General features: G+C 42.4%; 6 protein-coding genes across 6 annotated transcripts; 2 read left to right on the plus strand and 4 right to left on the minus strand.

Moving 5' to 3' along the window:
* Positions 1 to 260: 260 nt before the first annotated feature.
* LOC148047564 (uncharacterized) lies at positions 261 to 4,094 on the minus strand. The gene has a single exon (XM_087708377.1). It carries the CDS (start codon positions 3,601 to 3,603, stop codon positions 1,801 to 1,803), a length of 1,803 nt encoding a protein of 600 aa, XP_087564503.1. The 5' UTR covers positions 3,604 to 4,094; the 3' UTR covers positions 261 to 1,800.
* Positions 4,095 to 7,052: 2,958 nt separating this feature from the next.
* On the plus strand, positions 7,053 to 18,375 carry LOC148047565 (uncharacterized). The gene is made up of 2 exons (XM_087708380.1): positions 7,053 to 7,181; positions 10,227 to 18,375. Exon 2 carries the CDS (start codon positions 11,395 to 11,397, stop codon positions 12,604 to 12,606), a length of 1,212 nt encoding a protein of 403 aa, XP_087564506.1. The 5' UTR covers positions 7,053 to 7,181; positions 10,227 to 11,394; the 3' UTR covers positions 12,607 to 18,375.
* Positions 18,376 to 29,953: 11,578 nt separating this feature from the next.
* Positions 29,954 to 37,685, minus strand: LOC106551699 (uncharacterized). The gene is made up of 2 exons (XM_087708374.1): positions 37,620 to 37,685; positions 29,954 to 33,098 (listed from the first exon to the last, which is right to left on the minus strand). The coding sequence occupies exon 2, from the start codon at positions 32,441 to 32,443 to the stop codon at positions 30,221 to 30,223; it is 2,223 nt and encodes a 740-aa protein (XP_087564500.1). The 5' UTR covers positions 32,444 to 33,098; positions 37,620 to 37,685; the 3' UTR covers positions 29,954 to 30,220.
* Positions 37,686 to 40,689: 3,004 nt separating this feature from the next.
* On the plus strand, positions 40,690 to 97,453 carry LOC106551554 (uncharacterized). Its single transcript, XM_087708082.1, is given in 6 exon segments — positions 40,690 to 40,795; positions 46,211 to 47,559; positions 47,561 to 47,694; positions 61,826 to 63,700; positions 63,702 to 63,961; positions 95,711 to 97,453. Coding segments are annotated over 5 exon segments (4,524 nt in total). The 5' UTR covers positions 40,690 to 40,795; positions 46,211 to 46,638; the 3' UTR covers positions 97,045 to 97,453.
* Positions 75,141 to 88,416, minus strand: LOC148047566 (uncharacterized). The gene is made up of 3 exons (XM_087708386.1): positions 88,337 to 88,416; positions 84,470 to 86,107; positions 75,141 to 77,279 (listed from the first exon to the last, which is right to left on the minus strand). The coding sequence occupies exons 2-3, from the start codon at positions 85,399 to 85,401 to the stop codon at positions 75,401 to 75,403; spliced, it is 2,811 nt and encodes a 936-aa protein (XP_087564512.1). The 5' UTR covers positions 85,402 to 86,107; positions 88,337 to 88,416; the 3' UTR covers positions 75,141 to 75,400.
* A 6,435-nt stretch (positions 97,454 to 103,888) lies between the features above and the next one.
* Positions 103,889 to 109,334, minus strand: LOC148047567 (uncharacterized). The gene is made up of 2 exons (XM_087708378.1): positions 109,232 to 109,334; positions 103,889 to 106,649 (listed from the first exon to the last, which is right to left on the minus strand). Exon 2 carries the CDS (start codon positions 106,025 to 106,027, stop codon positions 104,228 to 104,230), a length of 1,800 nt encoding a protein of 599 aa, XP_087564504.1. The 5' UTR covers positions 106,028 to 106,649; positions 109,232 to 109,334; the 3' UTR covers positions 103,889 to 104,227.
* Positions 109,335 to 118,046: the final 8,712 nt, after the last annotated feature.

Raw genomic sequence — 118,046 nt, forward strand, 5'->3', positions numbered from 1 at the left:
TAAGATGAATTGATGTAAACATTTAATAATACAATATGATGTTGGCTATGTAATCGTATACATGTGATTATATGTTATGAAAATGAAAAAAATAAAAAAAATAAAAATAGAAATCTTTATAGAAAGGAGAAGGTATGAAAGTGAAAGAGACTCAGATAAATTCTGTGCCTTATATACAGTAGGCATGAAATTTGGAAGGGAAGTTTGCAACGGAATAACTAGAGGAAGCAGCATTGGCCAAACAGAATATAAGCAAAAACTCTCCAAAGGATATTTTATTCCAACAACCCAAGCCTCTTTGGAGCTCAACCAACATGCCTCTTGTGCATACAAGTCTCTCTTCCCCAAAATGGTCAAAGGCAATTCTTAGAGCTGGTCTTCCGGTTTCCACGTGTGCATGGGCCCCGCCCAGCTGATTGTCACGCACGCATACATGCCAGAAACCAGGAACACACATGCGCTGGAAACTGGATGTTCTAGTTTCCAGTGCACACATGCACACCGGGCAGCTCCTTTCCCGGGTCACTTCCACAACAAGCATGCGCACTCCCTTTTTGGCACTCGGTGTCAAAAAGGTTCGCCATCACTGCCCTAGGTCATTTCTAACACTATTATTCATTTCAATTATCAGATATTTGTGAAATTTCCTTTCTATACATCATTGTATCTCTGAATGACTCACCTTTTACCAATTACTGGAGCAGTTTTCATAATAGATGGAGAACATCATTGATTCATAAACTTCAAATGATTAATAAATGAACTATTGTAAGTTGAGGACTACCTGTAGCTATTTTCTAAGTTGCCTCTCACAGAATCGCAGGAACATAGGGTTGGAAGGGACATTGGAGGTCTTCTTTTAATCCAATACCCTGCTCAAGGCCAAACAATTGTTGAAAACCTCCAGTGACATAGCACCCACAAACCCAGGGGGCAAGCTATTCCACTGATTGTTCCAGAGAATTTCTCCTTACTTCTAGATTGGATCTCTCTTTCATGAACTTCCACCCATTACTTCTTGTCCCATTCTTTGGTGCCACAGAGAATAAGTCAACGCTCAGATGCTCAATTACTGGAAGGCAGCTTTCATGTCCCCCCAATCCTTCACTTTGATAGCCTACACATACCAAGGTCCTTCAACCCTTTGTCATATAATTTTATTATTACACTTATTGACTACACATCTTAGAGTTGGGAGCAACTCAAAGCGGCCCAGGGATGGATGTCCTGCCCTCTTTCCCCAAAATGAGGTTCAGTGCTCCTCAAAAGGTAAGGAAGAGGAGGCTTTGAGGCCTGCTGGGGTGGGAGTCAGGTCTAAGAACTGCAGGGACCCAGTGGGAGTGGGAAAAAGCCTGTGAGGACCCTGTGGAAAAGAGAAAGGACTGGGGTGACCAAAGGGTTGTGGTAGAGGAAGGCTTTGGAATGCAAGCCTGGGCCTCGGTTATGCCTACAACCCTGCGTTAGTCAGTGTTCCGCTTAATAACTCACACATTCATAGAACAGCTTTATCAGGGAGAAAAGGGAGAGAGGGAAGTTAAGCAAAGCAGTCTCATTTAACGCTGATTGCAACATAAAATTGATAGGCTCCATAACACTTATATCTCAAGGACTACATTTCTGGTGGCTGGGAAATTCTGGCATTCAAAAGCTGGAGGATGCCAAGGTAGGAGATGGAAACTCCAATTGTGGGAATTCAATAATCGATATAAAAAACAATAACTCCAAAAGCCTTTTGAAGAATTCCACACTTCTGCAAAAGGAAATATCCAGAAAGTTCTGCTAATTAACAGAAAGAAATAGTTAGACTTTATCAAGTTTGTGAATCCTCTGGTGTGTTACCAAACTGGAAGTATTACTGAAACTTTTCCCATACTCTGGACACTCATGCAGTTTCTCTCTTGTGTGAATCCTCTGGTGTTTCAAAAGGTTGGCCTTCTGACTGAAACTTTTCCCACATTCAGGACATTCATATGGTTTGTCCTGGGAATGAGTCCTCTGGTGTGTCACCAGGTTGTTATTTTGACTGAAACTTTTGCCACACTCTGGACACTCATACGGTTTGTCTCCCGTGTGAATCCTATGGTGTGTCAGCAGATGAGAATTCTTACTGAAACTTTTCCCACATTCTGAACATTGATATGGTGTGTTCTGGGAATGAATCCTCTGGTGTGTCACCAGGTTGGAATTATGACTGAAACTTTTGCCACAATCTGAACATTCATACGGTTTTTCTCCTGCGTGAATCCTCTGATGTCTTATCAGACTGGAGATTTGACTGAAACTATTCCCACACTCAGGACATTCATACGGTTTCACTCCTGTGTGAGTTCTCAAGTGTGTCACTAGGGTAGAATTATTACTGAAACTTTTCCCACACTCTGGACACTCATACGGTTTGTCTCCTATGTGGGTCCTCTGGTGTGTCACCAGGGTCAAATTATGACTGAAACTTTTCCCACACTCTGGACACTCATGCAGTTTCTCTCTTGTGTGAATCCTCTGGTGTTTCAAAAGGTTGGCCTTCTGACTGAAACTTTTCCCACATTCAGAACATTGATATGGTTTGTCCTGGGAATGAATCCTCTGGTGTGTCACCAGATTGGAATTCTGACTGAAACGTTTGCCACAATCTGGACACTCATACGGTTTCTTCCCTGTGTGAGTCCTCTGGTGTAACACCAGGTTGGAATTATTAGTGAAACATTTCCCACACTCTGGACACTGATACGGTTTGTCTCCCGTGTGAATCCTTTGGTGTGTCAGCAGATGAGAATTCTTACTGAAATTTTTCCCACATTCTGAACATTCATACGGTTTTTCTCCTCTGTGAACCTTCCAATGTGTTATCAGATTGGAATTATGACTAAAAGTTTCCCCATATTGAGGACATTCATATGGTTTGGGTTGGGAATGAGTCCTTTGGTGTACCACCAGGCTTGAATTCCGACTGAAATGTTTCCCACAATCTAAACACTCATACGGTTTGTTTCCCGTGTGAATCTTTTGGTGTTTCAGCAGATGAGAATTCTTACTGAAACTATTCCCACATTCTGAACATTCATACGGTTTTTCTCCTCTGTGAACCTTCCGATGTCTTATCAGATTGGAATTATGACTAAAAGTTTTCCCACATTCAGGACATTCATATGGTTTGTCTTGGGAATGAGTCCTTACGTGTACCACCAGGTTTGAATTCTGACTGAAATGTTTCCCACAATCTGAACACTCATACGGTTTGTCCCCTGTGTGAGTCCTCTGGTGTGTCACCAGGGTCGAATTATGACTGAAACTTTTCCCACACTCTGGACACTCATACGGTTTGTCTTCTGTGTGGGTCCTCTGGTGTTGAACCAGGTTGGAATTATTAGTGAAACATTTCCCACACTCAGGACATTCATATGGTTTTTCTCCTGTGTGTATCCTCTGGTGTTGAACCAGGTTGGAATTATTAGTGAAACATTTCCCACACTCAGGACATTCATATGGTTTTTCTCCTGTGTGTATCCTCTGGTGTATTACCAGGCTGGAATTATGACTGAAACATTTCCCACACTCAGGACATTCACACGGTTTCTTCTGGGAATGAGTTCTCCGGCATGTCATTAGGCTGGAATTCTGACTGTACCTTTTTCCACAGTCTGAACAATCATATGATTTCTCTCCTGTCTGAGTCTTCTAAGGTGTCACCAGGTTGGTGATATTCTTGAGGTCAAATATATGTGTGATCATTTACTGGTGCTTTATTCCATCTGTTTTCCTCCTCACAGGGCCAGGCCTGCATCACTGTCAGCCCTAGGTAGCTATCCAGTAGACCTTTTTATTCTCTGACTTCGTCTTTCTCTGAATGAAATATAATCTCCTTTGATCTTTCATTTAATGTATTCTTGAGTTTCTCATACTCTACTCTTTCTAAACTTGAAATCTCTGCTTAATTTTTTCTCTTTTGTCTCTCAACTTCTGGAAAAGGAAAAGAATTTTGTGATTTTTTTTTGGAAATGGAAAATATTTTGATTTCTGGCTGCCTTTACTTTCTTTTCCAAAGTTGCTTGTTATTCTCAGTTTTCCAGAGTGCTCTTATTGACATCTTCTCTTTCTGTAAGATTCAAAGAAAATGTAACTTTAATTGTTTATAGAATGGTTGCAGAAGATGTGGAAAAAAGAAAAAAAGTGCACATTACAATCAATAAGCAAACATGTCACAATAAAGAATAACCTCTTACATTAGTTATGATTCGTTTGACACATTTGTGTCCAAGTTCAAATATCTCTTTTTCACTTTGGTGATTCACAAATTCTTAGCAGTGCAAAGGCTTATCATCAAATATATCTGGAATTGCTGGGGATAGATTGTACAGTTGCAAATATATGCACAGAGAGAGAAATACAAATACGCACATCTATAACTGTATGTACAGTTGCAAGAAAAAGTATGTGAACCCCTTGGGATTATGTGGGGTTTTGCATGAATTGGTCATAATATGTGCTCTGAACTTAATCTAAGTCACAACAATAGAAAAACACAGTCTGCTAAAAATAATACTACACAAACATTAGATGTTGGGCAGATTAACAGAGTTGGAAGGAACCTTATAGGTTATCTAGTCCAACCCCACTCAAGCAGGAGATCCTATACCATTTCTGACAAATGACAGTCCAATCTCTTCTTGAAAGTCTCAAGTGACGAAACTCCCACAACTTTCGAGGGCAAGCTGTTCCATTGGTTGATTGTTCCCACTGTCAGAAAGCTCCTCCTTATTTCTAGGTTGAATTTCTCCTTGGTCAATTCCCATTGATTATTCCTTGGCTGGCATTACATGCTTTGCAAAATAGCTTGACCCTTTCCTCTCTGTGCTAGCCCCCCAAATATTGGAAGACTGCTATCGTGTCTCCCCTGGTCCTTCTCTTCACTAGACTAGCCATGCCCAGTTCCTGTAACCATTCTTCATATGTTTTCGTCTCCAGTCCCCTAATCATCCTGCTTGCTCTCCTCTGCACTTTTTCTAGAGTATCAACATTTTATAGTATGGTGACCAAAATTTGATGCAGTATTCTAGGTGTGGTCTTACTATGGCTTTATAGAGTGGTATTATTACCTCATTTGATCTAGATTGTATCCCTCTGTTAATGCAACCTAGGATTGCATTGGCTTTTTTGGCTGCTGCTGGATACTGCTGGCTCATATTTAACTGGTTGTACACTAAGAACCCAAGATCCCTCTCACAATCACTATTATGAAGCCTGGTTTCATCCAGTTTATATGTGTACTTTTGGTTTTTCTTACCTAAGTGTAGGACTTTACTTTTCTCTACATTGAATTTCATTTTGTTAAATAGGGCTCAGTGTTCAAGTCTGTCATGGTTCAGATGGATCTTGAGCCTATCTTCTAGGGTGTTAGCTATTCCTGCCGGCTTAGTATCATCTGCAAATTTGGTAAGTTCCCCTATTCCCTCATCTAAGTCGTTTATGAAGATATTGAAGAGTACTGGGCCTAAGACAGAACCTTGTGATACGCCACTGCTTACTTCTCTCCATGTAGACTTTGACCCATTAAGGACTACTCTTTGAGTATGGTTTGTCAGCCAGTTGCAAATCCATCTGGTGGTATTGCTATCTATCTCACTTTTTTCTAGCTTACGAAGAAGTAGGTTGTGGTCTACTTTGTTGAATGCCTTGCTGAAGTCTAAGTATATTATGTCCATAGTATTTCGCTGGTCTGCTAATTTAGTCACTATGTTGAAGCATGAAATAAGATTTGTTTGGCATGATCTGTTTTTAACAAAGCCGGGCTGGCTGCTAGTTATTACTTTACTCATTTCTAGGTGCTGACAGATCTGTTCCCCCCCCCCCCCCAGTATCTTCCCGGGTATTGATGTTAGGCAGAGGTGGTATTCCTCCAGTTTGCACCGGTTCACTCAAAGTAGTGGTGGTCATTTCCCAGAGATTGGAGAATCTGGCTGGCTGGCCATGCCCCCGAATTGGTACCCCTGTCACTGTTGCTCACCCCGCCCAAAACGTGCCCGCCTGATCTTTGCAATGCCGTTGGGAGATGCTAGCCCAGCGGGACAGGGGGTGGTGGCCCGTCAAACTTCCCAGCGTTGCAGCTGTGGCAGGGACTGGGGGGGGGGCTCGCCAGCTGTCCCCAGATGGTAACTTTCCAGTCCCCTACCTTCCTCTCTTCCTCCCTCCAGGCTCAAGAGGTCCGGCACCCACAGCAGAAGCACCAGGGTTGGCCCCCTCCCCGAAGCATCCCTGGAATAAGCACAAAATGCTAAGAACTTAAATTTGCAGTACCGTACCAAAAAAGGCAATATGCCTCGAGAGGACCTAAAGCAGTTTGAAGGAAGTTAATTACTTAATCATGTATAAGTTTATTCTCAAATGTGGGAGCCGATTGTAAGGACAATAATTTCAGCCTCAGTAAGGAAGAGTTTTGCCCCATTTAATGGCCTTTCTTGCTACATTTGTTAAGTGAATCACTTAACAAAACTGGTCATAAGTCATTTTTTTCAGAGTTGTAACTTTGCATGGTCAACAAATGAACTGTTGTAAGCCCAGGACTACCTGTATGTGATCATTGCACTGTCCAGGGGTGGTGTGAATACTTTTTAAAACCTTCTGGTAAGTGAAATCAATGGGGAAGTCAAGAGACCCTAAGGGGGGCCCTCAGGGGGGAGGTTGGAAGAGTGGACAGGTCCCTTCCAACTCTGTTAATCTGATCTTCAGGATGCTCCATTCGGAGACCTGAAGGAAAAGGTATAGGATAGATTGTCACGGACAAAAGCTATTCCTGTGCTCAGTGAGAGTCGACCACGACTTGATGGCACCAAAGGAAGCACAGAATCCATGAAAGCCTCTTGCAAACGCGTCAGGGTAGAGACAGGACGAGGGTGATTTTCAACCTTATGTTGCTAGATGGCGATCAACAAAGAAGCAATACTCACGCCTTAGAAAGCAGAGAATAGAGTAAAGCAGCGGCATCGTAGTATTGACATTACACCAAAGGGAGAGAGGCCGAACTGGTACAAATGGAAACGATTGAGGATTAGATTGCTAGAGAGGTTGTGGAGGAACAGGAGGAGGAAGAGAACAGAGGAAGTTCCTCTTCCGGTTCACCCACAGAAGGAGGATGGCGTCGGCGGAGCCTCTTGTGCCGTTTAGAGGGTCGAAGCGGCTCCTGGGAGGTGAGTGGAGGGAAGGTCGGAGGAGAAGCTGGGAGAAAGTCGGGTTCTTTGGGTTCCTCCACGGCCTGGAAGCAGCGAAGGGAGAAGAATGAAGCCTGTGGGCTGCTGTTGCTGCTTCTGCATATTCTTTCTCTCCCAAAATGGTTTTATCCTTTTGCTCCACGATTTAAAGTTGCTGCATGTAATTTCCTGCTGGGAGATATGGGAGATTTAAAGAAATCTTGATATATTTTTCATATTTCTGAGCCACTCGCCTCCCTCACCCTTCACCTAACACTTGGATCCTTGTGGTCTTAACGACATGTCGCTTTCCTGGCCAGCGAGGAGTTTCATGGGCAAAAGGGATGTTTGCATCGGATTTGTTCACCGTTTCATCTGTTAGTGACCCCCACCTTTTAAAAACTAGATTTAAAAAATTGAGCCAATTCACTTCTGAGTCATCTTGCAGACTGAAATGCACATAATTGTTTACATCAATAAATTCTGTATTTCAGTGTCAATAGGAACACACATTTGGTTCATTCAGACAGTATCCAGACCCCCCTTCACTTCTGTCAATTTTGTTATGCTGCAGCCTGATTTTACACTTGTTGAAATTCATTTTTTCTCATCCATGCACATTCCTAATAAAAAGTGTAAACAGAATTTTAGAAATGTCTGTAAATGTATTAAAAACAAAAACACCTGAAATATCACATTGGCATAAGTATTCAGATCCTTCACTAAGTACTTTGTTGAAGTACCTTTGGCAGCAATTACAGCCTTAAGCCTTTTTGGGTATGAGTCAATAAGCTTTACACACCTGGGGTATGGGGGGGGGGTTTCTGCCATTTTTCCTTGGCAAGACCTCTCAAGCTCAGTCAGGTTGGATGGCAACCATCGATGGAGAGCCATTTTTAGGTGCCTCCAAAGATATTCAATAGGGTTCAAGTCAGAGCTCTGGCTGGGCCTCTCTAGGACATTCACAGAGTTGTCCCTAAGCCATTCCTATGTTGTCTTAGCTGTGTCCTTGTCATGTTGAGAAGTGAACCTTCGGTCCAGTGTGAGGTTTCAGCTTTCCCTCAACCCTGACCAGTCTTCCAGTCCCTGCTGCTTAAAAACACCCCACACTGTGATGTTCTTCAGGTGCTCTTTTGTAAACTCTAAGGGGGCATTTATGTGTTATGGACTGCGGAAGACATCTGTCGAGTCACTCCACCATAAAGCCCAGAACAGTGGAGGGCTGCAGTGATGGTTGTCCTTCTGGAACTCTATCCCATCTCCACACAGGATCTCTAAAGCTCAGTCAGAGAGACCATCAGATTCTTGGTCACCCGTCTTACCAAAGCCCTTCTACCACAATTGCTCCATTTTACTGAAAGACCAGCTATTGGAGGAATCCTGGTTGTACCAAACTTTTTCCATTTGAGAATTATGGAGGCCACTGTGCCCTTAGGAACCTTTGGTGCCACAGAACTTTTGCTGTAGCCTTCTCCGGATCTGTGCCTTCCAATAATCCTGTCACTGAACTCTTCAGGCAGTTCCTTTGACCTCATGGCTATTGTTCTATTACAGAAGTGGTTCCCAAACTTGGCAACTTTAAGACTTGTGGACTTCAACTCCCAGAGTTCTCCAGCCAGAAGAGGTAGCTGGAGAATTCTGGGAGTTGAAGTCCACAAGTCTTAACGTTGCCAAGTTTGGGAACCACTGTATTAGAGTATGCATTGTCAGCTATGAGGCTTTCTATGGAAGGGTGTGTGCCTTTCCAAATCATGTCCAATCAATTTAATTTACCACAGGTAGACTCCAATCAAGGTGTAGAAACCTGTCAGCAACTATCAAGGGACATGGGAGGCATCTGAGCTAAATTTCAAGTGCTGTTACAGAGAGTCTGAATACTTATGCCAATGTGATATTTCAGTTTTTTCCTTTTACTAAATTTACAGACATTTCTAAACTTCTTTTTTCACTTTGTCATAATGGGGTATTCTATGTACATTAAGGAGGGAAAAAATGAAGTTCAACAACTGTAGAATCAAGCTGCAGCATAACAAAATTGTCAAAAGTTATAGGGGTCTGAATACTTTCTAAATGTACTGTATTTAGAAAGATAGAAACATTTTAGGTTAAGTGACAGGCCTGGGGTGTCTTGCCCAAAACACCTGCAGATGGTTTTGGGGAAGTGGGACTGGTATGCACAAGAGGCAGGTTGGTTGAGCTCCAAAGAGGCTTCAGTTGTTGGAATAAAATGCCCTGTGCAGAGTTTCTGTTTATATTCTCCCAGTTTTTTTTCCTCTAGTTATCCCATCACCATCTTCCCTTTCCAATTTTCAGTTTTCCTCCAAATTCTGTCTATTTAAGGCATATATTTTATTTGGGTCCTTCCACTTTGCTTTAATAGCATTCCCTTTCTATAAAGCCAACAAGCATGGCATGTAAATTGTCATTGTCATATGACATGCTTAATGATGCTTACTGTACTGTTTCAGTAAGCTTACTGCTTACTGACACAGATGCCAGTCACAATTGCAGTCAGTAAGTGAGCACTACTTGAATTAGGATGTCACCAAAGTGGTTGTGGAAAATAATTGCTGCCCTTATTTGGAGTTGAGGACTTCCATGGGCAAAACTAGTACATTAAATCTTGCAGAGAGTTTAGATATCATTTCATCAGGTAAAAAGCCATGCCATTAAAGTTAGCTCATAAGGTTTGACTGTAACTATTTTGGGATAATTTTCAGGCTAAAAAGACAGGGATTTTCCACATACATACAGTTATTGGTTTGTGTATTCGTATTTCTCTCTCATTTCTAGATATATTTGATGATAACCCTTTGCACAGCTAAGAATTTGTGAATCAGCAAAGTAAAAAAGAAAATTTCTTGATTGAATGGATATTTGAACTTGGACACAAATGTGTCAAATGAATCATAACTAAAGGAAGAGGTTATTCTTTATTGTGGCATGCTTGCCCATTTATTGTAATGTATACTTTCTTCTTTTTTTCACATCTTCTGCAACCATTTTATAAACAATTAAAGTTACATTTTTCTTTGAATCTTATAGACAGAAAAGATATGAAAAAGAGCACTCTGAAAAACTGAGAATAACAAGCAACATTGGAAAAGAAAATAAAGTCAGCAGGAAATCAAAATATTTTCCGTTTCCTAAAGAAAACTACAAAATTCTTCTCTTTTTCCAGCAGTTGAGAGACAAAAGAGAAAAAAATAAGATGAGATTTCAAGCTGAAAAAAATAGAGTATGAGAAGCTCAAAGATATGTTAAATGAAGAGATTATATTTCATTCAGAGAAAGACGAAGTCAGAGAATAAAAACGTCTACTGGATAGCCACATAGGGCTGACAGTGATGCAGGCCTGGCCCTGTGAGGAGGATTACATCTGGAATTAAAGCACCACTAAACAAATGATCACACATATATTTAACCCCAAGAATATCGGTGTTGGAAAAACTCTATTGTGCCTATTGTGGGAAAAGTACAGATTATATACCACAACTGATTGTGCATGAAAGGATCCACATTGTAGTAAATCCATAGCAATGCTATAAATGTGAGAAATGGTTTAGTCTGAACAGCTCTCTTGTGGTTCATCGAAGGACAAATCTAGGACAGATGGCCTGCAAGTGCCTTCAATGTGGTAAAAACTTTAGCAAGCATAGCCACATCAAAGGACTCACACAAGGGAGAAACTGTAAATGCCCAGTTTGAGGGAAAAGTTTCATTAGAAATTCCCACCTCATGAGATATCTGAAGACGTATCCCAGGGAGTCAACCCTTTGAATGTCCTGTCTCTGAGAACACAATTCCATCCTAGTAATTCACCAGAAGACTCACATGTGAGAGAAACTCTTTGCATGTCCTGACTGTGGGGAAAAAATTCAGTCAGAATTCACATCAGCAGAGGACTCACACAGGACAGAAACCAAATGAGTGCCCAAAGTGTGACAAACGTTTTCAGTAGGGATTCCCACTTGGTAACACACCAGCGGACTCATACCCTGGAGAAACCATATGAATGTCCTGACCGTGGGAAAAGTTTCCCACTGGGTATCACATCCAAACACTCACATGGGAGAGAAAATGTATGAGTGTCCAGAGATTGGGAGAATTTTCAGTCATAATTCCATCCTGGTGATACGCCAGGGAACTCATACAGGACAAATCGTATTAGTGTCCAGATTCTGGCAAAAGTTTCAGTCAGAATTCTGGCCTAATGGCACACAAGAGGACTAATTCCCAGGACAAACCATGTGAATGTCCTGATTGTGGGAAAACTTTCAGTCATAATTGCAGACTGGTAGTACACCAGAGGATTCACACAGGAGTTAAGCCGTATGAATGTCCTGAGTGTGGGAAAAGTTTCAGTCGGAATTCCACCCTTGTGATACACCGGAGGACTCACACAGGAGAGAAACCTTATGAATGTTCAGAATGTGGGAAATGTTTCAGTAAGAATTCCCACCTGGTGACACACCAGAGGACTCACACAGGAGACAAACCATATGAGTGTCCAGATTGTGGGAAATGTTTCAGTCATATTTCCAGTCTCATAAGACATCAGACGATTCACACAGGCGAGAAACCATACGAGTGTCCAGAGTGTGGGGAAAGTTTCAGTCATATTTCCAGTCTGATAAGACACCAGAGGACTCACACAGGAGACAAACCATATGAATGTTTAGAATGTGGGAAATGTTTCAGTAATAATTCCGACCTGGTGATACACCAGAGAACCCATACAGGAGAGAAACCGTATGAATGTCCTGTGTGTGGGAAAAGTTTCAGTCATAATTCCAGCCTGGTAAGACACCAGAGGACTCACACGGGAGAAAAACCGTATGAATGTCTCGAGTGTGGGAAATTTTTCAGTAAGAATTCCAACCTGCTGACACACAAGAGGACTCACACAGGAGAGAAACCGTATGAGTGTGCAGTTTGTGGGAAACGTTTCAGTCAGAATTCCAACCTTGTGAAACACCAGAGGACTCATATAGGAGAGAAACAGTATGAGTGTCCAGAGGGTGGGAAAAGGTTTAGTAAGAATTCTCACCTGGTGACACACCGGAGGATTCATACAGGAGACAAACCTTATGATTGTCCAGAATGTGGAACATATTTCAGTAAGAATTCCAACCTGGTGACACACCAGAGGATTCACACAGGAGAAAAAGCATATGAGTGTCCAGAATGTGGGACATATTTCAGTGAGAATTCCAGCCTTGTCACACCCCAGATGACTCACACAAGGGGAAAACTGCATGAATCTCCAGAATATGAGAAATGTTTCAGTCAAAATAGCAGCCTTGTGACACACGAGAGGACTCTCACAGGAGAAAAAACGTATGAGTGTTTAGAGCAGGGCTCATCAACCTTTCAGACCTCAGGGATCACTAAATTCATAATTTTAAATCCCGCGGACCACTAATATGATCTGCCTAATAACCAGGTGGGTGGGCATGGCTAGGTAGACGTGACTGGGTGGGCATGGCCAACTTGATGTAACTCACATCGAAGGGCACCTTGCTGGGTTTTACTCACCCCTCCACTTCCAGCCACTCCTCATCTGCCCACCTGGGCTCCTTAGGACCCCAACAGGAAGTAGTTGTGGGAGCTAAGCAGCCAGCACCAGAAAGAGTTGGCAAAATAGCTCAGCTCAGTTGAACTGACTCAGTTCAAATTGGATCTGACCGAGAAGGAGGCTCAGCAGAAGCACCTCACTGAGGATTATGAGCATAGGCTTTTCAAGCAGAGAGAAGACCTGCAGGAGTGCAAGGCCAGGTGACGGTGCCTGGAGGCTCAGTGGGCTGAGATGGTCAGCCAGTCCCAGGCCATGATACAGTCCCACTGGAACAAAACCCCTCCGACTCTTTGTCACCAGTGGCACTTACTTCCAGACTTCACCCAAAGCCCTGCAACAGGAGGCTGAAGCAGACCCCAAATCGGAATTTCTACCACCACCCCTCTGACCCACACAAAAGGACCCCAAAGGGGGCGATTCTGCAGCAACACAAACATTCAGTGCATGTATCTGGCCCAGGGGCCGTAGTTTGAGGACCCCTGATTTGGTGCAATATAAAAAATGGAAATATTTTTTCTGCGGACAACTAAAATTTTCTTGCGGACCACCAGTGGTCCACTGACCACCATTTGGTGACTGCTGGTCTTGAGTATGGGAAAAGTTTCAGTTATAATTCCACCCTGGTGACTCATCAAAAGAGTCACATGGGAGAGAAACCGTATGAGTGTCCAGAGTGTGGGAAAAGGTTCAGTTGGAGCAGCAGCTGTGACTGAATCTCATCCTCTGTGCCATCAATAGGTGGAGAAGGAAGCATTTCTAGAAAAACCTGATCAGGGCATCTTGTCACTTTGCAGAAGTGCAAAGATCCAGATATTTTTCCTGGATCTCCTCCAGTGGTCTGATAGATTGCAAAAAGAGAGAACAGCGAATTTTGGGGCAGCAGCTCCTGCCTGGGATAGAGAAGGACTCATGCTGAAGATCTCCAGTAGACCCAGATGGTCCAACTGGCTGGATTATAATCCACCATCTTGAGAAACATGCATTAGTGCTCCCATTGATTAATATCAAAGGGCAGAATTGTTGGCAATCGAGTTGCTGACCAGGGGAAAATGGAATACAGTAGAACATTCCTGGGAGTTATTGAGGAATAATCAAGTTGAAACTCTTGTGTCAGGCCTGCCATCTCCAGCATACTCTGCTTTGCTGGCATCCTGCCATAAAATGCAAGGAAGGGGGGAGGTAATTAGGGAAGTAAGGAATGGGAATGGGAATGGGCAAAGAAAGAGCGGGGGATGACAGCAAGACCGGAACCAGAGTTGTCAAATCGGGAATAAACAGGATCAAGGACAGAGCCTGAAAACAGAATGCGAAACTATATTAGAGAAATGCCAAACCTCAAAGCCATTCCCAAAGCGTCAAAAACAAACACTATTGGCAAGTGATGTCCTGATGTCAACCAGCAGCAAGGGAATGAAGCTCTTCTTCCCCTGCGCTGACTTTGTCTTGTTCATGGGCTTTGAAAAAAGCCAAAAAACCCTTGCGGGGAGGGGTGAAGCTAAGGGGGAGTGTCCTGTGAGGTTTCAGGAGAGATCACAACTCTCCTGTGAAGCCCTGGGCCTTTTTTCCTCAGCCACGTTGAAAGAAGAAAGGGCCTAAGGTGCCACAAAGCCGGTGACGGCTTAAGATCCAAGAAAAGTACTTAGGCAGATTTGGTGAACAGTGTTTGGACCTGGGTGAGAAGAATCCTTTTTAATTCGAAGTGTAACACCAAAAGAATATTCAGGAAAGAGAGACTCATAATTATTTTTAAATTGGCTGCATTCTAGCTATTTTGAGTAAAACTTTAGAACTTTGAAATGGGAGACAAAAGAATTAAAGGAAGAAAAAAATTGTTAAAATACAGAAGATTGGATTTTTAAGTTGGACAGGAGTTGGCGTTGGATAAGCATTTTAAAATGCTGGAACTATTTATATAAAAAGCAAATACTACATTTAAATTTTGGAGTATTACAGTAAAATTGTATAAAGAAGAATAAGATTGAAATCTGATTTAAGAATGCCACCTGCTGACGAAGGAACGAAGATACAATATACCCCCAATATCCTGGAAAGACCTGGCTTGTGAAAATTAAAGTGGGAGATCAAGAAAATGTAATTACTAAAAAGGCCCCTAAAATCTTCAAACTAAGATTGAATTGGCAGAGGGAGTTATGAAGTTTCATTGTTAGACTAACTAGAGGAACAGATTTATTAATTTAATTTTGGGATACAAAGACTCTTGATGTTGGATATCGAATTGTTTGATAAGTGGCTTTGAAAATAAGATTGGTGGACTGTAAGATAAAAAGAAACAAAATAAAAATGAATGGAACCTGGGAAGAAATTGCGCCAATAATCCAGGGTATCAAAGACACCTTGACAAGAGATGAGATTATGAATAAAAAGCAGAATATAGATGAAAAGCCAGAAACTATAACACAAAAGACAAGGAGAAACCAGGATGCTAAGGAAGAGGAAGAGTCAACTGAAAGAGCAGATAGAAAAACAACAGACAAAACAAAAAGACAAGTCAAAAAGTAAAAATAAAATAGTTAAAAGTAAAAGTAAGAATGATTGATGAAATAAACTAAGGGGTGAATGTTTTTAGGGAAGTTAAACAGAAACTGGAAATACAATAATAATAAGATATAGGGGCAAGAATAAATAATTTGAAACTGAGACAAGGGAATAGGGTAGAGAAGGGAGAAAGATTTAAGAGGATTGACCAAGCAGTGCAAGCAGATAGAGAAGACCCAAGAGAGGAATATGGGAGATAAGCTAAGAAATGGAAAAGTAAAGCCTTAAAGCGGATGAGAGATGATGGATAAAAGGGGAGTATTTCTTCAAAATAGCAGTGAGATAAGTTAAAATACAGCTAGAAGGTAGAGAAAGGAGGATTAATGTAATATATATTTTTCAGGTGAATTAATAAGGGAATCTAAGCTTTTAGTGCTGAAAATTTTGAATATGAATAAAAGGGTGATGGCTATCAAAAATAACATAGAAATATTGAATAAGCAAAAGATTGATTATAACGATATAAATATGTGTATTAGTATAACTATATAAAAAATTTAAAAATGTAACGATTATCAACATTTTACGTGTAGTAAAATAAATGATAGGTAGAATTTGATTGGCATGAAAATAACATTGAATAAGAAGGAAAGATCATAATTCAACAAAATGTGCATTATCATTATTAGAATTATATAACTTGTCAAATATAACTAAATGAACATTGTTCTATTTGTTGAAAATGTGTATTAGAAAGGGGATGCTTTTAAAATATAACTGGCATAACTAAAAATTGGAAATGGGAAGAAGATAAAATAATAATTCAATACTAGCTGAATAACTGCTTGGCTACGAAACTATTGGATCGGAATTGATAAATCGACACAGCTTGAAAATTAATGAGTAGTTATGATCGGCCTCTCCTTTCCCCTTCTCTCCCTCAGGCTAGCCCCCACAGAATCCTCCCCTATCCTATCCTATTTCCTTCTGTCCCTCAGCCTTGCCCCACAGAAACGTCTCCTATCCTATCCCCTTCTCTCCCTCAGGCTTGTCCCATAGAAACCTATCCTATCCTATTACCCTTCTCTCCCTCAGGCTTGCCCCACAGAAACCTCCGCTACCCTATCCCCTTCTCTCTCTCAGGCATGCCCCACAGAAACATCTCTGATCCTATCCCCTCCTCTCCCTCAGTCTTGTCCCATAGAGTCCTCTCCTATCCCATCCCCTTCTCTCCCTCAGGCTCCTCTCCAAAGTCCCAGCCAGCAGGCCAGATGAGTCACATGCTGGCCACGCCCACATCCAAGTGGCAGTTGGAACAGTGTTGTTTTCAGGTTGGGATGGGGACTAGAACGTTTAACTCCATAGCATCAGAGTGTGTTAATAATAATATAAAAATACTAATGATCTGATGGTTATTTCGAGAAATCCTTTCTAAGCCAGCAGCTAGAAATCAAGAGGAACATATGTGCCACATTTCAAGTTTGTAGGCTTTACAGTTCTGGAGATTTTGTGATGTGGCCTGAGTGGTTTTCGCATGTGTGTGTGTGTGTATTACTATTAGACTTATATGTCTGTTAAACATAACAAATATTGCTATTGTTTATTCTTATCCCTAAGGAGAATTCTGATTTGATACTAATAAAAAACTATAGGCCCATTTCTTTGTTAAATTCGGACTATAAAATATTCATAGCCATAATGGGAGAGAGGCTAAAAAACGAAATGCACAGGTACAGTATAGGTGGTACCTTGCTCAATAGTAGTAACTGTGAGAGGGATCTTGGAGTCCTAGTGGACAACCTTTGAAATATGAGCCAGCAGTGCACAGCAGCTGCCAAAAAAGCAACACAGTTCTAGGCTGCATAGCAGGGATAGAATCAAGATCATGTGACGTATTAATACTACTTTATAATGCCTTGGTAAGGCCACACTTGGAATACTGCATTCAGTTTTGATCACCACGATGTAGAAAAGATATGGAGACTCTATGTGGAGAAGAGCAACAAAGATGATTAGGGGACTGGAGATTAAAACATATGTTTTAGTCTCCAGTCCTCTAGGTTCCTGGGTATGTCTAGTTTGATGAAAAGAAGGACTAGGGGAGACATGACAGCAGTGTTCCAATATCTCAGAGGTTGCCACAAGGAAGAGGGAGTCAAACCTACAGAATTAGATGAAATCTTAACTAGGTGAAGAGGATAAAATGACTACAAAATTATATCAATATCTATTGGACTATACAATGGCGGAAGAGCAGGTAAAGGAAACCATGTTAGCATGGAGTAGGAACTTTGGTTACAGCATAGATTTGGACAATTGGCAAAAGTTATGGGAAAGAAACAGAAAGTTAACTTTAGCCACCTTGTATAAGGAAAACTTATACAAGATGTTCTACAGGAGACACATCCCACCCACAAGATTAGCTAAAATTAACAAAAATTTATCACCACGATGTTGGAAATGTAATGCTGCACTAGGGACCTTCTACCATATGTGGTGGGAGTGCACGAAAGCTAGGACATTTTGGCACCAGATAAGAAAGTATTTGGAAGAGATGCTAAATCAAAGTATGGAGTTGAGATCAAAATTATTTCTATTAGGAATCACAAAAAAAACATGGCAAAGGTGGACTATATTTAATGCTGCATATTTTAACAGTGACAAGACTGGTTTTTGCACAGAAATGGAAAAATAAGGAGACTCCCTTGGAACAAGAAATATAAATAAGATGCTGACGTGCACAGAGATGGACAGACTGACTCTAGAGCTCAGAGACAAGGGTGAGATGGAATATCACGAAATCTGGAACAAATGGTACCGATGGTTAAAAATGAGGGAAAAACAGACAAGTTAAGAATTGAAAATTAGGGTATTAATGTGTGATATGTAGAAAATGGATATGTATTTGTATGATTAGCAATTATATAAAGGAAAGGATCAACAGACAGGTAATCTGACCGACTACATACACCTATGTAATGGATACAAAACGTAATTGTTATAAGATCTAATCACTATATGGAAATGTCTGTGCCAGAAATGTCGCACTATGTCCAATGTTTTTAATGTTTATCTAATAAAAAACTTTATACTAATAAAATATATGTATTACTACTAAAAGTTTATAAGATTGTTAATTGTGTTAAATATGAAGAGTATTGTTTTATTCGTACTAAAATGTAACTGGTTCCACAATGTTCACACGACGATATGTTTGTAGAAAAACAAAGAACTTTAAAATAAAACAAAGGCTATTGGACACTGATGGCCTGGTTAAGGGGAGAGGGCCAGGGAAAAATATTAAAACTTTTGTTAGAGTTTATAGCGATCCATCCAGCACGCAAACAAATAATTCAGCAGGACTTGTTGCTATAACTATTCCAGCTCATGAATTTTTATATGCTGACAAAAGTTTATGCCGGCATACTCAGATTCAGCTTTGCTTACACTGTAACCCCTTATTGTATTTTATGGAGTATAAGATGCACCTTTTCCCCCCCCAAGAGAGAGGGTGAAAATCTGGGTGTATCTTATACTCCAAATGTAGCCCCACCCACCAGCTCTGCACATCGCATTTTCGGGTGGTTCCAGGCAGTGGGATTCTCCCACACTGATTTTGATAACAAGCTTTTTATTCATTTAAAACAAACCCTATGACCCTACACATATTTAACTGGAGGGGGTGGGGTGGGATATGATTTTCATAGGGGCAGAAGTGAGACTTGGCACTGAAGGCTCCACTCCTGAGACATCCTGTCTTCCTATTTATAACTAGGCATTGAAAGACTGGCTTTCTCGCAGCAATCCCAATAGAGACACAGCATTTCAGTCCTTCTGGACCTTGCCATCTTGCAAACATGTTGCCAGGCTTCCCAGCAAGCCCCCTGCACCTTTGCTGCTTCAGTCAGAGCCCGATTCCTGAAGTGGCTCTGGGAAACAACGGGGTCAGGACTCAGCGAAGCGGGCATTGCACAGGAGGCATAAGGCAATTGCTGCGATCGCCGCCGCCTGAAACACCTTCGTTTTAGATCTGCTGCCTTCTGACTCCCGATTGAAGATCCACCATCCTCTTCCCTCTACATTCATACAACAGGGCAGCTTTACTATGACAGCCATTCGAGTGGACCTTTAACTGCCTCCACCTTTCATGGAGGGGAAGAGCTTGGAGGAGAGCCCGGGCGGGGAGAGAGCCTGGATTGCACACTGACTAACCTCAATTTGGACTCAAAAATCCTGCATGTACTAAAGAGCTAAGGCAGGCTCAGTAACCAACCCTTGGAAATGGGCAGTCTGGCTGTGAAGAATTTGGGACTTTCGCTTGCTTGAAACCTGACTGGAAGGTCATAGAAAGTGATATCTGATGTCTGAAAATAATTGGCATAGAAAATTGGATACTGTAAATTTCTTTCCAGAACTTTTCCCCTGGCTGCTAGACCTTCATGGTTTCCAGTGTTTTTCTTCCCACTTGGAACTGAACTCAGATGGACATTTCTTCTAATGATAGCATGTAATCTGTGAAAACATCTGACCAATGCATAGTTTGAGATGGGACAAGCCTGTTTTTTTGGCCTCCTGTTGTGAGATGGCTGTCAGATAGGCAGTATGTGGGACTGGAAAGCCAACAATATAATAGTGGCCTGTCTGGTTGAGCTTAAAGGAGTTAAAACCATCAAGTACTGTATTGCTAGAAAGGATGGAAGGAGAGAAGTACAGAGGAATTTCCTCTTCCAGATTACTCATGGGAGGAGGGTTCAGAGGGGCTGTCACATGTTTCCCAGGGTCAAAGTGTGAGGTGAAGAATAGGTCAGAGGACAGGCTGGGAGCAAGTAAGGCTGTTTCCTCCATGGCACAGAAGCAGAAAAGCAGCTACTAGGATATAGAATATCAGAGTTGGAAGGGATATTTGAGGTCATCTAGTCCAATTCCCAGCTCGAGCAGGAGACCCTATACCCGGGATGGAGTTCAGCCTTTTTTAAAGCCATTTTTCGCCCTTCCCAGGCTCCGGAGGCTTTATAGGAGCCTGGGGAGGGTGAAAGGATCCCCCCCCCCCGAGGTCTTCCAGAGGCTTCAGGAGCTTCCCTGAAGCCTCCGGAGCGCAAAAAAAAGGGCCCTATGGACATTTCTCAAAATAATCATCAGATCATTAGTATTTTTATATTATTATTGACACACTCTGATGCTAAGATGTTCTCGTCCCCATCCCAACCTGAAAATAACACTGTTTGGTTTGGTTTTGGTTTTATTAATATTTATAGGCCGCCCTTTTCCCTGAGGGGACTCAGGGCGGCTTACATAAAATAAGGAAGGGAAGGTACAGACAATAGACACAAACAATACATAGAAGTAAAATAGTAAACAACATTCATTCATCATTCGGGTGGGGACAGATTATCTTTATCCCCAGGCCTGACGGGCTAGCCAGGTCTTGAGGGCTGTGCGGAAGGTCTGGAGGGTGGTGAGGGTACGAATCTCCACGGGGAGATCGTTCCAAAGGGTCGGAGCTACTACTGAAAAGGCTCTCCTCCGTGTAGTTGCCAGTCGGCACTGACTGGCAGATGGAACTCAGAGGAGGCCTAATCTATGCGATCTAATTGGTCGCAGGGAGGTAATTGGCAGGAGGCGGTCTCTCAAGTACGCAGATCCACTACCATGGAGGGCTTTATGAGTGACAAGTAGCACCTTGAAGCGCACCCGGAGATCAACAGGTAGCCAGCGCAGCTCGCGGAGGATGGGTGTTATGTGGGCGAACCAAGGTGCACCCACAATCACTCGCGCGGCCGCGTTCTGGACTAGCTGAAGTCGCCGGATGCTCTTCAAGGGCAGCCCCATGTAGAGCACATTGCAGTATTCCAGCCTAGAGGTCACAAGGGCCCGAGTGACTGTTGTGAGGGCCTCCCGGTTCAGGTAGGGTTGCAACTGACGCACCAGGCGAACCTGGGCAAATGCCCCCCTGGTCACAGCCGTCAAATGGTGGTCGAAAGTCAGCTGTGGATCCAGGAGGACTCCCAAGTTGCGAACCCTCTCTGAGGGGTATAAAATTTGACCCCCCAGCCTGAGCGATGGAACACTGATCTAAAACTGTTCCAACTGCCACTTGGATGTGGGCGTGGCCAGCATGTGACTCACCTGGCCTGCTGGCTGGGACTTTGGAGAGGAGCCTGAGGGAGAGAAGGGGATAGGAGAGGAGAGGACTCTATGGGACAAGACTGAGGGAGAGGAGGGGATAGGATCAGAGATGTTTCTGTGAGGCATGCCTGAGAGAAAGAAGAGGATAGGATAGGGGAGGTTTCTGTGGGGTAAGGCTGAGGGACAGAAGGAAATAGGATAGGATAGGGGAGGATTCTGTGGGGCTAGCCTGAGGGACAGAAGGGGAGAGGAGAGGCCAATCGTAGCTAATCATTAATTTTCAAGCTGTGTCAATTTATCAAGCCCAATCTCGTAGTTTGGGAATGAACTTCTGGTTTGCTCGTAGGGTTGGTTAAAGCCCCTCCTGAAGGTCCCTGAAGCCTCGGGGGGGGGGGGCTGTTTTCGCCCTCTCCAAGCTCCTATAAAGCCTCTGGAGCCTGGGGAGGGCAAAAAAAGCATGCAAAAAATGGGGGGGGGAGAGTGGCTCTCATGCGTGCATGCACAATGGGGGGGTTGCACATTGCATTATGGGTGCGGCATGCCCACGCACGACCCCCCTGCACTCCCCCCCCCCTTATGGCATGCAAGCCAAAAAAGGTTCGCCATCGCTGCCCTATACCATTCTATACAAATGACTGTCCAATCTCCTCTTAAGAACCCCCATTGTTGGAGCACCCACAACTTCCGGAGAGAAGCCGTTCCACTGATTGTTTTCACTATTCGGAAGTTTCTCCTTAATTCCAGGTTGCTTCTCTTCTTGATTAGTTTCCATCCATTGTTTCTTTTTTTACCTTCTGGTACTTTGAAAAATAAGTGGAACCCCTCTTCTTTCTGGCAGCCCCTTGAATCTTGGAACACTGCTATCATGTCCCCCCCCCCCCTAGTTTTTCTTTTCACTAGAATAGACATATCCAGTTCCTGTAATCATCTTTGTGTTTCAGCCTCCAGTCCACAAATATGTTCATTGGTCTTTCATTTCATCTCTGCTAGTAATTAAGTCCCGTAAATCCCATGCGCTTCAAGGTGCTACTCACCACCTATAAAGCCCTCCATGGTAGTGGATCTGCGTACTTGAGAGACCACCTCCTGCCAATTACCTCCCTGCGACCTATAAGATCACATAGATTGGGCCTCCTCCGAATACCATCCGCCAGTCAGTGCCGACTGGCAACTACACGGAGGAGGGCCTTTTCAGTAGCAGCTCCGACCCTTTGGAATGATCTCCCCGTGGAGATTCGTACCCTCACCACCGTCCAGACCTTCCGCACAGCCCTCAAGACCTGGCTATCCCGTCAGGCCTGGGGATAAGATCACAATCTGTCCCCACCCGAATGAAGAATGAATGTTGCGGGGCTTCGAGGGGAGGGGCTGCCGCCGTCGGGAGCTAAGTAAAGCTCCTGCCAGGACTCTGGTTCGTATATCTTATAAGATCTATAGATATCTCTCCTTTCTGGCAGAAAGGGGCAGGGAGAAGGTCAGTCGTTAGGATCTCTTTGTAATTCATAGCTTTTTTTTTTTTGCTGTGAATGGAGAAGAGGTTCAACATTAGCTGAGCCTTTACTCCGGCCAGTTTTCCGCGCTGCTTTTTTTTGCAGCCTAGGCAGATTGCCTCCCCCCCAGGACAAAACTAAGCTATTTAAAAGCCAATTCGGGCGGGGAACATTCCCGAGGAACTTTCTCTATTACTATTTAAAATACCAGCTTCAATCTCGCAAAAGGCTCCCTCTCTTCTTTTTTTAACTGCGTCACAAGATGGCGATCTCGTAGCTTTTGTGTTTGATCTGACGCAGCTAGCTGACCCTACCCTCCTGAAGGCTTCTCCGTACTAATTGCTAAAAGATTATCTGAGGGGAGCACAGACTTTGATTTTTGGCTCGCTGGATTCTCTTATTTTTATTCTGGAATGGCTCCCAAACTTAGACAGAAGCGCCTCCTTAATAATATATCTCCCAAAAATGCCATGAAGCCGCTACCCTTGTTTCCTACACCCTCCACGGGAGATTTGCTAACACAAGAATTCCTTCTTAAAACGCTTAATGATTTCAGACAGGAGATTAATCAACTGATTTCGGATTTATCTGATGAATTTGATGCTAAAATTGCTCAGGCAAAGCAGGATATAATCGGGGTAATGACAGTCATGACAGATTATATTGCTGAAACGGAGGACAAATTGGAACTTTTGGAAGAAAGTAACCTTAATCTGATATCAAAAATTCAAACGTTAGAACAGGAAATTGAATCTGCACAAAAAGAAATTGTCAAATTAAATTATAACAAGTCTGCCTTTGCTATACGTGTTAGAGGGCTGCGTGAAAACCAACAGGAGAATTTGAAACAGACATTCTTTGAGGCTTTCAGCCGCTTGGTGGGAAGTCCGGGACTTAACTTTGATTGGCAGATTCAAAGAATTTACCGCCAGAATTCCTGGGTAGCAAAACAGCGACAGCTTCCGAGGGACATAATAATATACTTTACTACAAGGGAATCTAGAAATGAGATAACACAGAGGCTCTACGGAAAGAGGTTGAGAATTGACGGGGACGACTTGATTGTTTTTAAGGAAATACCATTTCAAATGTTAAGATCAAGGAGACAGTATGCTTTCTTAACCGAAGAACTCAGAAACTCTCAGATTTCATATAGATGGGAAGTCCCAGCTGGTATTACAGTTACATTTGGCGACCAAAAACACCGCATTAACTCTGTCTGTGAAGCCCGAAAATTTTACTACGAGACCCTGAAGGCGGGACTTCCTGATTCATCCGGATCTGGGGAGAGACAGGGAGAAGGAGAAGATAAACAGCGAGACACGTGGTTACAAGGTGGAGCGTGTTGCTTTTCTCTTCCGGAAGGGCAGAAGACTAAAGAATAAAGACTAGCGATGTTTTTAAAGCTTTATGATTTCCGTCTGGGATAAAATGGAAAAGTGGCATATCGATGATGAGACATGGAGACTGAAAGAAGCGTTGCTGATTGGGGACATATATTGTACAGAAATTTTGTTTGAACTCTAACTTTAATTGCGCATGAACTATTCTTTTAGGTGAAGAGAGCGGAAATTGTGATCTTTTTGAGTTGTGGTTTGGGACAAACGGAGTTGGGAGGTGCGTGGGAGAGGGAAGGGCAGCGAAAGTTTAATTAGATCACATGGGGCTAGAACGTAAGCTGATGTTTGTTTGAGTTGCTATATTAATATAAGGTTAAGAAAGTTTGGTCGGAGAATCTTCAGGAAAGTGGAGTAAATATGGGAGGAGCAACGAATATGGATAAAATATATATGTGGATATGGATAAAGGCAGGGTGGAAGGTAAAAAATTTATATGCGGAGGTGGGTAAGGATAGAAAGGGAGGTGTTGGAAATGAAAAATGAAAGAAGTATTTGAGTTAATGGTGTTATAGAAAGGTTTGGATACTTGGATAAAAAAGGAGATAAATTAAAGGTTTGAATAGATAGACAAAGCAAGGAGATTTTTAGTTGGGGAATTCTAACTGATCAACTTACCTGGCTCTAATATAGTTTGAAACCCTGCAAGTAGTAAAATAATCGAAATTTGGAATGAGTCACATTGATTAAGATTTATAGATAATGGGAAGCTGTGGTAACGTAGTGGGCTTATGACCCTTTTTGTTTCTTTCTCCTTTTTGTGTGTGAGTGTGGGTGTTTTTTTTTTTATTATTTCTTATTTTCTACTATTTTTCCTTTTTCTTTTTGGCTACTTTTATCTTACTTTTTTTAAATTTTAAAGTTAGTTGGCCTTATTATACTTAAATGCTTGTTAAAGAATTATGCCGGGCATGGGACCTGCGAAGCCGTAAGGGGGTTAGGGAGGGGGGATTATAGGGGGGAGGGGGGAGGGTGGAATTACAGTTTCAATCCTTAGAACAATAAGAATTCACTTGTGTACTGCCGTTTTTTTTTTTCTTTTTCTTTTTTTCTTTTTCTACTTTTATTGTAAAAAACAAATTGAATTGTATGGATACACCAAAGTGGGGAGAAGAGGGAAAGAGAAGGGAGAAGTAAAGAGGGAGTGAGAGGGAATGTAAGGAGGGTAAATGGAGGGAGGGGGAGATGTCTGAGGGGGAAGGGAAGTAGAAGAGGGGAATGTTGGAGGGGTGAAAGGAAAGTTGGAGGGGGAAGAGAGGGTGTATGGGGGAATGAAGTGTTATGTTGGGGGGTTTTTTTTTTTTTCCTTTTTTCTTTGCACAGTATATAAGTGATTGTACAAAATGAAAATGAAAATGAAAATGAAATAAAATATTTAAAACCAAAGGGGAAACGTAATTCACAAAAAAAAAAAAAAAAAAAAAAAAAAAAAAAAGAATGAATGTTGCGTACTATTTTACTCTTATGTATTGTTTTATGTTTATTGTTTATACCCCCCGCTCCCTATTTTATGTAAGCCGCCCTGAGTCCCCGCGGGGAAAAGGGCGGCCTATAAATATTAATAAAATAAAATAAAAAATAAAAAATAAGTATACCTGACCCTCTAATTCCATGTTTTGGATGGCAAAGTTGTCAGGTTAATCAAGCACCTTTAAAAAGAAACTTAAGAAGAAAAAACATTTTTTCCAGGATGGTAAAAGATCATCTACATGGAGTTGATCTCTAAGATCCTTTCCAACTCTTATTCTGGTATGGATCGTCTGTTTCCTTGACAACATCATCATACTAACCTTCCACTGTCTCTTCAGAGATTTTTCTTTTTTTACTTTAGCACTTGTTCATTGATTGCACCTCAGCAGTTCCTGTGATTATGAAGGTGCTGGAAAAGGAGTTGCAGCAATTTGGGTTCTTCCTACTGGTGCACATTTATGATCGTTGCAGAATCCCACATTCATGATCCTGTTTGTGACCTTCCCAGAAAAATAAGTGGAGCTTCTGGCAGGAAGTTGCAAGTCAGAGTCATGTGAAATTGCCTATTAACATACCACAGTGATTTGCTTAACAATGGCAGCTGAACAGATGTAAGTTGGCACGCTCATGAGACATCCTTAATGATCTGGCTGCTTAGTGACAGATGCTAGTCCCAAATGCAGTCAGTAAATGAGGACTACTTCCATTGGAATATCACCAGAGGGATTGTGAACAGTATTTTTTGCCCTTACTTGGAACTCAAGACTTCCATGGGCAAAACTGGTACTTTAAATCTTGCAGAGGCTTTAGGCATCATTTCATCAGTTAAAGCCCCATCTCTAAAATTACAATGACTGTAACCATGTTAAGACATTTTTCAGGCTGAAAACACATGGATTTTCCACACATATATTTGTAGGTGTGTATTTGTAATTCTCTTTGTATACATATATCTGCAATTGGATAATCTATGTCCAGCACTTCCAGATATTTTTTTATAATTTTTATTCAACCTTTTAAAACTTTTAAAACAGCATTTCCAATGTTTACAGCATTCCAATACTGGTGTTCATTCTATTTACACATTTTTCAACACATATACATACCTTTAACTTTTAGCGTTATTTGCTATTTTTACAGATATATAGTTTTTCACTTTACTATTGTTCCTAGTTACTCTTTATGCATTAATTTTGTATCTAATGTCTAGCCAATTGTACCACCTACTCCAAATCTTATAGTATTCTGTTTCCTCTCTATCTTTTAATTCCATGACTAATTTATCTATTTCTGCAGAGTGAAGCACCTTTTTTTTATTATCACTGCTTTCGAAGGAATGTTTTCTTGTCTCCAACTCTGAGCAAAAGTAATTCTAGCTATGGCTATTATATGGTCTATGATGTATTGAATTTCTTTGCTTAGGTTTCCCTTTATAATCCCCAATAGAAAGAGATCTGGTTTCATCTCTATTTTTTTGTTCTGTAATTTCTCCTAATCATTTTTTACATTTTCACCTAATATTTCTTAGTTTTTGGGCAGGTCCACCACCTATGGTGGAATGTCCCTTGTTCATGATTGCATCTCCAATAGTTTGCCAATCTATTAGGAAACATTTTGGTCAATCTTGCTGGGCGTAAATGCCAACAATAAAACATTTTGTACGTTTTCCTTATATGCTGCCGACATCGTTAATTTATAATTTTTCTCCCATAATTTTTCCCACTGTTCCAATTCAATGTTACAGCCAAAAATCTTTGGCCCCAATTATCAGTCTCTTTCACTGTTTCTTTTTCCAGTTTAAATTTTAAGAAACAATTGTATGCTTTAGTCATCATTTTTTCTTCTGTCCCCAATAATATTTCATCCAGTTTTTGTTGTTCTCTTTAAAAGCTGTATTTGTTCTAAGTCTTTTTTGTACTTTGTCTGGATTTGTAGATATGGCCACCAGTCTATTTCTATTCCTTGGGATTTTAGGTCTTGGGATTTTAGGTTAGACTTAAGTTTCCCTTGCCCATCCAGTATCTCTTTATATCTCACTACCTTATTTAAATCTAATACGTTGGGATATATCGCTTCCATAGTTGATAGCCACAATGGGATTCTGGTATAATAGTTTCTCTTAATTCTCCCCCACCTAGCAGAGCCTCCCTTACTTGATGTCTCTGATGTCTCCCTTCCTAGATAGATGCATACCAGCCAAGCTGTAAATTGTGCCCCTCTATTGGTAATATCCTTTTATTTTTAAGCATTATCCAATTTTTAAAATAATGGTAAAATAAGGGAAGAAAAGGAGAAGAGAAAAAAGTGTAGGGTAAAGGAGAAAAGAAAAGATTGACTTAAATCTCCCTTTGGTGCAATAGAATAATAACATAAAACTTCTATATTTTACTTTTATATGATAATATATACTAGTCATTTGTATACAACAAACGTATCTAATGAAAAAAACCCAAAATCAAAGTTTCATTTTTTTTCTACCTCACGCACAAAGTCCAAAAGCAATTTCTCTGTAGAAACAAAATGAATCCTATTCTTTTCTTTAATCAAAACAGTCACTTTAGCCATCTCTGCTAACTCCATCAGGTTTTGCAACCATTCGTCCTCTATGGGAATGAAAATATTCTTCCATAATTTTCCATAAAATATTCTTGCTGCCAGCATATATAAACATCATAATTCAATTTTTTTTCAAGTTCTTTAAAACTAAAGGAAAACTCTCTAGTTTTATATTCACTTTAAGAGTCTTCTGTAGTAAGATGTGTAACTTACTCCAAGGTTTCTTTGCTTTGTTACATGTCCACTATAAATGCTAAAAAGCTCTTCTTTGCATTTCCAAGATTCATTTTAGGTGCCTTTATACATTCTGGGCAATTTGTACCAACAGTACATTATCTTATAGAAGTTTTCTTTTAAACTATATTTTAATGTAAATTTTAGAACTCTTCTCCACATTTTCTCCCATTGTTCAAGCATTATATTACATCCAAACTTCTCTGTCCACTGAATCAATGCTTTACATACTCATTCTGCAAGTTCAATTTCAATTATATTTTGTAAACCTTAGCAATAATACATTGACCACTACCACACACTTTGAGATGAACACCTTCGAATGGTGCAGGAGTATGCATGAAATCTCCAGAAAAAGTACCTCCAAATTTTATTAGTAAACTTATTGACTGTACATCTCAAGAGTTTGGAGCAACTCTGAGCATCTTGCCATGCCCTAATTTTCATAATAACACTGGCAATACCCATTTTTCCCTTGTCGAAACTTATTGAGAGCTCTTACACAGTACATTTTTTAAAAATGAAAGATTTTCCATTGTAGTGTTTTTTTCTCAAATCACCATCACCAAGGGGGATGCAATAAATACATCGTCATTATGGTGCTGCTGTCACCTAGCAGCCATCAAAGGGAAACAAGCAGGCACCTCCAAATAAATGAGTTCCCAGCAGGATTTGCTAATAAACCTGGAGATGCTGTAATCAAAACCACAATCCCTTTCCTCCTTAATTCAATATTCCTATAGCTCTTCTGTCAGATTCATCTGCAAGGCAGAACAGCCTCTACATGTGAAATTTTACACTCCTTTTTTTCACAGGGCTTTGTGCCCACGCCCAGCACACCTGTCACCCATCGCACACTAATGATTTTTAAGTTCTCCTGGAAGCAGTCATCATTTTCAGTGTACCCACAATCCATTAAGGCAGTCTACAAAGTGTTAAGGTAGCAAAACCGAATAGTTTCTCCCTTTCCTGAAGATCAATGTCACAGAAACAGCCCTTATTTTGGCCCTCAGGCAGGTGGCAAAATGACAGCTGCTTCCACAAATCAATTGCATGGCCCGGGGATAAGTTCCAGGCACAACGAACATGATGGCTGCTTCCACAAGAGAGTCATGCGACCCAGGGATGCATGTCCTGTCCTCTTTCCCCAAAATGAGGTTCAGTGATTTTCAAAAGGAAGAGGAGGCTGAGAAGCCTGCTGGGGTGGGAATCAGGTCTAAGGACTGCAGTGACCCAGTGAGAGTGGGAAAAAGCCTGTAGGGACCCTGTGGAATAGGGAAAGAACTGGGGGGATCAAAGGGTTGAGGTAGGAGGCCTTTGGAATGCAATCCTGGGCCTGGGCTATGCCTCCAACCCTGAGGTAGCCAGGGTTTCGCTAAATAACTCATACATTCATCGAACAGCTTTAACAGAGAGAGAAAGGGGTAGTTAAGCAAAGCAGTCTTGTTTAATGGTAATTGCAACATAAAAACATAATTGATAGGCCCCATAACACTTATATCTCAAGGACTACTTAGTGGCTGGGAAATTCTGGCACTCAAAATCTGGAGGACACCAAGGAACAAGATGGAAACTCCAATTGTGGGAATTCCATACACAATATATATATATATAAAACAACACAAAAGCCTTTTCCACACTTCTGCAAAAGGAAAGATCCAGAAAGTTTTACTGATCACCAGAAACAGATAGTTAGCCTTTATCAAGGCTATGAGTTCTCTGGTGTGTCACCAGCTGGTAATTCCTACCGAAACATTTCCCACACTCTGGACACACATACGGTTTTTCTCCTGTGTGAATCCTCTGGTGTGTCATAAGGTGGGAATTCTGACTGAAACGTTTCCCACACTCTAGACACTCGTATGGTTTCTCTCCTGTATGAGTCCTCTGGTGTTTCACAAGGTTGGAATTGTCACTGAAACTTTTCCCACAATCCGGACACTCATATGGTTTGTCTCCTGTGTGAGTCCTCTGGTGTGTCATCAGGTGGGAATTCTGATTGAAACATTTTCCACATTCTGGACATTCATACGGTTTTCCTCCTGTGTGAATCCTCTGGTGTGTCACCAGCTGGGAATTCTTACTGAACCTTTTCCCACATTCTGTACACTCATACGGTTTCTCTCCTGTGTGAGTCCTCTGGTGTTTCACAAGGTGGGAATTCTGACTGAAACTTTTCCCACAATCTGGGCACTCATATGGTTTGTCTCCTGTATGAATCCTCTGGTGTTTCACAAGGTTGGAATTGTCACTGAAACTTTTCCCACAATCCGGACACTCATATGGTTTGTCTCCTGTGTGAGTCCTCTGGTGTGTCAACAGCTGGGAATTGTGACTGAAACTTTTCCCACACTCTGGACACTCATACAGTTTCTCTCCTGTGTGAGTCCTCTGATGTTTCACAAGGCCAGAATTATCACTGAACCTTTTTCTACACTCTGAACACTCATATGGTTTCTCTCCTGTGTGAGTCCTCTTGTGTGTCACAAGGTGAGAATTCTGACTGAAACTTTTCCCACACTCTGGACACATATATGGTTTCTCTCCTGTATGAGTCCTTTGGTGTTTCACAAGGTTGGAATTGTCACTGAAACTTTTCCCACAATCTGGACACTCATAGGGTTTGTCTCCTGTGTGAGTCCTCTGGTGTGTCACCAGGTGGGAATTCTGACTGAAACATTTCCCACATTCTGGACATTCATACAGGTTTCCTCCTGTGTGAATCCTCTGGTGTGTCACCAGCTGGGAATTCTGACCGAAACATTTCCCACAAACTGGACACTCATAGAATTTCTCTCCTATGTGAGTCCTCTCATGTGTTATCAGACTGTAAATATAATTGAAACATTTTCCACATTCTGGACATTCATATGGTTGGTCTCCTGCGTGAGTCCTCTGGTGTGTCATCAGAGTGTAAATATAACTGAAACGTTTTCCACATTCTGAACATTCATACGGTTTCTCTCCTGTGTTAGTTCTCTGATTTTTCACAAGGTTGGAACTGTCACTGTAATGTTTCTCACAATCTGGACACTCATCTAGTTTGGCTCCTGTGGGAATCCTCTGGTGTGTCACCAACTGGGAATTGTGACGGAAATATTTTCCACATTTTGGACATATATACGGTTGGTCTCCTGTGTGAGTACTCTGGTGTTGCACAAGGTGGGAATTCTGACTGAAACTTTTCCCACAATCTAGACACTCATACGGTTTGTCTCCTGAATGAATCCTCTGGTGTTTCACAAGGTTCAAATTGTCACTGAAACTTTTCCCACAATCTGGACACACATACGGTTTGTCTCCTGTGTGAGTCTTCTGGTGTGTTATCAGACTGTAAATATAACTGAAACATTTCTCACATTCTGGACATTCATATGGTTTTTCTCCTGTGTGAGTCCTCTGGTGTGTCACCAGCTGGGCATTGTGACTGAAACTTTTCCCACATTCTGGACACTCATACAGTTTGTCTCCTGTGTGAGTCCTCTGGTGTTTCACAAGGTGGGAATTCTGACTGAAACTTTTCCCACAATCTAGACACTCATACGGTTTGTCTCCTGTATGAATCCTCTGGTGTTTCACAAGGTTCGAATTGTCACTGAAACTTTTCCCACAATCTGGACACTCATATGGTTTGTCTCCAGTGTGAGTCCTCTGGTGTGTCACCAGGTGGGAATTCTGACCAAAACGTTTCCCACAATCTGAACATTCATACAGTTTCTCTCCCGTGTGAGTCCTCTGGTGTTTTACAAGGCCAGATTTATTACTGAAACTTTTCCCACAATCTGAACACTTATGTGGTTTGTCTCCTGTTTGAGTCTTCTGTTGTGTCATAAGACTGTAAATATAACTGAAACATTTTTCTGATTCTGGACATTCATACGGTTTTTCTTCTGTGTGAGTCCTCTGGTGTGTCATGAGGCTGGAATTCTCTGGAGACTCACAGAGTTATTTTCCTGTGTGAGTCCTCTGGTGTTGCACAAGGGCAGAATTAATGCTGAACCTTTTCACACATTCTGAGCACTCATAATTCGTCCTCCAGTGTGTCACGAGGCTGAAATTCTGACTGAATCATTTCCTACACTCTAGACAATTATATGGTTTTTCTCCTGTGTGAGTCTTCTGATGTGTCACTGGTTGTGGTTTATAATCTGTACTTTTCCCATAATAGGCACAATAGGAGCTTTTCCATCACTGATATTCTTGAGGTCAAATATATGTGTGATCATTTGTTTCCAGGTGCTTTAATTCTAGCTGTTTTCCTCCTCTCAGGGCCAGATCTGCATCACTGTCTTCCCTGTGTGAATATTATGAAATATAATCTCCCTTGATCTTCCATTTAATGTATTCTTGAGTTTCTCATACTCTACTCTTTCTAGCTTGAAATCTCCTCTTAATTTTCTCTCCTTTGTCTCTCAACTGCTGGGAAAGGAGAAGAATTTTCTGGTTTTCTTTAGGAAATGGAAAATATTTTGATTTCTGGCTGGCTTTACTTTTCCAATGTTGCTTGTCTTTTCCAATGTTACTTGTTATTCTCAGTTTTCCAGACTGCTCTTATTGACACCTTCTCTGTCTGTAAGATTCAAAGAAAAATGTAAATTTAATTGTTTATAAAATGGTTGCAGAAGATGTGAAAAAAAAGTATACATTACAATAAATAAACAAGCATACCACAATAAAGAATAAGCTTTTACATTAGTTATGATTCATTGGCCACATTTGTGTCCAAGTTCAAATATCCATTCAATCATGAAATTCTCTTTTTCATTTTGCTGATTCACAAATTCTTTACCAGTGCAAAGGCTTATCATCAAATATATCTGGAAATGCTGGGGATAGATTGTACAGTTGTAAATATATGCATAGAGAGAGAAATACCAATACACACACCTATAACTATACGTATGTAGAAAATCCATGTGTTTTTAGCTTCCAAATAATCCCAAAATGGTTACAGTCGAACCTTCTGAGATAACTTTAGGACATGGGATTTTGCCTGATAAAATGATACCTAAACCTCTGCAAGATTTCATGTTCAGTTTTGCCCATGGAAGTCCTCGACTCCAAATAAGGGCAGAAAATATTTTCCACAACCACTCTGGTGACATCCTGATTCAAGTAGTGCTCACTTACTGACTGCAATTGTGACTGGCATCTGTGTCTTTAAGCAGCCTAATCATTAAGCATGATGTCATATGACAATGACGATTTACATACCATGCTTTTTGGCTTTACCGAAAGGGAATGTTATGAAAGCAATGGTGGAAAGATATAGAGACATCATGGCAGTGTCACAGGACGTATTGGGACTTTTTCCCCTGTTGCTAAAACGGCAGGGGCAGGGCAGCACATGACACAGACCATGAGTTTGACCTCTCTGCTGTAGCAGAACAATAGCCATGAGGTCAAAGGAACTGCCTGTAGAGTTCAGAGACAGGATTATTGCAAAGCACAGATCTGGGGAAGGCTACAGTAAAATTTCTGCTGTATTGAGGGTTCCTAAGGGCAAAGTGGCCTCCATAATTGTCAAATGGAAAAGGTATGGCACAACCAGGACTCTTCCAAGAGCTGGTCGTCCGATCAAACTGAGCAATTGGGGTAGAAGGGCCTTAGTAAGAGAGGTGACCAAGAACCCGATGGTCACTCTGACTAAGCTTCAGAGATTCGGTGTGGAGACGGGACAGAGTTCCAGAAGGACAACTATCATTGCAACCCTCTACTGCTCTCGGCTTTATGGCAGAGTGACTCGACAGAAGGCTCACCTCAGTGCACAACACATGAAAACCAGCTTGGATTTTGCAAAAAAAAAAAGCATATGAAGAACATCAAACTGTGGGGTATTTTTCAGCAGCAGGGACTGGGAAACTGGTCAGGGCTGAGGGAAAGCTGAATGGAGCAACGCACATGGATATCCTCAATGAAAACCTGTTCCACAGTGCTGAGGACCTCATACTGGGCTGAAGGTTCACTTCTCAACATGACAAGAACACAGCTAAGACAACATAAGCGTGGCTTAGGGTAAGGTGACCAGACGTCCCGATTTTGGCGGGACAGTCACGATTTCTAACAATTTGTCCCCTGTCCCGCGGTGTTTTTAAAAAGTCCCGATTTTCTGGCTTCATGTTGAAAGTGCAGTGGATTTGCTTAAGAAATCCTAACCGGGGCAAGACAAAAGACATTCTGTCTAACCCCTCTCTATGTCTCAGTACTTTCATTGAAGATATTAAAACGTTAAAGCAAGAAAACGGAACCCCACCCCACCCCTTTTACTTCTTTTTATAAGAAAAGATGACCCAGTACCATAGGGCTCCAGGAAATACTTTGGCTAGAGAAGTAGCGACTGTTCCTTCTTGGATTTTCCGGAGGGGATGGGCACGGATCTTGAAGGTCGGCTCATGTGGGAAAAATGGTAGCAAGGTTTCTTTGAAAAATATTTCCCTGGGACTAATTTCACCATTTTAATTTGCTCAGTTCTTTGTATTAACATCTACATCATTCTGGATTGACTTGGAGTGCCTGCCTGCTGGTAAGTGAGCCGGGTTTTTTTTCTTTTCTTTTTTAATGTATTTTAAAATAATATTTTATTTATTGTGCATAGGATTTTTAAAAATAGTTTTATTGTGTGTGGATTCTTTTTTTAAATTGTCTTAGACTATTTAAAAAAATATTCTGTCCAAAATAAATTGAAATAAACCATTTTTAAAAATTATATGCACAATACTTTGAAATGTATTGTGCATAGAATTTTTAAAAATAGTTTTACTTCAATTTATTCTGTGTGGAATAGTTTGAAATGTTTTACTTCAATTTATTCTGTATGGATTCTTTTTTTAAATTGTCTTAGACTACTACTGCAATGCGCTCTACATGGGGCAGCCCTTGAAGAGCTTTCGGAGACTTCAACTTGTCCAGAATGCAGCTGCGCGAGCGACTGTGGGTGTACCTCGATACATCCACGTTACACCTATCCTCCGTGAGCTGCACTGGCTTCCAATCGGTCTTCGGATACGCTTCAAGGTGCTAGTTATTACTTATAAAGCCCTTCATGGTATTGGACCTGGGTACTTGAGAGACCGCCTGCTGCCAATTACCTCTCAAAGACCCATTAGATCGCACAGGGTCGGCCTCCTCCGGGTTCCATCCACCAGCCAATGCTACCTGGCTACGACCCAGGGGAGGGCCTTCTCTGTTGCAGCTCCGGCCCTTTGGAACGAACTCCCCGCGGAGATTCGGACCCTCACCTCTCTCCTGGCCTTCCGAAAAGCCGTTAAGACCTGGCTGTGTCGGCAGGCCTGGGGTTGATGAGCTCCCTTCCCCTCTCGACAGGTGTGGTTGTTGGTTATTTTAAATGCCTGTCTTGTATGTTCCCTTTCCCGTTTGAGTTGTTCGCCGCCCTGAGTCCCTATAGGGAATAGGGCGGCATATAAATAAAATAAAACTAAACTAAAACTATTTAAAAAAAGATTCTATCCCAAATACAAAATACCAGCTGCAGTTATTCACTTAAGAAATGTGGCAAGAATGGTGGTATAATGGGTTTAGTGACCAAAGTTACAATGGCATTGAAAAAAGTGACTGATGACCATTTTTCACACTTAGCGACCATTTTCACATTTAGCGACCGTTGCAGCATCCTCATGGTCACGCGATCAAAATTTTGATGTTTGGCAACAGATTCGTATTTATGATGGTTTCAGTGTCCTGGGGTCATGTAATCACCTTTTGTGACCTTTTGACAAAGTCCAATGGGGAAATCAGATTCACTTATGTTACTAACTTATCAGCTGCAGTTATTCACTTAAGAACTGGGGCAAAAAAGGTGGTATAATGGGTTTAGTGACCAAAGTTACAATGGCATTTAAAAAAGTGACTGATGACCATTTTTCACACTTAGCGACCATTTCCACACTTAGCAACCGTTGCAGCCTCCTCATGGTCACGCGATCAAAATTTTGATGTTTGGCAACAGTTACAATTTATATTTGTAAATTGTAGTTATGTTGAAATAAAAAAAATATTACAATACTATTTTTGCGTTGTATGAAATTTTTTTTTGCTCCGTATAAAATTTTTAATCAAGCCCCCCCCCCCCCCCCCGGATCAAAGGTGTCCCTCTTTACCAATTTGAAAATCTGGTCACCTTAGCTTAGGGACAACTCTGTGAATGGTCTAGAGGGGCACAGCCAGAGCTCTGACCCCACTGAATATCTCTGGAGGCACATAAAAATAGATCATCAATGGTTGCCATCCAACCTGGCTGATCTTGAGAGGATTTGCAAGGAAGAATGGTAGAAAATCCCCCAGTTGCCAAGATGTGCAAAGCTTATTGACTCATACCCAAAAAGACTTAAGGCTGTAATTGCTGCCAAAGGTGCTTCAACAAAGTACTGAGTGAAGGATCTGAATACTTATGCCAATGTGATATTTCAGGTGTTTTTGTTTTTAATACATTTACAGACATTTCTAAAATTCTGTTTACACTTTGTTATTAGGAATGTACATGAATGAGTGTAAAATCAGGCTGCAGCATAACAAAATTGACAGAAGTGAAGGGAGTCTGGATACTGTTTGAATGAACTAAATGTGTGTTCCTATTGACACAGAAATACAGAATCTATTGATGTAAATAATTATGTGCATTTCAGTCTGCAAAATGACTCAGAAGTGCATTGCCTCCAATTTTTTAACCTATTTTTTAAAAAGTGGGGGTCACTAACAGATGAAACGGTGAACAAATCCGATGCAAACATCCCTTTTGCCCATGAAACTCCTCGCTGGCCAGGAAAGCGACATGTCAATGAGACCACAAGGATCCAGGTGTTAGGTGAAGGGTGAGGGAGGCGGGTGGCTCAGAAATATGACAAATATATCAAGATTTCTTTAAATCTGCCAAATCTCCCAGCAGGAAATCACAGGCAGCAACTTTAAATCGTGGAGCAAAAGGATAAAACCATTTGGGGAGAGAAAGAATATGCAGCAGCAGCAACAGCAGCCGGCAGGTTTCATTCTTCTCCCTTCGCTGCTTCCAGGCCGTGGAGGAACCCAAAGGGCCCGACTTTCTCCCCGCTTCTCCTCCGACCTTCCCTCCACTCACCTCCCAGGAGCCGCTTCGACCCTCCAAGCCGCACAAAAGGCTCCGCCGACACCATCCTCTTTCCATGGGTGAACCGGAAGAGGAATTTTCTCTGTCCTCCTCCTCCTCCTCCTCCTGTTCCTCCACATCCTCTCTAGCAATTTAATCCTCTATCGTTTCAATTCGTTCCAGCTCGGCCTCTCTCCCTCCGGTCAATAGTATATGAATAGTACCGATGCCGCTGCTGTACTCTATTCTCTGCTTTCTAAGGCGCGAGTGTTGCGCCATCTAGCGACAGAAGATGGAAAATCACCCTCGTCCTATCTATACCCTGACGCGTTTGCAAGGGGCTTTGATGGATTCCGTGCTTCCTTCGATGCCATCAAGTCGTATTCGACTCCCATCAAGCACATGAATAGCTTTCGTCCATGACAATCTATCCTATACCTTTTCCTTCAGGTATCCCAAGAGGGCACACTCATTTTCCCTCTTGCTGGAACAAAACAAAGGAAAGCTTCCTAGGTGGGGAATGATGTATAACAGCCAAGCAGAAAGTGCACCTGCCTTGGGGGCTGTTGAAGGTTATTCCAGTCAGTTTTACATCTGGGGGCATGCAGGGTAAGCCTTGGCAAATGATTGAAGCTGTAACTGTGAAGCTGTTGAATGGAAGGCTCTAGCCTAGGGGTCTGCAAGCTTAAATACTCAAACAGACATTTGGACCCCTTTCCCACAGAAAAGAAAACACTGGGAGCCACAAAATCTGGGTGGGCGTGGCCAAATTGGTGTTACTCACTCCTAGTCACATGGCTTCCAATGGCCACGCCTACCCAGCTAGTCATTAGAGCCGAGAATGGTTGTTAAAAAACAAAGGGAACCATAAAACCTTTTGACATCTCTCCCGCTTCCCCCTCTGCTGTCTCTCCCCTTCTCTGAATCTCTGTTTCTCTTTCTCCCTTTCCCTCTCTCTCTCTCTTCCCCCTCTCTCTTTCTCTGTCTCTCCCTTCCTGTCTCTCTCTTTCCCTCTCTCTCTGTCTCTTTCTCTATTTCCCTCGCTCTCTCACTCTTCCCCCTCCCCATCTGTGTGTCTGTGTCTGTGCCTGTTTCTTCCCCAGCTCTTTGTCTCCCTCTCTTGTTTTCTCTCTTGGGGGGGGGGGGAAAGAATCCCTGAACTGGTGCTGTGTGGTAGGAATCTGGAGGCCGACGAGCACAGAACCGTGCCAAAAGCAGGGGGAATTTTCTGTTTAATTCTAGGCAGATCTAGGGGTCTGTTTTTGATCAGTCTCCATCTGACACTTCTTTTACTGATCTCTGGCACTTTGGAGAATAGGTTGACACCTCCCCTCTTAATTTGTCAGCTCCTGAAATACTGGAAGACAGTTATTAGGTCATCCCTAGTCCTTCTTTGTGTTAGACTAGACATATCCATTTCCTGTAACTGCTCCTCATATATTTTAATATTCTAAAATCTCTTCTGTAGATGCCCATTTAGTTTTTCTTGCCTAAGTGTAAAACCTTATTTTTCTCACTACTGAATTGCATTTTGCTGGAAAGGGCCCAATGTTCAAGTCTGTCAAGATCCTTCTGGATCTTGGGTTTATCTTTAAAAGTGTTGGCTGTTACCCGCAAGTCGTTGTCCTCTGCAAATTTTATGAGTTCCCCTTCAAGTTCTTCATCTAAGTCATGCAAAATGGAGATTCAAGATGTGGTATGTCCCAAAGATGCTTTTCAAAACATGACCGGTCTTTCTTAGTTTTTTTTCCTTGAAAATGTTTTGCTTCTCATCCTAGAAGATGCCACAGTTTCTTCAAAACTGAAGAAGCTTCTTGGATGATAAATGAAACACCTTCAAGGAAGCAAACTAAAAAAGTCCAGTTGCCCTTTGAAAAAGAAGTGTTGGACAACCATGGCTCAGATGATTAAGAATCTGCATGGATGTTCAAGCTGTTATAAGGAAATATGAGGAATCAGAAGAAGTCAAGGAGAAAAAAAGAGGATTGGAAAGGTCAGGGAAAGTTTCCCACTCGGATGAGAAGTTCCTTTGTAGAGATCGGAGGAAATCCACTCAGGAACTGCCTAAGCATCTGGCAACTTCATCGAGTGGCCAAGTTGACCCTTCTACTGTCTGAAGGAGCTCAATCAGGAATGGTCTTTGTGGATGGGTAGCAGCCAAGGCACCACACTTACAGAAGGGGAACACAGTGAAAAGGCTAAAATCTGTTGAAGCTCGCAAAAATTGGACTAAGGATCAGTGGGAAAGAATATTGTGGAATAATGAACCCAAGTTTGAAATTTTTGGATCCAATTGTCGACACCTTATGTGAGAAGAGTTGGAGAGAGATGGACAAATGAGTGTTTGCCGCCTTCAAGGGAACATGGAGTGTCTGTCCTTTTTTGGGACTGCATTTCTGCCAGTGGTGTTGGCGATATTCATGGTATCATGAATGCTGAGAAGTACAGATAGGTTTTAATTCATCCTGCCATTTTTCTGGAAAGTGCCTGATGTACAATACAATACAATAGCAGTGTTGGAAGGGACCTTGGAGGTCTTCTAGTCCAACCCTCTACCTAGGCAGGAAACCCTATACCATTTCAGACAAATGGCTATCCAACATCTTCTTAAAGACTTTTAAGAAAGGTTTTAATTCATCATGCCTTTATTCCTTCTGGAAAGTGCCTGATTCTTGTGAATAAACAAGCAAAAGGCTTATCTTGATGGGCCTTTTGAATTTCTTTGTAAAGCAGCCACTCCACTTTTTCCTCTTCTTATTTTTCTTTAAAGGCATGTTTTGCAAGATGAGAGTTCCTAAATTACGAGCAAACGGTCAACAGGAAGCCTGAGGGCAGGGAGCTTTCCCCAAAGCTCCTTTCTGTAACACTCCAAGCTATGCACCGAAGGGAGCTTCAAGGCTCAATGAGAAGTGCCAACAGTTACAGAGACGAAAATATAAGTAATAATGCCCGGGTGAAGGGCGTTGGGATTACTCGGGGACGCCCCAGTCACTCCCTCACCTTATCGGCTTCAGCGAACGGGTTAAACGCAGAGAGCTTTTGCGCCTAGAGGGGAGGCAGGAAAGGGGAAAGGGTGGGTAAGGGGGCTAGAAGCCAATCTCCGACCCCTCCTTCCTGCTCTCCAGATGTCTCTTACGCCAAGTGCTGCGGAGATTCCCTCGTGGGGAGAGGCGCTCAAGGGCTGCCAGGTGGGCAACGGCGCTGCGAGTGGGGGAGGGGATGGGGGGAGGAGGGGGGATCCCCAGGTGCGGGAAGGGGAGGGGGGATTCCTTGGGGGAGGGAAGGAGAGCGAGGTGGGGTTTCCCCAGTTGCGCCCCCTCCCCTTCCCAGTCTCCGCCTTTCCTTGCAAGGTTTTCTGCTCCGTGGGAACCGCTACGCCGCGGCTTCTTTTCCTCCTCCTCCTCGGTTGTTGCTTCTGCGAACGGCTTTCCGACTCCCCTTAAAATCCTCCCTCCAAGCCTCCCACCTTCCCCGCAGCGCAGCCCAACCTTTGGTGCAGCCCTGCTCCCAGGGGAAGGCCGCCTGGTATTTTCCGGAAGATTGGGCACCACCGTTCCCACGGTCCCCTGTAGCTGCTGTACCTCCCAGGGTCTGGAGTGGAGGCAGAGGGATCGTGGCTGAAGGGCTCCCTCCGAGGGCGTGAACCCTTCTAGGGGGAGTCCATTGGCATCTCGAGGGTGGCGGAGATCAGAGAAGCGTCCAGGTGGGCTTGGCCAATGGGCAGCCCTGTCCAGGTGGGCTTGCTTTGAGATGCAGCACCTGAATCTGCCTCTCTTACCTGCCCAGATTCCCTTTCTGGTGACTGCTGCATCCCTGTTTCTCTGTCCCCGTGTAAGGGAGCCGACCTGTCTGCAGACCTTTCCAATTTAAATTTCAGATCTTTTACGGATTGTATACTGTATCCATTCTGAAAAAGAAGCTCTCCACTGTTTTTTATAAACAGCTTTGCAAAGAGATCAAGAGGCTTCTGTGAAATAATTAAAAAGATAAAAGATTCTAAGGTCAAGAGAGAGACCTGGGAACTCTAAGAACTGCCTTTGAGCATTTTGGGGAAGAGAGACTGGTGTGCACAAGAGGCAGGTTGGTTGAGCTCCAAAGAGGCTTCAGTTTTTGGAATAAAATATCCTTTGGAGAATTTTTGCTTATATTCTGTTGAGCCAATGCTGCTTTCTCTAGTTATTCCATTACAAACTTCCCTTCCGAAATTTCATGTCCATGATATATAAGGAATTTCTGAGTGTCTCCACTTTCACTTTCATACCTTCTCCTTTTTGTAAAGATTTCTGAAAGTATTTTAATATTATGTAAACCTTGGAGCACTTCAGAACTTATGAACCTCAGCCTGGCGCATGGATTATGGTATTTTGACTGGGTTTTTTAAAGGTGAAGGGCAGTGGTCCATTTTCCCCAAGTGCTTTGAAAGGATAAATCACTGTCCAGATCAGGGATCCCCAACCCTTTGTCACCAAATGAAGTGGTATAAATCAAAGACTACCATTACATAATTGGATATGATAGGTTGGATGGCCTCTCCTAAAGATTTCATGTAGATGTTAAACAACGTTGCTGACTGAGGGAAATCCGGGCAGTTCCAGCTGCAAGAATGCAGAGGGAAAAATAATATCTCCTATCTAGATGGGTTTGGAAGCAATGTGGGTGGCCACTTCAAGGTTTTGCCCTTTATTTCATTCTTTTATCAATGGGATGAAGCTGACTATTGTTTAAGGTTGCACATACAAACAAAGCCATTATCAACTTTTATGATACAGCACCTGCCTAATCTTGTGAAGCTAAGTAGGTGTAAAGCATCACTCTTCAAGCTTCCTTCAGTAGCAAATACAGTTATCCTGCATCCCCCAAGAGAAGGAACTGGCTGGAAAAGTCTTTACTAATCCTCAAGGGGGTTCCACCACAAATGCGCGAACGAAAAAAGTGCACCTGACTAAACCGCGGTGACAAAACCACGCCAAGAAAACCGCGTGACAAATGAGCGACGAATGAGCCCTGAAGCACGCCGACAACAGCGCGCCGACAGAAGCGCGCTGTAACCTAACCCTAAACCTAACCCTAACCCTAACCCTAAACCTAACCCTAAACCTAACCCTAAACTTTACCTTAACTTAAATTGCGCTTCTGTCGGCGCGCTGTTGTCGGCGCGCTTTTGACATCGCGGTTTTAACGCCGTGGTTTTGTCGGCGCGCTTATGACGTTCACGCTTTTGTCGGGTCACGCCTCAAGGGAGGTGCACTTTGTCCCTGCCTGATGGCACATTGTGTTCTCCCCAGGGATGCTTTCCTTAGTGTCGTTCCTGCAAAAGAAGCTCCTGGCTGAGTTGAAGTGACAATGAGGGCATCCCTGGGAGGCTTGTCAGATTAGGCTAGAGCCTTCCATTCAAAAGCTTCACTGTTACAGCTTCAATAATTTGCCATGGTGGGTTTCGAAGGCTTTATCCTGCACACCGCCAGCTGTAAAACTGGCTGGAACAATCTTCACCAGATCCCAAAGGGAGGTGCACTTTCTGCTTGGCTATTATGCGTCATTCCCCTACAGGGATGCTTTCCTTTGGTTTAGTTGTAGCAAGAGGTTGAAAATCATCCTTGTCCTATCTCCACCATGACGCGTTTGCAAGAGGCTTTCATGGATTCCATGCTTCCTTCGGTGCTATCAAGTCCTGGTCGATTCCCACTAAGCACAGGAATAGCTTTTGTCCATGACAATCAATCCTATACCTTTTCCTTCAGGTCTCCCAACAGTGTACACTCAAGATTAGATTAACAGGGTTGGAAGGGGCCTTATAGGTCATCTATAGCAGTGGTCTCCAACCTTGGAAACTTTAAGACCTGTGGACTTCAACTCAGCAAAGCTGGCTGAGGAACTCTGGGAGTTGAAGTCCACAAGTCTTAAAGTTGCCAAGGTTGGAGACCACTGATCTATAGGAGACCCTACGTGTGTGTGTGTGTGTGTGTGTGTGTGTGTGTGTGTGTGTGTGTGTGTGTGTGTGTTTTGGACTAGATGACCAATAAGGTGCCTTAATCTTGAGTGTGCCCTCTTGGGAGGTCTCAAATAGGACTTGATGGCATCGAAGGAAGCACGGAATCCACCAAAGCCCTTTGCAAACCCCTTAGGGTATAGATAGGACGAGGGTGATTTTCCACCATCTGTCGCTAGATGGCGATCAACAAAGAAGGAACACTCGCGCTTTAGAAAGAAGTGAATAGAGTACAGCAGCGGCATCGCTGCTGTTGACATTCCACAGAAGGGAGAGAGGCCGAGCTGCAACGAATTGAAACGATAGAGGATTAGATTGCTAGAGAGGAGGAGGTGGAAGAAGAGAGAAAAAATTCCTCTTCTGGTTCACCCACGGAAAGAGGATGGTGTCGGCGGAGCCTTTTGTGCTGCTTGGAGGGTCGAAGCTGCTCCTGGGAGGTTAGTGGAGGGAAGGTCGGAGGAGAAGCGGGGAGAAAGTCGGGCCTGTGATTTCCTGCTGGGAGATTTGGGAGATTTAAAGAAATCTTGATATATATATTTTCATATTTCTGAGCCACCCGCCTCCCTCACCTTTCACCTAACACTTGGATCCGAGGAGTTTCATGGGCAAAAGGGATGTTTGCATTGGATTTGTTCACCGTTTCATCTGTTAGTGACCCCCACCTTTAAAAAAAATAGATTAAAAAATTAGAGGCAATGCACTTCTGAGTCATTTTGCAGACTGAAATACATTAAAAACAAAAACACCTGAAATGTCACATTGGCATAAGTATTCAGATCCTTCACTCAGTACTTTGTTGAAGCACCTTTGGCAGCAATTACAGCCTCAAGTCTTTTTGGGTATGAATCAATAAGCTTTGCACATCTTGGAGATTTGGAGTTTTTCTGCCATTCTTCCTTGCAAGTCCTCTCAAGCTCAGTCAGGTTGGATGGCAACCATCGATGGAGAGCCATTTTTAGGTGCTTCCAGAGATATTCAATAGGGTTCAAGTCAGAACTCTGGCTGGGCCCCTCTAGGACATTCACAGAGTTGTCCCCAAGCCACTCCTATGTTGTCTTAGCTGTGTCCTTGTCATGTTGAGAAGTGAACCTTCGGCCCAGGGTGAGGTCCTGATCAGTGTGGAACAGGTTTTCATTGAGAATATCCCGGTGCTTTGCTCCATTCAGCTTTCCCTCAATCCTGACCTGCTGAAAAATACCCCACAGCATAATGTTCTTCAGGTGCTCTTTTGCAAACTCTAAGGGGTCATTCATGTGTTGTGCACTGAGGAGAGGTTTCTGTCAAGTCACTCTGCTATAAAGCCCAGAGTAGTAGAGGGCTACAGTGATGGTTGTGCTTCTGGAGCTCTGTCCCATTTCCACACTGGATCTCTGAAGGTTATAGTGACCATTGGATTCTTGGTCACCTCTCTTACTAAGGCCCTTCTACCCCAATTGCTTAGTTTGACCTGACAACCAGCTCTTGGAAGAATCCTAGTTGTGCCAGATTTTTTTCCATTGAGAGTTATGGAGGCCACTATGCCCTTAGGAACCTTTGGTGCCGCATAAATTTTGTTGTAGCCTTCTCCAGATCTGTGTCTTCCAATAATCCTGTCTCTGAACTCTACAGGCAGTTCCTTTGACCTCATGGCTATTGTTCAACTACAGTATGCATTGACAACTATGAGGCCTTCTATGGAGAGATGTGTGCCATTCCAAACCATGTCTAATCAATTTAGTTTACCACAGGTAGACTCCAATCAAGGTGTAGAAACATGTCAGCAACTATCCAGGGAAATGGGTGGTACCAGAGCAAAATTTCAAGTGCTGTTGCAAAGGGTTTGAATACTTATGCCAATGTGATATTTCAGTTTTTTCCTTTTACTAAATTTACAGACATTTCTAAACTTCTGTTTTCACTTTGTCATTATGGGGTATCCTATGTACATTAAGGAGGGAAAAATGAAGTTCAACAACTAGCATCAAGCTGCATCATAACAAAATAGACAAAAGTAAAGGGGGTCTGAATACTTTCTGAATGCACTGTATTTAGAAAGATAGAAACATTTTAGGTTAAGTGACAGGCCTGGGGTGTCTTGCCCAAAATACCTGCAGATGGTTTTGGGGAAGAGAGACTAGTGTGTACAGAGGCAGGTTGGTTGAGCTCCAAAGAGGCTTCGGTTGTTGGAATAAAATGCCTTGTGCAGAGATTTTGTTTATATTCTACCGACCCAGTCCTGCTTCCTCTTTTCTACAAATTCTGTCTATTTGGGATAATTTTGAGGCTAAATACATGGATTTTCCATATTTGTACAGTTATAGGTGTGTCCATGTTTATTTCTCTCTGTATGCATATATGTACAATTGTACAAACTATCCCTAGCATTTCCAGATATATTTCATAATAATCCTTTGCACTGCTAATAATATTTGAATCAGCAAAGTAAAAAAGAGAATTTCATGACTGAATGATATTTGAACTTGGTCACAAATGTATAAAATGAATCATAGGTAATGTAAGAAGTTATTTTTTGTTGTGGCATGTTTGCTTATTTATTGTAAGCAATCTTTTTTCTTTTTTACAAATCATCCGCCACCATTTTATAAACAGTTACATTTTTCTTTGAATCTTATAGACAAAGAAGATGTCAATAAGAGTACTGTAGAAAACTGAGACCAACAAGCAACATTGGAAAGAACGTAAAGCCAGCCTTTTCCTTCAGAAAACCACAAAATTGTTCTCCTTTCCCAGCAGTTGAGAGACAAAGGAAAGAATATTAAGAGGAGATTTCAAGCTAGAAAAAGGAGAGTATGAGAAACTCAAGAATACATTAAATGGAAGATCAAGGGGGATTATATTTCATTCAGAAAAAGAGGGGTATTTCTGGAAGTCAGCGGGGAGAAAAAGGTCTATTGGATAGCCACAAAGGGCTGATAGTGATGCAGGCCTGGCCCTGTGAGAAGGAAAACAGCTGGATTTAAAACACCAGGCAACAGATGGTCACACACACAGATCACACAGTGTTCAGATTGTGGCAGAAGTTTCAGTCAGAATTCTGGACTAATGACTCACCAGAGGACTCATTCCCAGGACAAACTGTATGAATGTCCTGAGTGTGGGAAAAGTTTCAATCATAATTCCAGCCTGGTAGTACACCAGAGGATTCACACAGGAGTGAAACCGTATGAATGTCCTGAGTGTGGGAAAAGTTTCAGTCGGAATTCTACCCTTGTTATACACCAGAGGACTCACACAGGAGAGAAACCATATGAATGTTCAGAATGTGGGAAATGTTTCAGTAAGAATTCCACTCTGGTGACACACCAGAGGACTCATACAGGAGACAAACCGTATGAGTGTCCAGATTGTGGGAAATGTTTCAGTCATATTTCCAGTCTTATAAGACACCAGACGACTCACACAGGAGAGAAACCGTATGAGTGTCCAGAGTGTGGAGAAAGTTTCAGCCATATTTCCAGTCTAATAAGTCACCAGAGGACTCACACAGGAGAAAAACCATATGATTGTTTAGAATGTGGGAAATGTTTTAGTAATAATTCCGACCTGGTGACACACCAGAGGACTCATACAGGAGAGAAACCGTATGAATGTCCTGAGTGTGGGAAAAGTTTCAGTCATAATTCCACATTGGTGAGACACCAGAGGATTCACACAGGAGAAAAACCATATGAATGTCTAGAGTGTGGGAAATGTTTCAGTAAGAATTTCAACCTGATGACACACCAGAGGACTCACACGGGAGACAAACCGTATGAGTGTGCAGTTTGTGGGAAACGTTTCAGTCAGAATTCCAACCTTGTGAAACACCAGAGGACTCACGTAGGAGACAAACCGTATGATTGTCCAGAATGTGGGACGTATTTCAGTAAAAAATCCATTCTGGTGACACAGAAGAGGATTCACACAGGAGAAGGATCGTTTCAGTGTCCAGAATGTGGGACATATTTCAGTCAGAATTCCAGCCCACTTGATACCCCAGATGACTCACACAAGTGAAAAACCTTATGAATGTCCAGAATGTGGAAAATGTTTCAGTAAGAATTCCAACTTGGTGAGAAGACAGGAAGTTCTTCAGCTGGACAGACGTGGGAGATGTGAGCTCTGAAAAGTCTCACATGAACCTTGTCTGACAAATCGACTCCGGGGGTCCTTTTTTGGATCAGAAGCCCCCTAGAGGGGGCGCGAAGAGGGCAGCGGCTCATCAGACCCAGAGGGAGGCAATAGGTTCCTCGCAGGTCGGAGATTTGCCCTATGAATCAGAGTCGGGGCAGCAGCCTCTAACATGGCTGACAAGATGCTGGCTTCCAATCAAAGCAAATGAACAGGAGAGTGTGGAAGAGATGAAAGACTAATAAGAAAATTTATCTAACCCATAGCTATAAATCAAACCTGGAAAAGACAAAGAAATCTTGAGAACATAAATAATATTGATGGTCAGATTGGGATTTTTTCAAAAAGAAAGAAAAAAAGGAAAGGAAAATGAAGTGTTGAAACACCAGCTCCCCCCAAAAGCTATCTGTTTGAAACAATTTCGAACAGAAAGGGAGAAAGCACAGAAGTGACAAACTCACTCAAATATAAACTCTAAATTTGGTTTTGGACTTGAAATAGAAACTAAAGATTCTAAAGGATTTACTTTGTTTGAATTTCTTCCAACTAATATATCCTAAGCAACTCCCCAAAAAAAGCGCTTCTTCTCACTGATAATTGATAACCTAACCTTGACTGTGCGGGAAGTTTTAATTAACCAACTGCCATAAATCAGAATTTGGAAAAGCAGGAGGCAAAGAGAAATACCCGAATTTGGCTGTTTGCAAGTTTGTTCCAAGTGATATATTTTGAGCAGCTATGATTGACTGGACCTGGCGGGGGAAAGAATAATAACAGAGTCAAAAACTGGGAAATATGAAGGTTTTTTTCTTCTTTTTTTTCTATCTGCAAAAGATTAAGATGGCCCCAGCTTCTCTTCCGGTTTCACAGTTGAATTAAATTTAAGGTGGACCAGAACTTTGAAATAAGAACTGTATAACTAACTGCCATTTTGGAACTAGACGTTAAGGAAGAACAAAAGACCAAAATGGCTCCCATCGTTCTTCCCCACAGCAACTAAAGTAGATAAATTTAAGGTGGAACAGAACTCTGAAATAAGAACTGTATAACTAACTGTAACTTTGGAATTGGACATCATGGAAAACTGGGAACGTGAAGAACTATGTGAAATTATTAAAAAATTGCATAAATAATTAATATCAAGCCTAAATAGAATTCTGAATGCAGAGAAGCACATATCTAAAGAAGAATTCAAAGAAGAAACGTGGGGTAAGACAATGAAGAGGTAGAAATGGAGGGAAATAAAAAGCAGACAAAAAACTCCGTTGGTCCTGGTAGTCGTGTAAACAAAATTGTAAAAAGTGGAGGTGTCCCAACAAAAGGGAATAAAACCCCGTCAGGCCTGGGGTTAAAGATTATAATCCGTCCCCTCCCGAATGATGAATGAATGTTGCTTCTATTTTTAATTACGTACTGTTTTTATATGTCATTGTGTGTACTCCCTTCCCTATACGTTGTAAGCCGCCCTGAGTCCCCTCAGGGAAAAGGGCGGCCTATAAATAAATTTATCTATCTATCTATCTATCTATCTATCTATCTATCTATCTATCTATCTATCTATCTATCTATCTATCTATCTATCTAAAAAGCAGACAAAAGTGGTTTTATCGGTGGCTAGGGGGGAAAAAACCTTGGAAATGAAAAATGATATACTTATGCTTTAATTGAAGAAAGGGAATGATGATATAATTATGCTGTGAAATAATCTAACAATGATACAATTAAGAATTAATATAAGGTCTGGTGATATAATGTATAATGTTAAGAACTTATTATAATGATACTTCGCTGCTGATAAGCAATTTTAATAAGGGAACAAATGAAAACTGGTATATATAGGCAGCGACGTCTTGTTGAAAAATGAAGGAATAAGATCTCTGTCTGAAGGTATGAAATGCAAGGACAGTAATGAATATAAGTATACTTTCTGGGAAAAAATAATGCTAATGTTAACTGAATATATATTGTAGAATGAAAATGAGGCTTTTAGCTATACTAGATGAAACATTTGAGATGGTAAATATTATTTGAAGATGTAGATGTTAAAACACTTGTAACCAAACGACATGCTGCATGTGATGAGGGTTTTTTTTTCTTTTTCTTTTTGTGTCTTTATCCTTTTTTTTTTCCTTTTTTTTCAATCCTAGGTTATTGTGGTGTCCATCAAATATATAACAGAGAGATACGGGGTGTATGTATGGGGGGAAACGTAGTAGGGATGGATTGCTACAGGCAGGGGAATAAGAAATGATACGAAATTATAATTTATTAAATGAAACAATGAATGTATAAGAATGATAAAGGTTAAAACACCTGTAATCAAATGACATACTGCATGGGATGATGGGCTTTGTTTTCCTTTTTTTCCTTTTTTTTTTCTCTGCCTTTCTTTTTCTATTGTTATGTGACTATGTTGTCTATGTAACAAAATAAAAAAAAATTCCTATTTAAAAAAAAAGTGGTTTTGGAGGTTGGTAGTGGCCTAAGGAAAATTGAAGTAGGAGATTATGCCCCAACAAAGAGAAATATAAAATATCCTTTTGATGGTGACTTGGGGAAATTTGAAGAGAGTGGATGTGTCAAAATAAAGAAAAGGGAGAATACAGGAACAGAGAAGTGGGACAAAAGACTTACTAGGAAAAAATCAGACAACTAGAAACTGTTATATGGGAAAATATAAAGTTAAGATAAGGGCTTTATTCCTAAATATGACAATAAAATTGAGTTTCTAACTGGTTGAACATGATAATGGAAAGATAGCTAAATAAAGGTTAAAATATAATACAATACAATAGCAGAGTTGGAAGGGACCTTGGAGGTCTTCTAGTCCAACCGCCTGCCTAGGCAGGAAACCCTATACCATTTCAGACAAATGGCTATCCAACATCTTCTTAAAGACTTCCAGTGTTGGGGCATTCACAACTTCTGGAGGCAAGCTGTTCCACTGATTAATTGTTCTAACTGTCAGGAAATTTCTCCTTAATTCTAAGTTGCTTCTCTCCATGATTAGTTTCCATCCATTGCTTCTTGTTCTACCTTCAGGTGCCTTGGAAAATAGTTTCATTCCCTCTTCTTTGTGGCAAGCCCTGAGATATTGGAACACTGCTATCATCTCCCTTAGTCCTTCTTTCTATTAAACTAGACATACCCAGTTCCTGCAACCCTTCTTCATATGTTTTAGTCTCCAGTCATCTTTGTTGCTCTTCTCTGCACTCTTTCTAGAGTCTCCACATCTTTTCTACATCGTGGTGATCAAAACTGAATGCAGTATTCCAAGTGTGCCCTTACCAAGGCACTATAAAGTGGTGTTAACACTTCACGTGATCTCGATTCTATCCCTCTGTTTATGCAGCCTAGAACTGTGTTGGCTTTTTTGGCAGCTGCTGTACACTGCTGGCTCCACTAGGACTCCAAGATCCCTTTCACAGTTATTGTTGTTGAGACAGGTACCACCTATACTGTACCTGTGCATTTCGTTTTTGTTGCCTAAATGTAGAACCTTACTCTTTTCCCCATTGGATTTCATTTTATTAGATAGTGCCCAATGTTCAAGTTTGTCAAGATCCTTCTGTATCTTAATCCTGTCTTCTGGAGTGTTGTCTATTCCTGCCAGCTTGGTGTCATCTGCAAATTTGATGAGTTCCCCATTTATTCCCTCATCCAAATCATTGATGAAGATGTTGAAGAGTACTGGGCCCAAACAGAGCCTTGGGGTACTGCATACTTTCCTCCATGTAGATTCAGTTCCATTGAGGAATACATGTTGAGTGCGGTTGGTCAGCCAGTTACAAATCCATCTGGTGGTGATGCTGTCTAACCCACATTCTTGTACTTTATCTAGTAGTCGGTTATGGTCTACCTTATCAAATGCCTTACTGAAGTCCAAGTAACCTATATCGACAGCATTCCTCTGGTCCATTAATTTTGTCACATTATCAAAGAATGCAATAAGATTAGTCTGGCATGATCTGTTTTTGCCAAACCCATGTTGGCTTTTGGCTATTACTTTGCTGGCTTCTAGGTGTTCACTAATTCATTGCTTGATTATTTTTTCCAGAATCTTTCCTGGTATTGAAGTCAGGCTGATAAGTCCTTAGTTTCCTGGATCTCTTTTTTTTCCTGTTTTGAAGATGGGAACCACATCGGCTCTTATTAAAATCCTCTGGTAGTTCCCCGGTGTATATGGAATAAGGATAAATATGAAACTGATAAGGGGAGGTGGTAAACCGACTGGCGACTACGCGGAGGAGAGCCTTCTCAGTAGCAGCTCCAACCCTTTGGAACGATCTCCCCGTAGAGATTCGTACCCTCACCACAGTCCAGAGCTTCCGCACAGCCCTTAAGATCTGGCTATTCCATCAGGCCTGGGGATAAGATCTTCATACACCCCACCTGAATGTTGAATGAATGTTGTGTTTTATTGCTATTTTTATTTGTACCCACATATTATTTTACGTTCTGTCTTGCACTCCCTTCCCATGAGTTGTAAGCCGCCCTGAGTCCCCTCAGGGAAAAGGGCGGCCTATAAGTGACAATAAATACAAATACAAATACAAATAAAGCAGAGGTTTGTGATCCACTTTTATACAGAATAATTAAATTGAGTTGTGAATTGATTGAATATGACAATAGAAAGACAACTAAGCATGGGTTGAAATATAGGAAACATGGACATACATAGAACTTTTAAGATGATGAATAAAGTGAGATGTTTGCCCCTTGTTATTTTATATAATAGATTAAGGAAATTATAATGAACATTGAACAGCGAGGATTGCCATTTAGAGATAATTAAGGGTGATATAATCCAAGATATGGAAAAATGTAGGGGGAACCTGAAATATACCTACAATGGGAAACTATTGAGATTAAAAGACAGAATCACAAATTGGGGGCAAGTAAGGATGTATAATTATATAAAGATAATGATGAGAAGAGGAGAGAATTGTAACCAGGTCTACATCTTGGCCAAAATTAGACTAGGGCGGGGTGGGGAGCTAAAGCATAATGACTATATATGTATATTTTTTTGTTATTTTTTTAAAAGGAGGAGAATACAGGTTAAAATTAAATAAAGGAACTATAAATACCATCAACATAAAATGGAGTTTGCTCAGAAGCTGAAATACACCAAGTAAATGAGATGAAGAGTGGGACGTAGAGGAGAGAGGTAAGGAAAGAAGAGAGGGATAGGAGAGAGGAAAGGGGGGGGGGAAAGGAGGAGAGAAATGAGTGGAAAGGGAAGGGAGGAGAAGGAGAGAGGAAGGGGAAGTAGAGAAGGGAAAGATGACAGGGAAGAAAGGAGGTAGGGAGGGGGAGGAGAGAGGGAGAAGAAAGTGATGGATAAGGTACAAATATGGTATATGGAGAGCAGCAGAGCCAATTGGTTTTGGGGAGTTGGTAAGATTGTGAGATAAAAACCCAATTATTAAATCCTCATAACACAGAGACAAGTCTGGTTCACAATTCAAAAAGGTTTATTTACAGAAAAATAAAATGCGTTTGCAAAGGCGGCCTCCAAGCCTCCTCCCAAGTGGTTCGAGAGCAAAGAATGGCATTCAAACAATACATTTTATAGACACTACTAAGAAACTCCCCCTCTTCCTGCTCATTCATTTACATCATTTCTTTCGTCATACTGTAAAGGGTCAACTTGACATATTCTTGAGAGGCCCCTATCTCTTATTTGGTTTTTCTGGTGCCTTTCCTCTGAGCAGATGGCTTCCTATCTAACTTGTACGTAGACTCCTGTAATAACAAAGTTTTGTCTTGTCCTGTTTACTTAATACATTTTGTAATTAGTAAAAACATAGTTTACTCATTACACATTTTATGCAAGAATATAATGGCTTATACATTTAGCATTGTAAAAGAATACAAAAGCAACCTTTTAACATTTTATAAAAGAGTAACAATATTATTTCCTTCAAGATGAACTGATGTAAACATTTAATAATACCATATGATGTTGGTTATGTACTAGTATACATGCGATTCTATGTTATAAAAATGAAAAAATAAAAAACTATATATATATATATATATAGTTATGTTGCATTTGTGCTGATAATGGCTTTCTGTCTGGATGGTCTCCTAGGGTGAGCTAGGATGGTCTCCTAGGGTGAGCTGTCTCTCCTAGGGTGAGACAGAGAAAGAAAGCAGTATGCTTCCTCCCATATTTGGGCATACCAGGAGTTGTGACACAAAATACACACACATATTCCAACTTGGGTGACATACCAGAGGACACACACGGGAAACAAACCATATCGGTGTCTAGCGCAGGGGTCGCCAACCTTTCAGACCTCAGGGACCACTAAATTCATAATATTAAATCCCGCAGACCACTAATATGATCTGCCTAATTACCAGCTGGGTGAGCGTGGCTAGGTGGACATGTGACTGGGTGGGCATGGCCAACTTGATGTCACTCACATTGAGGGGTGCCTCGTAGGCCCCTATTCACCCCTCCCCTCCCAGCAACTCATCTTCCTACCTGAGCTCCTTAGGGCCCCAACAGGAAGCAGTTGTGGAAGCTAAGCAGCCACCACCAGAAAGAGTCGGCAGAAAAGCGGGCTCAGTTCAAATTGGATCTGACCAAGAAGGAGGCTCAGCAGAAGCAGCTCACTTAAGACTAAGAGTATAGGCTTTCCAAACAGATGGAAGACCTGCAGGAGTGCAAGGATAAGCGATGGCGCCTGGAGGCTCAGCAGGATGAGATGGTCAGCCAGTTCCAGGCCATGATGCAATCCCACTGGAACAAGGCTCTCCGGCTCTTTGCTACCAGCGGTACTTCCCTTCAGCCAAAGCCCTGCATCAGGAATCTGAAGCAGACCCCAAGTTGGAATTTCTGCCCCCCCTCCAACCCACACAAAAGGACCCCAAAGGGGGAGACTGCAGCAACACAAACATTCATTGCATATATCCAGCCCAGGGGCCATAGTTTGAGAACCCTTAGTGCAATATAAAAAAATGGAAATAATTTTTCCACAAAAATTTTCTCGCGGACCACCACTTGGTGACTGCTGGTCTAGTGTGGTAAAAGTTGCAGTTATAATTGCACCCTGGTAACATACCAGAGGACTCACACACAGTACAAACTGTATGGTTCTCCATATTGTGGCAAACGTTTCAGTCAGAATTTCAGCCTTGGGAAACACCAGAGGACTCACACAGGTTAGAAACTGTATGAGTGTCCAGAGTGTGGGAAATGTTTCAATCATAATTCCAGCCTGGTGACACACCAGAGGACTCACAGCTTTGATAAAGGCTAACTACCTGTTTCTGGTAATCAGCAGAAGTTTTGGGTATTTCCTTTTGCAGAAGTGTGGAATTCTTCAAAAAGGCTTCAGGGTGTTGTTGTTGTTGTTGTTTTATATTGATTATGGATTTCCCACAATTGGAGTTTTCATCTTCTAACTTGGTAACTCCCAGATTTTGAGTGACAGAATTTCCCAACCACCATACAAGTAGTCTTCAAGATATAAGGGTAATCGGGTCTATCAATTGTGGTTTTATGTTGCAATCACAATTATGGCTTTATGTTGCAATCTCCGTTAAACGAGGTTACTTTGCTTAACTGCCTCCATCCCTTTCTCTCCCTGATAAAGCTGTGCAATGAATGTGTTCGTTATTAAGCGAAACAGACCCAGGCTTTCATTGCAAAGGCCTCTACCTCAACCCTTCAGTCGCCCCAGGCCTTTCCTTTTTCTACAGTGTCCCTAATGGCTTCTTCCATCCCCGCCCACCCCCTGCAAGTCCCCACAGGCTTTTCCCTACTCCCCCCCTGGGTCCCTGCAGTCCTTAGACCTGATTCCCACCCCAAGCAGGCCTCATAGCCTCCTCTTCCTGTTGAGGATCACTGAACCTCATTTTGGGGAAAGAAGGCAGGACGTGCATCCCTGGGCCCCATGACTCTGTTGTGGAAGCAGCCATTACTTTCATTTGCCTGGAATTCATTATGGTGACAGCAGGGATCAAATGTGCCACCAGTTATGAATCCTTTCATGCCCACAAGAGATTTAAGTCCAGCCCACCTTGAATTGCTTTGACTCTTATCTACTTCCAAATTGCTTTGATCGTTGTTCAGATTCTTGCAGAGATCTTAAGCTTGCACTAAATCATTATATCCATTTGAACAGCCCGGATCTTCTGGTTTCCATGGTGCTTGACCGGGGGGGGGGGGGACTTTCTTTCCGTTCCTTGGCTCCCTCTCCCCCCCCCCCCACAGCAACCTCCAGCAGGCATGGGAACAAGCAGTCAAACTGGACAAAGGTTTGCAATTCTCGTGCACAGAGACAGCCCCTCCCTGGAGAGAGGAATTCTCGGAGAGGGATCCTTCTCTAAAGTTCCATTCCTGTTACTGATCCTCATCTAGGAACTTTTTTTCCTGGATATCCCGCCCCCTTATTTCCAGCCCCCATTCTTTGCCCCTCTGTGTAGTCCTCCTGTTGCCTTCCCTGTCCCACATTCTTCCCTCAGAGACACTAGAGCAGTGGTCCTCAACCTGTGGGTCGGGACCACTTTGGGGGTCGAACAACCCTTTCACAGGGGTCAACTAAGACCATCGGAAAAGACATATTTTCTATGGTCTTAGTAACCGAGACACCAATTTTATGATTGGGGGGTCACCACAACATGAGCAGTGGTGGGTTTCAAAAATTGTTCGAACCTACTCTGTGGGTGTGGCCTCCTTTATGGGAGTGGCTTGCTGCCCATGTGACCGGATATGAAGATGCCGACGACACTTTTCAGAACCATCTTAAATTACCTCACACACAGCACTGGCATGGAAGAGAATATGATGTAAACTTGTTTTTTAAAAGGCATCTTTGGTTTGCGTTAAAACAACTTCAACACACGCAATGTTCTGATTGCACCACAAACGCAGTAGTCATCCTTACCTTTCACAGAGGCACTGAGTTTTATAAATATGAGCATGACAGTCAGTGGTGGGTTTCAAAAAATTTTGGAACCTCTTCTGTAGGTGTGGCCTGCTTTCCGGGTCCACTGGTGGAACCTCTTCTAACTGGTTCGGTAGATTTGACGAACCGGTTCTACCGAATAGGTGCAAACTGGTAGGAACACCACCTCTGAACATGAGGAACTGTATTAAAGGGTCATGGCATTGGGAAGGTTGAGAACCACTGCACTAGAGGATGAATTCTCCCCCTCCTCAACACACACACACAAGCCAGATAGTTTTACCTGTTAAATAGACTTCAGCAATAGTCAGGCTCACCTTTGAGCCAATTTTAAATTGGAGCAGCAGCTGTGACTGAATCTCATCGTCTGTGCCATCAATAGGGGGAGAAGGAAGCATTTTTAGAAAAAAACTTGATCAGGACACCTTGTCACTTTGCAGAAGTGCAAAGATCTGGATATTTTTCCTGGATTTGCTCCACTGGTCTGATAGATTGTAAAAAGAGAGAACAGCGAATTTTGGGACAGCAGCTCCTGCCTGGGATAGAGAAGGACTCATGCTGAAGATCTCCAGGAGACCAAATGGTCCAACTGGCTGGATTATAATCCAGCATCTTGAGAAACATGCATTAGTGCTCCCATTGATTTATGTCAAAGGGTAGAATTATTAGCAATCAAGAGTTGCTGACCAGGGGAAAATGCAGTACAGTAGAACATTCCTGGTGGTTCTTGAGGAATAATCAAGTCGAAACTCTTGTGTCAGGCCTGCCATCTCCAGCATACTCTGCTTTGCTGGCATCCTGCCATAAAATGCAAGGAAGTGGGGAGGTAATTAGAGAAGTAAGGAATGGGCATGGGAATGGGCAGAGAAAGAGCGGGGGATGACATGGAGACCAGAACCAGAGTGGTCAATCTGGAATAAACAGGATCAAGGACAGAGCCTGAAAAAGGAAGGGAGGGAGAGAGAGAGAGAAAGAGAGAGAGAGAAACACAGTAGGTAGTGTGGGAAGTTATCATCCAGCCCTCTCCCAGAAAAATGAAATATCCTAGGAAATATTGAAAAGGCAGAATATTTCTCTGGATGTGAAAAGAAAGAAACATGTTTTAAAAGACAGAATAGTTGCCTGTAGCTTCCTGCCCATCTCCACTGTTAATGGGTCATTAAGACGGCTCAGCTAGTCCACTTTAGATAATAAAGACTTCACCAGCAGCTACAGGAAAACATGATAATATTGGCCCTTTACTCAACTGACCACATGGCATCTGAGAACTCATCCATACCTGGATTCAAAACACAGCCTAGAGAGTAGCCCCTGTGTGGCCCCATGGGAGTCTGACAACCAATTAGAATACATTTCTTACACAGGAACAGGAAACAGAGAGGTGGGACTGAACAGGTTATAAAAAGCCTAGCAAGCCCCTCCTTCAGCCCTTTTTTCTTCTTCTCCACCAACATTGAAGCATGTGATCACCTTTTCTGTTCAGGGCTCAAGCCATGTGACCCTGTCCAACAATAAACCATCTTTCCAAGCAGCCTCCAAGTCTCCAGTGTCTTTTCCCCACTTGGAGCTGAACCCAGAAGGACATTTCTTTCATCACTAGGTAGGTAGATGTTTCCAGGTGTATTTATCCATGTGCTGGAGAAGGAAATAGCTGACAATCTGCAGCACCTAAGACTTTGTTTCTGCTGGCACAGCATTGATCAATCTAATTCTCATCAATCGGTTAAAGAGCTTTCCAAAAGGGGGGGGGGAGAAGTTTTTGCACTCTGCAAATCTCCCAAAAAAGGCATGAATAGCCTTTGGGGGCTTGTAGAGTGCTCCCGGCAGGATTGGGGGGGGGGGGGGAATGAGCAAAAATGGCCAGTGCTGAGCTTCAGAGCAACAAGGAAAATGAGTGTGCTCTCTTGGGAGACCTGAAGGAAAAGGTATAGGATAGATTGTCACGGACAAAAGCTATTCCTGTGTTCAGTGGGAGTCGACCACGACTTGATTGCACCAAAGGAAGCACAGAATCCATGAAAGCCTCTTGCAAACGCGTGAGGGTAGATAGGATGATTTTCCACCTTACGTCGCTAGATGGCGATCTACAAAGAAGCTACACTCGCGCCTTACAAAGCACAGAATAGAGTACAGCAGCGGCATCGCTACTATTGACATTCCACCAGCGGGAGAGAGGCTGAGCTGGAACGAATTGAAACGATAGAGGATTAGATTGCTAGAGTGGTGTACAAAGGGAGTTCCTCTTCCGGTTCACCCGCGGAAGGAGGATGGTGTCGGTAGAGCCTTTTGTGCCATTTGGAGGGTCGAAGCGGCTCCTGGGTGGTGAGTGGAGGGAAGGTCGAAGGAGAAGCCGGGAGAAAGTCGGGCCCTTTGGGTTCCTCCACGGCGTGAAAGCAGCGAAGGGAGAAGAATGAAACCTGCGGGCTGCTGCTGCTGCATATTCTTTCTCTCCCCAAATGGTTTTATCATTTTGCTCCAGGATTTAAAGTTGCTTGGCCACCCGCCTCCCTCACTCTTCACGTAGCCCTTGGATCCTTGTGGTCTCATTGACATGTCGCTTTCCTGGCCAGCGAGGAGTTTCATGGGCAAAAGGGATGTTTGCATCGGATTTGTTCACCGTTTCATCTGTTAGCGACCCTCACCTTTAAAAAAATAGATTAAAAAATTAGAGGCAATGCACTTCTGAGTCATTTTGCAGACTGAAATGCACATAATTGTTTACATCAATAGATTCTGTATTTCTGTGTCAATAGGAACACACATTTAGTTCATTCAGACAGTATCCAGACCCCCTTCACTTCTGTCAATTTTGTTACTCTGCAGCCTGATTTTACACTTGTTGAAATTCATGTTTTTCTCATTCTTGTACATTCCTAATGAAAATAGAATTTTAGAAATTCTTTAAATTTATTAAAAACAAAAACACCTGAAATATCACATTGGCATAAGTATTCAGATTTTTCAGTCAGTACTTTGTTGAAGCACCTTTGGCAGTGATAACAGCCTCAAGTCTTTGGGGGTATGAGTCAATAAACTTTACACATCTGGGGGATTGGTGGTTTTTTTTTGCCATTCTTCCTTGCAAGTCCTCTCAAGCTCAGTCAGGTTGGATGGCAACTATCAATGGAGAGCCATTTTTAGATGTCTCCAGAGATATTCAATAGGGTGCAAATCAGACCTCTGGCTGGGCCCCTCTGGGACATTCACAGAGTTGTCCCTAAGACACTCCTATATTGTCTTAGCTGTGTCCTTTCATTTTGAGAAGCGAACCTTCGCCCAGTGTCATTGAGGATATCACTGTACTTAGCTCCATTCAGCTTTCCCTCAACCCTGACCAGTCTCCCAGTCCCTGCTACTGAAAAACACCTCCACAGCATTATGTTCTTCAGGTGCTCTTTTGCAAACTAAGCGGGCATTCATGTGTTGGGCACTGAGGAGAGGCTTCTGTCAAGTGACTCTGCCATAAAGCTTAGAACAGTGGAGGGCTACACTGATGGTTGTCCTTCTGGAACTCTGTCCCATCTCCACACAGGAACTCTAAAGCTCAGTCAGTGACCATCGGGTTCTTGGTTACTTCTCTTACTAAGGCCCTTCTATTGCAATTGCTCAGTTTCACCGGATGACCCGCTCTTGGAAGAGTCCTGGTTGTGCCAAACTTTTTCCATTTGAGAATTATCGAGGCCACTGTGCCCTTAGGAACCTTCGGTGGCGCAGAAATTATACTGTGGCCTTCTAAAGATCTGTGTCTTGAAATAATCCCACCTCTGAACTCTACAGGGAGTTCCTTTGACCTCATGGCTATTATTCTACAGTACGCATTTTCAGCTTTGAGGCCTTCTATGGGGAGGTGTGTGCCCTTCCAAATCATGTCCAATCAATTTAATTTATCACAGGTAGACTCCAATCAATGTGTAGAAATATGTCGGCAATAATCAAGGGAAATGGGAGTCATCTGAGCTAAATTTCAAGTGCTGTTGCTGAATACTTAAGCCAATGTGATATTTCAGTTTTTTCCTTTTACTAAATATACAGAGATTTCTAAACTTCTGTTTTCACTTTGTCATTATGGGATATTCTATATACATTAAGGAGGAGAAAAATGAAATTAAGGCACATAATTTCTCTGTGTCTTTTCACCTTTGTTTTCATAACATTCCCTTTCTGTATAGCCAACAAACGGTATGCAAATTGGCATTGTCAAATGACATCACGCTTAACGGTTGGGCTGCTTACTGACATAGATGTCAGTCACAATTGCTGTCAGTAAGTGAGCACTACTTGAATTAGGATGTCACCAAAGTGGTCATGGAAAATATTTGCTGCCCTTACTTGGAGCTGAGGACTTCCAAGGGCAAAACTAGTACGTGAAATCTCACAGAGGGTTCAGGTATCATTTCATCAGATAAAAACCCACGTCACTAAAGTTAGCTCAGAAAATTCGACTGTAAACATTTTGGGATAATCTTCAAGTTAAAAACACACGGATTTTCCACACACGTACAGTTATAGGTCTGTGTATTTAAATTTCTCTCTATGCATATGTTTACAACTGTACAATCTATCCCCAGCATTTCCAGATATATGTGATGATAAGCCTTTGCACAGATAAGAATTTATGAATCAGCAAAGTGAAAAAGAGAATTTCATGATTGAATGGATATTTGAACTTGGACACAAATGTGTCAAATGAATCGTATCTAATATAAGCAGTTATTATTTATTGTGACAAGTTTGCTTATTTATTGTAATGTATACTTTCTCCTTTTTTCACATCTTCTGCAACCATTTTATAAACAATTAAAGTTACATTTTACTTTGACTCTTATAGACAGAGAAGATGTCAATAAGAGCACTCTGGAAAACTGAGAATAACAAGCAACATTGGAAAAGAATGCAAAGCCAGCCAGAAATCAAAACATTTTCCATTTCCTTCAGAGAACACAATATTTTTCTCCTTTCCCAGAAGTTGAGACAAAGGAGAGAAAATTAAGAGGAGATTTCAAACTAGAAAAAGTAGAGTATGAGAAACTCAAGAATAAGTTAAATGAAATATCAAGAGAGAATATATTTCATTCAGAGAAAGATGAAGGATCAAAAGGTCTATTGGATAGCTACATAGGGCAAACAGTGATGCCCTTTGAGGAGGAAAACAGCTGGAATTCATTAGAAATTCCCACCCCATGAGACACCTGAAGACCCATCCCGGGGAGAAACACGTTGAATATACTTACTATGGGAAAAGTTTCATCGGAAATGTCCAGTTCATTAGCCACCAGAGGGCTCATACCAGAGAAAAACCCTTTGCATGTCCTGACTGAGAAATGTTTCAGTCAAAATTCCAGCCTGGTGACACATCAGAGGCCTTACAGAGGAGACAAACCATATGAGTGTTCAGAGTGTGGAAAAAGGTTCAGTAAGAATTCCCAGCTGGTGACTCACCAGAGGATTCACACAGGAGAAAAACCGTATCAATGTCCAAAGTGTGAGAAAAGTTTCAGTCATAATTGCTATCTGGTGACACACCAGAGGACACACACGGGAGAAAAACTGCATCAGTGTCCAAAGTGTGGGAAAAGTTTCAGTAATGTTTCCAATCTGGTAACACACCAGAGGTCTCACACAGGAGAGAAACCATATGAGTGTCCTGAGTGTGGGAAAAGGTTCAGTCATAATTCCCACTTGGTAAGACACCAGAGGACTCACACGGGAGAGAAACCGTATGAGTGTCCAGAGTGTGGGAAAAGTTTCAGTCATAATTGCAATCTGGTAACACACCAGAGGACTCACACAGGAGAGAAACCATTTGAGTGTCCAGAGTGTGGGAAAAGGTTCAGTCATAATTCCCACTTGGTAAGACACCAGAGGACTCACACGGGAGAGAAACCGTATGAGTGTCCAGAGTGTGAGAAAAGTTTCAGTCATAATTGCTATCTGGTGACACACCAGAGGACACACACGGGAGAAAAACTGCATCAGTGTCCAAAGTGTGGGAAAAGTTTCAGTAATGTTTCCAATCTGGTAACACACCAGAGGTCTCACACAGGAGAGAAACCATATGAGTGTCCTGAGTGTGGGAAAAGGTTCAGTCATAATTCCCACTTGGTAAGACACCAGAGGACTCACACGGGAGAGAAACCGTATGAGTGTCCAGAGTGTGGGAAAAGTTTCAGTCATAATTGCAATCTGGTAACACACCAGAGGACTCACACAGGAGAGAAACCATTTGAGTGTCCAGAGTGTGGGAAAAGGTTCAGTCATAATTCCCACTTGGTAAGACACCAGAGGACTCACACGGGAGAGAAACCGTATGAGTGTCCAGAGTGTGAGAAAAGTTTCAGTCATAATTGCTATCTGGTGACACACCAGAGGACACACACGGGAGAAAAACTGCATCAGTGTCCAAAGTGTGGGAAAAGTTTCAGTAATGTTTCCAATCTGGTAACACACCAGAGGTCTCACACAGGAGAGAAACCATTTGAGTGTCCACAGTGTGGGAAAAGGTTCAGTCATAATTCCCACTTGGTAAGACATCAGAGGACTCACACGGGAGAGAAACCGTATGAGTGTCCAGAGTGTGGGAAAAGTTTCAGTCATAATTGCAATCTGGTAACACACCAGAGGACTCACACAGGAGAGAAACCATTTGAGTGTCCAGAGTGTGGGAAAAGGTTCAGTCATAATTCCCACTGGGTAAGACACCAGAGGACTCACACGGGAGAGAAACCATTTGAGTGTCCAGAGTGTGGGAAACGTTTCAGTCATTATTCCTGCCTGGTAACACACCAGAGGACACACAGAAAAGACAAACCATATGAGTGTCCAGAGTGTGGGAAAAGTTTCAGTCCTTATTCCAAGTTGGTAAGACACCAGAGGACTCACACGGGAGAGAAACCGTATGAGTGTCCAGAGTGTGGGAAAAGTTTCAGTCATAATTACAATCTGGTAACACACCAGAGGACTCACACAGGAGAGAAACCATTTGAGTGTCCAGAGTGTGGGAAAAGGTTCAGTCATAATTCCCACTTGGTAAGACACCAGAGGACTCACACGGGAGAGAAACCGTATGCGTGTCCAGAGTGGGAAAAGTTTCAGTCATTATTCCTACCTGGTAACACACCAGAGGACTCACAGAAGAGACAAACCATATGAGTGTCCAGAGTGTGGGAAAAGTTTCAGTTGTTATTCCAGCCTGGTAAGACACCAGAGGACTCACACGGGAGAGAAACCGTATGAGTGTCCAGAGTGTGGGAAAAGTTTCAGTCAGAATTCCAGACTTGTGACACACCAGAGGACTCATACCCTGGAGAAACCATATCAATGTCCTGAATGTGGTAAAAGTTTCAGATGGAATTCCAGCCTGGTGACACACCAGAGGACTCACAGCCATGATAAAGGCTAGCTACCTGTTTCTGGTGATCAACAGAACTTTCTGTATATTTCCTTTTGCAGTAGTGTGGAATTCTTCAAAAAGGCTTCTGGGTGTTATTTTTTTATATTGATTATGAAATTCCCACAATTTGAGTTTCCATCTATCTTGGGATTCTCCAGCTTTTGAGTTCCAGAATTTTCCAGCCATCACAGAAGTAGTCCTGGATATAAGAGTAATGGGATCTATCAATTACAGTTTTATGTTGCGATCACAATTATGATTTTATTTTGCAATCACTGTTAAATGAGACTGCTTGTTTAACTGCCCCCACCCCCTTCTCTCCCTGATAAAGCTGTTCAATAAATGTGTGAGTTATTAAGCGAAAACCTGGCTGCCTCAGGGTTGGAGGCATAGCCCACGCCCAGGTTTGCGTTCCAAAGGCATCCTCTACGTCAACCCTTTGATCGCCCCAGTTCTTTTTCTTTTCCACAGTGTCCCTACAGGCTTTTTCCCACTCCCACTGGGTCCCTGCAATCCTTAGACCTGACTCCGACCCCAGCAGGCCTCACAGCCTCCTCTTGCTTCTTTTTGAGGAGCACTGAACCTCATTTTGGGGAAAGAGGGCAGGACATGCAGCCCTGGGTCACATGACTGTTGTGGAAGCAGCCATTGTTTTCATTCTGCCTGGTATTCATTATGGTGACAGCAGCACCATAATACCAATGTATTTGTTGCATCCCCCTTGGTGGTGATGATTTGAGAAAAAAAACTGTACAGTGGAAAACGTATTGTGTAAGCACTCTCAATAGCTTTTGACAAGGAAAAAAATGGGTATTGTCAGTATTGCTATGAAAATTAGGGCAAAGCAAGAGTTGTTCCAAACTCTGAGATGTGCAGTCAATAAGTTTAATAATAAAATTATATGGCAAAGTTGAACGTCTAGGTTATCGAAGTGAAGGATTGGGGGGACATGAAAGCTGTCTTCCAGTAATTGAGCGTCTCTCACAAAGAAAAGGGAATTGACTTATTCTCTATGGCACCAAAGAACGGGACAAGAAGTAATGGGTGGAAGTTCATGAAAGAGAGATCCAATCTAGAAGTAAGGAGAAATTCTCTGAGAACAATCAGTGGAATAGCTTGCCTCCTGGGTTTGTGGGTGTTCTGTCACTGGAGGTTTTCAACAATAGACTGGACAATCGTTTGACCTTGAGCAGGGTGTTGGATTAGAAGACTTCCAATGTCCCTTCCAACCCTATCTTCCTGCAATTCTGTGAGAGACAACTTAGAAAATAGCTTCAAGTAGTCCTCAACTTACAACAGTTCATTTATTGACCATTTGAAGTTTATGAATCAATGATGTTCGTAATTATGAAACCATTTTCCAGTAATTGGAAAAAAGATGAGTTATTCAGAAATGTAGTGGTGTTTAGAAAGGCATTTTCACAAATACCTGATAATCTAAATGAATAATAGAGTGAGAAATGACCTTAGAGGTCTTGCAGTCCAATCCTCTGCTCAAACAGGAGATCCTATACCATTTCAGACAAGTGGCTGTCCAGTCTCTTCTTAAAAGCCTCCATTGATGGAGCACTCCGAGCAACTGAATGCAAGCCCTTTTACTGATTAATTGTTCTCACTGTCAGGAAACTTTTCCTTAGCTGTAGGGTACTTGTCTCTTCAGTTAGTTTCCATCCATAGTTCCTTGTCTCACCTGCTGCTTTGGAAAATAGGTTGAATCCCTTGTTCCTTGTGGTAGTCCCTCAAATATTGGAACACTGCTATCATCTTATCATCTCATTTTTAAAGGTGCTTGATTAACCTGACAACTTTGCCATCCAAAAGGTAGAGGATGGAATTAGAGGGCCTTAATATTTACTAACAGAGATAAAACGAAAGCGCAATGAACATATTTGTGGACTGGATCTAAAACACAAAGATGGTTGCAGGAAGTGGATATGTCTAGTCTAGAGAAAATAACTAATGGGGGGGGGAGGGTGACGTGATTTTAGTATTCCAAGATTTGAGGACCTGCCACAAAGAAGAGAGGGTCATGAAACAACTGATGGAAACTAAACAAGGAAAGAAGCAACCCGGAAGTAAGGAGAAGCATCCTAACAGTGAGAACAATCAACCAGTGGAACGGCTTCCCTCCAGAACTTGTGGGTGCTCCAACAATGGGGGTTCTTGAGATTGGACAGTCATTTGTCTAGAACGGTATAGGCCTAGCCCTCGTCTTCCTTTGGGGTCTCACAGGGATGCCCTCATTGTTGCTCCAAGTCAGTCAGTAGCTTCTTTTGCAGGAAGGAAGCCCAGGAAAGCATCCCTGGGGAGAAGACAATGTGCCATCAGGCAGGGACAAAGCGCACCTCCCTTGAGGATCAGTGAAGACTATTCCAGCCAGTTTTTTTCTTTGGGGGGTTCAGGATAACTCTCCAAAACTATATTTGCAACTGAGGGAAGCTTGAAGAGTGATGCTTACCCCTATTTAGCTTCACAAGATTAGGCAGGTGCTGAATCATAAAAGTTGATAATGGCCTTGTTTGTATGTGCAGCCTTAAACAATAGTCAGCTTCATCCCATTCATAAAAAAATGAAATAAAGGTCAAAACCTTGAAGCTCCCACCCACATTGCTTCCAAACCCATTTAGATAGGAGATATTATTTTTCCCTCTGCATTCTTGCAGCTGGAACTGCCCGGATTTCCCTCAGCAAGTAATGTGGTTTAACATCTACATGAAATCTCTAGGAGAGGCCATCCATCCTATCACATCCAATTATGTAACGGTAGTCTTTGATTTACAACCACTTCATTTAGTGACCAGGGGTTGGGGATCCCTGATCTAGACAGTGATTTATCCTTTCAAAGCACTTGGGGAAAATGGACCTCTCCCTTCCCCTTTAAAAAAGCCTAGTCAAAATACCATCTTGTCAGGGTAATGGTAAGCTGACCAGCCAGCTTTACAAGACTAATTTACAAGACAATAAGATGGTGAAATGAGGAGTCAGCAGAGGTATTGCTGCTTTAGGAGGGCAGGGATTGCCATTTTAAGAAGCCTGTCTCAGAGTGACTGGAGAGCTGGCTGGAGAATTCTGGGAGTTGAAGTCCACAAGTCTTAAAGTTGCCAAGTTTGGGGGCCACTGGCATAATGGGAAGAGGTTTCATGGTGTCTTGGCTGAATAAGACAAACTACCTCTCCTGGAATGTGAAGATGGAGATGTTCCTGCAGAGGGAGGAGTTGTGGACGCTTGTTACTAATCCACCAGCAGTCCTGCATGATGGAGACCAGAGGCATTAGCCAGCATAATTCTTGCCTTGGAAGACAGTCAGTTAATACGCGTGAGAGGTTTCCAGTCTGTGAAATAGTGCTGGGAGGCATTGTACAGCGTGTACATGAGAGAGACTCCGGGCAGCAAAGTGTTGCTGACTAGGAGATTGTATAAGGCACAGCTGAAGCCGGGACAGTGTATGTCTACACATCTGCAGAATATGAGCAGGGCATTCCTTGAATTGGAAGCAAGAAGAATGACATTTACTGAGGCATACAAGATGTCTGTAGTGCTCAGTGCCTTGGACAGTTCATAGGATGCTCCTGTGATCAGTCTAGAGTTCATGCAAGAGCAAGATTTAACATGCATATTTAACTAGTTGATTGTTTGAGGAGCAGAAACAGCTGGAAAGGAGACCAGGAAAGGAAGGAGAGAGCATTCATCATAGACCAACATCTACAAAGGTTAAGGATAGCGGCAGACCAGCTGAGAAAGTGAACTTTGTGAAGCGATGCTACGCATGTGGGTCTACTAAGCATCTCCAGAGGCACTGTCCTGAGAGGAGAAACAGAGACGCAGTTAGACAAGGAAACAGGATTACTCAGCAAATGTGGAACGGTTCTTCAGCGCCATTTTCACTGGTAGCATCAACAACTGAACACACCAGGAATACTTGGTTGTTGGACACTGGGGCAAGCCAGCATATTGTTAACAAGTCACAAACCTTTCCTTGTTTGAAACCAGCAATTGGAGAAACTGATCTAATTACAGCATTGTTCTAGTGATTGTAATATTGCTGGTGTCAGGGTTCCAAAAAAACACCCCCAATGAAATAAAACACTCAGGCTTGTGTTTCCTCAAAGTTCCACTTTATTAGAGATGTCATGTTGGCACATCTGGGAAAACCCAAATCTGAAAGCTTCCAGTTTTCTCGACCCAGTTGAAAGTTCAAGATCCTGCCCCAACACCCACAAGTTCATCACATAGTCCATCTTCCACTGCCACAACGACAGATTCCTCCCATCCAGATTCGGGCAGGTGCAGAGACAATGATGACCTTGTATTTCTAAGAAGAATGTTGTTATGACTACATATCACCCGACTCCGTATAATCCCCCCTCCCATTTTCCCACAGTAGAAAGTGTGGCAGGCCTGAAGTCCAGAAGAAAAGATAGCTTGTAGGTATAACAGCTGATATGTTAACAAAGCCTGTATCTGTGGAAAAGTATAAGGACTATGTTAAAGTGTTCAGATTATCAGTTGTTCAGCTTTAAATGGGAGGAGTGTCAGGGTAATGATGATTTAAAGCTGATCAATCAATGTAAGACTGTAAATTAAGATGATGAAATGAGGATGAGTCAGCAGAGGTATTGCTGTTTTAAGAAGCCAAAGTATTGCCACTTTAAGAAGCTGTCTATATAAAGGAGAGCAAGAGAGGGTGTGTCTCTCTCCTCCTCTCCCTGTGACCAGCTATTGCTAAGTTCTCAGTATAAGATTAAGAAGATTGATTACTTGTCAGGTATTTGCTACCATATGTATTTCTGAATATGTTGTATATAAACCACTGTTAAATGTCTAAGTCTCTGTGTACTGTGTTTTGCTCCTGGGTTGTCTCCTAATAGTAGTCACATTACAAACACCTGGACACATCTTTTCAATCTTCAGAAGACAGCTAGAAAGACTATGGGGAGGGTGGAAATTCATTGTAAAATTTTCTTCTTGTCTCATTTATGCTGTATTCACTTAAATCAGTGGTTCTCAACCTTCCTAATGCCACGACCCTTTAATACGGTTCCTCATGTTGTGGTGATCCCCAACCATAAAATTATTTTCGTTGCTACTCTAATGGGAATTTTGCTACTGTTATGAATCGTAATGTAAATATCTGATATGCAGAATGTATTTTTATTGTTATAAATTGAACATAATTAAAGCATAGTGATTAATCACAAAAACAATATGTAATTATATATTGTGAAATATTTATTTCTAATTGTCTGGGAAGTTTAAGAGCAGGCTCCCGGATCTAGGTGGAAAGAGTGCCTTTCTATTAAAAAAGAAAAAAAGGAAAGAAAAAACAAAACAGCCACCAATTCTTCCTTTCTTTCTCTTTCTCTCTCTTTCTGTCTCTGTCTCTCTCTCTCTGTGTCTGTCTCTCTCTCTCTGTGTGGCTCTTTGTCTCCTTCCCTCTCTGTAATTCTCTCTGTATCTCTCCTCCCTTCCCCATCTCTGTCTCTCTGTGTGTCTCTATCTCTCCCCTCCCTTCCTCCCTCTCTGTAATTCTCTCTGTATCTCTCCTCCCTTCCCCATCTCTGTCTCTCTGTGTGTCTCTATCTCTCCCCTCCCTTCCTCCCTCTCTGTAATTCTCTCTGTATCTCTCCTCCCTTCCCCATCTCTGTCTCTCTGTGTGTCTCTATCTCTCCCCTCCCTTCCTCCCTCTCTGTCTCTCTCTCCTCCCTCCCCCATCTCTGTCTCTCTGTGTGTCTCTGTCTCTCCCCTCCCTTCCTCCCTCTCTGTCTGTGTGTCTCTCTCCCCTCCCTTCCTGTCCCTCTGTCTGTCTGTCTCTTTCTCTCTCTCTCTCTCACACACACACACACACACACACACACACACATACACTGTGGTCCCCTCGGCTCCTTTTCTTCGACTGCTGCACAAGCCCAGGTGGCGTGCGCTGCCCTCTTCTTTCTTGACAGTTGCTTCGTTTCCAATGGAGGGGGTGGGGAAGGCATGTGTTTTCCTCCCTCTGCATGGATTTCCCACCCCCTATTGGTCCCGTTGTTGCTGGAGCCGCTTTTGCTGAATCCGCGGGACTCTTGCCGCGAGAACTTCGCTGGCAGCCGCTTCTTGCCGCTGCGCCGGATTCAGCAAAAGCTGCTCTAGCAGCAACAGGACATGCTTGGGACAGGGAGAGCCGGAACTGACTTCCCAGGATTGCGTTTCTGCAGCCGCTGTGAAAATGTCTGTTTTCCAGCCGCAAGAGGGAAGGAAAGAAGCCAGTCTTTGGAAAGAACCTCCCTCCCCCTCCAGAGAGCCCATGCCGAAAGACAGGAGGGGGCGGGCTGGTTTGAATGCGGGCGAGCGGGCGGTTTGGGGCCAGAACCTCCTTCGCTCATTCGGGCAGGCGGAGAAAGAAAGGAGGCTTGTGAAAAGGAACCCCTGCCACCAAGGGCGAAGGGGAGCACCTTCGCCCTCGACTATTACATGCCTTCTTTCTCCACCCGCCCAAACTAGCAAAGAAGGCGGGCGACTAAACCGCTCGCATTCAAACCAGAAGAGGGAGCAACCTACCCCTAATCTGTCTGTCTCACTCACTCACTTAATCACTCACACTTAAAAGTACCTGGCAGTACCCTCGGAGGGCTTCGGAGGGCACCTATTGCAGAAGCCCGGGCGAGCGAGAACAAGTTCCTGCTATTACAAAGTCTCCGAGGCTGTAATTGTATGGGGTGTGCGCGCACACTTATGTTTTTAACCGGGGAGCCGTGGCGACCCTCTGCGCGGCTGGCAATGACTCCGGAGCCCATCCGCTGGAAAACGAGGGGGAGTCTAAAGTTTAGAGTTCCAATGGTTTTAGTGACTCCTATGAAAAGGTTGTTCGACCCCCAAAGGGGTCACAGGTTGAGAACAGCTGACTTAAATGGACTCTGGGGGGATTGTATTTGGGACTGGTTGACACCCAAGTTTTGAACCCCTTAGATTTCTGTCTGGTGAGAGGGAAATTTGTCCAGCATGTCTATATTGCCTGTATTTTAGAAGCAGCTGCATAGACAAGCACACACAGAGAGACAGGCTATTCAGAATTAGACTGAGGTTATCCCCTTCTACTTCCACACAAATCTCCTCCTAGGCTAATTTTTGCTCTGTGGCATTAAGGCCCAAGCAGTCCTATCTCCCTGCTAATCCCACAGGGGAGGGGATAATTCCCCTCATGCAATTCCCTCACTTGAAGAGAGAGCACAAAAGAGATCTCCAAGCCCCAAAGCCCTGACTATGACTCATAAATGATGCTGCCCAGTTGCCCAGTAAAGCAGGATATGTTGCACTGGTGGCCTCATGAGGAGGAGTCCCAGGGCTCATTGTGTGTAACTTTAAAAATACTAATAGCCTGGATTACACACTGGCTAACCTCAATTTGGATTCACAAATCCTGGATGCACTAAAGAACTAAGGCAGGTTCAGTAACCAACTCTTGGAAATGGACAGCCTGTCGTTATTTAAAGGAAAACCATGGCTGTGAAGAATTTGGGAGTTTTGCTTGGTTGAAATCTGACTGGAAGGTCACAGAAAGTGATAACTGACCTCTGAAAATAATTGGCATAAAAAAATTGGATACTGTAAATTGCTTTCCAGAACTTTTCCCCTGGCTTCATGGAGTTGATCTCTAAGATCCTTTCCAACTCTTGTTCTGGTATGGATCGTCTGTTTCCTTGACAACAATATCATACTAACTTTCCACTGTCTCTTCAGAGATTTTTCTTTTTTTACTTTAGCACCTGTTCATTGATTGCACCTCAGCAGTTCCTGTGGTTATGAAGGTGCTGGAAAAGGAGTTGCATCAATTTGGGTTCTTCCTACTGGTGCACATTTATGATCATTGCAGAATCCCACATTCATGATCCCGTTTGTGACCTTCCCAGCTGGCTTCTGACAAGCAAAATCAGTGGAGCTGCTGGCAGGAAGTTGCAAGTCAGAGTCATGTGAAATTGCCTATTAACATACCACAGTGATTTGCTTAACAATGGCAGCGGAAGAGATGTAAGTTGGCACTGTCATGTGACATCCTTAATGATCTGGCTGCTTAGTGACAGATGCTAGTCCCAACTGCAGTCAGTAAGTGAGGACTACTTCAATTGGAATGTCACCAGAGGGATTGTGAACAGTATTTTTGCCCTTACTTGGAACTCAAGACTTCCATGGGCAAAACTGGTACTTTAAATCTTGCAGAGGCTTTAGGCATCATTTCATCAGTTAAAGCCCCATCTCTAAAATTACAATGACTGTAACCATGTTAAGACATTTTTCAGGCTGAAAACACATGGATTTTCCACACTTATATATTTGTGTGTATTTGTAATTCTCTCTGTATGTGTGTATATATATATGGTTGCAGTATATATATATCTGCAATTGGACAATCTATCTCCAGCACTTCCAGATATATTTCATAATAACCCTTTACAATGCTAAGAATTTGTGTTTTTAATACAAATATTGTATTAATTCATCAAAATCTAAAATGCAGAAGTCAAAGAAAAATGAAAATAATGGTAAAATAAGGGAAGAAAAGGAGAAGAGAAAAAAGTGTAGGGTAAAGGAGAAAAGAAAAAAAACCATTAGCTTCAAACTCCCTTTGGTGCAGTAGAATAGTAACATAAAACCTCAATATTTTACTTTTATATGATAATATATCCTAGTCATTTGTATATAAACAAACGTATCTAATGAAAAAAACCCAAAATCAAAGTTTCATTTTTTTTCTACCTCACGCACAAAGTCCAAAAGCAGTTTCTCTGTAGAAACAAAATGAATCCTGTTCTTTTCTTTAACCAAAGCAGTCGCTTGCTAACTCCATGAGGTTTTGCAACCATTCGTCCTCCGTGGGAATGAAAATATTCTTCCATATTTTTCCACAAAATATTCTTGCTGCCAGCATATATAAACACCATAGTTCAATTTTTTCAAGTTCTTTAAAACTAAAGGAAAACTCTCTGGTTTTATATTCACTTTAAGAGTCTTCTGTAGTAAGATGTGTAACTTACTCCAAGGTTTCTTTGCTTTGTCACATGTTCACCATAAATACTAAAAAGCTCTTCTTTGCATTTCCAAGATTCATTTTAGGTGCCTTTATACATTCTGGACAATTTGTAACAACAGTATATTATCTTACAGAAGTTCTCTTTTAAACTATATTATAATGTAAATTTTAGAACTCTTCTCCACATTTTCTCCCATTGTTCAAGCATTACATTACATCCAAACTTCTCTGCCCACTGAATCAATGCTTTACATACTCATTCTGCAAGTTCAATTTCAATTACATTTTATAAACCTTAGCAATAATATGTTGACCACTACCACACACTTTGAGATGAAGACCCTCGAATGGTGCAGGAGTATGCATGAAATCTCCAGAAAAAGTACCTCCAAATTTTATTAGTAAACTTGTTGACTGTACATCTCAAGAGTTTGGAGCAACTCTGAGCATCTTGCCATGCCCTAATTTTCATAGTAACACTGGCAATACCCATTTTTTTCCTTGTCGAAAGTTATTGAGAGCTCTTACACAGTACATTTTTTAAAAATGAAACATTTTCCAGTTTAGTGTTTTTTTCTCAAATCACCATCACCAAGGGGGATGCAATAAATAAATCGTCATTATAGTACTGCTGTCACGCAGCAGCCATCAAAGGGAAACAAGCAGGCACCTCCAAATAAATGAATTCCCAGCAGGGTTTGCTAATAAACCTGGAGATGCTGTAATCAAAACCACAATCCCTTTCCTCCTCAACTCAATATTCCTATAGCTCTTCTCCGTCAGGTTCATCTGCAAGGCAGAACAGCCTCTACATGTGAAATTTTACACTCCTTTTTTTCACAGGGCTTTGTGCCCACGCCCAGCACACCTGTCACCCATCGCACTCTTACGGTTTTTAAGATCTCCTGGAAGCAGTCATCATTTTCAATGCGCCCACAATCCATTAAGGCAGTCTACCAAGTGTTAAGATAGGAAAACAGAGTAGATTCTCACTTTCCTGAAGATCAATGACACAGAAACAGCCCTTATTTTGGCCCTCAGGCAGGTGGCAATATGGCAGCTCTTCCACAAATCCACTGCATGGCCCAAGGATGAGTTTCAGGCACAATGAACACGATGGCTGCTTCCACAACAGTCATGGGGCCCAGGGATGCTTGATCTGCACTCTTCCCCCAAAACAAGATTCAGTGATTTTCAAAAGGTAAGGAAGAGGAGGCTGTGAGGCCTGCTGGGGTTGGGAATCAGGTCAAAGGACAACAGTGACCCAGTGAGAGTGGGAAAAAGCCTGTAGGGACCCTGTGGAATAGGGAAAGAACTGGAGCGATCAAAGGGTTGAGGTAGGAAGCCTTTGGAATGCAAACCTGGGCCTGGGCTATGCCTCCAACCCCACTTAATAACGAACACATTCATTGCACAGCTTTATCAGGGAGAGAAGGGGGTGGGGGCAGTCTCGTTTAATGCAACATAATAACATAATTGATAGGCCCCATAACGCATATATATCAAGGACTACTTTTATAGTGGCTCGGAAATTCTGGCACTCAAAATCTGGAGGACACCAAAGTACAAGATGGAAACTCCAATTGTAGGTATCGTATTTTTCAGAATACAAGGCGCTCCGAAGTATAAGATGCAACTAGATTTTGGGGAGGAAAACAAGGGAAAAATATCTGCCTCTGCCTCCCAGCAATTTGACTCCTTGCAATAAACAGTACAGACAATATACACTGTTTGTAGTGTTATATTTCAGACTATACTTGTACAGATGCTGTTAAAATTGATGTGTTTTCTCAAAGTATAGTTATTTTCGCCTATTTAAAAGAATAGCATTTTTTAAAACAATAGCACTGGGCCTCTACGGATCAAGCATTTATTTTAAAAAGCTTCATTTTGTTGTTGTCTAGAATAATAATAAAACAGTGTTTAAAAAATAATTCTAATAATTTGAATATTCTATAGGGATTTAAAGTTGACTTACCTCCTTGCAGCAAACAGCCTGATTAGCACAAGAAAAAAATCTGCTTCTGCCTCCCAGCAATTTGCCTTGTGAAGGAAACAATAAGTTTCACTTTCAATTTCTCCCGATCATCAGCTGTTTGTGGCTGCAGGGATTGAAGCCTCCACAAGCCCCCTTTTGCTGCAAAGAGGTAAATTGCTGGGAGGCAGAGGCCAAAGGGGTGGGACGTCTTATACACATTCAGTGTATAAGACGCACCCAAATTTTCACCCTCTTTTATGGGGGAAAAAGGTGTGTCTTATATTCTGAAAATATGGTAATTCCATAATCAACATTAAAAAAAAAGCCTTTTTGAAGAATTCCATACTTCTGTAAAAGGAAGTATCCAAAGAGGTCTACTGATCACCAGAAACAGGTAGCTAGCCTTTATCGAGGCTGTGAGTTCCCTGGTGTGTCACCAGGCTGGAATTATTACTGAAACTTTTCCCACACTCTGGACACTCATAGAGTTTCTCTCCTGTGTGAATCCCCTGGTGTTTCAAAATGTTGGAATTCTGACTGAAACTTTTCCAAAAATCGGGACATTCATATTGTTTGTCCCGTGTGTGAGTTCTCTGGTGTGTTACCAACTGGGAATAATGACTGAAACGTTTCCCACAATCTTCACACTCATACGGGTTGTCTCCTGTGTGAGTCCGCTGGTGTGTCACCAGCTGGTAATTCCTACCGAAACGTTTCCCACACTCTGGACACTCATACGGTTTTTCTCCTGTGTGAATCCTCTGGTGTGTCACAAGATTGGTATTCTGACTGAAACGTTTCCCACAATCTGGACACTCATACAGTTTCTCTCCTGTATGAGTCCTCTGGTGTTTCATAAGGTTGGAACTGTCACTGAAACTTTTCCCACAAACTGGACATCCATATGGTTTTTCTCCTGTGTGAACCCTCTGGTGTGTTACCAAACTGGAATTATGACTGAAACATTTCCCACATTCAGGACACTCATACAGTTTTTCTCCTGAGTGAGTTCTCTGGTGTTTCACAAGGCCAGAATTATTACTGAATCTTTTCCTACAATGTGAACACTCATACGGTTTCTCCCCTGTGTGAGTCCTCTGGTGTGTCACAAGGTGGGAATTCTGACTGAAACTTTTCCCACAATCTGGACATTCATACGGTTTTTCTCCTGTGTGAATCCTCTGGTGCGTCACCAGGCTGGAATTCTGACTGAAACTTTTCCCACACTCTGGACATTCATATGGTTTGTCCTGGGAATGAGTCCTCTGGTGTGTCACCAGGCTGGAATTCTTACTGAAACTTTTCCCACACTCTGGACACTCATACGGTTTGTCCCCTGTGTGAGTCCTCTGGTGTGTCACCAAATTGTAATTATGACTGAAACTTTTCCCACACTCTGGACACTGATACGGTTTGTCTCCCGTGTGAGTCCTTTGGTGTTTCACAAGGTTGGACTTGTCACTGAAACCTTTCCCACACTCAGGACACTCATACGGTTTGTCTCCTGTGTGAATCCTCTGGTGTTTCACAAGGCCAGAATTATTACTGAAGCTTTTCCCACAATCTGGACACTCATACGATTTGTCTTCTGTGTGGGCCCTCCGATGTGTCACCAGCTGGTACTTATGACTGAAACATTGTCCACATTCTAGACATTCATATGGTTTGTCTCCTGTGTGAATCCTCTTGTGTATCACAAGATTGGTATTCTGACTGAAACGTTTCCCACAATCTGGACACTCATACAGTTTCTCTCCTGTATGAATCCTCTGGTGTTTCACAAGGTTGGAATTGTCACTGAAACTTTTCCCACAATCTTGACATTCATATGGTTTCTCACCTGTGTGAGTCCTCTGGTGTTTCACAAAGCCAGATTTATTACTGAACTTTTTCCCACAATCTGGACACTCATACAATTTATCTCCTGTGTGGTCCCTCTGGTGTGTCACCAACTGGTACTTATGACTGAAACATTTTCCACATTCTGGACATTCATATGGTTTTTCTCCTGTATGAATCCTCTGGTGTGTCAAAAGATTGGTATTCTGACTGAAACATTTCCCACAATCTGGACACTCATACAGTTTCTCTCCTGTATGAGTCCTCTGGTGTTTCAAAAGGTTGGAATTGTCACTGAAACGTTTCCCACAATCTGGACACTCATATGGTTTCTCTCCTGTGTGAATCCTCTGATGTTTCACAAGGCCAGAATTCTGACTGAAAAATTTCCCACATTCTGGACATTCATATGGTTTTTCACTTGTGTGAATTCTCTGGGGTATCACCACACTGGAATTATGATGGAAACTTTTTTCACATTCTAGATATTCATATGGATTTTCTCCTGTGTGAATGCTCTGGAGGGTTACCAGACTGGAATTATGACTGAAACCTTTCCCATACTCAGTACATTCATACAGTTTGTCCTGGGAATGAATCCTCTGGTATGTCATTAGGCTGGAATTCTGACTGAACCTTTTTCCACACTCTGGACAATCATATGGTTTCTTTCCTTTGTGAATCTTCTGATCTGTCACCAGGTTGGTGATATTCTTGAGGTCAAATATATGTGCGATCATTTATTTAATGGTGTTTTAATTCCATCTGTTTTCCATCTGCTTTGCTTTCTTTTCCAATGTTGCTTGTTAGTCTCAGTTTTCCAGAGTGCTCTTATTGCCATCTTCTCTGTCTATAAGATTCAAAGAAAAATGTAATTTTAATTGTTTATAAAATGGTTGCAGAAGATCTGAAAAAAAGAAAAAAAGAAACATTACAATAAATAAACAAACATGCCACAATAAAGAATAACTTCTTACATTAGTTATGATTCATTTGACATATATGTGTCCAATCAAATATCCATTCAATCATGAAATTCTCTTTTTTAATTTGGTGACTCACAAATTCTTAGCATTGCCAAGGCTTATCATCAAATACATCTGGAAATGCTGGGGATAGTTTGTACAATTGTAAATATATGCATACACAAAGAAATAGAAATGCAGCTATAACTGTACATATGTGGAAAATCCATGTGTTTTTAGCCTGAAATCTATCCCAAAATGGTTACTGTCGAACCTTCTAAGCTAACTTTAGTGATGTGAGTTTTTAACCTGATGAAATGATATCTAAACCCTCTGCAAGATTTCATGTTCAGTTTTGCCCATGAAAGTCCTCAGCTCCAAGTACAGGCAGAAAATATTTTCCACAACCACTCTGGTGACATCCTAATTCAAATAGTGCTCATTTACTGACTGCAATTGTGACTGGCATCTCTCAGTAAGCAGCCCAATCGGTAAGCATGTCATATGACAATGACAATTTACAAACGATGCTTGTTGGCTTTACAGAAAGGGAATACTATGGAAGCAAAAATGGAAACACACAGAGAAGTTATATGCCTTAAATAGACAGAATTTGAAGAAAAACTGAAAATTGTAAAGGGAAGATGGAAATGGAATAACTAGAGGAAGCAGAACTGGGTCTATAGAATATAAACAAAAACTCTACATGAGGCATTTTATTCCAACAACTGAAGCCTCTTTGTTGCTCAACCAACCTTCCTCCTGTGAACACTAGTGTCTCTTCCCCAAAATTCTCTGCAGGCACACAGAACTGAAGGTTCACTTCTCAACATGACAAGGACACAGCCAAGACAACAAAGGAGTGGCTTAGGGACAACTCTGTGCATGTCCTAGAGGGGCCCAGCCAGAGTTCTGACTTCAACCCTATTGAATATCTCTGGAGGCACATAAAAATGGCTCTCCATCAATGGTTGCCATCCAGCCTGACTGAGCTTGAGAGGACTTGCAAGTACAATGGCAGTAAACTCCCCCAATCTCCCAGGGGTGCAAAGCTTATTGCATCTTACCCAAAAAAACCTGAGGCTGTAATCGCTGCCAAAGGTGCTTCAACAAAGTACTGAGTGAAGGGTACGAATACTTATGCCAATGTGTTTTTGTTTTTAATAAATTTATAGAAATTTCTAAAATTGTTGTTTCACTTTGTCATTAGGAATGTACATGAATGAGAAAAAAATGAATTTCAACAAGTGTAAAATCAGGCTGCAGAGTAACAAAATTGAGAGAAGTGAAGGGGATCTGAATATTGTCTGAATGAACTAAATGTGTGTTCCTATTGACACAGAAATACAGAATCTATTGATGTAAACAATTATGTGCATTTCAGTCTGCAAAATGACTCAGAAGTGCATTGGCTCAATTTTTTAAATCTATTTTTGAAAAGGTGGGGGTCACTAACAGATGAAACGGGGAACAAATCCGATGCAAACATCCCTTTTGCCCATGAAATTCCTCGCTGCCCAGGAAAGCGACATGTCAATGAGACCACGAGGATACAAGTGTTAGGTGAAGGGTGAGGGAGGCGGGTGGCTCAGAAATATGAAAATATATATCAAGATTTCTTTAAATCTGACAAATCTCCCAGCAGGAAATCACAGGCAGCAACTTTAAATCGTGGAGCAAAAGGATAAAACCATTTGGGGAGAGAGAGAATATGCAGCAGCAGCAGCAGCAGCCCGCAGGTTTCATTCTTCTCCCTTCGCTGCTTTCACGCCGTGGAGGAACCCAAAGGGTTCCGACTTTTTCCCCGCTTCTCCTCCGATCTTCCCTCCACTCACCTCCTAGGAGCCGCTTCGACCCTCCAAATGGCACAAGAGGATCCGCCGACGCCATCCTCCTTCCGTGGATGAGCCGGAAGAGGAACACCCTCTGTACTCCTCTCTAGCAATCTAATCCTCTATTCATTCAATTCGTTCCAGCTCGGCCTCCCTCCCTCTGGTGTAATGTCAATACAAGCGATGCCGCTGCTGTACTGTATTCTCTGCTTTCTAAGGCGTGAGTAGATCGCCATCTAGCGACAAAAGGTGGAAAATCACCATCGTCCTATCTCCACCCTGACGCGTTTGCAAGAGGCTTTCGTGGATTTCGATCTTCCTTTGACGCCATCAAGTCGTGGTCGACTCCCACTGAGCACAGGAATAGCTTTTGTCCGTGACAATCTACCCTATACCTTTTCCTTCAGGTCTCCCAAGAGAGCACACTCAAGATTAGATTAACAGAGTTGGAAGGGACCTTATACCATTTCAGGCAAATAGTTATCCAATCTCTTCTTTAAAACTTCCAGTGTTGGCAAAAAATGGCCTCAAAAGAAGGCCAAAGGAAGCTGGCCAGCTTTTAGGGCAACACCTTGCGTGCCTGGACAAATGGCTCCATGTGCCACCTGTGGCATAGGTTCGTCATCACAGGTATAGGTCATCTAGTCCAACCCCGTGTAGAGTCTCCTGCTTGAGCAGGGAGGGAGGGGGGTTGGACTAGATAACCTATAAGGTTCCTTCCAACTCTGTTAATCTAATCTTTTCATAATACATTTTATTTATTTCATTTTCATTTTCATTTTATACAATCACTTATATACTGTTCTGTTAATCTAATCTTGAGTGTGCCCTCTTGAGAGACCAAAAGGAAAAGGTATAGGATAGATTGTTATGGATGAAAGCTATTCCTGTGCTCAGTGGGAGTCGAATACGACTTGATGGCACCAAATGAAGCACAGAATCCATGAAACCCTCTTGCAAACGCTTGAGGGTAGAGACAGAACGATGGTGATCTGCAATCTGTTGCTTGAACGAAACCAAAGGAAAGCATCCCAAGAGGGGAATGATGCATAACAGCCAAGCAGAAAGTGCACATCTCTTGGGGGCTGGTGAGGATTGTTCCAGCCAGTTTTACATCAGGGGCATGCAGGATAAGTCTTCAAGACCTGCCTTGGCAAATGATTGAAGCTGTAACAGTGAAGCTGTTGAATGGAAGGACCCGTTTCCCAAAAACAGAAAACACCGAGAGCCACAAAACCTGGGTGGGAATGGCCAATTCAATGTTACTCACTCCCAATCAAATTACCCACTTAGCCACGCCTACCCAGCCGGTCATTAGGGCAGAATATAGTTGTAACACTGGGAACCACAATACTCTTTTGACCTCTCTCCCCCATCCTCTCTGTATTTCTCTGTCTCTCTTTCTCTCCCCCTCTCTCTGTATCTCTGTTTGTGTCTATGTCTCTCTGTTCCCTCCTCTCTGTCTGCTCTGTCTCTGTGTGTCTCCCTGCCCCTCTCTCTCCCCAGTTCTTGGAGCTCCCAGGCTTGTCCCTTGACCTGAGAATCTTTTATCTTTCTCATTCTAATTCTACTCTAACAGCACCACAAAAATCAGATTAGGAACACAAGTTGAAATAGGGAAGAAAATGATAACTGAGCACTTGTCTACCCTAGACGAGTTCAAATCACCAGGACCGGATGGATTACACCCCAGGGTTCTGAAGGAACTGGCAGATGAGATCTCAGAACCACTGAACTATATCTTTCAGAGATCCTGGAGCACTGGGGAACTGCCAGAGGACTGGAAAAGAGCTGATGTGGTTCCCATCTTCACAAAAGGAAAAAAAAATAGATCCAGGAAACCACAGACCTATCAGCCTGACCTCAATACCAGGAAAGATTCTGGAGAAGATAATCAAGCAACGAATTAGCGAACATCTAGAAGTAAACAAAGTAATAGCCAAAAGCCAACATGTGTTTGTCAAAAATAGATCATGCCAGACTAATCTTATTGCATTCTTTGACAAAGTGACAAAATTAGTGGACCAGAGGAATGCCGTCAATATAGTTTATTTGGACTTCAGTAACGCATTTGACAAGGTAGACCATAGCCTATTACTACATAAAGTAGAAGAATGTGGGTTAGGCAACATCACCACCAGATGGAGTCATAATTGGCTGACCAAACGCACTCAACGTGTAGTCCTCAATGGAACTGCATCTACATGGAGGGAAGTATGCAGTGGAGTACCCCAAGGCTCTGTTTTAGTCCCAGTACTCTTCAACATCTTCATCAATGTGAAACTATGTTTGCAGTATTAGAGGCTTTACATGTAAGGTATCCTGGAATTGTCAGGATGAAGTCTTTGGCTAGGAGTTATGTGTGGTGGCCTAACATGGACAGGGAGATCGAAGAGTGGGTGGCTACCTGCACACCGTGCCAGGAGTCCAGACCAGCTCCCCCAGAGGCACCCGCTAAAGAGTGGGAGTGACCTCAAGCACCATGGTCTGGGGTGCATGTTGACTTTGCTGGCCCAGTTCATGGCCAGACATTTCTTGTAGTTATGGACGCCTACTTGAAATGGTTAGAGGTAGTCCTGATGACCTCCACTATGGCAGAAGGGGTCATCAAGGTGCTACGGAAACTTTTCTCCACGCACGGCCTGCCCGACATCTTGGTCTCGGACTACGGGCCCCAATTCATGGCCATGCAATTTGAGACCTTCCTAGCAGCTCAGGGAATCAGGCATGCCCTGGTCGCACCATTCCATCCAGCCTCCAATGGTCAGGCGGAGAGAATGGTGAGATCTGCAAAAGAGGCCCTCTCTAGGATGGGCCCAGGAGATTGGCAAACACGTGTTGATCACTATTTACTAATTCAGCATATCACACTCAGTGCCACTACAGGGAGAAGCCCCTCCAAGCTTCTCATAGGTCACCGGCTAAGGTCCCACTTAGACCAGCTACACCCCAATTATTCTGCCTCATCGTCCCCAGACTCCACAAGCAAGATTTGGACATTTAGCGTAGGAGATTCGGTATACGCCCACAACTACGCAGGGGGAACTCTGTGGATTCCTGCCACAGTGATAGGAATCATCGACCCTCGCTCTTACCTCTTAGAGCTCGAGGACAGTAGGACATGGAGGAGGCATATTGACCAACTCCGTGGCCACCTCTCCAACTCCTTAGACAACCAGAGGTAACTCCTGCACAAGTTAGCCAAAGCCCTACCCAAATGGAGCAAACACTCACTCCTTCCACAGCCAGCTCAAGCCCGAGGGTACCGGAAAACTTATCTGGTTTTGTTGCAGGCCCGCCGTGAGCTCCGAGCGAACCAGCTCTAGAAGCTCCAGCCGTGGTCTGTGAAGGCTTCCAGGAGCTTCCACCAAGTGGAGCTGCGGAGCAAACAGGTCCGTCCGACCTGTCCAAGAAAACCCCTCCTACTGAACTGCGCAGGTCAGGCAGAGATACCCAAAAGCCCGCCTACCTGCGTGACTATGTCACAAGTAGGATTGTTCCAACCAAGAGGGGAGGGGTGTTAGATATTTACTATAACTACAGTGGTTTCCACCAAGGTCCTCTGTTCCGGCGGGAACAGAGGTTTAATCCTATTGGTCGAAGGGTCTGACAGCTCCCTATAAAAGGGCTGCTGTCAGACTCAAACCTTCGCTGGATTGTTCTCACTTGTTGTATTCAATAAAGAGCTGTTGTTACCGTTAAGCCTGTGTGTGCCTATCCATTACCCAATCTAACACTTGATAAGAGGAAATTTGGTATAAATTTTTAAATGGTGAGAAAAGGGGAAAAAGTAAGTTAAACATAGTCAAACTAAATGACTGATAATGATAATAATGTAATTATTATACAATACAATAATTTGTATTGACATGATAAAAGGGAAAATTGGATATAAATGGTAAACAATGATTAAGAAAAGAGGTTTAAAATTTTTGTTCCCTGCAGCCTCCAGAGGGAGAAAAAATGGCCCAATGCACAAACCGGAACTCCATTCCCAAACTGGAGCTGACAGGGCAATGCCTCGCATGGCCTAAGAAATGGCTCCGCGTGCCACAGGTGATCTATAAGGATCTGACACAGAATCCCTTTTCTCCTCAATATTCCTACAACTCTTCTCCATGAAGGTCACCTGTAGGGCAGAACAGTCTTTGTCACTGCCCGAAACTCCCCCAATATATTTGGTATTGATATGGTTTCTTTCACTTGTGTTCCTCATTCTTGACACAATCTGAGCAGACACGCTTGGTGCAATGAATTTCTGGCATTGTTAGAAAAAGATAAAACGATTTCTCTTCTCCTCTTGTTTTCTCATTATACAAGGAGCCACAGTCTCTAACTTTAGCCTGACTACTGTTACCCCAAAGAGATGCTGGCTAGGGAATTCTGGGGCTGAAAATATCGAGGACATCCAGGGAGAAGGCTGGGACTCTGCATGTAGCATTTCTATCATTTATTATGATAAAAACGAACACTCTTAAAAAGGTTTTGAAGAATTGTACAATTGTTGCAAAAATAAATATCCAGCAGTTTTTGCTTCTGAGGGCCAAAAAGTCATTATCAAATTAACACTTTTTTCTTTCCTCCTTCTTATCTACTATCATGACATACTGTATTTGATGACAAAAAATCAGGCAAATTCTTTGTAGTCAAAGAGTCAATTTCTCAGCTGAAATTACAATGGGACATTTGAAATGAAATTCAAGCCTTCTCTACACTCATCACTTTGGGCGTCAGGTGGATTTTCTTGTGTGCGACAAGGTTGGCAGGTTTCCTGAAGCACCGTTCACACTCAGGACACTTAAATGGTTTCTCCCCTGTGTGTATAAGCATATGATTTAGAAGGCTATCTTTAGTACTGAAATCTTTCCCACAGTCTGGGCACTCATACGGTTTCTCTCCTGTGTGAGTCCTCTGGTGACTCACCAGCCGAGAATTCCAAAGAAAACTTTTCCCACAATCTGGACACATATATGGTTTTTCCTTCGAGTGAGTCCTCTGGTGTGCCACCAGGCGGTAATAGTTACTGAAATTTTTCCCACAATCAGGACATTCAAATAGTTTCTCTCCTGTATGAATCCTTTGGTGTGTCATCAGGCGTGAATTGTTATTGAAACTTTTCCCACAATCAGGACATTCAAATGGTTTCTCTCTTGTATGAATCCTTTTGTGTGTCACCAGGCTGGAATTCTGACTGAATCGTTTCCCACAATCAGGACATTCAAAGGGTTTCTCTCCTGTGTGAGTTCTCTTGTGTATCACTAGCTGGGAAATATGATTAAAACTTTTTCTACAATCCGAACATTCAAATGGTTTTTCTACTGTGTGGATTCTCTGGTGTTTCACCAGGCTGAAATTCTCACTGAAACATTTTCCACAATCAGGACATTCAAAGGGTATCCCTTCTCTGTGAATCCTCTGGTGGCTAATGAGATGGGAATTTCTAATGAAACGTTTCCTACAATCAGGACATTCAAAGTGTTTCTCTCCTGTGTGAGTCCTCTGGTGTATCACCAGATTGGAATTTTGACTGAAAGCTTTTCCACAGTCAGGACATTCAAAGGGTTTCTCTCCTGTGTGATTCCTCTGGTGTCTAACAAGGTGGGAGTTGTTACTGAAACTTTTTCCACAATCCAGACATTCATAGGGTTTCTCTCCTTTGTAAGTTCTCAGGTGTATCACCAGGTTGGGATTTTGACTGAAACCATTTTCAAAATCTGGGCATTCCAAAGGTTTCTCTCCTGTGTGAGTCCTCTGGTGGTTCATCGGGCTGTAATTGTGACTGAAACGATTCCCTCAGATAGGGCATTCAAAGGATTTCTCTCCTTCAAATGGTTTTTTACCCCTGTGTGTTGTCTCATGAAGTGGGAATTTCCAATGAAACTTTCACACAATCTGGACACTCATATGTGATGTGAGTCATCTGATGTATCACCATGTTGCCATGCTCACTAAAATATTTTCCACATTGGGAGCCTTCTCCTGTGTGGAGTATTTTGTACATAATCAGCTATGATTTGCAATCTGTGCTTTTCCCACAATAGGTGCATTTATAGAGCTCTTCCAACACTTTTATTCTTGAGGTCAAAAATATGTGTTATCCGTTGTTTAGTAGTGTTTTGATTAAATTAAGTTTAAGTGAGGCCTGCATCTCTGTCTACCCGACGTGGCTCTCCAAGAGACTTTTTCCTCCCCACTGATTTCCAGATATTTCCCTCTTTTGCTGGGAAAAAATAATCTCCCTTGACTTTTCATGCAATGTATGCTTGAGTTCCATATAATCTACTTATTCCCATTTGAAATCTTTCTTAATTTTCTGTCTGTTATTCTCACCTGATCAGGAAAAAGAAGAACGATGTGGCTTTCTGAAGGAAATGGAAAATATTTTGATTTTTGGCTTGATTTTCTTTCTTTTTCAAAATTGCTTGTTATTATCAGTTGTCCAGTATGCTCTTATTGCCATATTCTTTGCCTATAAGATTCAAAGAACAGTGTAATGTTAATTATTTATAAAATTGTTGTAGAATATGTGAAAAAAAGTATATGTTAGAATAAAAAAGCCAACATGCCACAATGCTGTAATAGCTTCTAATGTTAATCATGATCCATTTGACACATGGAAAAACAACCAAGATCCAAGTTCAAATATCCATTCAATCATGAAATATTCTTGTTGATTTGGGTCAATCAGACACATACAAATGTATTTATGTCAAAAATCCATGTCTTTCAAACCTGAAAAAAAATCCAAAAATGGTCACAGTCATTTGACAACTTCTGAATTACATCTATATGGAAGGAAGGAAGCAATGAGGTACCCCAAGGTTCTATCTTAGTCCCCGTATCCTTCAGTATCTTTATAAACAATTTTGATGAGTGAATAGAAGGGGAAATCATCAACTTTGGAGATGACGCTAAGCTGGCAGGAATAGACAACACTCCAAAAGACAAACTCAAGATACAGAAGAATCTTGATAGATTTGAACACTGGGCCCTATCCAACAAAATGAAATTCAATGGAGAAAAAAAATAGGTTTTACAGTTAACCAAGAAAAACTAAATGGCAATGTACAGAATAGGTACAACCTGGCTCAATAGCAATAATTGAAAGATGGATCTTGAGGTCCTAGTGGACAATCACCTAAATATCATTTAAATAAACTGTGATGCAATGGACAAAAAAGCTAATGCAATCCTAGTCTGCCTAAAAAGAGGGATAGAATCAAAATCACATAAATTACTACTACCAATTTATAATGCTTTGGTAAGATCACACTTGGATTACTGCAACCAGTTTTGATTGCGATAATATTTTTTTAAAAAAATACTATTTAAAGACTAAAGAGTGCAGAGAAGAGCAGTAGGGATGATTAGGGGGCTGGAGGCTAAAACATACAAAGAAAGGCTGCAGGAATTGGAAATGAATTGTCATATGAAAGGAAGGACTAGAGGGTGACATGATAGCAGTGTTCCAATACTTGAGGAGTTGCCACAAAGAAAAGGGGGTCAACCTATTCTTCCAAAGCCCCTGAAGGTAGGACAAGGAACTGGATGGAAACTATGTATTGGCTTGATAAGAGCATTATGTTAAAAATGTAGTGTTAATGGATAAAGTTAGTTAAATAATTGATAAAGATAACAATGTGTGTGTGTGTATGTATGTATATATATATGTATGTACACACACACACACACACACACATATATATAATTGGTTTGATAAGAGGAAATTTGGTAAAAAATTTAAATGGTGAAAAAAGGGGAAAAGTAAGTTAAACTTAGTCAAACTAAATGACTGATAATGATAATAATGTAATAATTTGTATTGACTGGATAAAAGGGAAATTGGATGTAAATTGTAAATAATGATTAAGAAAAGAGTTTTAAAAATTTTGTTATTAAACATAATTATTTTTTTATTTTGAATGTGTTATAAAGGTATAATGTGATTGGATGATATTGAAAATAGATAAGGGAATGCCATTATGTGGTTTTGTTTTAAATTTTGGAATGTTTGTTATAAAGGGACGTTAAAACAACTATAGTCATATGAAGGATGAGGTATGATGATAGCAATATATAAAAATATATGTGAATATATGTGTAAATAATATATGTAAAATAGATAATTTGATATGAATCAGAGGTGATGACAGTGGAAGGGATGCACGAAAACTTTTTGTAACCAATTGACACACTTTCTACAATTATGTAATGGAGGATGATTTTGTCTGTTAAATTTAAAAATAAATAAATAAATAAAATTGACAAAAAAGAAACTGGATGGAAACTAATCAAGGAAAGAAGCAGCCTAGAACTAAGGAGCAAGCTCCATCACTGGTGGCTTTTAAACAGAGAGTAAACAGCCATTTGTCTGAAATGATGTTGGGTCTCCTGCTTGATCAGGGCGTCGGAATAGAAGACCTGCAAGGTCCCTCCCAGCTCTGTCACAAACCCTCCAGTGATGGGGGCCCCCACAACCTCTGGAGGGAAGCCATTCCCAAAGAATCCACCTTCACTCGGAAGAGACTTTTCCAATCTTCCCAGCAGAAGGAAAATTGCAGCCACCAGTTTCACAGCGTGCAGCCCCAGTGGGCTTAAATTCGGGGAGGGAAGGAACCTGCAGCAGCAGCAGCTGAGATGCTTCAGCCCAGTTGCTTCTCTGCTTCCAGGACTCTCCTCCCACCCGCCCTCAACTCACCTTCCAGCTGCTGCTTCGACCATGGGAAGAGCAGAAAAGCCGCTCTGCACAACACTCTCCTCCCATGAGTGATCCCGAAGTTCTTTACGCTTCTCCTATCCTTTCTAGCAATAGGGTACTCGATGGTTTTAACTCCTTTATTACCTTTTATGCACTTCTCAGGCACAGACGTTGACTACCTGATCGCCATCTCCAGATAGCAGGCGGAAAAACACGCTTGTCCCGTCTCTACGACCTAAAGCGTTTGTAAGATGTTTTCACTGATCAAATGCTATCAAGTCGGTTTTGACTTCTAGCAACCGAGCCAAGTGAAATAGTGAAATGCGATGCTACTTAGCCTTACGAAGATTAGCGATATGCTCAGACCTAAAAGTTAATTACAGAATCAGCTTTCTTGGGGGTGTCTCTCACTGGAGATCAAAACTTCTCTACATCCTAAAACGTCATGACTGACTTCTTGTGGCTGCCAAAGATTTATTACATGGCAGCATCATCAAGAGAGATGCTCCAGGTGAGCCAGCTTCAATTCAACTGACCAGGGCTGCATCCAAGAGCACCCGGCATGCCATGTTCATTCTTGAGGGAGGGAATTTTATATCTGCTAAATGCTAAGTTCCTCTGTAAACTGGCCTGCATGGAAGTCTCCATTAGACCACACAGAGAGAAAAAGTATGCAGCCTAGAAATTGGGGCTCTAAGAGAGAGGGAGTGATCATCTATATTTGGTATGCAATGCAATGCAATGCAATGCAATGCAATGCAATGCAATGCAATACAATACAATACAATACAATACAATACAATACAATACAATACAATACAATAGCAGAGTTGGAAGGGACCTTGGAAGTCTTCTAGACCAACCCCCTGCCTAGGCAGGAAACCCTATACCATTTCAGACAAATGGCTATCCAACATCTTCTTAAAGACTTCCAGTGTTGGGGCATTCACAACTTCTGGAGGCAAGCTGTTCCACTGATTAATTGTTCTCACTGTCAGGAAATTTCTCCTCAGTTCTAAGTTGCTTCTCTCCTTGATTAGTTTCCACCCATTGCTTCTTGTTCTACACTCAGGTGCCCCAGAGAATAGGTTGACTCCCTCTTCTTTGTGGCAACCCCTGAGATATTGGAACACTGCTATCATGTCTCCCCTAGTCTTTCTTTCTATTAAACTAGACATATCCAGTTCCTGCAACCGTTCTTCATATGTTTTAGTCTCCAGTCCCCTAATCATCTTTGTTGCTCTTCTCTGCACTCATTCTAGAGTCTCCACATCTTTTCTACATTGTGGCAACCAAAACTGAATGCAGTATTCCAAGTGTGGCCTTACCAAGGCATTATAAAGTGGTATTAACACTTCACGTGATCTTGATGATATCCCTCTGTTTATGCAGCCTAGAACTGTGTTGGCTTTTTTGGCAGCTGCTGCACACTGCTGGCTCATATTTAAATGGTTGTCCACTAGGACTCCAAGATCCCTTTCACAGTTACTACTGTTGAGCAAGGTACCACCTATACTGTACCTGTGCATTTCATTTTTCTTGCCTAAATGTTGAACCTTACTTGTTTCACAACTTAATTTCATTTTGTTAGATAGTGCCCAATGTTCAAGTTTGTCATGATCCTTCTGTATCTTAAGCCTATCTTCTGGAGTGTTGGCTATTCCTGCCAGCTTGGTGTCATCTGCAAATTTGATGAGTTCCCCATTTATCCCCTCATCCAAATCATTGATGAAGATGTTGAAGAGTACTGGGCCTAAAACAGAGCCTTGGGGTACTCCACTGCATACTTCCCTCCATGTAGATGCAGTTCCATTGAGGACTTCACGTTGAGTGCGGATGGTCAGCCAGTTACAAATCCATCTGGTGGTGATGCTGTCTAACCCACATTTTTCTACTTTATCTAGTAGTAGGTTATGGTCTACTTTATCAAATGCCTTACTGAAGTCCAAGTAAACCATATTGACGGCATTCCTCTGGTCCACTAATTTTGTCACTTTGTCAAAGAATGCAATAAGATTAGTCTGGCATGATCTGTTTTTGACAAACCCATGTTGGCTTTTGGCTATTACTTTGTTTACTTCTAGGTGTTCGCTAATTCATTGCTTGGTTATTTTTTCCAGAATCTTCCCTGGTATTGAGGTCAGACTAATATGTCTGTAGTTTCCTGGATCTATTTTTTTTTCTTTTTTGAAGATGGGAACCACTCAGCTCTTTTCCAGTCCTCTGGCAGTTCCCCAGTGCTCCAGGATCTCTGAAAGATATAGTTCAGTGGTTCTGAGATCTCGTCTGCCAGTTCCTTCAGAACCCTGGGGTGTAATCCGTGCGGTCCTGGTGATTTGGACTCGTCTAGGGTAGACAGGTGCTCACTTACCATTTTCTTCCCTATTTCAACTTGTGTTCCTAATCTGATTTTTGTGGTGCTGGTAGAGTAGAATTAGAATTAGAAAGATAAAAGATTCTCAGGTCAAGGGACAAGCCTGGGAGCTCTAAGAACTGGGGAGAGAGAGGCAGGAGACACAGAGACAGGGAGCACCCAGAGAGGAGGGGACAGGGAGACATAGGCACAAAGAGGGATACAGAGAGAGGGGGAGAGAGACAGAAATACAGAGAGGGTGGGGGAAAGAGAGATGTCAAAAGAGTATTGTGGTTCCCAGTGTCACAATTATATTCTGCCCAAATGACCAGCTGGGTAGGCGTGGCTCCGGGAGTAATGTGACTGGGAGTGAGTAACATTTAATTGGCCTTTCCCACCCGCTCTCCGTGTTTTCTATTTTGTGGGAAACGGGTCCAAATGGCTCTGAGAGTTTAAGGTTGCAGACTCCTGGGCTATAGCCTTCCATTCAACAGCTTCACTGTTACAGCTTCAATCATTTGCCAAGGCAGGTCTTGAAGGCTTATCCTGCATGCCACTGATGTAAAACTGGCTGGAACAATCTTCACCAGCCCCCAAGGGAGATACACTTTCTGCTTGGCTGTTATACATCTTTCCCCTCCTGGGACTCTTTCCTTTGGTTTCGTTCAAGCAACAGGTTGAAAATCACCCTTGTCCTGTCTCTACCCTGAAGTGTTTGCAAGAGGCTTTCATGGATTCTGTGCTACATTTGGTGCCATCAAGTCGTATTCGACTCCCACTGAGCACAGGAATAGCTTTCATCCATGACAATCTATCCTATACCTTTCCCTTTTGGTCTCTCAAGAGGGCATACTCAAGATTCGAATAATAGAATTGGAAGAAACCTTATAAGTTATCTAGTCCAAACCCCCTCCCTCCCTGCTCAAGCAGGAGACCCTACATGGGGCTGGACTAGATGACCTATACCCGTGATGATGAACCTATGCCACAGGTGGCACATGGAGCCATTTGTCCAGGCACGCAAGGTGTTGCCCTTTAAGCTGGCCAGCCCACATGCACACGCTGGCCAGCTTCCTTCGGCCTTCTTTTGAGGCCATTTTTCCGTCTCCGGAGGTTTCAGGAGCTTTCCCGAAGGCCCCGAAGGGCTAAAACCGGCCCTATGAACAAACCAGAAGTCCACTCCCGAACTTCCGGTTTGCCCATAGGACCAGTTTTTCACGCTCCGGAGGCTTAATTGAAGGTCCTGCAGCTACGGGGGACATCCGTGGGGGGGGGGGCACGGGGAGACTGTTTTTGCCTTCCCCAGGCTCCTATAAAGCCTCTGGAGTCTGGGGAGGGCACAAAAGCACACCAAAAGTGGGGGGGAGCATTGGTTGTGTGCGTATGTGCACTGGGATCATGCGCATAGCATTATGGGTGTGCTATGCCCACGCACGACCCCTCTGCGCTCCCCCCGGTTTTGGCAAGCAAGCCACAAAAGGTTCATCATCACTGATCTATTCCATTTCAGATATGTGGCTGTCCAGTCTCTTCTTTAAAAACTTCGATGAAGCACCTACACGTTCTGAAGGCAAGCTGTTACACCAATCAATTGTCCTCGCTGTTATGTATTTGCAAAATGAAGTCAAAATATAGATAATCCTCAACTTTGCAACTATAGCTGAATCCCAAATTTTGGCTGCTAAGTGAGAAATTTGTCCAGTGAGTTTTGCCCCATTTTATGACTTTTTTCACTGCAATTGTTAAGTGAATCACTTGCAGTTGTTAAATTAGTGACAGGATTGTTCAGTGAATCTGGCTTCCCCTTTGCCTTTGTCAGAAGTTTGAAAAAGGTGACATGGGACATGCAACCGTCATAAATGTGAGTCAGCTGTCAAGCATCATAATGTAAACCACCTGAACGTGGTGATGTAACAATGGTCACAAGTGTGAAAAGTGGTCATAATCACTTTTTCAGTGCCATTGTGACTGAACAATACAAAAAGAACTGTTGTAAGTTGAGGACTACCTGTAGAGCTGGAAGGGACCTTGAAGGTGTTCTAGTCCAGCCCTCTGCTCAAGCAAAGGAACCTGGCTTCCCAGTCTCTTCTTTAAAACCTCCAGTAATGAACCACCCAAAACTTCTGGTAGCAAGCTGTTCCACCGGTTCAATGTCCTCCGTTAGGAAGTTTCTCCTTAATCACTTCTTGATTACTTTCCATCGTTTCTTGTCCTGCAAGCACTTAATATGTCCGCAGGCTGAATCATGACAACTTGATTTTTTTCCCCAGTTTTGGTCCAGCCAGCTGAGTCTCTCCTCCAATCCTCTAAAATCGGGTTTCCTTTGGAGTGTTTTCATTTCTTTGCAGAGACCAAAAATTTGGAATAGCTTGCCTCCAGAATTTGTGGATGTGTGCCAACACTGGAAGTTTTAAAGAAGATGTTGGATAACTATATGACTGAAATCGTATAAGGTCCCTTCCAAATCTGTTAATCTAATCTTAAGTGTGCACTGTTGGGAGACTTGAAGGAAAAGGTATAGGATAGATTGTCACGGACAAAAGCTATTCATGTGCTCAGTGGGAGTCGACCACGACTTGATGGCACCAAAGGAAGCACAGAATCCATGAATGCCTCTTGCAAACGCGTCAGGGTGGAGATATAGGACGAGGGTGATTTTCCAACTTTTGACGCTAGATGGCGAACTACAAAGAAGTAACACTCACGCCTTAGAAAGCAGAGACTAGAATACAGCAGCGGCATCGCTTGTATTGACATTACATCAGAGGGAGAGAGGTCGAGCTGGAACGAATTGAATGAATAGAGGATTAGATTGCTAGAGAGGTGTACAGAGTAAGTTCTTCTTCCGGCTCACCCACGGAAGGAGGATGGCGTCGGCGGAACCTCCTGTGCCGTTTGGAGGGTCGAAGCGGCTCCTGGGAGGTGAGTGGAGGGAAGGTCGGAGGAGAAGCCGGGAGAAAGTCGGGCCTGGAAGCAGCGAAGGGGGAAGAATGAAGCCTGCGGGCTGCTGTTGCTGCTGCTGCTGCTGCTGCATATTCTTTCTCTCCCAAAATGGTTTTATCCTTTTGCTCCACGATTTAAAGTTGCTGCCTGTGATTTCCTGCTGGGAGATTTGGCAGATTTAAAGAAATCTTGATATATTTGTCATATTTCTGAGCCACCCGCCTCCCTCACCCTTCACCTAACACTTGGATCCTTGTGGTCTCATTGACATGTCGCTTTCCTGGCCAGCGAGGAGTTTCATGGGCAAAAGGGATGTTTGCATCGGATTTGTTCCCCGTTTCATCTGTTAGTGACCCCCCACCTTTTAAAAAATAGATTAAAAAATTAGAGGCAATGCACTTCTGAGTCATTTTGCAGACTGAAATGCACATAATTGTTTACATCAATAGATTCTGTATTTCTGTTTCAATAGGAACACACCTTCAGTTCATTCAGACAATATTCAGACCCCCTTCACTTCTCTCAATTTTGTTACTCTGCAGCCTGATTTTACACTTGTTGAAATTCATGTTTTTCTCATTCATGTACATTCCTAATGACAAAGTGAAACAACAATTTTAGAAATTTCTATAAATTTATTGAAAACAAAAACACATTGGCATAAGTATTCGTACCCTTCACTCAGTACCTTGTTGAAGCACCTTTGGCAGCGATTACAGCCTCAGGTTTTTTTGGGTAAGACGCAATAAGCTTTGCACACCTGGGAGATTGGGGGAGTTTACTGCCATTGTACTTGCAAGTCCTCTCAAGCTCAGTCAGGCTGGATGGCAACCATCGTTGGAGAGCCATTTTTAGGTGCCTCCAGAGATATTCAATAGGGCTCAAGTCAGAACTCTGGCTGGGCCACTCTAGGACATGCACAGAGTTGTCCCTAAGCCACTCCTTTGTTGTCTTGGCTGTGTCCTTGTCATGTTGAGAAGTGAACCTTCAGCTCAGAGTGTCTGCAGAGAATTTTGGGGAACACTAGTGAACACTAGTGTTCACAAGAGGCAGGTTGGTTGAGCAACAAAGAGATTTCAGTTGTTGGAATAAAATGCCTTGTGTAGAGTTTTTGTTTATATTCTATAGACCCAGTCCTGCTTCCTCTAGTTATTCCATTTCCATCTTCCCTTTCCAATTTTCAGTTTTTCCCCAAATTCTGTCTATTTAAGGCATATAATTTATTTTGTGTTTCCATTTTTGCTTTCATAGCATTCCCTTTCTGTAAAGCCAACAAGCATGGTTTGTAAATTGTCATTATCATACGACATGCTTACCGATTGGGCTGCTTACTGACAAATGCCAGTCACAATTGCTGTCAGTGAACACTACTTGAAATAGGATGTCACCAGAGTGGTTGTGGAAAACTGAACATGAAATCGTGCAGAAGGTTTAGGTATCGTTTTATCAGGTAAAAACTCACATCACTAAAGTTAGCTCATAAAGTTCAACTGTAAACATTTTGGGATAATTTTCAAGCTAAAAACACATGGATTTTCCACATATGTACAGTTATAGATCTGTGTATTTAAATTTCTCTCTATGCATATATTTTCAACTGTACAATCTATCCCCAGCATTTCCAGATATATTTGATGATCAGTCTTTTCAGAGATAAGAATTTATGAATCAGCAAAATGAAAAAGAAAATTTCATGACTGAATGGATATTTGAACTTGGACACAAATGTGTCAAATGAATCATAACTAATGTAAGAAGTTATTCTTTATTGTGGCATGTTTGTTTATTTATTGTAATGTATGTTTTTTTCTTTTTTTCACATCTTCTTCAACCATTTTATAAACAATTAAAATTACATTTTTCTTTGAATCTTATAGACAGAGAAGATGGCAATAAGAACACTCTGGAAAATTGAGAATAACAAGCAACATTGGAAAAGAAAGCAAAGCAGATGGAAAATAGATGGAATTAAAACACCATTAATTAAATGATCACACATATATTTGACCTCAAGAATATCACCAACCTGATGACAGATCAGAAGACTCACATAGGAAAGAAATCATATGATTGTCCAGAGTGTGGAAAAAGTTTCAGTCAGAATTCCAGCCTGGTGACACACCAAAGGATTCACACAGGAGAAAAACCGTATGAATGTCCAGATTGTGGGAAATGTTTCAGTCAGAATACCAACCTTGTGACACACCAGAGGACTCACACAGGAGAGAAACCGTATGAGTGTTCACATTGTAGGAAAAGATTCAGTAATAATTCTGGCCTTGTAAAACATCAGAAAACTCACTCAGGAGAAAAACTGTATGAGTGTTCTGAATGTGGGAAATGTTTCAGTCATAATTCCAATCTAGTAACACACCAGAGGGTTCACACAGGAGAAAAACCGTATAAATGTCCAGTTTGTGGAAAAAGTTTCAGTGACAGTTCCAACCTTATGAAACACCAGAGGACTCACACGGGAGACAAACCGTATCAGTGTCCAGAGTGTGGGAAAGGTTTCAGTCAGAATACCAATCTTGTGACACACCAGAGGATTCACACAGGAGAAAAACCGTATGAGTGTCCAGAGTGTGGCAAAAGTTTCAGTAAGAATTCCTGCCTGGTGAAACACCAGAGGACACATTCCCAGGACAAACCATATGAATGTCCAGAGTGTGGGAAAAGTTTCAGTCAGAATTCCAGCCTGGTGACACACCAAAGGATTCACACAGGAGAAAAACCGTATGAATGTCCAGATTGTGGGAAAAGTTTCAGTCAGAATTCCCACCTTGTGACGCACCAGAGGACTCACACAGGAGAGAAGCCATATAAGTGTTCACATTGTACGAAAAGATTCAGTAATAATTCTGGCCTTGTGAAACACCAGAGAACTCACTCAGGAGAAAAACAGTATGAGTGTCTTGAATGTGGGAAATGTTTCAGTCTTAATTCCAGTCTGGTAACACACCAGAGGGTTCACACAGGAGAAAAACCATATGGATGTCCAGTTTGTGGGAAAAGTTTCAGTGACAGTTCCAACCTTTGTAAACACCAGAAGACTCATACAGGAGAGAAACTGTATGAGTGTTCAGATTGTGGGAAACATTTCAGTCAGAATACCAGTCTTGTGACACACCAGAGGATTCACACAGGAGAAAAACCGTATGAGTGTCCAGAGTGTGGGAAACGTTTCGGTAGGAATTACCAGCTGGTGACACACCAGAGAACTCACACACGGGACAATCAATATGAATGTCCCGATTTTTGGAAAAGTTTCAGTCAGAATGCCAACATTTTGAAACACGACGGGATTCACACAGGAGAGAAACAGTATGAGTGTCCAGAGTGTGGGAAAAGTTTCAGTAATAATTGCAGCTTGGTGACACACCAGGGAACTCACAGCCTCGATAAAAGCTAGCTACCTACTTCTGGTGATCAGTAGAACTCTTTGGATACTTCCTTTTTCAGAAGTATGGAATTCTTTAAAAAGGCTATTCTATTGTTTTTTTTAATGTTGATTATGGAATTACCATTTTTTTCAGAATATAAGACGCACCTTTTCCCCCCCTAAAAGACGGTGAAAATTTGTAAGCGTCTTATACACTGAATGTAGCCCCACCCACCCATCGGCCCCAACCCTTTGGCCTCTGCCTCCCAGCAATTTGCATCTTCGCAGCAAACGGGGGGGGGGGCGCTTGTGGAGGCTTGAATAAGCTATAACAACCCCTGCAGCCTCAAACAGCTGATGTTCGGGAGAAATTGAAAGTGAAACTTGCTGTTTGCTCCACAAGGCAAATTGCTGGGAGGCAGAAGCAGATTTTTTTTCTTGTGCTTTTTTTTTTTCAGGCTGTTCGCTGCAAGGAGGTAAGTCAACAACCATAAATGCCTATAGAATAAATATTCAAATTATTGGAATTATTTTATATTGGAATATAAAAACACATCAATTTTAACAGCATCTATACAAGTATAGTCTGAAATATAACACTACAAACAGTGTATATTGTCTGTACTGTTTATTGCAAGGAGTCAAATTGCTGGGAGGCAGAGGCAGATATTTTTCCCTTGTTTTCCTCCCCAAAATCTAGTTGCGTCTTATACTTCGGAGCGCCTTGTATTCTGAAAAATACGATACCTACAATTGGAGTTTCCATCTTGTATCTTGGTGTCCTCCAGATTTTGAGTGCCAGAATTTCCGAGCCACTATAAAAGTAGTCCTTCATATATGCGTTATGAGGCCTATCAATTATATTATTATGTTGCATTAAATGAGACTGCTTTGCTTAACTGCCCCCACCCCCATCTCTCCCTGATAAAGCTGTGCAATAAAAGTGTTCGTTATTAAGCGAGACCCTGGCTACCTCAGGGTTGGGGGCATAGCTCAGGCCCAGGTTTGCATTCCAAAGGCTTCCTACCTCAATCCTTTAATCGCCCCAGTTCTTTCCCTATTCCACAGGGTCCCTACAGGCTTTTCCCCACTCTCACTGGGTCACTGTTTTCCTTTGACCTGATTCCCAACCCAGGAGGCCTCACAGCCTCCTCTTCCTTTTGAAAATCACTGAACCTTGTTTTGGGGGAAGAGGGCAGATCAAGCATCCCTGGGCCCCATGACTTGTGGAAGCAGCCATTGTGTTCATTGTGCCTGAAACTCATCCTTGGGCCATGCAGTGGATTTGTGGAAGAGCTGCCATGTTGCCACCTGCCTGAGGGCCAAAATAAGGGCTGTTTCTGTGTCATTGACCTTCAGGAAAGGGAGAATCTACTCTGTTTTCCTATCTTAACACTTTGTAGACTGCCTTAATGGATTGTGGGTGCACTGAAAATGATGACTGCTTCCAGGAGATCTTAAAAATCGTAAGAGTGCGATGGGTGACAGGTGTGCTGGGCGTAGGCACAAAGCCCCATTAAAAAAAAGAGGGTAAAATTTTACATGTAGAGGCTGTTCTGCCTTGCAGATGAACCTGACGGAGAAGAGCTATAGGAATATTGAATTGAGGAGGAAAGGGATTGTGGTTTTGATTACAGCATCTCCAGGTTTATTGGCAAATCCTGCTGGGAACTCATTTATTTGGAGGTGCCTGCTTGTTTCCCTTTGATGGCTGCTGGATGAAAGCAGTACCATAATGACGGTGTATTTATTGCATCCCCCTTGGTGACGGTTGCATGTCCCATGTCACCTTTTTCAATCTCCTCACAAAGTCACCCAAAGCGACTGCTTTTGATTAAAGAAAACAACAGGATTCATTTTGTTTCTACAGAGAAACTGCTTTTGGACTTTTTGCGTGAGGTAGAAAAAAAATGAAACTTTGATTTTGGGTTTTTTTCATTAGATACGTTTGTTTATATACAAATGACTAGTATATATTATCATATAAAAGTAAAATATTGAGGTTTTATGTTACTATTCTACTGCACCAAAGGGAGTTTGAAGCTAATGTTGTTTTTTTCTTTTCTCCTTTACCCTACCCTTTTTTCTCTTCTCCTTTTCTTCCCTTATTTTACCATTATTTTCATTTTTCTTTGACTTCTGCATTTTAGATTTTGATGAATTAATACAATATTTGTATTAAAAACACAAATTCATAGCATTGTAAAGGGTTATTATGAAATATATCTGGAAGTGCTGGAGATAGATTGTCCAATTGCAGATATATACACATACAGAGAGAATTACAAATACACACACCTACAAATATATAAGTGTGGAAAATCCATGTGTTTTCAGCCTGAAAAATGTCTTAACATGGTTATAGTCATTGTAATTTTAGAGATGGGGCTTTAACTGATGAAATGATGCCTAAAGCCTCTGCAAGATTTAAAGTACCAGTTTTGCCCATGTAAGTCTTGAGTTTCAAGTAAGGGCAAAAATACTGTTCACAATCCCTCTGGTGACATTCCAATTGAAGTAGTCCTCACTTACTGACTGCAGTTGGGACTAGCATCTGTCACTAAGCAGCCAGATCATTAAGGATGTCACATGACAGTGCCAATTTACATCTCTTCCGCTGCCGTTGTTAAGCAAATCACTGTGGTATGTTAATAGGCAATTTCACATGACTCTGACTTGCAACTTCCTGCCAGCAGCTCCACTGATTTTGCCGTGACCCGTCAAAAGCGCGGACGGCAAAAGCGCGATCGACAAAATCGCGCCTTTGACGTCATCACAGCGCGACGAAAAAGATCGAAAAATTCAAATAAAAATTAATAAAAATTAAATTAAAGCAAGCCGATTCACATAAAGGTAAGGGTTAGGGTTAGGGTTAGGGTAAGGGTAAGGGTAAGGGTTAGGGTTAGCTTTAGAGCGTTAGCGTTAGCGTTAGCGTTAGGATAAGGGTTAGCGTTACGTTTTTCGTTACTTTAACGGTTAGGTTTAGGGTTAGGTTTAGGGTTAGGTTAAGAGTTAGGGTTAGGGTTAGGTTTAGGGTTAGGTTTGGGGGGGTTAGGGGAAGGTTTTAGCTTTATTTTTACATTTTTTCGATCTTTTTCGTCGCGCTGTGATGACGTCACAGCGCGCTTTTGTCGAGCGCGATTTTGTCCTACGCGCTTTTGTGGTGGAACCGATTTTGCTTGTCAGAAGCCAGCTGGGAAGGTCCCAAACGGGATCATGAATGTGGGATGCTGCAACCATCATAATTGTGCACCAGTAGGAAGAACCCAAATTGATGCAACTCCTTTTCCAGCACCTTCATAACCACAGGAACTGCTGAGGTGCGATCAATGAACAAGTGCTAAAGTAAAAAAAGAAAAATATCTGAAGAGACAGTGGAAGGTTAGTATGATATTGTTGTCAAGGAAACAGACGATCCATACCAGAACAAGAGTTGGAAAGGATCTTAGAGATCAACTCCATGCAGCCAGGGGAAAGGTTCTGGAAAGCATTTTACAGTATCCAATTTTTTTGTTTTCAGAGGTCAGTTATCACTTTCTGTGACCTTCCAGTCAGGTTTCAAGCAAGCAAAACTCCCAAATTCTTCACAGCCATGGTTTTCCTTTAAATAATGACAGACTGTCCATTTCCAAGAGTTGGTTACTGAACCTGCCTTAGTTCTTTAGTTCATCCAGGATTTGTGAATCCAAATTGAGGTTAGCCAGTGTGTAATCCAGGCCATTAGTAATTTAAAGTTACACACAATGAGCCCTGGGACTCCTCCTCATGAGGCCACCAGTGCAACATTTCCTGCTTTACTGGGCAACTGGGCAGCATCATTTATGAGTCATAGTCAGGGCTTTGGGGCTTGGAAATCTCTTTTCTGCTCTCTCTTCAAGTGAGGGAATTGCTTGAGGGGAATTACCCCCTCCCCCATGGGATTAGCAGGGAGATAGGACTGCTTGGGCCTTAATGCCACAGAGCAAAAATTAGCCTAGGAGGAGATTTGTGTGGAAGTAGAAGGGGATAACCTCAGCCTAATTCTGAATAGCCTGTCTCTCTGTGTGTGCTTGTCTATGCAGCTGCTTCTAAAATACAGGCAATATAGACATGCTGGACAAATTTCCCTCTTACCAGACAGAAATCTAAGGGGTTCAAAACTTGCGGTGTCAACCATTCCCAAATACAATCCCCCCATAGTCCATTTAAGTCAGCGGTTCTCAACCTGTAGGTCGCGACCCCTTTTGGGGGTCGAACAACCGTTTCACAGAGGTCGCTAGGACCATTGGAACTCTAAAGTTTAGACCCCCCCTCGTTTTCCAGCGGATGGGCTCCGGAGTAGTGGCTGGTATTTTGACTAGGCTTTTTTAAAAAGGAAAGGAGAGGTCCATTTTCCCCCAAGTGCTTTGAAAGGATAAATCACTGTCCAGATCATGGATCCCAACCCCTGGTCACTAAATGAAGTGGTGTAAATAAAAGACTACTGTTACATAATTGGATGTGATAGGATGGATGGCCTCTCCTAGAGATTTCATGTAGATGTTAAACCACGTTACTTGCTGAGGGAAATCCGGGCAGTTCCAGCTGCAAGAATGCAGAGGGAAAAATAATATCTCCTATCTAGATGGGTTTGGAAGCAATGTGGGTGGGAGCTTCCAGGTTTTGACCTTTATTTCATTTTTTTATGAATGGGATGAAGCTGCCTATGGTTTAAGGCTGCACATACAAACAAGGCCATTATCAACTTTTATGATTCAGCACCTGCCTAATCTTGTGAAGCTAAATAGGGATAAGCATCACTCTTCAAGCTTCCCTCAGTCGCAAATATAGTTTTGGAGAGTTATCCTGAACCCCTCAAAGAAAAAACTGGCTGGAAGTCTTCACTGATCCTCAAGGGAGGTGCGCTTTGTCCCTGCCTGATGGCACATTGTCTTCTCCCCAGGGATGCTTTCCTTGGCTTCGTTCCTGCAAAAGAAGCTGCTGACTGACTTGGAGCAACAATGAGGGCATCCCTGTGAGACCCCAAAAGAAGACGAGGGCTAGGCCTATACCGTTCTAGACAAATGACTGTCCAATCTCAAGAACCGCCATTGTTGGAGCACCCACAAGGTCTGGAGGGAAGCCGTTCCACTGGTTGATTGTTCTCACTGTTAGGATGTTTCTCCTTACTTCCGGGTTGCTCCTCTCCTTGTTTAGTTTCCATCCGTTGTTTCATGACCCTCTCTTCTTTGTGGCAGGTCCTCAAATCTTGGAATACTGCAATCACGTCAAACCCCCCCCACCCATTAGTTATTTTCTCTAGACTAGACATATCCACTTCCTGCAACCATCTTTGTGTGTTTTAGATCCAGTCCACAAATATGTTCGTTGCCCTTTCGTTTCATCTCTGTTAGTAAATATTAAGGCCCTCTAATTCCATCCTCTACCTTTTGGATGGCAAAGTTGTCAGGTTAATCAAGCACCTTTAAAAATGAGAGGATAATAAGATGATAGCAGCGTTCCATGATTTGAGGGACTACCACAAGGAACAAGGGATTCAACCTATTTTCCAAAGCAGCAGAAGGTGAGACAAGGAACTATGGATGGAAACTAACTGAAGAGACAAGTACCCTACAGCTAAGGAAGTTTCCTGACAGTGAGAACAATTAATAATCAGTAAAAGGGCTTGCATTCAGTTGCTCAGGGTGCTCCATCAATGAAGGCTTTTAAGAAGAGACTGGACAGCCACTTGTCTGAAATGGTATAGGATCTCCTGTTTGAGCAGAGGATTGGACTGCAAGACCTCTTAGCCCATTTCTCACTCTCTTATTCATTTAGATTATCAGGTATTTGTGAAAATGCCTTTCTAAACACCACTGCATCTCTGAATAACTCCTCTTTTTTCCAATTACTGGAAAAAGGATTCATAATTGCGAACATCACTGATTCATAAACTTCAAATGGTCAATAAATGAACTGTTGTAAGTTGAGGACTACTTGTAGCTATTTTCTAAGTTGTTTCTCACAGAATTGCAGGAAGATAGGATTGGAAGGGGCATTGGAGGTATTCTAATCCAACACCCTGCTCAAGGTCAAACGATTGTCCAATCTATTGTTGAAAACCTCCATTGACAGAGCACCCACAAACCCAGGAGGCAAGCTATTCCACTGATTGTTCTCAGAGAATTTCTCCTTACCTCTAGATTGGATCTCTCTTTCATGAACTTCCACCCATTACTTCTTGTCCTGTTCTTTGGTGCCATAGAGAATAAGTCAATTCCCTTTTCTTTGTGACAGACGCTCAATTACTGGAAGACAGCTTTCATGTCCCCCCAATCCTTCACTTCGATAGCTTAGACATTCAACTTTGTCATATAATTTTATTATTAAACTTATTGACTGCACATCTCAGAGTTTGGAGCAACTCTTGCTTTGCCCTAATTTTCATAGCAACACTGACAATACCCATTTTTTTCCTTGTCAAAAGCTATTGAGAGTGCTTACACAATACGTTTTCCACTGTACCGTTTTTTCTCAAATCATCACCACCAAGGGGGATGCAACAAATACATTGGTATTATGGTGCTGCTGTCACAATAATGAATTCCAGGCAGAATGAAAACAATGGCTGCTTCCACAACAGTCATGTGACCCAGGGATGCATTTCCTGCCCTCTTTCCCCAAAATGAGATTCAGTGCTCCTCAAAAGGTAAGGAAGAGGAGGTTGTGAGGCCTGCTGGGGTGGGAGTCAGGTCTAAGGACAACAGTGACCCAGTGAGAATGGGAAAAAGCCTGTAGGGACACTGTGGAAAAGAGAAAGAACTCGGGCGATCAAAGGGTTGATGTAGAGGATGCCTTTGGAACGCAAGCCTGGTCGTGGGCTATGCCTCCAACCCTGAGGTAGCCAGGTTTCCGCTTAATAACTCACACATTTATTGAACAGCTTTATCAGGGAGAGAAGGGACTGGGGGCAGTTAAACAAGCAGTCTCATTTAACAGTGATTGCAAAATAAAATCATAATTGTGATCGCAACATAAAACTGTAATTGATAGGCCCCATTACTCTTATATCCAGGACTTCTGTGATGGCTGGAAAATTCTGGCACTCAAAAGCTGGAGAATCCCAAGATAGAAGATGGAAAGTCAAATTGTGGGAATTTCATAAGCAATATAAAAAAAAATTCTTTTTGAAGAATTCCACACTACTGCAAAAGGAAATATACAGAAAGTTCTGTTGATCACCAGAAACAGGTAGCTAGCCTTTATCATGGCTGTGAGTCCTCTGGTGTGTCACCAGGCTGGAATTCCATCTGAAACTATCCTCACATTCAGGACATTGATATGGTTTCTCCAGGGTATGAGTCCTCTGGTGTGTCATCAGGTTGGCTTTCTGACTGAAACTTTTCCTACACTTTGGACATACATATGGTTTCTCTCCCGTGTGAGTCCTCTGGTGTCTTCCCAGGTGGGAATTATGACTGAACCTTTTCCCACACTCTGGACACTCATATGGTTTCTCTCCCACGTGAGTCCTCTGGTGTTTCACCAGGCTGAATTTCTGACTGAAACTTTTCTCACACTTTGGACAGTCGTATGGTTTGTCTGTTCTGTGAGTTCTCTGGTGTGACATCAGGTTGGACTTCTGACTGAAACTTTTCCCACACTCTGGACACTCATATGGTTTGTCTCTTCTGTGAGTCCTCTGGTGTGTCACCAGGTTGGATTTCTGACTGAAACGTTTCCCACACTCTGGACACTCATATGGCTTCTCTCCCGTGTGAGTGCTCTGGTGTGTCACCAAGTTGGATTTCTGTCTGAAACTTTTCCCACACTCTGGACACTCATACGGTTTCTCTTCTGTGTGAGTGCTCTGGTGTTTCACCAGGCTGAATTTCTGACTGAAACTTTTCTCACACTTTGGACATTTATATGGTTTTTCTCCTGTGTGAATCCTCTGGTGTGTTACCAGATTGGAATTATGACTGAAACTTTTCCCACACTCAGGACACTCATACGGCTTCTCTCCCGTGTGAGTCCTCTGGTGTGTTACCAGGCTGGAATTCTTACTGAAACATTTCCCACACTCTGGACAATCATATGGTTTGTCTCCTCTGTGAGTCCTCTGGTGGGTCACCAGGATGGATTTCTGACTGAAACTTTTCCCACACTCTGGACACTCATATGGTTTCTCTCCCGTGTGAGTCCTCTGGTGTGTTACCAAGTGGGAATTATAACAGAACGTTTTCCCACACTCCTGACACTCATAAGGTTTCTCTCCCGTGTGAGTGCTCTGGTGTGTCACCAGGTGGGAATTCTCCGTGAAACATTTCCCACATTGTAGACATTCATACGGTTTTTCTCCTGTGTGAATCCTCTGGTGTGTTATCAGATTGGAATTCTTACTGAAACTTTTCCCACACTCTGGACACTCATATGGTTTCTCTCCCGTGTGAGTCCTCTGGTGTGCTACCAGGCTGGAATAATGACTGAAACTTTTCCCACACTCAGGACATTCATACGGTTTTTCTCCTGTGTGTGTTCTCTGGTGTGTCACCAGGTTGTAATTATGACTGAAACTTTTCCCACACTCAGGACATTCATACAGTTTGTCCTGGGAATGAGTCATGTGGTGTGTGATCAGGTCAGAATAATTACTGAAACTTTTCCCACCCTTCGGACACTGATGCAGTTTTTCTCTTGTGTGTGTCCTCTGGTGTGTCACCAGGCTGGATTTCTGACTGAAACTTTTCTCACACTTTGGACATTCATATGGTTTCTCTCCTTTGTGAGTCCTCTGATGTATCACCAAGTGGGAATTCTTACTGAACCTTTTTCCACACTCTGAACACTCATATGGTTTGTCTCCTCTGTGAGGCCTCTGATGTGTCACCAGGCTGGACATTTGACTGAAACATTTCTCAGTCAGGACATGCAAAGGGTTTTTCTCTCGTATTTGTCCTCTGGTGGCTAATGAGCTGGACATTTCCAATGAAACTTTTCCCATAGTAAGTACATTCAACGTGTTCTCCCCGGGAAGAGTCTTCAGGTGTCTCATGAGGTGGGAATTTCTAATGAAACCTATTCATCAAACTGGGCATATACACTTTCTAGCTGGTGAGTGCTCTTATGTTGCTATGCTTATGTCCTTCGATGAACCACAAGAGAACTGTACCATTTCTCGCATTTATAGCATTGCTATGGCTTTTCTACACTGTGCATCATTTCGTACATAATCAGTTGTGGTTTACAATCTGTACTTTTCCCACCATAGACACAATAGGAGTTTTCCAACACTGACGTTCTTGAGGTCAAAAATATGTGTGATCATTTGTTGAGTGGTGCTTCAATTCCAGCTGTTTTCCTCCTCAAAGGACATCACTGTTTGCCCTATGTAGCTATCCAATAGACCTTTTGATCCTTTGTATTTTCTGAATGAAATATATTCTCTCTTGATCTTTCATTTAACTTATTCTTGAGTTTCTCATACTCTACTTTTTCTAGTTTGAAATCTCCTTCTAATTTTCTCTCCTTTGTCTCAACCTCTGGGAAAAGAGAAAAATATTGTGTTCTCTGAAGGAAATGGAAAATGTTTTGATTTCTGGCTGGCTTTGCTTTCTTTTCCAATGTTGCTTGTTATTGTCAGTTTTCCAGAGTGCTCTTATTGACATCTTCTCTGTCTATAAGATTCAAAGAAAAATGTAACTTTAATTGTTTATAAAATGGTTGCAGAAGATGTGAAAAAAAGGAAAATGTATACATTACAATAAATAAGCAAACTTGTCACAATAAAGGATAACCTCGTATATTAGATGAGATTCATTTGACACATTTGTGTCCAAGTTCAAATATCCATTCAACCATGACATTCTCTTTTTCATTTTACTGATTCATAAATTCTTATCTGTGCAAAGGCTTATCATCAAATATATCTGGAAATGCTGGGGATAGATTGTACAGTTGTAAACATATCCATAGAGAGAAATTTAAATACACAGACCTATAACTGTACGTGTGTGGAAAATCCGTGTGTTTTTAGTTTGAAAATTATCCCAAAAGGTTTACAGTCGAATTTTCTGAGCTAATTTTAGTGACGTGAGTTTTTATCTGATGAAATGATACCTGAACCCTCTGCGAGATTTCATGTACTAGTTTTGCCCATGGAAGTCCTCAGCTCCAAGTAAGGGCAGCAAATATTTTCCACAACCACTTTGGTGACATCCTAATTCAAGTAGTGCTCACTTACTGACAGCAATTGTGACTGGCATCTATGTCAGTAAGCAGCCCAACAGTTAAGCGTGATGTCATTTGACAATACCAATTTGCATACCATGTTTGTTGGCTATACAGAAAGGGAATGTTATGAAAACAAAGGTGAAAAGACACAGAGAAATTATGTGCCTTAATTTCATTTTTCTCCTCAATGTATATAGAATACCCCATAATGACAAAGTGAAAACAGAAGTTTAGAAATGTCTGTACAGTTAGTAAAAGGAAAAAACTGAAATATCACATTGGATTAAGTATTCAGCAACAGCACTTGAAATTTAACTCAGATGACTCCCATTTCCCTTGATTGTTGCCGACAAGTTTCTACACGTTGCTTGGAGTCTACCTGTGATAAATTAAATTGATTGGACATGATTTGGAAGGACACACACCTCCCCATAGAAGGCCTCATAGCTGACAATGCGTACTGTAGAATAATAGCCATGAGGTCAAAGGAACTGCCTGTAGACTTCAGAGGTGGGATTATTTCAAGACACAGATCTTTAGAAGGCCACAGTAAAATTTCTGCACCACCGAAGGTTCCTAAGGGCACAGTGGCCTCGATAATTCTCAAATGGAAAAAGGTTGGCACAACCAGGACTCTTCCAAGAGCTGGTCATCCAGTGAAACTGAACAATTGCAATAGAAGGGCCTTAGTAAGAGAGGTAACCAAGAACCCGATGGTCACTGACTGAGCTTTAGAGTTCCTGTGTGGAGATGGGACAGAGTTCCAGAAGGACAACCATCAGTGTAGCACTCCACTGTTCTACGCTTTATGGCAGAGTGATTTGACAGAAGCCTCTCCTCAGTGCCCAACACATGAATGCCCCCTTAGTTTGCAAAAGAGCACCTGAAGAACATCATGCTGTGGAGGTGTTTTTCAGCAGCAGGGACTGGGAGACTGGTCAGGGTTGAGGGAAAGCGGAATGGAGCTAAGTACAGTGATATCCTCAATGAAAACCGTTCAGGACTTCACACTGGGCGAAGGTTCACTTCTCAAAATGACAAGGACACAGCTAAGACAACATAGGAGTGGCTTAGGGATAACTCTGTGAATGTCCTAGAGGGGCCCAGCCAGAGCTCTGATTTGCACCCTATTGAATATCTCTGGAGACATCTAAAAATGCCTCTCCATCTATGGTTGCCATCCAACCTGACAGAGCTTGAGAGGTCTTGCAAGGAAGAATGGCAAAAAAACCACCAATCTCCAAGATGTGTAAAGCTTATTGACTCATACCCCAAAAGACTTGAGGCTGTTATCACTGCCAAAGGTGCTTCAACAAAGTACTGAGTGAAGGATCTGAATACTTATTATGCCAATGTGATATTTCAGGTGTTTTTGTTTTTAATAAATTTAAAGAATTTCTAAAATTCTGTTTTCACTCTGTCATTAGGAATGTACAAGAATGAGAAAAAAAATGAATTTCAACAAGTGTAAAATCAGGCTGCAGAATAACAAAATTGACAGAAGGGGGTCTGGATACTGTCTGAATGAACTAAATGTGTGTTCCTGTTGACACAGAAATACAGAATAATTATGTGCATTTCAGTCTGCAAAATGACTCAGAAGTGCATTGCCTCTAATTTTTTAACCTATTTTTTAAAAGGTGGGGGTCACTAACAGATGAAACGGGGAACAAATCCGATGCAAACATCCCTTTTGCCCATGAAACTCCTCGCTGGCCAGGAAAGCGACATGTCAATGAGACCACAAGGACCCAAGTGTTAGGTGAAGGGTGAGGGAGGCGGGTGGCTCAGAAATATGAAAAATATATCAAGATTTCTTTAAATCTGCCAAATCTCCCAGCAGGAAATCACAGGCAGCAACTTTAAATTGTGGAGCAAAAGGATAAAACCATTTGGGGAGAGAGAGAATATGCAGCAGCAGCTGCCAGCAGGTTTCATTCTTCCCCCTTCGCTGCTTCCAGGCCGTGGAAGAACCCAAAGGGCCCGACTTTCTCCCCGCTTCTCCTCCGACCTTCCCTCCACTCACCTCCTAGGAGCCGCTTCGACCCTCCAAACGGCACAAGAGGCTCAGCCGACCCCATCCTCCTTCCGTGGGTGAACCCGAAAAGGAACACCCTCTGTACACCTCTCTAGCAATCTAATCCTCTATCGTTTCAATTTCTACCAGCTCAGCCTCTCTCCCGCTGGTGGAATGTCAATAGTAGCGATGCCGCTGCTGTACTCTATTCTGTGCTTTCTAAGGCCCGAGTGGTGCTTATTTGTAGATCGCCATCTAGCGACATAAGATGGAAAATCATCCTGTCCTATCTACCCTGAGGCGTTTGCAAGAGGGTTTCATGGATTCTGTGCTTCCTTTGGTGCCATCAAGTCGTGGTCGACTCCCACTGAGCACAGGAATAGCTTTTGTCCGTGACAATCTATCCTATACCTTTTACTTCAGGTCTCCCAAGAGAGCACACTCATTTTCCCTGTTGCTCTGAAGCTCAACACTGGCTCTCCTCAGGGCTGCATGCTCAGTTGCTACCTGTACTCATTGTACACATACCACTTCATATCTTCTGATCCATCTAACGTGATAATAAATTTGCAGATGGTACCACCGTACTGGGTCTTATTACAGGAGGAGACAAATTAGCATAGTGGGAAGACGTCCAGAAGTTATCCATATGGTGCTTAGAAAACAACTTGCATCTAAACACCAGCAAGACATACCATATTTTTTTCAGAGTATAAGACGCACCTTTTTTCCTCAAAAAAAGAGGCTGAAAATCTGGGTGCGTCTTATACATCAAATACACCTTTTTTTTCCTCCCAAAGTCCCGCCCCTTCACCAAAATGGCTGTGCAAAGCCTTATGGAGGCTTTCAGAGAGTTCCTGGGGGCTGGGGAGGGCAGATATGCGCAGAAAATGGGCCATTTTTTTACACCCCCCCCCAGAACTCAGGAGCACTCTATAAGCCTCTGTGGGAAGTTATCATCCAGCCCTCTCCCAGAAAAAGGAAATATCCTAGGAAATATTGAAAAGGCAGAATGTTTCTGTGGATGTGAAATGAAGCGTGTTTTAAAAGACAGAATAGTTGCCTGTAGCTTCCTGCCCACCCCCACTTTGTCAATAGGCCCATTAAGACTAGCCAGGCTGGCCCACTTTACATAATAAAGACTTCAGCAGCAGCTACAGAAAGGCATGATACAGCTACAGAAAGGCATGATAATATTGGCCTTTTACTCAACTCTCCACATGGCATCTGAGAACTCATACCTGGATTCAAAACAGCCTAGAGAGTAGCCCCCTGCATGGCACCCTGGGAGTCTGACAACCAATCAGAATACATTACTTACACAGGAACAGGAAACAGAGAGGTGGGACTAAACGGTATAAAAAGCCTAGCAAGCCTCTTCCTCAGCCCTTCTCTTATTCTTCTCCACCAACATTAAAGCATGTGATCATCTTTTCTGTTCAGGGCTCAAGCCATGTGGCCCTGTCCAACAATAAACCATCTTTCCAAGCAGCCTCCATGTCTCCAGTGTCTTCTTCCCCACTTGGAGCTGAACCCAGAAGGACATTTCTTTCAACACCTCCATAAGACTATGCATGCAATTTTTTTGACAAAAACGGGCCCATTTTCATGAGAAACGGGCCATTTTTGCTCATTTTTGCTCCCTATCCCCCAGGGAACACTCTACAAGCCCCTCCCCCCAAGGCTATTCATGCCTTTTTGGGGAGATTTGCAGAATGCAAAAACTTCTTCACCCCCTTTGGAAAGCTCTTTAACTGATTGATGAGAATTAGATTGATCAAGTGCTGTGCCAGCAGAAACAAAGTCTTAGGTGCTGCAGATTGTCAGCGATTTCCTTCTCCAGCACATGGATAAATACACCTGGAAACATCTACCTACCTACCTACTGTTTCTCTCACTCTCTTTCTCTCCCTCCCTCTGCCTACCAATCTACCTACTCTCCAGGGGTGGGTTTCTCGCCCCGTTCCAACCGGATCGGTTGGAACGAGGCCGGCGGCGTCCTCACGCACGCACGCGGCACGCGCATGCGTACTAGCGTCTGCGCGATGCTCCAGCTGCTCCTGCGCATGCGTGGAAAGCGCAAAATTCGAAAAAACCGGGTAAGGAGCGAGCGCGGGTGTGCGGGCGCGCGCGGGCGCGGGGGGGGGGCTTCGCCGTTCCCTGAAGTTACTTACTTCCGGGTTCGGCGACCAACCGGATCGCAGGGACCGGTGCGAACCGGTCGAAACCCACCCCTGCTACTCTCTCTCTCTCTCTCTCTCTCTCTCTCTCTCTCTCTCTCTCTCTCTCTCTTCCTACCTACCTAATGTATTTCTCTCCCCCTCCCCACTCTCCCTCTCTCTACCCCTTTATCTACCTAACTACACTCTCTCCCTCCCTCCCTCCCTCCCTCCCTCCCTACTGTATTTCTCTCTCTCTCTACCTACTTTTTTTTTAATTTGCCTCTTCAAAACCTTGGTGCATCTTATACTCAGCTGCGTCTTATACTCTGAAAAATATAGTAGGTGCTGGTGTTAGATTTCTGGAAACCGAGAGAGGAACCTGCCTCACTCTACATCAAGCGGGGTTGTGTGGAGGGGGTCTCCTCCGAATTTCTGGGAATTCACCTTAGCCAAGATCTCATCTGGAAAAATAACACAATCGAAGTGGTCAGGAAGGCTCAACCGAGACTCCATTTCCTTAGGATCTTGCGGAAAAATCAGGTGGAACAATGACTGATGACTTCCCTTTACCGGTCTACGATAGAAAGCGTCCTTACGTGTTGTGTTACGGTATGTTATGCTGGCTTGATGAACTTAAAGCAGTGACGGATGGATGATAACTTCCCACACTACCTACTGTGTTTCTCTATCTCTCTTTCTCTCCCTCCCTCCCTTCCTCCCTCTGCCTACCAACCTACTGTATCTCTCTCTCTCTCTCCCCCTCTCTATCCCTTTATCTACCTACCTACCTAACTATTCTCTCTCCCTCCCTCCCTACCTACCTGGCTTGATGAACTTAAAGCAGTGAAGGGAAATTTGTTTTTTAATGGGGTCAACTGAATTTTTGAAAGCCCGCTAATTGTTCTTATATATTTGTGATGAAACAGCTGGGTTTCATTACCTATTGTTGTCTTTGTTAAAGTGCATTTCCTAGGGCCTGGTCTGAATAGGATATCCCAGATGGAGGGGGGGAGCAACTGCCAGCCAATCAGATGTGTTTCCCCTAAGGATTATGGGACTGGCAGAGTCTCTTTCTCTCTCTTTTCTGTGGGCTTTGCTGCTGGGTGGTTGCGGGGAGAGCTGCTCTGTGGGGAGACAAAGTGGATGGCTGCTAGGGAAGCCCATTTATATGTTGAATAGACTTATCAGGTTACAGGCTGTGCTTGAAATAATAATTAATAAAACTGCTGTTGCTTTAACTTTAATGGCTAAATAGCAGACTCAGTTTAAACCAACACTTTATCCGAATAGACTTGCTTTACACCTTTTGTTACCAACAGAAGGAGGTGTGTATGGAAAATGTGATCTCACAAATTATTGTTTGCAAATAGTCCAGAAAAACCTATAGAGGAGATTACTGCCAGGATGGGGAAAGCTGTCCATGTCCCAGTGCAGATTTGGACTGGGAAAGTTGGCTTCTACTGGTTTGGCAGTATCTTCTCTGACTGGAAAAGGATTGGATTTCTAGTGTTCTTAACCTTTGTGGGTCTCCTTCTCCTCCCGTTTCATCCCCCTAATCCAGTTTATGGTTACATCTCCCTTCACTGGGATGACTGTCATTGCCTCCTTCCTTCGTGACCTTTACCACCTGAGGTCGCCCAGCTAATATCATGGTTCTTAACACCATATCCAAGGAATATGCTCCCCTACTTCATCATTGACAGGAAGCAACCTGTCCAAAAATAAAAAGGGGGGGGGAATAAAGGAGTATATGAATCAAACTAATATTGACTATTTACTTTTACAATGAATTACTTATACTACTATATAATTGTTACTCATTAAACCAATATTTGCTGTTTGCTTCTGATATGATATACTGCTAGAAATCATTTATTAGGAATTAAGCTTTGTTATTGGCTTCTGCTTATATTATTGTATACCGTCACTTGTTAGGAACCGTGGCACGACAAAACCACAGTCCACTAAAGCGCGCCCGATTAAAGCGCGTACCTGACGTCATCATCAGCGCGACAAATACGACCGCAGAGAAAAAAGGGCGCTTTAAAAAGCGCTTTTAAAGCAAGCCGATTCACGTAAAGGTAAGGGTTAGGGTTAGGGTTAGGGTTAGGTTTAGGGTTACGTTAAGCGTTAGGGTTAGGTTTAGGGTTAGGTTAAGGGTTAGCGTTAGGTTAAGGGTTAGGTTTAGGGTTAGGTTTGGAGGGGTTAGGGTAAGGTTTTCGCGTTAATTTTAAGTTTACCGCTCACAGTGTGATGTTTTCGTCGCGCTGTGATGATGTCAGGTACGCGCTTTCGTCGAGCGCGCTTTACTCTACCGTGGTTTTGTGGTGGAACTGTTAGGAACTAATTCTAGTTTAGTAAATTGTAACCTTAATACTGGTTGGCATTAGTGCAAAGTTTGTTATCTCGCTGCTGTGTCTCGCTTCTATTCTTGGCTCCCAAACTAGGCTACATCCTTGAAAATGTAGAAGAAAGTATTACCCAGGAATATCAGGCTCCATAGATAATGGGACCAGAGTAGGGAGTTTTCCTGCCTCATAAATTCTGAATCCTGAAAGCATTCTGCTGAGTAAACAACTTATCCAAGTGGGAGGGAGAGCCGCCCCTACACAAGGCTATAGGAATACTCCATAGATAAAGGTGGACAGAGACAGGGGCCTGAACAAAGAATGCTTTAAAGATCATGTTGGTAATGAACCTTTGTCTCTGATTGGGTAAACTTTGTTTTTATCTGCATAAAATGTATATAATACTCTGAGCCACTCTCGCAGGGGTGTGGCTATTCCTTACATGCATTTTGTTTGTATGTTTTGGATATATTTTTTGTCACCCAGCTTTTGCTTTGGCCATAAATAAAAGCTGATATTTTTCGCAAGCTTCATCTTGAATCTCACTTTCTTTGAGTAGTTCGGGGAACTGGTAAATACCACCTCTGACTGGCTCCGCCCTCATCTATTCTCTGCCTCCCGAGTCCCAGCTGATCAGGAGGAAACGGGGATTTTGCAGTAACCTACCCCTGCCATGCCCACCAAGCCACACCACACCCATCGAACCACGGCCACAGAACTGGCAGTAAAAAAATTTGAATCCCACCTCTGGTATAGACAGGTCGTGCATAGTCTCCACAGTAGAGATGCATCTCTGGGTTGACCACTACTGCCGATCCAGCTTAATATCAGGCTCGTCCCGATTTAGACATTTAGCAAAGAAAGACCCTCAAGTCCATTCTTTGAAGTGAAAGGTTCTTTTAGTAAATTTAAGTGGTTACAGTAGGAGCAAAGCTAGATCTGAGTATTCCTGCATAAACTTTTGTCAGTGTCTAAGAATTCATGAGCTGGAGTAGCCATAGCAACAAATAGGGACTGTTTGATGAGTGAAGCATGATGTATTTAATAAAGGTATTTATCAGTCTCTAATTGGTAGCTTATCTTATCTTAGTAATTGGTCAAGATCAGATATAGCATATAGTGTTAACCAATTAGCCAGGTTTAATGCTGAACCTACTGAAAGGCACTGGCAAGCTGTTAAACGTGTATTGAGATATCTTAAACAGACAATACACTATGCCTTATATTTAGAGCCTAGGGATGAACTCAGATTAACCGCATACACTGATGCAAGTTTCGCTACAGACGTGTCAACACGTAAATCCACATCAGGTATCGCAATATTCTTAGGTAAAGCGTTAATTGGATGGCGGTCTATTCGTCAAAAACATTTAAGCTTATCAATAATGGAGGCTGAATTCTCATGTTTGTCTTTGTTATGTACGGATTTGGTTTGTTACAAGCAACTCCTACTGGATATGGGGATTGATGTACGGGAAGCCTATTGTCATTTATGAGGACAACCAAGCAGTGATTCAGATGGCATCCAATCTTGCTGTAAAGACAAGGACAAAGCATACTGACCTAAGATATTTAAAGGTACAACAAAGTATTAGTAGTAACATGATTACACTAGAGTATTGTATGTCTGAAGAAAACATTGCAGATCATTTTACTAAAACCCAAGGTACTGTAAAACATAAACGTTGTGAATGAATACGGACTCAGACTGTAAGGTTGCATATATTGCTTACCCAAAGGGGAGAATGTTAGGAATGTAAGCTAACAGTTGAGTCAGCAATATATAAGCCATGAGAGTAGCACTGTTTCTTTAAGTACTGCTGTAATGTGATTGGTTGCTGTTACCTCAAGCAGCCATAAGATGGAGGCAGAATGACTGTTAGCTCTCTGTTTGTTAGATGCTGATTGGTGGATACTGTATCGTGAGTTACTGTGAGTTTTGCTACCGTTAGTGACATTCTGTGCTGAACTAATTATATGATACTGGACTGTGTTTGATGGATCACGCCTTAACTGAGAACATTGATAACTGACTGACTGAACCGTGTGTAAATTGAATTCTGAATACCTGTATTCAAGTAAAATACTGTTTTATTATTCAGTGTCCCCGTATGCGGGTTTATGCATTTCTTCCACACCACTTTCACGCTTCTCTGCACACTCACTCTTCTAATGGGGAGCTTACTTAACAAAATTATTTTCCAAACTACCAGAAGGCAAGACAAGAAACAATGGATGGAAACTAAACAAGGAGAGAAGCAACCCAGAAGTAAGGAGAAGCATCCTAACAGTTAGAACAATCAACCAGTGGAACTGCTTCCCTCCAGAACTTGTGGGTGCTCCAACAATGGGGGTTCTTGAGATTGGACAGTCATTTGTCTAGAACGGTATAGGCCTAGCCCTCATCTTCCTTCGGGGTCTCACAGGGATGCCCTCATTGTTGCTCCAAGTCAGTCAGCAGCTTCTTTTGCAGGAACGAAGCCAAGGGAAGCATCCCTGGGGAGAACACAATGTGCCATCAGGCAGGGACAAAGCGCACCTCCCTTGAGGATCAGTGAAGACTATTCCAGCCAGTTTTTTTCTTTGGTGGGGGGTTTCAGGATAATTCTGGAACTGCCCGGATTTCCCTCAGCAAGTAACGTGGTTTAACATCTACATGAAATCTCTAGGCGAGGCCATCCATCCTATCATATCCAATTATGTAATGGTAGTCTTTGATTACACTACTTCATTTAGTGACCAGGGGTTGGGGATCCCTGATCTAGACAGTGATTTATCCTTTCAAAGCATTTGGGGAAAATGGACCTCTCCCTTCCCCTTTAGAAAAGCCTAGCCATAATACCATCTTGTCAAGGTAATGGTGATTTAAAGCTGACCAGCCAGCTTTACAAGACTGTAATTTACAAGACTATACATTAAGATGATGAAATGAGGAGTCAGCAGAGGTATTGCTGCTTTAGGAAGGCAGGAATTGCCATTTTAAGAAGCTGTCTCAGAGTGACTGGAGAGCTTAGAGAAGAGTAACCCAGTGGGAGCGTGCACCAGAGTAAGTGGTTTAAATCGTGGTTAGCAAAGGCACCATGGCATCTGTTGGCGTAATGGGAAGATGTTTCATGGTGTCTTGGCTGAATGAGACAAACCACCTCTCCTGGAATGTGAACATGGAGATGGGAGGGAGGGAGGAGTTGTGGACGCTTGTTACTAATCCACCAGCAGTCCTGGATGATGGAGACCAGAGACGTAATGAAAATGTAGGCTATTCCTGCCAGCTTGGTGTCATCTGAAAATTTGATGAGTTCCCCATTTATTCCCTTGTCTAAATCATTGATGAAGATGTTGAAGAGTACTGGGCCCAAAACAGAGCCTTGGGGTACTCCACTGCGTACTTCCCTCCATGTAAATGCAGTTCCATGGAGGACTACACGTTGAGTGCGGTGGGTCAGCCAGTTACGAATCCATCTGGTGGTTATGCTGTCTAACCCACATTCTTCTACTTTATCTAGTAGTAGGTTATGGTCTACTTTGTTAAATGCCTTACTGAAGTTCAAGTAAATTATATTGACGGCATTCCTCTGGTCCACTAATTTTGTCACTTTGTCAAAGAATGCAATAAAATTAGTCTGGCATGATCTGTTTTTGACAAACCCATGTTGGCTTTTGGCTATTACTTTGTTTACTTCTAGGTGTTTGCTAATTCGTTGCTTGATTATCTTTTCCAGAATCTTTCCTGGTATTGAAGTCAGGCTGATAGGTCTGTAGTTGCCTGGATCTATTTTTTTTTCCTTTTTTGAAGATGGGAACCACATCAGCTCTTTTCCAAGGGGGCCAGGGGGACTGTTTTCGCCTTCCCTAGGCTCCTATAAAGCCTCTGGAGTCTGGGGAGGGCACAAAAAGCACACTAAAAGTGCATGGAGCACTGGTTGTGTGCATATGTGCACTGGGATTGTGCGCATAGCATTATGGGTGTGCTATGCCCACGCACGACCGCTCTGCGCTCCCCCCACTTTTGGCACGCAAGCCACAAAAGGTTCACCATCACTGATCTATTCCATTTCAGACATGTGGCTGTCCAATCTCTTCTTAAAAATCTCCAATGATGAAGCACCCACAAGTTCTGAAGGCAAGCTGTTACACCAATCAATTGTCCTCGCTGTTATGTATTTGCAAAATGAAGTCAAAATATAGGTAATCCTCAAATTAGTGACAGGATTGTTCAGTGAATCTGGCTTCCCCTTTGCCTTTGTCAGAAGATTGAAAAAGGTGACATGGGACATGCAACTGTCATAAATGTGAGTCAGTTGTCAAGCATCACAA

The sequence above is a fragment of the Thamnophis sirtalis genome, unplaced genomic scaffold, assembly GCF_051295495.1.
Source record: "Thamnophis sirtalis isolate CommonGarterSnake01/CBP01778 unplaced genomic scaffold, rThaSir2_p1.2 scaffold_3, whole genome shotgun sequence".
Lineage (NCBI taxonomy): Eukaryota > Metazoa > Chordata > Lepidosauria > Squamata > Natricidae > Thamnophis > Thamnophis sirtalis.

What these genes read in the sequence shown, in the direction of transcription:
- LOC148047565 (XM_087708380.1), top strand. Translation starts at nt 11,395, where the DNA reads ATGGCACACAAGAGGACTAATTCCCAGGACAAACCATGTGAATGTCCT.
- LOC148047564 (XM_087708377.1), bottom strand. Translation starts at nt 3,603, where the DNA reads ATGACATGCCGGAGAACTCATTCCCAGAAGAAACCGTGTGAATGTCCT.
- LOC148047567 (XM_087708378.1), bottom strand. Translation starts at nt 106,027, where the DNA reads ATGAGACACCTGAAGACTCTTCCCGGGGAGAACACGTTGAATGTACTT.
- LOC106551699 (XM_087708374.1), bottom strand. Translation starts at nt 32,443, where the DNA reads ATGACACACCAGAGGACTCACACAGAAGAAAAACCGTATGAATGTCCA.
- LOC148047566 (XM_087708386.1), bottom strand. Translation starts at nt 85,401, where the DNA reads ATGAACCACCAGAGGACTCACACAGGAGAGAAACCTTTGGAATGCCCA. An exon ending in AAAGATAGCCTTCTAAATCA is followed by an intron (nt 77,280 to 84,469) that starts TATGCTTATACA and finishes TGTGGTGATACC; the next exon opens with CCAGAGAATTCACACAAGTG.